Source organism: Symphalangus syndactylus, chromosome 6 (genome assembly GCF_028878055.3).
Source record: "Symphalangus syndactylus isolate Jambi chromosome 6, NHGRI_mSymSyn1-v2.1_pri, whole genome shotgun sequence".
Classification (NCBI taxonomy): domain Eukaryota; kingdom Metazoa; phylum Chordata; class Mammalia; order Primates; family Hylobatidae; genus Symphalangus; species Symphalangus syndactylus.
The window spans coordinates 74582659-74726837 of record NC_072428.2 but is presented as its reverse complement, the minus strand read 5'-3'; the positions used below and the strand labels follow the sequence as shown (position 1 = coordinate 74726837).

At 39.8% G+C, this 144179-nt stretch overlaps 2 protein-coding genes, 1 non-coding gene and 4 pseudogenes across 3 annotated transcripts; 1 reads left to right on the top strand and 6 right to left on the bottom strand.

Moving 5' to 3' along the window:
• Positions 1-5729: 5729 nt before the first annotated feature.
• On the bottom strand, positions 5730-9232 carry LOC129485358 (cell adhesion molecule-related/down-regulated by oncogenes-like; annotated as a pseudogene).
• A 10638-nt stretch (positions 9233-19870) lies between these two features.
• LOC129485357 (tripartite motif-containing protein 49D-like) lies at positions 19871-26029 on the bottom strand (annotated as a pseudogene).
• Positions 26030-32685: 6656 nt separating this feature from the next.
• On the top strand, positions 32686-39066 carry LOC129484738 (putative tripartite motif-containing protein 49B). The gene is made up of 6 exons (XM_055283225.1): positions 32686-33096; positions 33361-33456; positions 35248-35478; positions 36191-36213; positions 37380-37477; positions 38567-39066. The coding sequence occupies exons 1-6, from the start codon at positions 32686-32688 to the stop codon at positions 39064-39066; spliced, it is 1359 nt and encodes a 452-aa protein (XP_055139200.1).
• A 17367-nt stretch (positions 39067-56433) lies between these two features.
• LOC129485356 (N-acetylated-alpha-linked acidic dipeptidase 2-like) lies at positions 56434-118576 on the bottom strand. The gene is made up of 9 exons (XM_063642024.1): positions 118538-118576; positions 84409-84518; positions 81662-81795; positions 80838-80949; positions 63439-63625; positions 61844-61945; positions 60345-60470; positions 58463-58649; positions 56434-57809 (listed from the first exon to the last, which is right to left on the bottom strand). The coding sequence occupies exons 2-9, from the start codon at positions 84459-84461 to the stop codon at positions 57724-57726; spliced, it is 987 nt and encodes a 328-aa protein (XP_063498094.1). The 5' UTR covers positions 84462-84518; positions 118538-118576; the 3' UTR covers positions 56434-57723.
• Positions 92030-92100, bottom strand: LOC129485565 (small nucleolar RNA SNORD56). Its single transcript, XR_008658705.1, has one exon. It is a non-coding gene; the product is annotated as a small nucleolar RNA SNORD56 (small nucleolar RNA).
• LOC129485355 (ankyrin repeat domain-containing protein 33B-like) lies at positions 117993-123914 on the bottom strand (annotated as a pseudogene).
• Positions 123915-125408: 1494 nt separating this feature from the next.
• Positions 125409-130864, bottom strand: LOC129484739 (putative tripartite motif-containing protein 64B; annotated as a pseudogene).
• Between the last annotated feature and the right edge of the window lie 13315 nt (positions 130865-144179).

Below are 144179 nucleotides of genomic sequence, written 5' to 3'. Positions count from 1 at the left end.
TAGTTGAATCCATGAGTGCAGAACCCATGCACATGGAGGTCCAACTGTATATCAAATATCATATTTAATGGTGTATTTTCTAGTATTTAATCTAATTACTGACAATATGGCACACAACAAACATATCAACAGTTTCTGATATGTGTTTTTTGAATTTATTTAAAGCAATCTAGGAATGCCTCCTTTAATGAGGATTGCTGAGAACAAAGTCTAAAAAGGCCGACTCCATTTATAAAGAGTAACTCTGATCCAAAAGTTTAATGACAGATAGGTTGCATAATGGGTTATTTCAATGATAGGAGGAATGCAAACATACAATTCTGGAGTCATTTATATTTTAATAGCATTATACTGTTTTAACCATCCTCATCTTGTATATAATCTCATTGTATATTAGAATACTACTATTAGAGCAATAAAGAAGAATAGATAAACACGGTCAACATTTTGCCTTTGTTTTGTTTTGTTTTTGAGACAGGCTCTCACTCTGTTGCCCAGGTTGGAGTGTACTGATGAGATCACGTCTCACTGCCGCCTCGACCTCCCTAGATCAAGCAATCCTCCAACCTCAGCCTCCCAAATAACTGGACTACAGGCTGAACTGTCATGCCTGAGTAATTCTGTTCTTGCTGTTGCTGGAAAGAGAGGGTCTCACCCTGTTGCCCAGGCTTCTCTCAAGCTCCTAGTTCAAGTCATCCTCCCACCTCAGCCTCTAACAGTTCTGGGACTATAGGCATAAGCCACTATGCCAGGCTTAAATACAGCCAATTCAACTGAAGTTTAAATTATTTGTGTTTCACTCTCTTTCATTATAAGAATAATGTGTGTCTTAAAATGTGTTCTTGAACATGAATTACTTTATGATTGCCCCTTCATAAGAATAGTTCTTAATGTTTAAGAATAATTCACAAAAATATGAAAATTCCTTCATAAACAATGACTTGAATTAATAGAAGGAATACTAGATACAGGCAGTGGATAATCAAATTTTAAGTGAATTATCTTATTCTGTCCTACAATTGTAAGAGAAAGTGATCCTCCCACCTCAGCCTCTCAAAGTACTAGGAATTATAGGCGTGAGCCACCAGGCCTGGCATAAATATGGCCAATAATTTAAACTTCAGTTGAATTGGCTGTTCTTTTAAGTTTATGAGAGAAATATGTTTCTCTTATACTTGTGAGGACTGGATGAGATAATGCACATACAACCTCCACTGATAGGGTAGAATCTCCACCCCGAACAACAGGTCTAGCATTGCTATGCCCAAGTTTCCCACTGGCTGTATCTTCCGTCCCTCAAGGGATAAGACGAAACACTGGGAGACACCAACCCCCTACCTACTCCAGCACAGACTTGTAGAGCGTGCGTGAGTGCTAGAGAAGCCACTGTCAACTCCTTTGCAGTGATGTAGAGATTCATCTAGGAGGACTGACAGGCCGTAAAAACTGAGAGCTTTGCTCAATGTCTCACATTAATGATTGATTTTGAATCGGTCATGAAAAGGTACATTCCCAAGCGTCAAAAACAATGGAGACCTCGGTTAGGAACATTAAAGAGGAACTTGGAATCTTTAACATGCTTTGTAGCAACAAATAAACTTCTGGCAGCCAGCCAGAAGTTCACCAGAGAAAACCAGGCAAAGAGAAAGCCAAGAAAAAGTGTCTTTGGATCACTAATTTCTGGAGATCTGGAAGGCTGTGTATCTGTGAAAGCCTGCACCCGCTCAAGAGCAATCAAGGTGGAACGTGGACAAATTTGTAAGCACTCCCCAAGATAACCAATGATTCATCAATAAAGAGCCTTTAGCCCTACTGGCTGAAGAGCTAAAGCACAAATTCTGAGTGAACACTGGGTGAACAATAAATTATTCTGTTCCAGGGAGTGATTCCTAGAAGCTAGACTTAAAAATAAAATCACAATCGTCTCCGGTGATCTGGAAGACTCACCATGCACTGTCGTAGCAGTAACCAGAGAGAGGATCTCTGAGCTGTTAGTCCACTGAATGTGGGACATAATTGTCAACTTCCTGATTTGTGAAAACAGTCTCCAAGCCACACACACATTGAATGGTAAAGGATAAAAATCTAACTAACTAGGAAGGCTTAGCCACAACTATTGAAATACCGATTTAGGTAGAAATAGAGGTAAATAGATATGAATATTGCTGAGTTTCATGTTTAGCTGAATTCATAGTAAATATTTATCATTGTGAATATGTTCATCTCAGAAGCCAAGAGCATACCTACTCTCAGATAAAGGTTTATATATATATATATATATATACATTTATATGTGTGTGCATGTATATTTTATATATATATATATTTCAAAGCAGTCATTCATATGTATATTTTTCAATTAGTAAGCTAATTTTCCAAGCACTATTTTTCATATATATACGTATATATACTATATATACGCATATATATACTATATATATACATATATATAGTATATATACGCATACATAATATATATTATATATTATATATACGTATATATAATATATAGAAAATATATATTATATATACTTATATATAATATATATAATACATATATATTATATTATAAATTTATATGTGTATATATACATATATATACACGTGTATATATATATAAATATATATACACGTGTATATATACAGTCCCATCTGTTTTAGAGTATGAGGTGAGAGGATCACTTGAGCCAGGGGTTGGAGACAAACCTGGGCAACAGGGTGAGACCCTGTCTCTCCAACAATGACAACAACAAAATTACTCAGCCATGACACTTCAGCCTGTATCCAGCTATTTGGGAGGCTGAGGTCGGAGGACTGCTTGATCTGGAGAGGTCGACCCTGCAGTGAGGCATGATCTTACCACTGCACTCCAACCTGGACGACAGAGTGAGAACCTGTCTCAAAAACAAAACAAAACAAAACAAAAATAAAAAGCTGACTGTATTTATCCATTCTTCCTTATTGCTCTAATAGCTGTATCCTAATATACAATGAGATTGTATACGAGGTTAAGATGGTTAAAAGAGTATAATGCTATTAAAATTTAAATGACTATAGAATTGTATGTCTGCATTACCCTTGTCATTGGAATATGGATCCTGTCACCTTGGTAGTCAGCATAGTACCCAGTAGGTAGTTTTTAAAAAATATATCATAATCATTTATTAATGTGGAAATGATCGTTCCAAAGATAGCTCCAATGTCCTTGTCACGCAGAGGCAGCAGTGGTCAGGAGTTCTGCTGACCAGGCCTTTAGGTGCCTGTTTAAAAGGAAGACATTCTGGAAAAAAAAGTCAGGAAACTTCAGAAAATAAACAACAACAACGACAAACACCTTTTCTTCCAAAATAAGTATTTTCTGACACTCACACCTTCAGGCTGTTGCCCCTGTTGGAAGTGAGAGGATGACTATTTTCTGGCAGTGTGACACCATGAGCATGCTCCTAGGCTAATGGAGCAGACGGAAGAGCTCCCTCCAAGAGAGGCTGCCGGCAGCCCTCCACTTTTTTCTTCTGAAAATGTCTATCTTTCTTTTCAAGCCACGACTTCAAGTCTTATTTTGTTCCTACTCTTAGAAACAGTCAAAAAGAGCCCCACACCGGCCATTTTATGAATCAATGTAATTTTAAAGCAGAGGGATAGTAAAGCATTATTTGTCTCTCTGGCCTCGGTTCCTTTTCCGCATACTGCAATCATTCAACTACATCTTACACTCTACCATGTCCACGACACTGCTTATGACTAGTGACTAGAAGACTGAACATCACTTGTGCCCACGTGCAGATAGAGAGAATGTTGTCTGGTCATATTACCACTTTAGTGGAAGGCACTCTTTTAAAATTCATCAGCCAGGTCTGCTATTATAAACACCGGGTCAAAACCGTGGTTGACTTCAAAGAGTTGTCAGAAAGTCTGATAATACACTATTGAAAGATGGTTTTCCATCTGAAAACCTGGCTGGTGGCAACCTTCGATTGGCCCCTGCATTTCCTCTGCGCTGAAGCAGCCAAGAGATGGAATCAGTTGCATGAGGAGTTCTTACTGCCACTACAGTTGTTAGAAAATTTGGAATGATCCCTCTGCCCTCCAGGTGATTGAAAGCTATGCAAAACAAGGTTGTTTCTTACTGAGAGCAAGGAAGCAACGGGTAAGAAAACTTTTCAGGCATAAATAATATAAAAGGGCACACATTTTAAGACACATTCACATGACATTATACTGCAAAAAAAATAATGATTTTCTCCGATTTGAATTAAGATCCTTCACACAGTTCACTCCCAGGCCTGTTTTGTGCAGTTGGTTACCGGCTTGAAGTCAGAAGATGACTGGTTGTTTGCACATCCTCCGGTTTCCTGGGGCCGCTGGAGGACCCCTGAGAGGCTGTCCAAAGGAACACCAGGTGGAGGCCATGTTGTCTTTTCAGCACCGTCCTCTGAGATAGGTGGCAAAACAAGAGGATTCCAACGTAAATTGTTGCTGTCGGTTTCTGAATACTCACAGCTGTCTCCTCTGCTGAACTCTTCTGGATTTTCTGTGCGAACGCAGATGACATCGTTTCTATTATCCTGACAGCACTTTTTTCCTCCTCTGTAACAACACACTTTGTGGATGAACCAAAATCACCAAAAACTGCCACGGATACTGTTACAGGGCCACTCAAAATAATACCAACGCTATTTTTGGCAAGGGATTGGTAGAAACTCAAAGAGAGGAGTTAAGAGAAAGAACTGTCAAAGTTCCCTGATGAATCTTTATATGTTCCATGTTTCTATCCTACTATTTTCCATTATGCAACCATGAGCTATGAGTGGTCACAGGTTTGGCAGAACAATGTAGTTCTACAGGTCCACCACGTTTCTGGACGGTAGAGAGTGGCTCAGAAGTAAAATAAGGTGCCAAGTCTGAACTCATGGAAGAGCAGAGAATCATGACAGTAACATACAGCAGTGTCCATATGGGTCCAAGATTCACATGCAGAGCGCCAGATTACAGAAGCAGGCAAGGCAGGCTTCCAGAGCAAAACCCAGGCCTTGATTCACTTTCCAAGGTACTACAATTCAGGGTAATCAGACGCATTCCTTTACCTTGACTCCTTTCTGCTTACTGAAGACTTTGATCAGTCTTCATGCTGTCCACAGGGAGTCTCCAAAAGTCAGAGTAACAGTTGGCTTACATCTTCAGTGATTCAAGTCTGCAAGGTGTATATGATTGTGCTTCGGGGGGGGAAAGCGGATAAGCCACTTTCTGTACTTACAATGGAGTTCACTTCAGTACTATAAACATCACCGCAGTCCTGCTTGTAATAAAGTCCAGACTAGCAATCTGCCTTTGAGTTGAGCTGTTCCCCTACAAGATAAGCTGTTAAGTCATTTCTTGATTTTAGATCTCTCGGCCAGGCGGACTAAGCATCCAGAGTCCCTGTGGGGCCGCCAGCTGGGAAAGCCACCCTCAAGTCCTTCCCTCGGCCCCCCGCGGCGGCTACTATGGTGGCGTGTATGGCGGCAGCGGCTGTGATCTGAAGGGGTCTCTCCACGCACCACGCCGCGCAGAGGAGGGCGCGGTGTCTTGCAGGCCAGGATGCAGGCGATTGGTAGGTCAGGCGGGCGCTGGGTCCTGGTTCTTCTGGCACCTTGATTCTGGAGCCCGGCATCAGGGTTCAGGGTAGGGGACCTGGGGCGCGCCCGCGCGGCAGCGCTCCTCCAGGCGGAGAGGAGTGGACATGTAACCCGGCGGGTTCAGGGCTGCCCAGAGCATGCCAGGAGCAAGAGGAGGGATCCTGTGAGAGAAAAGCGAGGCTGGTTGTAGAGTCTGCCTCCAATAAGTAGTTTTTTAAGCCCATCCCTCTCCCTCCACTCACAAGTAGACCACAGAGTCTATTTTGCCCATACTGATGTCTCTCTGTATTCTATGCTTAGCTCCCAATTATAAGTGAGAACATACAGCATTTAATTTTCTGATCCTACATTAATTTGCTTAGGATTACAACCTCCAGTTCCATTCCCATTGCTGTAAGAGAGTTGGTGTGCCCAGAGTAAAATCCTCCATTTAAGCTCCCATTCACAATTACACTGACCCCATTGAGAACCCTATGGTGAAGGTGGGAACAGCCACTGCTGTGACCGCCATGGCTCAGTAAGCCTCCATGAACACTTGCATTTATCTCATTTGCTCCTGAGAGAGTGGTATATTATTACATCATCTGCGCATTAATATCTGATCCTTGATAGAGGTATCCTGGAGCGTCATATTTCTGTATGATATTCTGCTGGCGATACTTCCACAGGCACGATTCAATGAAAACCATAAGAATGAGGCCCAAGACACCCAGCATACAGCCAAGGATCAGATATAACATGTCACTGCTTCTGTGAGGGCTGGTTACTGGCCTCGCATTTCCTTCACTTCCTGAGGAATTCAGAGGGGTACTCAAGCCTTTCAGATACTCAGAAGCTCCAGGAGCACATTTCACTTTAGTCTCGTAGATCATCACATTGCTAAACTCACTTACTTCTTCACTGAAGCACTGCATTTTTTAATGCCATAGGAAGTTTCTGACAGCAGATGGCCAATCATGTGCCACTCCTTTGAACCTTCTGTAACATCCCTCTTATAAACATTGTCGTTGTCATTATCTGTGGGTCAGTAATAGACACAAAAGAATGGAAGTGTTATTGTTACTTCGTGGAAGTATGTCCACATTAGCACAATCTGAGTGACGCTGACAGCCTCTGTGTATATAATGTGAGGTGCGTTATTGCACAGTTGGAAAAAACACTGGGGAACCCAGTCACCTGATAAGGATGAGACGCTGACCTCTGAAAACTCTCTTCATAATGGTTGATTGCAATGATCCAAAATTATTATGTTGAACCTTGTTCTATACTACAAACTTGCACAGGAATTTTGGAAGGAAAGATATGTTCAGCTGCCACCAGCCAGTCACTGGTCCTCATCCATTTATATTTGACCTTGAAGGCAGCGATTGAAGAATTCCCAATTGCCCAAGGAAATCAAGTGACATAGACCAACGTCTCTGATGCAGTGGAGATAATCACGTTATCTGATGCCTCTGAGGCACCACTGTGCCTAGATGAATCTGTAAGCACCACTCCAAAATTGTTGTTTGCAGCTTCTGAAACAATAGGATACTTGTGGGTGCCTACGGGTTGAGAGGATGTCTGGGTGCTTTTTGATGATGCTGTTTTTTCTTTGCTGGTTCAGAAGGTAAGCATGGCAGGCAGGTTTTCACTTGCATCACTTCTTGCTACCAGCAAGAGTTCATAAAGACCAGATGGCTCCATTTCAGCTAAATGAAGCTCACTTTCACTTCCTGGGATTCAAATCCTGTGCCAACTTCCCATCACATCAACGTCATAGTCCAGATTTTGATACTTCACAAAATAGGCATTGATGGGCAGTCCACTTTCCTTGCCTGCCCTCCACACCAGGTTATATGTATCTGGTATGAGAGTCTGTAGGGTTTCAATTTGGTGGGGGCCTCAGGAGCAGAGATACCACTGGCATTTTTCTCTGATGTTTCTAGAAACTGCACCGTGATGTACTTTCTCTGGAAATGAGCTGAATAATCCAGTTTCTGAACCATCTCTTATTTTCTTCTTCATTATTCTGAGTAGCAACAAAAAGTGAGACTATTTCTCCTTCTGTTTGTTTCAAAAAGGACAACCATGAGAGGTGGTTCTACCTGCATGGTACCATGTTCATCTGTGGCTTCACAGATGTTTTTCTCCACATGCTCCTGCATCACAGCCTGAGTATGGAGAGAGCTCAAGCAAGCTTGGGACATGATGAAGTAGACAGGCTCTAGGTCCAAGATTCCAGGTCTTGGAAAGTTTGACTTTTGAGATTTAGATCTAAGGACTTAAGAGAGATGGCTGGTTATCAATCCGTGGCTGTCATACCAACAAATGACCAGACCCAACAGCCTGTTGGCATTGAAGGACAGAGTAACAACGTCTCCGTCTACCACTTTTGTTCTTGCTGGTGCCAAAATTATAACTTGCTTGAATCCATTGCCTTTTTCCATTTCAAGTCTTCCAGTGGACTGCATAAATCCAATCTCATTATCTGCTAAACACTGGTGTAGCCTAGTATCTTGCATAATAACCCCACTGAATTTCAGTCAATTTCCTGCAGTTCAATGTCTTGAGGAAGGATGATTAGGCTGTGCATTATGAAACCAGTTATGGTTGGCAGCTGGGTTCCTATAAACATCAGAGATAAAGTGTTCTGTGGAAAGTAGAGACACTATCTGATCCTGTAGTCCCTTAGTGTAGGAGCGTGTTCAAGTACATTAACCATGGATGCCACATATTTTACATCTCCAGAGTTGTTTCCCACCATGCAGAAATCGTTCCCAGAGTCCACTGGGTCAATGCTATCTATGGCAAGATGAGAACACAACCTTCTCCAATTGCTTCCCGGGGCAATATGCTGCCTGTTCTTTAGCCAACACACTTGAGGAGCCAGGACCCCACTAAACACACACTCCAAAGGTACATGTGAATGAACAGCTAATACCTGTGAACGAGCAGGGGAAGAATGCCAAAATCATCTGAAGAAAGGTCACTCACAAGGAGCTTTTGGCCAATGGGTTCAACTTTTAATTCATGTGTGGCCGGATTATAAGCTGCACATTTGTATGATCCCTTGTCCTCCAAGGATACATTCAAAATCTACAGATGTTCTTGTGGAGGATTTAAGTAATTCTTTGTGGAATGCTTCAGCCTCTTCCCCGGATTTTAGCGCACACCTCAGCTTTGTGGTTACTCTCTGATACCCTGCAGCCAATGAAACCAGCACCTTTATTATTTTGCTGTAATAAAATGCTTTGTGGATGAATCAAAATCACCAAGAACTGCTGTGGATACTGCTACAGGGCCACTTACAACAACATTGACCTATTGTTGAAAATGCATTGGCACTAACCCAAAAGGGAGGAGTTAAGAGAAAAAAATTGTCAAAGTCTGCTGATGAATCTTAATGTATTCCATGTTTCTATTCTATTTTTTCCATTATGCGACCTTGAGATGTGAGTGGTCACAGGTTTAGCAGAACAATATAGTTCTACAGGTCCACTAAGTTTCTGGATGGCAGAGGGTAGCTCAGAAGTGAAATAAAGTGCCAGGTCTGAACTCCCAAAAGAGCAGAGAATTGTAAGAGTAACAGACGGTGGTGTCCATAAAGGGCCAAGATCTGGATGCAGAGCGCCAGATTACAGAAGCAGGCAGGACAGGCTTCAAGAGCAAAACCCAAGCCTTGGTTCATTCTCCAAAATACTGTAGTCCAGGGTAAGCAAACACATTCTTTAACCTTGACTCCTTCCTGCTTACTAAAGACTTCAATCAGGGACAGTCTTCATGCTGTCCACAGGGTGTCTCCCAAAATGAGAGTAACAGCTGGCTTACATCTTCAGTGATTCAAGTCTGCAAGGTGAATACACTTGTGCTTGGGAGGGAAAGCAGAGAAGCCACTTACTCTTCTTAGCCTGGAACTCACTTCAGTGCTAAAAGCACATCACAGCAGTTCTGCTTGCAATAAAGTCCAAACTAACAATCTGCCTTTGGGTTGAGCTTTTCTCTTACAAAATAAGCTGTTAAGTCATGCCTTGATTTTAGGTCTCTCCACGGGGCGGGCTAAGCATCTAGCGCTCCACGGGGCGGGCTAAGCATCTAGCGCTCCCGTGTGGCAGCCAACTGGGAAAGCCACCACTGTGTCATGCTCTCCGGTGTGAGGCAGCGGCTGTGGTGGCGGATGTGATCTGAAGGGGCCCCTTCAGGCCTGGCACAGGGCAGAGGAGAGTGTGGTGCCTCCCACGCCAGGGCAGAAGCGCTGGTGGGGAGAGCGGGCCGCGACGTCCCAGGTCTCCTTGCACTGAGTGACCTCAACAGGGAACCAGGTCTCAGGGGAGTGTAACTGGGTTGGGGGTGGGGTGCGGACTGACAAGACCCATCTCTGAGGCAATGCTACTCTGAATGGAGGCCTGCCTATAGGTAACCAGGTGGTCACAAGGCCCAACAGGAGCTGGAGAGGAGCAGGAGGAGGAGCGATCCCAGAGAGAGACAGGCAAGGCAGGCTGCAGAGACCACCCCCAGTCGGTATTTTTTTAACCCATCCTTCTCCCGCCACCCTCAAGTAGTCCACAGAGTCTATTTTTCCCATATTGATGTCTATGTGTGTTCAATATTTAGCTCCCCCATGTAAGTGAGAATATACAGCATTTGGCTTTCTATCCTGCGTGAATTTGCTTAGAATTAGGGCCTCCAGCTCCATCCACATTGTTGTAAAGGATGTGATTTCATTCTTTTTACGGCTGTATAGTATTCCATGGTGTATATGTACCATATTTTATTTATGCAGTCTACGATTGATGAACTCCTGGGTTGATTAGGTCTGTGCTATTTTGAATAGTGCAGCCATCAACGTAGGAGGTTATGTGTCTTTTTGGTAGAATGATGTATTTTCTTTTGAGTATATACTCAGTAATGAGATAATTGTATCAAAAGGTAGCTCCGTGATAAGTTCTTTGAGAGATCTCCAGACTGTTTTCCATAGTGGCTGCACTAATTTACATTTCTTGCTCTATGTTTAGTTCACAAAATTTCTACTAGACTCAGCTCAGGGTTGCGGCCCTGACTGCAGCAGGTGCTGGGGCTTCCCTAAGTCGATACTGTGCAGAGGTAAAGAGAGTGCTCAGATCGCAGGGTTGTGAGAAGAGAAGCAGAGGAAGAAGTTAAGGAGAGGGCCACATTTGGATGCCCTGAGGAGGGATGACAGGCAGATGTAAGGAAGGTGGTACTGTGCTAGTCACTGGTGACATCTTCCCAGTTCCAAAATCTCCTGGAAGGCAGGAAGCCTCACAATTCCCAAGCATGCTGCAGTTCTGGAGGGCACAGGGCTACTATTCTTCCCAGCATGACCCTCTTTTCTCCCAATAAACATGGGACTCTGAAGCCAGGAGTCAGAATGAATTATCTTCCACCCACACAACGCTTAAACCTTTGAATTATGATTGAATTACACACACACACATGCGCAGGCACACACAGGCATCCGTCTCTGTAATAAAACGTCCTTAGCTAATGCTAGACAGATCTGTGATCTGTAATTATCTCTACCCTTCTGGCAACAAGAATAGTGAATTGATTGACAAAATTGATTGACTCCTGGAAAGTAGTGTAAAAATGTAATATACATGTAATACACATGGTGTACTCCCCCAGGGACATTAGCAGCAACATTCTTCTAGAATATTACAAATAATATCAGAGGGGGTGTACACCCATAATGTACATAGCTTGTAAAATTAGGAGCAGCATCTCCCTAAGATATTATGAATAATATCACAGAATGTGTACACACATGGCTAATACCCCATGTGATGTCAGGAGTTACATCCTTCTAGTATGTTAGGAGTAATACCACAAAGGTGTTCACACATGGATAACAGCGTATGTAATATTAGGATTAACATGCCTCAAAAATATTACAAATAACATCACAGGGGGTGTGCACACATAACATACATGCCCTGTGACATTAGGATTACAGTTCCCTGACACATTACGAGTAATATCGGAGAGTGTACACCTTCTGTGACATTTGGATTAATGTCCCCTGGATAGTACAAATAATATCACAAGGTGTACATCCCCTGTGACCTGAGGAGTAACATCTTTCTTGGATAATGCAAATAATATCACAAAATGTACAGCGCCTGTGGCATTGGGAGTAACATCCACCTAGGATATTAGGAATAACATCACAGGAAGTATACCCCGTGTGACAGTAGGAGTAACCTCCCCAAGGATATAATGAACAAATACAGAGGATGTACATGTATTGTGACATTAGCAGTAACATCCATTTAGGATATTATGAAAAGTATCACATTGTGAACACCCCCTGTGATATTAGGAGTAACATCCCCCTACAGTATTGGGAACAATATCCCACGGTGTACATTCCCTGTGACATTAGAGGTAACATTTCTTTAGGATATTATGAATAATATTACAAGATGTACAGCCCCTGTGATATTAGGAGTAACATTTCCATAAAATATTATGAATAATATCACTGTGTATACACCATGGATGACATTAGGAGTAACAGCTCCCAAAACTATTAGGAATAACTTCACAGGGTGTACATCCTCTGTGACATTGGGAGTACCATCTTTCTAAAATATTATGAATAATATCGCAAAAGGTACACCCACTGTGACATTAGAAGTAACATCCACCTAGGATATTATGAATAATATCACAGGGAGTACACCCCCAGTGACATAAGAAGTAACATCACCCGAGGATATAAGAAATAATATCAGATTTTGTACATGCATGGTGACATCAGTAGTGACATCCTTTTAGGATATTGTGAATATTATCATAGTGTGAACACCTTCTGTGACATTAGGAGTAACATCATCCCACAATGTTGGGAATAATACCACAAGGTATACACCGCCTGTGACATCAGTGGTAACATTTCTTTAGGATATTACAAATAATATGACAGAGTGTACAGCCCCTGTGATATTAGGAGTGACATACCCAAAAAACCTTACAAATAATATCACTGTTTGTACACCCCGTGTGACATTAGGAGTAACATCCCCTGAAACTATAATGCATAACTTCACATATTGCACACCCTCTGTGATATTAGGACTTAACCTCTTCCTAGAATGTGACGGATAACATCACAGGATGTACACTCCCTTGACATGAGGAGTAACATCACTCTAGGATATGATGAATAATATAACAAAGTGCACACAATTTGTATGGTAGGAGTAACATCCCCCTGGGATACTAGGAATCATAGCACAGAAAGCACACCCCCTGTGAAAATAGGAGTAACATCCCCTTAGGATATTACAAACAATATCACAAGCTTTACACGCATTGTGACATTAGTAACAATATCCAGCTAGTATATTTTGAATAATATCACAGGGTGTACACATTTGTGACGTTAGGAGTAACATCCCCCAAGAATATTACGAATAATATCACAGAGTGTACACACCCTGTGACTTTAGGAAAATCATCCCCCTGGATTACCACGAATAATGTCACAGGATGTTAAACCACTGTGCCAATAGGAGTAATATACTTGTAGGATATGACGAATAGTATCACAGTGTGTACACCCACTGCGATATGAAGAGTCATTTTTCCTAAAATATTATGAATAGTATCACAGGGTGTACACACATAGAGAACACCTGCTGTGATATTAAAAGTTATACCTCCCTGGGATATTGTGAACAATATCACAAGGTGTACATCATGTGTGTACACCCACTGTGATTTTTAAAGCAATATCTCCTTAGGATATTACAAATAGTATCAATAGGTGTACACACCCTATGACATTAAGATAACGTCCCTTTAGGGTATTCCAAAGAGTATCCCACGGTGTAGACCCCATGTGACATTAGGAGTAACATCTTCCTTGGATATTACGAATGAGATCACAGGGTTGACACCTCATGTGATTTTAAAAGTAAAATCCCCCAGGAATATTACTAATAATAACACAGGGTGTACACCCTTGATGTTAGGAGTAACGTCCTCCCAGGATATTACGAATAATATTCAGAAGGTGTACACACAGAAGGTGACATTAGTAGTAATATCCCACTAGTATAGTGTGAATAACATCACAGGGTATACACACCTGTGACATTAGGAGTAACATCCCCCTGGAATATTCTGAATAATATCGCTGTGTTTACACCTCCTGAGACTTTAGGGGTATCATCCCGCTAAAATATTACGTAAATAATTGTAAAATTATGAGCATCTCCCTAAGGTATTATGAATAATATCACAGGATGTGTACACACATGGCGTATACCCCACGTGATGTTAGGAGTTACATCCTTCTAGTATGTTAGGAATAATGCCGCAAAGGTGTTCACACATAGTTAACAGCATATGTAATATTAGGATTAACATCCCTTGAGAATATTTCAAAGAACATCACAGGGGCTGTGCACACATGATGTACATGCCCTTTGACATTCCGAGTACATTTCCCTGACACATTTCAGGTAATATCACAGTGTTTACACCTTCTGTGACATTTGGAGTAACGTCCCCTATGAGAGTACGAATAATATCACAGGGTGTACATCCCCTGTGACCTGAGGAGTAATATCTTTCTAGAATACTATGAAGAATATTACAATGTGTACACCCACTGTGTCATTAAAAGTAAAATTCCCCTAGGATATTATGAAAAATAACACAGGGAGTACACCCCTTGTGATATTAGAAATAACATCCCCTGAGGATAAAGCGAATAAAGTCAGAGAATGTACATGCATCGGGACATCAGTAATAACATCTCTTTCAGATAACATGAATAATATCAAAGGGTGTACACGCATTGTGAAATTAGTAGTGAACTCCCGCTAGTATATTACGAATTTTATGACAGGGTGTATATGCCCTGTGACATTCATACTAACGTTTTCCTAGAATATTACAAAGAATATTAAAGGGGGTACAGGACCTGTGATTTACGAGTAACATTTCCATAGAATATTACACTGTGTGTACACCCCGTGTGACATTAGGAGTAACATCCCACAAAACTATAACGAATAATTTCACACAGTGTACACCCTCTGAAACATTAAAAGTAACATTTCCCTAGAATATTATGATAATATCAACAGAGTGTACACCCCCTGTGATATAGGGAGTAACATCTTATAAACATAATACGAGTAATTTGATAAGGTGGACGAACCCTGTGACATAAGGAGTAAAATCCCTCTAGGACATTACGAATATCAAAGGGAACACACGCCGTGTGACAATAAAAGTAACCTCCCCTTAGGATATTACGAATAATACCACAAGGTGTACACACACTGTGACATTATTATTAATGTCCCGCTAGGATATTGTGAATAATATCACAGTGTGTACAGTCCTGTGACATCAGGATGAACATTCCCTTACAATATTACGAATACTATAGCAGGGTGTCCACCCCCTGTCATTTTGGCAGCGCCATCCCCCTAGAATACGGAAAGTAACGTCCCAGGGTGTTAACCAAGTGTGGCAGTAGAGGTAAATTCCTAGTAGTGGAGTAATGTCACTCCCCTCTCCCCGCCTGGATATTAGGATCCACATCGCAGGGGGGCGGGCGGCTCCCGTGGTGTAGGGAGTAATGTCACCCCGCCTCTCCCCCACCAGGATATTACGATCCATGGTTGACACACAGCGTGTTTACGTTTTTGTGAGTAATAGCTTCTCCGCCTCTGGAGACTACCAACTGTATCATAGACGGGTCTGCATCCTCTGCACGATTTGCAGTATTAGCATCCTCTTCCCCCTGGATATTAACAACAGTATCACAGGAGTGTTTCTACCCACAGCGGCATTGGGTGTAGTATCATCCTCTCCCACGTTGAAATTAGGAACAATATCACTGGGGGCGTGTACACTCCCTGTGATATCGAAAGTAATATCATCCTCTTTTCTCCTGGATCATGGGACCAATATTAATGGGAAGTGTAGGCTTTCTGCAATATTGGGAGTAATGGCATCCTCTCTGCTTTGAATATTAAGGGCAATGTCACAGGGCGGGTGTACACTCTCTGCGATATTGGCAATAATGTTATCCTCCCCCCAACCTGCACATTAGGAAAAATATCACAGAGTGGGTGTACACTCATCCCCTCCCCTCTAGAAATGATGAACAATATCACAGATGGGTGTACACCGTCAGCAATGTAGGGAGTGATAACATCTTCTCCACTCCTGAATATTAGGAACAATATCAAAGAAGTATTTATACCACCTGCAATATTGGGAGTAATACCATCCTCTCCCACGTTGAAATTCAAAACAGTATCACTGGGGGCGTGTCCACCCCATGTGATACTGAAAGTCATATCATCCTCTTCTCTCCTGGATCATGGGAACAATATCACTGGGGTGTTGTACACTTTCTGCGATATTGGGAGTAATATCCTATCTGCCTTGGAATATTAAGGACAATATCACTAGGGGGCTGTACACATCCTGTGCTATTAACAATAATGTTATCCTCTCCCGCCCTGCATATTAGGAAAAATATCACAGAGTGCGTGTACACCTCTTGCGACATGGGGAGTAATACCATCTTCTCTTCTTCCAGAAGTGGGAACAATATCACACGGGTTTGTACACTTTCTGTGATATTGGGAGTAATATCAGCTTCTCTGCCTTTGAATATTAAAAACAGCATCACAGAATGGATGTACACCCCCTGCGATATTGGGAGTAATATCACCCTCTACCCTCCATTGGTATTTGAAATAGTATCCCAGGGTGGGTGTTCAGCTGCTGCTGTATGGGGAGTCATATCATCCTCTCCCTTCCTGGATATTATTAGCAACAATATCGCAGTGTGGGTGTGCACAGCCTGCGACATTGGGAGTAATATCACCCTCTCCCCCTCCGGATATTAGGAAAGATATCACAGAAGGAGTGTACACTCCCTGCGATACTGGGAGTAATATCATTCTCTTCTTCCGTGAATATTAGGAGCAATATCACCGGGTGGATGTACACCCACTGCTGTATTGGGAGTAACGTCATACTCCACCCCCTGGATATTCGGATCAATATCACCGGATGGGTGTACACCTACTGCCATATTGAAAGTAATACCATGCTCTCTCCCTCCCTGGACATTAGGAACAATATCATATGTGGGTGTACACCCACTGCGGTATTAGGGGTAATATTATTATTAATTATTACTTTTTTATTATTAACATTAATATTAATTACCAATATCAATATTGAGAAATAATTGCTAATAAAAAGTTTTCATATTATTATTAATATTAATTATTGGTACCCAATATTATTGTTTTCTAATTAATAAGATCACTATTAAATGTTAATATCAGTCATTATTAATAATTAATGTTAATAATTTTATTGTTATCATTAATATAACTATTTAATAATTATCATTATTATCGGTATTGATTTTAAATCACTCACTTAACGAAAACTCAGGCTACATACAACTACGCAAAGGGCCTAACATTGTAAGCCCATAGGGACTGCTTCAACCATTCGCTGACACAATAACATTTTTCAGCAAAGAACCCCTATGGCCTTCAACATCTACTATTACCCTTTATGTTATTGCTCCAACCCTGGCCCTTTCTATCGCTCTCCTATTGTGAACCCCCCTCCCTATACCAGATGGTCTAATTGATTTTAATATAGGCCTCCTATTTTTACTAACTATATCAAGCCTAGCCGTCTACTCCATTCTATGATCAGGATGAGCAATTAAATTCAAATTATGCACTAATTGGCGCATTACAAGTTGTAGCCCAAACAATTTCATAAGAAGTAACCCTAGTCGTTATCTTGCTATCAATTCTACTGATAAGTGGCTCGTTTAACATATATGCACTCATCACAATGCAAGAAATCCTCTGACTGCTCCTATCATCATGGCCCCTAGATATGATATGACTTGTCTTCACACTAGCAGAAACTAATCGAGTCCCTATATTATATATATGTAATTTCTTATATATAAAATATATTATATAAAATATAAATATAAAATATTATTTATGTGATAAATATAATATAAATATTATTTATATGATAAATATAACATAAATATTGTTTATAGTTAATAATTATTATATTTATATATATTTATCATATAAATAATAATATAATATATAAATAAAAATATAATATTTAATATATAATATATTTTATTTAAAATATAAATACATAAATATTTACCTATATTACATACTACATTATATATATAATATATAATTATATATAATTTTTATACCCTCTGTAGAGGGAATTATTTTTGTTTCTATATCCATCCATAATAAAATACTATGTCTGTCCCTAATAAAAATACTAGGGTAAAATAGGAACGATAGTCACGTAAGAGACAAAAGAAAGACTGTTAGTATCAACATATTGATACATATAGATGGTGTTTGTTTTTACAGGGTTTAGTAAAATGCATTCTAGTTTTCTAAACAATTTCCACATTACAGTGTGTTTGTTTTTCTCTCTTTCATGATTGGAAAGAGTGCAACAATATACATCCCTATACAATCATCCTTGATTACATCTAAGGGAATTTCTCCAGTAATAAAATTACAGGGTTAATATATTCATATAGGCATTACAGGGTAACCAAACAACATTCCGAATTCTTTCATCAGCAAAGCCCAATGTAATCCTAATCCAGGTAGCCACTCTAATTGATGCAATTAACTCAGATACATAAATAAATACATATATATGTATATCTCTGCATGCGTGGATGCACTTAAATGGTTTTAAATACCATCGACTTTTCCTCTCAAACAGTATTTTTATTGAGAATGAGGTATATTCACTAGTTCATCAAAAATATTTTTAAAATTCTTAGATGATTATGTTTGTTACAGTGACTAGCTGGATTAGAATTAGATCGGGTTTAAAACAATGAAAGTATCTGGGAGAGGGGGCAGAGTGTGGGTTGTTAATTAGCACATGGATCAAAGGAGATTACTGATGTGTTTAGAAGCCACAACATTGACAGAATAAAAGCCAGAACTAAAAATCCAATTGTAGATCTCTTTACTGTGGTATTTTCTGCCATTTCTGCTCCATAAGACACACCTTAACCACTTTGTCGTGGTATCTGAAGTATTCTATTTTAGTCTAAATAGCATTTTCTCTCAAACACATTCTGTTTCTCTCCTTCATCTTCCCTCCCTTCTTCCTTCCAGCTGTATTTTCTCACTAGAGAACACTAGCAGAATGTTCTCCCAAATTTCAGATTTCAGATACGCATCTGTAAAATAATCTTATGGAGACACATCTTAGTTGCTACTGAATAATTGGATGTTTTCATAAGTTCACAGCATTACTACTGTCCTGCAAAAAATGGTTTCCCACTTCCACAGCAAATCTCATCATTGACTCTGCCATCCAAGTTTATTCTATGCTAATCTGGAAGAATCTGGAAAAATACTTAAAATACATTTTAAGTATTCATCATGCACATGTATTGTATTTTATTTTATATATGTTCGAGTGAATATCTTTCTCCACTAATGGTATGCATTTCAATTCTGGTATCATGTTTTTTGAAACACAGAAGTCATCATTAATTTAAACCAAATAATTTTTTTAATTGTTAATTTTTGTCCTGGTTAAGAAAGGCTTATGAGAATATTGTATCATGTTCCCCTTACCTTCAGGACTTGAATCTATTTGGAAATGATTGTGTGTGTTTTGAGGTAGGAGTCAATATTTAGTTACTTTTTAAAAAAAATTCAATTAATCCAGCATTGTTCTGATCACCTTGTGTATTTCAATGTAGAAGAGCACACTAATAATGCGGGATTATTTATATATGTGGTGAGAATTCCAAAATGAAGCCCAGCATGGAAGGTCAGGTGATATTAACTCAAGGGATAGATTAGTACAATGAAACATGATGGATAAGTGCGATATAGTTAGATAAAGAGAAAGAGAAACACTTCACAGTTATCATTGAGACTTCACTCCAAGTTTTTGCATGAAGCGAAAGATCCCCACTGTCTTCCGCAGATTGTAACTTCATTCAAACATGTCTGTCATCTATTATTTCACTCAGTGGCAGTCAGAAGTGAAGAAAAGAGAAAACAGAGAATATATTTTATGCCATGATCATGAATAATGATTTTTCAGAAATTAATTAATAAACAACCAATAGATATACTTTTAGTGTTTTTACCGCATTTAATAGTAACACAATAAATGAGTTTTAATAACATTAGAATGCAATTCAAGACATGGAACAGAACCTATTTGTCCTGTTTGATAAGGCACAAGGAAGAAAGCTTTCTGGGATAAAGGGTTTCCCACAGCAGATGAACACATTTCTGATTTGTCTCTGGCCAGAGGTGAATACAGCAAAAGATAGGCCTGAGAGGAGGTGAGAAGGAGCAATTAGGGATGGTGTATATGGGGGAGCTTTGATTAACATCAACAAAGCTCACAGTTCTAGCTTCACAATCCAGGAATAATCCTATGTGGCTGGTAGGTCTTGGGACATATTGCAGTGTAATTGTGGAGGTGGTAAAGGGACTGCACTGAATGTCGTTCTTAACACACCCAAGACTAAAGAGTCCCTCCTCTCCATATATATTGCCATTCCGATTCTTCCCTTGCCAATACTTATTACAGACACCAAAAGCCCAATTCCAAGAGTCCCCCACATGGGCCTCCCAGTAATATTTGCCGGAGGTGAAACTCTGAGCACCCCATGCAAGAAAACTTGTAGGTGTTGCAGTGATATGTGGGGCATTTTGATGGTCACATCCAATACAAATGCTTCTCAAGTGTACACATCGAAAGATATGACTGTTGGCTTCATTATGATGCAGAGCAATATCCACTGCAAAATAAATAAATAAATAAATAAATAAATAAATACAAAGAAAGAAAGAAAGAAAACATGCATAGACAGGTGTAAATAAGCAAAAAGCATTCTATCAAGAAGTTAATTTACCAGGAAATGTAAAGTCACAAGGACACTTTTGCTTGTAACTTCTAATAAAGTATAGAGATGATTAATATTATCTACAAGACAAACAAAACGCTAACCACAGATATTAAAAGAGTTTTGAAAACTTACACACTGAGAGCCAAATGTAAGACCAACTTCTTTCAATCCAATTTTCAAAGCAAAATTTGCACATTATATGCCCTAAATGCTATGCTGTTATCAAGATCATTATTTAGAAATGTTTCTTATTCTTAAAAACTAGTGCTATCATTTTGGAATGAAAGTGAAGATTTTCAGTTACTCAAGAACTGCTCTAGATAACTGGATAAAAATCCATAAGTACATGTCAAAAGTGATAATTTAAAGGAGATTTCTGCAAAATCTTTTACCAGTCTCTCTGTGGCCCTCCATGCTAGCTTGGGGCTGAAGCTGGATTTTAGACTTAACATGTAGCTTTTCATATTGCAATTAAACTGAACTTCTTTTTGTATGTAATTTTACTTGTATTCACAAAATGATTTCTTCTTTTTATTTTTACCCATTAACTAATTTTCTTGGAAATACATAATATATATCCATTTAAAAAATTTAAAACCCCAAGAATCTCCAGTAAACTATATTCCCCAAAAGAACAGTTCTTAGCTGTTCAAATGAATACACTAAAGAAATGTAAAATTTTGTATTTAGCATTAAATAACTCACCTTCATTCTGAGCATTGTTCCATCTACTCCTTTTTTAAATTTGCTACACTGCTCCTTTCTCCCATTACATTACTCAGTACATATGAGGCCATAACATATTTGTTTTTGACTATCTTTCAAACTTAATGCTATAAATCTGACTATACAGACATAGATACAAAAGAGTTGCATGATTATATTGTTCACTTACGTCTATAAAGAAGTAAAATATTTGATAAAGGGTGAAATATTACCAGTGTGATCCTAACAATAATAATATTTAGATAGTGGGAGTGCTGCCTGTGGGTGGAGACTTACCTCGGATTTGGTTGAGCCTGTTCCTCAGTCCAGTGATGGGCCCCGCCCTGAGCTCTAGATTCAGAGGCTGGGGCATGTGCAGCAGCACGCACTCACTCCTGCAAAGAAAAACCTGCAGTTACAACATCTACAGCCATAAAATAAATAAAAGTCACTATTTGCATTTAAAAGACATTTCATGAGAATCCTTTGAACCCACAAATTTGATAATTCAAAAATCACTTCCTTTTGGAAATTAATTCCTATTTACAGTTTCCATATTTTAAAGCATAGTGGGAGAGTCTGAGTCAGAATTCAGTCTGATCTTTCTCATTTTTTGCCCCAAATGTGTAAGGTTCCTTAGCCTTATGGCCTTGAGAATATTCAGAAACAAAATTCTGAGTTCCACTTCTTGGAAGACTCCCCTGACATCTTTGTCTGAAATAGCGGGGTTCTGGGGAGACTGCTGCATCTGCTGCGTCCTTTTTAAGATAAAGAATGTGAAACTTGTTCTAGGCAGCTAGACCTGCCTTTTAGAAACAAGCTTTCCTAGAGACTCATACAGTTCTAACACTCCACAGTTTTTTCAATCTATTTTTCAGAACTGTTAACTGATATGTATATAGGTATGAACAACAAATCATCAACTTTGTCACTGCTAAAATACTTCCCCCACTTCTCTCCTGCTTCCTCTGGTGACTTTCTCACCATCCACAAAACAAAACTTCATCTTTCACCTATGCAGGCTTTTAAGCAATAAAACAAAATCAGGAATAAACATGTTCTTTTTAAATTTTCTATCACTATTTATTTATGTATGTATTTATTTACTTGGTGGTCTTGTCTTTTCTGGTGCGGGAATGAAAGTAGACGCGAAAAAAGAATAAAGTAGTATCAATCAATATCTTAATCATTTATGCCATGACTTTGGTAGAGCCTGCTTTGATATTTGTGGAAACTGAAAGAACATACTCTAAAATCCAGGTACACACTCACCTGTATAATATGTCTCCAAAAGCCTGTAAAAAAAAAAAAAAATAGAAAGATTTAGTGCAGTTCACAAGATGCGTCTTTCATTAAGTTCAGTGTAAAATATGGAGTCAGTTCCTCAAGATATTATTTCCCTACCATCTTCTCTTCTGCAAAGCATTTTCTATTTCTTCTGTAATGAAAAACCCAGTCAGTCATATTGCCACTAATTAATGTCCTGGGAAGGTCTGAGTCTTGAAGACACTCTCTAAAGAAGCGAAGGGAGAAGAGGCCCAGAGAGTCTGTGCTCCATGGTAACCTCGAATAACCTACTCAGTCATCTTTCCCAGAACCTATTACCCAAATGATTGGATCCCAAAATAATATTAGCCTAGATTCCCAAAACTTCTGATCTTGCCATGTCCTCAAATTAACCTAAATGGAAATGAATCACTCACAATTTTATACATGTTTGACAACCCAAAATGTATTATTGACCTAGTTGTGGAATAGTTATTGGGGCTGTTACCTTGACCATTCCACAAAGTTTTGTGGCTGGTGGATAAAGTAGGATTGACCTTTGGCCTGGTAGAATCCCTTGGCGGGGCTATACTCTCCCAATAAAGTAGCGTTAGTTATGTGAATGTGTTTTTGGAAACACATCATGGAAATAAAGATAGGGAGATGGATTTCAGCGACGAGGAAAATACTTATACATGTGAATAGTCAAAAACCTGAAACCACATTGTGAGTTTGTACCTGAAGTAGCTCCACATCTGGTTTATGGCACATTTCCTTCAGCTCCTCATACATTTCCCTTAAAATCTCCCTCCTATGAGCCATTTTGGCTTTACTTAAATGAAGTTGATGAAAAATATCTCTCCCCTTCTTTTTCAGCATCTCCAAATTCTGTTTTTCTTCTTCATGATGAAATGCAGGCATCTTCTGATACTCAGCTCTAATAGCTTCTAGCCTTAATTTCACATACTCCTGCAGTGATAATGGGTTAGTCAAAAGATAATTGTATTTATCCATCTCCTATTAAATCTCACTGATTCCCTTTGTCTTTCGAAATCCCAACAGTTTAAACATCAGTCTTGCCAGTTCTTAGAATCCACAAATTTTTTTCCTTTCCTTTCTTTCTGCATAAAGATCAACACAGATGTATCTGACCAATTACATTATATTTATTCAAGATAATGTGTGTTCTAAGATAGTTGGAAATAAAAACAAAACACAATTTGAATTTCTCTATTCCAACCCATATTTATGGAAAAGTAAGAACAGTTCATGCTTAAGAGTTGGAGTATAGAGCTATAGTTACTAGAAAGGAAATAATTATTTCTATTTCTGAGATACACAACAAGTTGCTTAAACTCATTATATGTGAAATGACCTTGGACTAACATGTCCAGCTAAATGCATTTTGCCCAGCAAAACCTATCCTAATAAGGCTGCATTTATGATTTGGCCATATTTGTCTCCCTGAGTTCATTTCCTTCAATTCTTTTTCTAAGTCATCCCAATCTGAAACATAGACTTCTTTGTGGTTCCCCGGGCTTCCAAATATACACAAACTCAAAATTACTGCATATGCTGTTCTCTCCAACTAGAATTTTACACACACACACACACACACACACATATACATATACGTATACATATGTACACACTCATGGTCCATATATATATCCATACACATGTTCATGCTCCCCTTCTGCTTCAAAACTTTGTTCAATTTCAATTTTTCAGTGAGTCTTTTTTCTGACCACCCTATTTAAAACTCAGACACTAATCTCCAGTTTCTGGCCTCTATTGTCCTTTTCTACTTCCCGGCTTGATTATTCTCCAACAAAGAGTCTACCACATTCGACCACATCATGTATTGCACATACTTGCTTGTTGACCATTTTTGCCTCTCTCATTTGGATTGTACGATTTGTGAGGACAAAGATGCTTTCTTTCTTCCATACTAGCAGGTTTTCTAATTTAATAATTCAACATAGACTAGGTTCTTATGAAATACTTTTCAACACACTAATATTAGCTATCATACCCTCAGAGTATACATCCACAAAGAGAAAATCATTTTTAATATTTCTCTGAAGTCCTCAGAGTTCTCCTTATATTTAGATACTAGTTCCTACATTTTGGGCATGTTTGCATGTCTCCCTCAAGACAGAAATCCGTATTTCTCACCACTTTTCTCATCATATGTTATTATTCAATATTAACTAGTTTAGATTCTTAATTTCATGGTTGCCCTAGATTTCCCCTGTCACTCTTTCTGCCTCAAATTTTCCATGCAATTCCAAATACTACTTGTCCACCAGCATTCAGATTAATGCTGACCCAGGCTCAGAAGGTTCACTTGAGCTTTCCATGACTGTCAAATAACTCTTATGCCCAGCATATCCAACCAGCCCATATAGAATGCTGTGAGATGGCCCAGTTTCTTGTATCTGTTGGTGTATAGCTACAGGTTTGTATGAAAACAAACCAGCATGCTTTGGGTAACATCAATGGTTTTGTTAGAAATCCCATCTAAAAGTCATACTATTCTACATAAGAAATGAGTCCAGTTTTCCTCAATGTTTTCTTTTTTTTTTTAATGGACTCTCAGAATCATTATGGTTTGATATCAAGTTGCTATTTTAAGAGTCACCCATTTGCCCACCGTAAGTTCCTGGAGAAGGTAGCGTAGTACAGGACTAACCTTCCAGTGGCTGATTCTGGTGGTTTCCACGTTCAGGTTTCTCTGATTTTCACGAGCTTTACCCCATAAAGACTGCATTTTCTTTGAAAGCTTCACCTGCAAAAGAGCCACAAATTGAAGCACCTGTGAATACAGTAAAGTAACATGCAGACGGTTTCATAGGGAGGGGGCCCAGAATGAGAGACAAGAAAGTCCCTAGGAAATGGCATTTCTTCTATTTCCCTTCTTCTTCGTCAAATCTCAGAGGTTTGAAGCTAAGAAAGCCCAAAAGAGAGTTGCTTAAAGGGACTCAGGGTTGGCTTTACCCAATCTCCAAGAAAATAGGCCCACAGGAATTTCATGTGTCCTTAATAGACATAGATATTCAGAGGCATCACTTACCCGGTGTTCCTCAGCAGCCCACTCAACGGGACAGTGTCTGTGATCCCGGTGCTCCTGAGAGCTGGAGCACAGTGAACAGAGCAGGCTCTTGTCCACTTCACAGAACATCTTCTTTGTCTCCCTGTGAGTGCCACACATTTGCTCCTCAGAGCTCAGGAATAGCCAGAGACTGGCTTTTCTGGCAAAGGAAGCCATCTTCTTCAAACGAATGTTAGTTTTGAGGTTACTCTGCTGTGTTGACTTTATTCATTCAAAGCACTGAGTCAGAATTGGGATGTCTTCCCAGTTGAGGTAGAAACAGGGCCTGCAAAAGCTGTGCCCACAGTCCATGGTGACCGGGTCTATGAAGTAGTTCATGCAGATGGGGCAGGTGACTTCCCTCTGGAAGAGTTGCCAGATTCCTGAATTCATGTTTCTGAGGAAGAAAGAGCAACATGTCATTTTGGGGTCTGGGTTGATGAAAAGCTTCTGAACATGTGGAGATAAGTGATAGTTCTAATTTCTTCTCTTGACAGTGTTCATTATAGCACAGCAAACTACTTCTTCTGTAACAAAAATAAAAATCTCACACAGAGAGAGTCTCCTGGCTTTATAGTAGATATTACTGACTAGATGACTCACAACCCCTTCTATTCCTGGTTCCTGTCTGTAACATAATACTAATCTATGCAATTTCCCATTTTCTGAATGTGGATCTGGAAATTGGGTTTGATTCTAAGTGGCCTAGAATAAATTGTAGTTGTTCCTACTCTTCTTTCATATAACTGTTGAATGAGTATGAAACAGTGGGAAAAACTTCCTTGGCCAAGGAAATATGAGAAGATGGCTAGAGGATCCTATGACATATTTTTAGAGAGAGACACAACAGTGGGGCAGCAAACCACCATGGCACATGTTTACCTGTGTAACAAGCCTGCACGTCCTGCACATTTATCTCAGGACTTAAAATAATATAAAATTAAAGTAAAATAAAAAACCAAAACCAAAAGAAAATAGAAAAACCAATCAACCAACCAAATAAACAAATAAAAAACAGCAATTAAACCAATTTAGGTTGAACAGAAGAGAAAAAATAATTAAAGATATTGGGCCTTTTTATTTTCTCGTGGATTAAATTAACTTCTCCTAGGGATACCCAAACTCTGAACTAACATACAGTAGGATTTTTGTTAAACTTAAAGAGGTTTAATTATATTTCTATGGTGTGATGGTGAATTTTAGGTATCAGTCTGACTGGATTAACCAACATCTAGGGAACTGGCGCAGCATTGTTTCTGGGTGAGTCTGTGAAGCTGTTTCCAGAGGAGAGAGACACGTGAGTTGGTGAGCCGAGTGGGACCATCATCCCTCAATGTGAGTGGGCACCATTCAATCAGCTGGTAGCTCAGACAAAAGGAAAAGGCCAGAGAAAAGGCAATTTCCTCTTTCTTTCTCCTGAAGCTGGTTCTGAGGCTTTCAGCCTTGAGCTCAGTCAAGATACCGGTATCCTCAGGACATCAGCTTAAAGACAGCCTATATTTGGAACTGCTCAGACTCCATAATCAAGCAAACGAATTATCCTGATGAATTCCCTCTCGTGTAGAATCATGTGTAGCTTGAGGACAGATACATGTTCTGAGAAATGTGTAAGGAGGTTTTATTTATTTACTTTTTGAGATGGAGACTCACTCTGTCACCAAGGCTGGAGTGCAGTGGTGCAATCTCGGCTCACTGCAACCTCCACCTCCTGGGTCAAGCGAGTCTCCTGCCTTAGCCTCCTGAGTACCTGGGATTACAGGAACATGCCAATACACCCGGCAAATTTTTTCTTTTTTTTTTTTTTTCCAGTAGAGATGAGATTTCTCCCCGTTGGCCAGGCTGGACTTGAAATCCTGGCTCCAAGTGATCTGCCTGCCACGGCCTCCAAAAGTGCTGGGATTACAGGCATGAGCCACTGCGCCTAGCCAGGCGGTTTTATTGTTTTGACATGATAGAATATACTTATACAAACCTAGGTGGTATAGTCTGCTACACACTTGGGATATACAGTACAGCCTACTGCTCCTAGACTACAAAACTGTACAGCATGTTCTGTACTGTATACTGTAGGCAATTGTAACACAGTGGTAATTAATTAGTATGTAAACATATTTAAATACAGAAAAGGTACAGTAAACATACTGGTATTATAATCTTATGTGACCACCATGTGTGGTTTGTGGTTGGCTGAAATGGCTCATGAATGTATCTCTACATGTAAACATATACATCCTATGATTCTGCCTGTCTGGAGAGCCCTGACTAATACATAAACTATGGTCTTTGGCAATTTTAAGTCCTTTACTTTACTCTCCTTTCTTTGATAACACTGCTGAATTTTAGTGAAAGAAATGAAAAATCTTAGAATTGTAAATATTCTCCAGAGGTCATCTAAGTCATTTTAAGGAATTTTTCATAGTTTAATAAGACTACGACTCAAGCGAGATGGCAACCACCATCACGTATCAAATTGTATCTTATATATTTATTTGGTCAAAAAATTGTGTTTTGATTTCCAAACTAGGATATTTTGGGGAGCTTTCTCATTTTTTACAGTTTCAGTATTTTGCAACTCTCATCATTACCTTACTAATTTAAAGTTATGTCTAAATGCTGAATGAATGAATTAACATTCATTAACGTCTTCTCAATTCAATTGTATAATACTAATACACTCATTACACATATATTTACACACAACTATGTGTACATACATGTATAAATATCAATTCCATATATTCATTATTCATACATATCTGTTGCAGCAAACACTAGATATTTCAATTTCTTCAAAACTATATTGAAGAATGATAGAAAACGAAATATAACAACAATTAGTATCCTCATAATTCATAAAATCTATAATAAGAACATGAATTACAAGTGGTATCATTGTGTAGATTTAAGATAATGAGATATTTTTAACACTCTAATTTATTATTTTGTAAAGGAAAGAAGATATAATTTTATCAATATAAGATTCACTCACCCCTGGGTTCTTTGAATGGTTCCCACGATGATTCTTCAAAGAAATAATTCCGTTAAGTACTCCTCAAGGTCAGGAGCTCATTCACCGCAGTACTGAATTTCAGAGGTCACCAAAGTACAGCTCCCTCTAAGCGTGCTCCTTCTCCTTTGGAGAAAACTGAGCTTGTCTCTTCTATGTCCTTTTATAAGAATCTGTGAAGACCACACCCAGCTCTTTAAGTGGGTGGAGTATTGAGAAAGGTTGAGAATAAGATGGGTAGGTTTATGCAGTATGTAGATCACACCTTTGCACCACTGATTAAATTATGATCACTCCTTAAAAAACCATGACTGAAATGAATCATATGTAATGTATATCCTATCAGATTAGACACACATTGCAAATATAGGTTTTCCAAAGTTGTTAACCATTCGTCTGCTTCAAATAGAATATTTTCAAATTGCAAATTTTATTAGGAACCAATTTTTACACCACTTTCCGGGAGTAAATCAATTGACTCAAGCAAGAAAATTGCATCAAGCAAGAAAATAACCAAGAATCTCAGTCACAGGAATGCTGCTGTGTGTAGATATCTGTTTGTGGCAGGGGGTCAGGGTATTCATGCTGCAGAAGACAAGCTGGAATCGCCCTCCACACCCATTTCGACCCAACAAAGGGCTCTGGTTCCTTTCCTAAACCTGCCACTAGTCTTTCCCACCTTTCTCTGTTCCTATCCCCTCTCTAATTGCTGGATGAGGCTGTGCTGCTGCACCCGACTCTCTGGACGCTGAGCATTACATCCCCATACTCCAGGCCTTTATTCATCACCAAAACAGCATGGTACTGGTATAAAAATAGGAACATAGACCAGTGGAACAGAATAGAGAACCCAGAAATGAACCCAAATACTTATAACCAACTGATCTTCGACAAAGCAAACAAAAACATAAAGTGCGGAGAGGACACCCTATTCAACAAATGGTGCTGGGATAATTGGCAAGCCACATGTAGGAGAATGAAACTGGACTTTGTGGCATAGACAAACTTAGAGGAATGCCTGTATCTTGGATGAAACTCAATAAACAGTATAAAATGCATCTTAGTTGATTTCCACTGTGTGTCTAATCTGATAGGATTAATGTTACATATGATTCATTTCAGTCATGGTTTTTTAAGAAGTGATGATAATTTAATCAGAGGTGCAAAATTGTGATCTACATACTGCATAAACCTAATCATCTTATTCTCAACCTTTCTCAATACTCCACCCACTTAAAGAGCTGGGTGTGGTCTTCACAGATTCTTATAAAAGGACATAGAAGAGACAAGCCCAGTTTTCTCCAAAGGAGAAGGAGCGCGCTTAGAGGGAGCTGTATTTTGGTGACCTCTGAAATTCAGTACTGCGGTGAATGAGCTCCTGACCTTGAGGAACACTTAACAGAATTATTTCTCGAAGAATCATCATGGGAAACATTCAAATAATCCAGAGGTGAGTGAAACTTATATTGATAAAATTATATCTTCTTTCCTTTACAAAATAATAAATTGGAGAGTTAAAAATATCTCATTATCTTAAATCTACACAATGATGCCATTTGTAATTCATATTCTTGCTATAGATTTTATGAATTATGAGGATACTAATTGTGGTTATTTTGCATTTTCTATCATTCTTCAATATAGTTTTGAAAAAATAGAAATATCTAGTGTTTGCTGCAACAGATATGTATGCATAATGAATAAATGGAGTTGATACTTATACGTGTATGTACACATAGGTGTGTGTAAATATATGTGTAATGAGTGTATTAATATTATACAATTTAGTTGAGAAAACGTTAATGAATGTTAATTAATTCATTCAGCATTTAGACATAAGTTTAAATTAGTAAGGTAATGATGAGAGACGCAAAATAGTGAAACTGAAAAAAATGAGAAAGCTCCACAAAATATCCTAGTTTGGAAATCAAAACACATTATTTGACCAAATAAATATATAAGATATAATTTGATACGTGATGGTGGTTGCCATCTCTCTTGAGTCTTAGTCTTATTAAACTATGAAAAATTCCTTAAAATGACTTAGATGACCTCTGGAGAATATTTACAATTCTAAGATTTTTCATTTCTTTCACTAAAATTCAGCAGTGTTATCAAAGAAAGGAGAGTGAAGAAAAGGACTTAAAATTGCCAAAGACCATAGTTTATGTATTAGTCAGGGCTCTCCAGACAGACAGAATCATAGGATGTATATGTATACATGTAGAGATACATTCATGAGCCGTCTCAGTCAACCACAAACCACACATGGTGGTCACATAAGATTGTAATACCAGTATGTTTACTGTACCTTTTCTGTATTTAAATATGTTTACATACTAAATAATTACCACTGTGTTACAATTGCCTACAGTATACAGTACAGAACATGCTGTACAGTTTTGTAGTCTAGGAGCAATAGACTGTACTGTATATCATAGGTGTGTAGCAGGCTATACCACCTAGGTTTGTATAAGTATATTCTATCATATCAAAACAATAAAACCGCCTGGCTAGGCGCAGTGGCTCATGCCTGTAATCCCAGCACTTTTGGAGGCTATGGTGGGCAGATCACTTGAGGCCAGGAGTTCAAGTCCAGCCTGACCAACAGGGAGAAACCTCATCTCTACTGGAAAAAAAAAAAAAAAGAAAAAATTTGCCGGGTGTATTGGCATGTTCCTGTAATCCCAGGTACTCAGGAGGCTAAGGCAGGAGACTCGCTTGACCCAGGAGGCGGAGATTGCAGTGAGCCGAGATTGCACCACTGCACTCCAGCCTTGGTGACAGAGTGAGTCTCCATCTCAAAAAGTAAATAAATAAAACCTCCTTACACATTTCTCAGAACATGTATCTGTCCTCAAGGTACACATGATTCTACACGAGAGGGAATTCATCAGGATAATTCGTTTGCTTGATTATGGAGTCTGAGCAGTTCCAAATATAGGCTGTCTTTAAGCTGATGTCCTGAGGATACCGGTATCTTGACTGAGCTCAAGGCTGAAAGCCTCAGAACCAGCTTCAGGGGAAAGAAAGAGGAAATTGCCTTTTCTCTGGCCTTTTCCTTTTGTCTGAGCTACCAGCTGATTGAATGGTGCCCACGCACATTGAGGGATGATGGTCCCACTCGGCTCACCAACTCACGTGTCTCTCTCCTCTGGAAACAGCTTCACAGACTCACCCAGAAACAATGCTGCGCCAGTTCCCTAGATGTTGGTTAATCCAGTCAGACTGATACCTAAAATTCACCATCACACCATAGAAATATAATTAAACCTCTTTAAGTTTAACAAAAATCCTACTGTATGTTAGTTCAGAGTTTGGGTATCCCTAGGAGAAGTTAATTTAATCCACGAGAAAATAAAAAGGCCCAATATCTTTAATTATTTTTTCTCTTCTGTTCAACCTAAATTGGTTTAATTGCTGTTTTTTATTTGTTTATTTGGTTGGTTGATTGGTTTTTCTATTTTCTTTTGGTTTTGGTTTTTTATTTTACTTTAATTTTATATTATTTTAAGTCTTGAGATAAATGTGCAGGACGTGCAGGCTCGTTACACAGGTAAACATGTGCCATGGTGGTTTGCTGCCCCACTGTTGTGTCTCTCTCTAAAAATATGTCTTAAGACCCTCTAGCCATCTTCTCATATTTCTTTGGCCAAGGCAGTTTTTCCCACTCTTTCATACTCATTCAGCAGTTACATGAAAGAAGAATAGGAACAACTACAACTTATTCTAGGCCACTTAGAATCAAACCCAATTTCCAGATGCACATTGAGAAATGGGAAATTGAATAGATTAGTATTATGTTACAGACAGGAACCAGGAATAGAAGGGGTTGTGAGTCATCTAGTCAGTAATATCTACTATAAAGCCGGGAGACTCTCTTTGTGAGATTTTTACTTTTGTTACAGAAGAAATAGTTTGCTGTGCTTTAATGAACACTGTCAAGAGAAGAAACTAGAGCTATCACTTATCTCCACATGTTCAGAAGCTTTTCATCAACCCAGACACCAAAATGACATGTTGCTCTTTCTTCCTCAGAAACATGAATTCTGGAATATTGAAAGTTTTCCAGAGGGAACTCTCCTGCCCCATCTGCATGAACTACTTCATAGACCCGGTCACCATGGACTGTGGGCACAGCTTTTGCAGGTCCTGTTTCTACCTCAACTGGCGAGACATCCCAATTCTTACTCAGTGCTTTGAATGCATAAAGTCAACACAGCAGAGAAACCTCAAAACCAACATTGATTTGAAGAAGATGGCTTCTCTTGCCAGAAAAGCCAGTCTCTGGCTATTCCTGAGCTCTGAGGAGCAAATGTATGGCACTCACAGGGAGACAAAGAAGATGTTCTGTGAAGTGGACAGGAGCCTGCTCTGTTTGCTGTGCTCCAGCTCTCAGGAGCACCGGGATCACAAACACTGTCCCATTGAGTCGGCTGCTGAGGAACACCGGGTAAGTGATGCGTCTGAAGATTGATTTCTCTAAAGGATGCATAAAATTCCTGTGGGTCTCTTTTCTTGGAGATTGGATAAAGCCAACTCTGAGTCCCTTTAAGCAGCTCTGTTTGGGCTTTCTTAGTTTCCAACCTCCGGGCTTTGACAAACATGAAGGGAAACAAAGGAAATGCCATTTACTAGGGGCTTATTTGTCTCTAATTCTGGGCCCCTCCCTATGTCATGGTCTGCACTGGTGCTTCAATTTATGGCTCTTTTGCAGGAGAAGCTTTTACAGATAATGCAGTCTTTATGGGAAAAAGCTTGTGAAAATCACAGTAACCTGAATGTGGAAACCACCAGAACCAGACACTGGAAGGTTAGTCCTGTACTACTCTACCTTCTCCAGGAACTTATGGTGGGCAAATGGGTGACTCTTAAAATAGGAACTTGATATCAAACTGTAATGTTTCTGGGATTCAGTAAAAAAAAAAAAAAAAAAAAGTGAGAGAAAACATTGAGAAAATGTGGCCTCATTTTTATATAGAATAGTATGCCTGTTAGGTAAGATTTCTAAGAAAACCACTGATGTCACCCAAAGCATGCTGGTTTGTTTCATACAAACCTGTAGTTATACACCAATAGATCCAAGAAACTGGGCCATCTCACAGCAATCTATATGTGCTGGTTGGATAAATGCTGGGCATAAGAGTTATTTGGCGGTCATGGAATGCTCAACTGAAACTTCTGAGTGTCGGTCAGCATTAATCTGAATGCTGGTGTGCAAGTAGTATTTGGAATTGTATGGATAATTTGAGGCAGAAAAATTGACAGGACAAATCTAGGGCAACCATGAAATTAAGAATCTCAACTAATTAATGTGGAATAATACATAACATATGATGAGAAAAGTGGTGAGAAATACGGATTTGTGTCTTGAGGGAGACATGTAAACATGCCAGAAATGTGGGAACTAGTATCTAAATATAAGGAGAACTCCGAGGACTTCAGAAAAATATTAAAAATAATTTTCTCTTTGTGGGTGTGTACTTTGAGTGTATGATAGCTAATATTAGTTTGTTGAAAAGTATTTCATGAGAACCTAGTCTATGTTGAATATTAAATTAGAAAATATACTAGTAAAGAAGAAAGGAAGCACCTTTGTCCTCACAAATGATACAATCCAAATGAGAGAGTCAAGTGGTCAATAAGCAAATATATGCAATACATGATGTATTTGAGTGTGGTAGGTTTTTTGTTGGAGAATAATCAAGCAGGGAAGTAGAAAAGGACAATAGATGCCAGAAACTGGAGATTAGTGTCTGAGTTTTAAATAGGGTGGTCAGAAAAAAGACTCACTGAAAAATTCAAATTGAAACAAAGTTTTCAAGAGGAGGGGGAACACAAATGTGTGTGTGGATATATATGTGGACAACGAGTGTGTATATATAAGTATGTGTGTATATATATATGTATATGTATGTGTGTGTGTTTGTATACATATATTTTATTTATTTATATATACATATATATATATATATATTTGTAATTCTAGTTGGAGAGAACAGTATATGCAGTAATTTTGAGTTTGTGTACATTTGGAGGCCTGAGGAACCACAAAGAAGTCTATGTTTCAGATTGGGATGACTTAGAAAAAGAATGGAAGGAAATGAATTCAGAGAGACAAAGATGGCCAAATCATAAATGCAGCCTTATTAGGATAGGTTTTGCAGGGTGAAACGCATTTAGCTGGACATGTTAGTCTAAGGTCATTTTATATACAATGAGTTTAAGCAACTTGTTGCATATCTCGGAAATAGAAATATTTGTTTCCTTTCTAGTAACTATAGCTCTATACTCCAACTCTTAAGCATGAACTTTTCTTATTTTTCCATAAACATGGGCTGGAATAGAGAAATTCGAATTGTGTTTTTTTATTTCCAACTCTCTTAGAAAACACATTATCTTGAATAAATTTAATGTAATTGGTCAGATACAGCTATGTTGATCCTTATGCAGAAAGAAAGGAAAGGAACAAAATTTGTAGATTCTAAGAACTGGTAAGACTGAGGTTTAAAGTATTGGATGTTCGAGAGCCAAAAGAATCCGTGAGATTTAATAGGAGAGGAATAAGTACATTTCTCTATTGACTAACCCATTATCACTGCAGGATTATGTGAATTTAAGGCTAGAAGCAATTAGAGCCGAGTATCAGAAGATGCCTGCATTTCACCATGAAGAAGAAAAACATAATTTGGAGATGCTGAAAAAGAAGGGGAAAGATATTTTTCATCAACTTCATTTAAGTAAAGCCAAAATGGCTCATAGGAGGGAGATTTTAAGGGAAATGTATGAGGAGCTGAAGGAAATGTGCCATAAACCAGATGTGGAGCTACTTCAGGTACAAACTCACAATGTGGTTTCAGGTTTTTGACTATTCACATGTATAAGTATTTTCCTCGTGGCTGAAATCCATCTCCCTATCTTTATTTCCATGATGTGTTTCCAAAAACACATTCACATAACTAATGCTACTTTTTGGGAGAGTATAGCCCCACCAAGGGATTCCACCAGGCCAAAAGTCCTCCTACTTTATCCACCAGCCACAAAACTTTATGGAATGGTCAAGGTAACAGCCCCAAGAAATATTCCCAATCTAATTCAATAATAAACTTTGGGTTGTTAAACATGTATAAAAGAGTGATTCATTTACATTTAGGTTAATTTGGAAACATGGCAAAATCAGAAGTTTTAGGAATCTAGGTTCGTGTTAACATTATTTTGGGGTACACTCATTTGGGTAACAGGTTCAGCTAAAGATGACTGCGTAGGTTTTTCGTGGTTAACACAGAGCATAGACCCTCTGGACCTCTTCTCCCTTCACTTGTTTAGAGAATGTCTTCAAGACTCAGACTTTCCCAGGACGTTAATTAATGACAATACAACTGACTGGGTTTTTCATTACAGAAGAAATAGAAAATGCTTTCCAGAAGAGAAGATGGTAGGTGAATAATATCTTCAGAAACTTAGTACAAATCTCACACTGAACTTAGTGAAAGATGCATCTTGTGAAATGCACTAAATCTTTCTTCTTCTTCTTTTTTTTTTTTCAGGCTTTTGGAGACATATTACACAGGTGAGTGTGTACCTAGATTTCAGCATATGTTATTTAAGATGCCACGAATATCAAAGCAGGCTCTATTAAACTCATGGCATAAATAATTAAGATATTGATACCACTTTTTTTGCATCTACTTTCGTTCCCACACCTTAAAAGACAAAGCCACAAAGTAAATAAATGAAAATAAATGAATAAAAGAAGAGAGAACTAAAACAAACAATTTTATTCCTGATTTTTTTGGGTGGGTGGATGGTGTCTCGCTCTGTTGCCCAGGCTGGAGTGCAGTGGCGCGATCTCAGCTCACTGCAAGCTCCGCCTCCCAGGTTCACACCATTCCCCTGCCTCAGCCTCCCGAGTACCCGGGACTACAGGCGCCTGCCACCACACCCAGCTAATTTTTTTGTATTTTTAGTAGAGACGGGGTTTCACCGTGTTAGCCAGGATGGTCTCTATCTCCTGACCCCATGATCCACCCGCCTCGGCCTCCCAAAGTGCTGGGATTACAGGCGTGAACCACTGTGGCCAGCTCCGATTTTCTTTTATTACTTAAAAGCCTGCACAGGAGAAGGATAAGAGTTTTGTTTTGTGGATGGTGAGAAAGTCACCAGAGGAAGCAGGAAAGAAGAGGAGGAAGTATTTTACCAGTGAAAAAGTGTTGATGTTTGGTTTTTTATACATATATACATATCAGTTAACAGTTCTGAAAAATGGATTGAAAAAAACTGTGGAGTGTTAGAAATATAAGTCTCTAGGGAAGTTCTTTGCTAAAAGGCAGATCTCCCTGCCTAGAACAAGTTTCCAGTCTTTATCTTGAGAAGGAAGCAGTGGATGCATCAGTCTCCCCAGAACCCGGCTATTTCAGACAAAAATGTCAGAGGAGTCTGCCAAGAAGTGGAATTCAGAATTTCATTTCTAAGTATTCTCAAAGCCATAAGGCTGAGGAACCTTACACATTTGGGGCAAAAAAAAAGAAGGATCAGATTGAATTCTGACTTAGACTTTTCCACCATGCTTTAAAATTTAGAAACTGTAAAGAATTAATTTGCAAAAGGAAGTAATAATTTTTGAATTATCAAATGTATGCTTTCAAAAGATTCTCATGAAATGTCTTTTACATACAAATAGTGATTTTTATTCATTTTATGGCTGTAGATGTTGTAACTGCAGGTTTTTCCTTGCAGGACTGAGTCCGTGCTGCTGCACATGCCCCAGCCTCTGAATCCGGAGCTCAGTACAGGGCCCATCACTGGACTGATGGACAGGCTCAACCAATTCCGAGGTAAGTCTCCACCCATAGTCAGCACTCCCACTTTATGTAAATATTATTATTGTTAAGATCATATAGGTAATATTTCATATTTTATCAAATATTTTACTTCTTTTAAGACATAAGTGAACAATATAACCATGCAACTGTTTGGTATCTGTGTCTGTATTTATAGTCAGTTTTATAGCATGAAGTTTGAAAGATAGTGAAAAAGAAATACTTTCTGGCATAATATGTACTCAATTATATAATGGGAAAAAGGAGTAGGTAGAAAATTTACAAAAGGAGCAAAGGAAATAATGCTCAGGATGGTGAATTATTTAATGGTAAATACAAAACTGTACATTTCTTTAGTGTATTCACTTGAACTGCTAAGAACTGTTCTTTGCGGGAATATAGTTTTCTGGAGATTCTTGGGGATTTTGTATTTTTTTAATGTGTATATATTATTCATATATTGCAAACATTTGAATTAATGGGTAAAGCTAAAAGGAAGAAATCATTTTGTGAATACAAGTACAATTACAAATGAAATTAACTTCAGTTTAATTGCAATATGAAGAGCTACATGTTAATTCTAAAATCCAGCTTCAGCCCAGAGCTAGCATGGAGGACCACAGAGAGTCTGGTCAAAGATTTTGCAGAGATCTGTTTTAAATTATCATTTATAACGTGCACATATGGATTTTTATCCAGATACCTAGAGCAGTTCTTGAGTAAGTGAAAATCTTCACCTTCTTTCCATAATGATAGCACTAGTTTTTAAGAATAAGAAACATTTCTAAATAATGATCTTGATAGCAGCATAGCATTTAGGGCATAAAATGTGTAAATTTTACTTTGAAAATTGGATCGCAAGAAGTTGATCTCACATTTGGCTCTCAACATGTAAGTTTTCAAAAAAAATATAATATCTGTGGTTAGGGTTTTGTTTGTCTTGTATACAATATTAATCATCTCTATACTTTACTGGAAGTTACAAGCAAAACTGTCTTTATGACTTTACTTTTCCTGGTAAAGTAACTTCCTGATAGAACAATTATTTTTTTTTATTTACACATGTCTATGCATGTTTTCTTTTTCTTTTTTTTTTTTTTGCAGTGCATATTACTCTGCATCATGAAGAGGCCAACAGTCATATCTTTCTACATGAAATTTTGAGAAGCATGTGTATTGGATGTGACCATCAAGATGTACCCTATGTCACTGCAACACCTAGAAGTTTTCTTGCATGGGGTGCTCAGACTTTCACCTCCGGCAAATATTACTGGGAGGTCCATGTGGGGGACTCCTGGAATTGGGCTTTTGGTGTCTGTAACATGTATTGGAAAGAGAAGCATCAGAATGAGAAGACAGATGGAGAGGAGGGACTCTTTCCTTTTGGGTGTGTTAAGAATGAAATTCAATGCAGTCTCTTTACCACCTCCCCACTTATGCTGCAATATATCCCAAGACCTACCAGCCAAGTAGGATTATTCCTGGATTGTGAGGCTAAGACTGTGAGCTTTGTTGATGTTAATCAAAGCTCCCTAATATACACCATCCCTAATTGCTCTTTCTCACCTCCTCTCAGGCCTATCTTTTGCTGTATTCACTTCTGACCAGAGACAAATCAGAAATGTGTTTACATGCTGTGGGAACCCCCTTATCCGAGGAAGTCCTCTTCCTTGTGCCTTAACATACAGGACAAATAGGCTCTCTTTTATGTCTTGAATTGCCTTCTAATGTTATCAAAACTCATTTATTGTGTTACTATTAAATATGCTGAAAACACTAAAAGTATATGCATTGGTCCTTTATTAAATAATTTTTGAAAAATCATTATTCATGATCATGGCATACAGTATATTCTCTTTTTTTTTCTTTATTTCTGACTGTCACTGAGTGAAATAATAGATGACAGACATGTCTGAATGAAGTTAAAATCAATTGAAGACAGTCCAGATCTCTTGCTTCATGCAAAAAACATGGAGTGAAGTATCAATGATAAATGGGAAATGTTTTTCTCCCTCTTTATCTAACTATATCACACTTATCCATCATGTTTCATTGTATTAATCTGTCCTTTGAGGTAATATTATTTGACCTTCTATGCTGGGCTTTATTTTGCAATTCTCAACACAGATATGATTAATCCTTCATTATTAGTGTGCTCGTCTACATTGAAATACACGAGGCGATCAGACCAATGCTGGATTAATTAAATATTGCAAAAAACGTAACTAAATATTGACTCCTACCTCAAACCATACACAGTCATTTCCAGATAGATTCAAATCCTGAAAGGAAGAGGAACCTTATACAATATTCTCATAAGTATATCTTAACCAGGGAACAAATTATTAATTAAAACAATTAGTTCATTTATATTGATAATGATGACTTCTGTGTTTCAAAAAACATTATGCAAACTAGTAGTGGAGAAAGATATTTACCCCAACATACATAAAGTAAAATGTAATGCATGTATATGATGAATACTTAAATTGTAATAAATAAAAGACAGTGAACTCAATAGAAGATTGGCTAAAATATCTGAACAGACACTTTACAGAATTGGATACATAAATAACTAGCCAAATATAAAAAAGTGTTCACTTTCATTAGTCTTACAAAAGTAAGAATTAATCCACCAGTTGTACCACAGGCCCCCATACAAAAATACCAAAATTTAAAGACACACAATAGTGTGTGTTGTCAAAGATACAGAATAAATGAAATTTATTCATGGCTGGAGAGATGTAAATGGAAATCCTTTTTGGGAAACTGACTATTAGCATTTATTATGGGCTAGATATTCTAATTCTAAAATGTAGTCAACTGATCGCCTATATATACTTCAACATACACAATATTGTTCACTGCATCAACTTTTATAGTAGCTCCAAATCAGACCCAAAATATTCTTAAACTGTAGAATAGCTAAATAAATTTGGTGTATATATGCAAAATAATCCTATAAAACAGAGAATAAATAACTCACTGAATGCAACAAAGTTGATGAATCTCAGAAACAAGATAATAAACATACACCAATTTAAACAATAAAATTGAAGTTAAGAAAAGACTCTTCCATGTATATGATATATTGGTAATTGTATGCTCTTTATGGGTTCCATAATTACATGAACACTGTGGAATTATAACTTTTAAGACCCAAAATGGCAAATAATGCATAAGGTAGTAGAATTAAAAAGAGCCCAGGCACGTTGGCACTCCCAGCACTTGGGGAGACCAAGGTGTGAGAATGGCTTGTGGCCGGGAGTTCCAGACCAGTGAAGGCAACATAGTGAGACCTCATGTCTACCAAACATTCCTTTAGAAATCAGCCTGGCATGATGGCACATGCTATAGTCCCAGCTACTCAGGAGGCTGGTGCAGCAGGATGGCTCATGCCCAGAAGATCCTGGCTGCAGTGAGCCATGGTGGTGCCTTGCAGTCCAGCCTGTGACAGAATGACAGTCTGTCTCAACAGTAAAACAAACTATCATTACTTGACATAACACAAACCAATATATTATAAATGCTCTAATTATAGGTATTTTAAATATTGATGTTATTTAAAATAACTGAGAAAGCTGAGATAGCTACATGTTTGCTTAGACCAGACAAAAGTGCCCTGGGAAGTAAGTTTAAAGTATTTTTATTAGAGTAAGTGAGGATGAAGTGCTTCATTACAAATGTGATACACACCAGAATCTGCTATGAATAGTCACATGTCTAGAGGATTTGTGGATATCTAGGTAAGCAGTAATTCTTGGGTGCCTGAAGCCTAGCAGGTTCATATTCAGTGTGTCTTCTCTGGAGATGTCTTTGGAAAGTTTGATTTTTTTATTATATTTCAAGTTCTAGGGTACATGTGCACAACGTGCAGGTTTGTTCCATATGTATACATGTGCCATGTTGGTGTGCTGCACCCATTAACTCGTCATTTACATTAGTTATATCTCCTAATGCTATCCCTCCCCCTCCCCACACCCCACAACAGGCCCCGATGTGTGATGTTCCCCTTCCTGTGTCCAAATGATCCTGTTGTTCAATTCTCACCTATAAGTGAGAACTTGCAGTGTTCATTTTTTTGTCCTTGTGATAGTTTGCTGAGAATGATGGTTTCCAGCTTCATCCTTGTCCCTACAAAGGACATGAACTCATCATTTTTTATGGCTGCATAGTATTTCACATTGCACATGTGCCACATTTTCTTAATCCTGCCTGTCACTGTTGGACATTTTGGTTGGTTCCAAGTCTTTGCTATTGTGAATAGTGCCACAATAAACATACGTGTGCATGTGTCTTTATAGCAGCATGATGTATAATCCTTTGGGTATATACCCAGTAATGGGATGGCTGAGTCAAATGGTATTTCTAGTTCTAGATCCTTGAGGAATTGCCACACTGTCTTCCACAATGGTTGAACTAGTTTACAGTCCCAACAACAGTGTAAAAGTGTTCCTATTTCTCCACATCCTCTTCAGCACCTGTTGTTTCCTGACTTTTTAATGATGGCCATTCTAACTGGTGTGAGATGGTATCTCATTGTGGTTTTGATTTGCATTTCTCTGATGGCCAGTGTTGATGAGCATTTTTTCATTTGTCTGTAGGATACATAAATGTCATCTTTTGAGAAGTGCCTGTTCATCTCCTTTGCCCACTTTTTGATGGGCTAGTTTTTTTCTTGTAAATTTGTTTGAGTTCTTTGTAGATTCTGGATATTAGCCCTTTGTCAGATGAGTAGATTGCAAAAATTTTCTCCCATTCTGTAGGTTGCCTGTTCACTCTGATGATAGTTTCTTTTGCTGTGCAGGAGCTCTTTAATTAGATCCCATTGGTCAATTTTGGCTTTTATTGCCACTGCTTTTGCTGTTTTAGACATGAAGTCCTTTTCCATGCCTATGTCCTGAATGGTATTGCCGAGGTTTTCTTCTAGGGTTTTTACGGTTTTAGGTCTAACATTTAAGTCTTTGATCCGATTCAGGAGGTGGAGCCAAGATGGCCGAATAGGAACAGCTCCGGTCTACAGTTCCCAGAGTGAGCGATACAGAAGATGGGTGATTTCTGCATTTCCGTTTGAGGTACCGAGTTCATCTCACTAGGGAGTGCCAAACGGTGGCTGCAGGACAGTTGGTGCAGCGCACTGTGCACGAGCCGAAGCAGGGCGAGGCATTGCCTCACTCGGGAAGTACAAGGGGTCTGGGAGTTCCCTTTCCTAGTCAAAGAAAGGGGTGACAGATGGCGCCTGGAAAATCGGGTCAGTCCCACCCTAATACTGCGCTTTTCCAATGGGCTTGGAAAACGGCACACCAGGAGATTGTGTCCCACACCTGGCTTGGAGGGTCCTATGCCCACAGAGTCTCCCTGATTGCTAGCACAGCAGTCTGAAATCAAACTGCAAGGTGGCAGGGAGGCTGGGGGAGGGGCGCCTGCCATTGCCCAGGCTTGCTTAGGTAAACAAAGCAGCCAGGAAGCTGGAACAGGGTGGAGCCCACCCCAGCTCAAGGAGGCCTGCCTGCCTTTGTAGGCTCCACCTCTGGGGGCAGGGCACAGACAAACAAAAAGTCAGCAGAAACCTCTGCAGACTTAAATGTCCCTGTCCGACATCTTTGAAGAGAGTAGTGGTTCTCCCAGCACGCAGCTGGAGATCTGACAACAGACAGACTGCCTCCTAAAGTGGGTCCCTGATCCCTGAGCAGCCTAACTGGGAGGCACCCCCCAGTAGGGACAGACTGACACCTCACACGGCCAGGTATGCCTCTCAGACAAAACTTCCAGAGGAACTATCAGACAGCTGAATTCACGGTCTTATGAAAATCCACTGTTCTGCAGCCACCGCTGCTAACACCTAGCCAAACAAGGTCTGGAGTGGACCTCTAGCAAACTCCAACAGACCTGCAGCTGAGGGTCCTGTCTGGTAGAAGGAAAACTAACAAACAGAAAGGACATCCACACCAAAGTCCCATCTGTACATCACAATCATCAAAGACCAAAAGTAGATAAAACCACAAAGATGGGGAAAAAACAGAGCAGAAATACTGGAAACTCTAAAAAGCAGAGCACCTCTCCTCCTCCAAAGGAATGCAGTTCCTCATCAGCAATGGAACAAAGCTGGATGGAGAATGACTTTGACGAGTTGAGAGAAGAAGGCTTCAGACGATCAAACTACTTCTAGCTACGGGAGGAAATTCAAAAGAATGGCAAAGAAGTTAAAAACTTTGAAAAAAAATTAGATGAATGGATAACTAGAATAACCAATGCAGAGAAGGGCTTAACGGAGCTGAGGGAGCTGAAAGCCAAGTTTTGAGAATTATGCGAAGATTGCATTAGCCTCAGTACCTGATGAGATCAACTGGAAGAAAGGGTATCGCTGATGGAAGATGAAATGAATGAAATGAAGCGAGAAGGAAAGTTTAGAGAAAAAAGAATAAAAAGAAATGAACAAAGCCTCCAAGAAATATGGGACTATGTGAAAAGACCAAACCTACATCTCATTGGTGTACCTGAAAGTGATGGGGAGAATGGAACCAAGTTGGAAAACACTCCGCAAGATATTATCCAGGAGAACTTCCCCAATCTAGAAGGCAGGCCAACATTCAGATTCAGGAAATACTGAGAACGCCACAAAGATACTCCTCGAGAAGAGCAACTCCAAGACAAATAATTGTCAGATTCACCAAAGTTAAAATGAAGGAAAAAATATTAAGGGCGGCCAGAGAGAAAGGTCAGGTTACCCACAAAGGGAAGCCCATCAGACTAACAGCTGATCTCTCGGCAGAAACTCTACAAGCCAGAAGAGAGTGGGGGCTGATATTCAACATTCTTAAAGAAAAGAATTTTCAACCCAGAATTTCATATCCAGCCAAACTAAGCTTCATAAGTGAAGGAGAAATAAAATACTTTACAGACGAGCAAATGCTGAGTGATTTTGTCACCACCAGGCCTGCCCTAAAAGAGCTCCTGAAGGAAGCAATAAACATGGAAAAGGAAAACCGGTACCAGCCACTGCAAAACCACGCCAAATTGTAAAGACCATCGAGGCTAGGAAGAAACTGCTTCAACTAACGAGTAAAATAACCAACTAACATCATAATGACAGGAACAAATTCACACATAACAATATTAACTTTAAATGTAAATGGGCTAAATGCTCCAATTAAAAGACACAGACTGGCAAATTGGATAAGGAGTCAAGACCCTGTATTCAGGAAACCCATCTCACGTTCAGAGACACACATAGACTCAAAATAAAGAGATGGAGGAAGATCTATCAAGCAAATGGAAAACAAAAAAAGGCAGAGTTTGCAATCCTAGTCTCTGATAAAATAGACTTTAAACCAACAAAGATCAAAAGAGACAAAGAAGGCCATTACATAATGGTAAAGTCATCAATCCAACAAGAAGAGCTAACTCTCCTAAATATATATGCACCCAACACAAGAGCACCCAGATTCATAAAGCAAGTCCTGAGTGACCTACAAAGGGACTTAAACTCCCACACAATAATAATAGGAGATTTTAACACCCCACTGCCAACATTAGACAGATCAATGAGCAGAAAGTTAACAAGGATACCCAGGAATTGAACTCAGCTCTACATAAAGTGGACCTAATAGACATCTACAGAACTCTCCACCCCAAGTCAACAGAATATACATTTTTTTCAGCACCACACCACACCTATTCCAAAATTGACCACATAGTTGGAAGTAAAGCTCTCCTCAGCAAATGTAAAAGAACAGAAACTATAACAAGCTGTCTCTCAGACCACAGTGCAATCAAACTAGAACTCAGGATTAAGAAACCCACTCAAAACTGCTCAACTACATGGAAACTGAACAACCTGCTCCTGAATGACTATTGGATACATAATGAAATAAAGGCAGAAATAAAGATGTTCTTTGAAACCAACTAGAACAAAGACACAACATACCAGAATCTCTGGGACACACTCGAAGCTGTGTATAGAGGGAAATTTACAGCACTAAATGCCCACAAGAGAAAGCAGGAAAGATCCAAAATTGACACCCTAACATCACAATGAAAAGAACTAGAAAAGCAAGAGCAAACAGATTCAAAAGCTAGCAGAAGGCTAGAAATAACTAAAATCAGAGCAGAACTGAAGGAAATAGAGAGAAAAAAAAACCCTTCAAAAAATTAAGGAATCCAGGAGCTGGTTTTTTGAAAAGATCAACAAAATTGATAGACCGCTAGCAAGACTAATAAAGAAGAAAAGAGAGAAGAATCAAATAGATGCAATAAATAATGAAAAAGTAGATATCACCACCGATCCCACAGAAATACAATCTACCATCAGAGAATACTACAAACACCTCTACGCAAATAAACTAGAAAATCTAGAAGAAATGGATAAATTCCTCGACAAATACACTCTCCCAAGACTAAACCAGGAAGAAGCTGAATCTCTGAATAGACCAATAACAGGCTCTGAAATTGTGGCAATAATCAATAGCTTACCAACCAAAAAGAGTCCAGGACCTGATGGATTCACAGCCAAATTCTACCAGAGGTACAAGGAGGAACTGGTACCGTTCCTTCTGAAACTATTCCAAGTGCACATTTATTTATTTATGCCAAAGAAAGTTTCACCCTCTGGAGTGCAGTGGCACAATTTTAGCTCACTACAGCCTTGAATTCCAGGGCTCAAGTAATCCTCCCACTTCAGCTTTCAAAGTAAAAAAGACTAGAGGTTTATGCCATTGCACCTTCCTAATTTTTCATTTATTTTTTTGTTAAAGACAGGATATCTCTACGTTTCCCAGTCCAGTCTCTAATTCCTGGCTTCAAGTTATCCTCTGACTTCGGCCTCCCAAAACAATGGGAGTACAGGGTGAGCCACATGACCCAGTCAGAAATGCTCCTTTATCTATGACATTCTCAGAGGAGACCCACAGGAACTAAAATTTTCTTTTATTCTTTTTTAGCACTCTAAGAGAATTCACTAATTAATCAAATAATCCAAATGATAATTTAGCATCTTATCAAATTTTCAAAGGCTTTTCCATTCTCATGGGTAAAACATGAGTTACTCTTTTAAATGCTTTCCTCCACATAGTGCATAATATCCTAGAATGGCTAGAAAAGTACGATGGGTATTGATTTTGGGATTATAAATATCTATTAGGATGTAGGCAAATTCACGAATACAGAATCCAAATGATGGGGAGAGACCATGCATGTTTTTTTTCTATTTCAAAGTTTTTTTTGTGATATGAAACTCCAAAAGAAGGAAAAGATTTCAGAAGGGGATACCTAAATATCTTCTGACAGAGGAATTATTTGCCAATGGCTCACAAGATTTATGGTCAAGACGGTCAGAACAGTGAAAACATATCTATCAGCCTTATATCAGTCAAGGTTCAAAGACAAAAGCAGAACTCATAAGATATATGTACACTTAGGAAGATTCATATATGGATTTAGTACATGGAATTAGCTTACTCAATTGTGGTGGCTGATGAAGGAAGTATAAGATCTCTGGTATAGTCCATCAGGAAAAAAAACAAATTCTGCTGGTTGGATCCCAATGGTCATGGAATAAAGCTTTAGTTCACAGTCAGTACGGATGAACTGGAACAATAGAGATCCCTTCACAGTTTAGCCTTGTCCAAAGAAAGTCTAAGTCTTCCTTCAGAGAACTTTCACTGTTAAAGTCAGACTTACTTGGGTAAACTTCCAAGTCCCAGAATTAGAACCTTTACTTACATCTGAAAACTGCCTTCCCAGCAGGGACTACGTTAGCATTTCATTGACTAAGAAGGAGGTGTGTGTATGCTACAAATTGATGCTGTTTTCATTTCCCTCCTTGTAGTTAAACCTAGCCAATTTGCCACACTGAAAAATCATTAAGAGGTTATATGTCACAAATTTAAGAAAGAGAAAAATAGGATTCCTTGCTCCTTTCTAAGTTTACTGTGCAAGACCACCAACAGACTGAAGCCCTTGGATATACATTCTGTAACTCAATAAATTGAGGTAATCCAAGTGTCCACACAGAGGTGAGATCTGCCCTGGGTGCATGGGGTTACTGGGGACTCAGCCCTGCACTCAAGAGTGGGAAGCCTTTGAGACCTTAGTTCATGGACTGGACCCTGCAGGCATCCTCTGCTGAGATTCAGGGGCTCCCCAGTGGGGCTCTGGTATTCCATCCCAAGGTCAGATGACTATGTGTATCAGGAAAGAATTGGGGCAAGGAGAGAAAGGAAAAAGGGTAGCTTCTAATTTAATTTCAACTTTTTTGCACCACGTAATTGACTCATCCCAACTGTCAACTTTAGGCAGATGAAGTCTGGAGCCCTGGAAATTAGGAGCTCTCAATTCTAGATCTACTTCTTTCTACCGTGGCATTACTAATGAAACAACTTATTTTCCTACATGAATCTCAAACCATGAAACAAATATAAGAATGTAAGTCCCTTTAGAGTTGGCATTTTGTAGGTTCTAAAAGTCCTAACCAAGCCAGAAGCAGGAATAGAGATGGGTATGGGCATTAGAGATGTGTGTATGGGCAAGAACAATACATGATGTGGACAAAGAGCACTCTAAACAATCTTGTTCATTTCCTCATTTCCAACTGAATCCCCTTTCAATACAAAACGTTCTGTTTTGGACCTGGGAGTCTGTTTCCACTCTAGCATCTGAAACCTTACTCTACAACAAAGATTTCTATTGAATTACCATTCTGTTTTTGAGAACCGTTAAGAGACTCTCTCCCTCATGTGGGTTTCGTAACTCATTATAAAATTTTCATACAGGAGTTTGGGATCTATTTCTGCTTTCTTAATATGCATAGAAAACTAAATTTATTTTATTTTAGAAATTTCTTTACTGAAAATTCAATTATAGCATATTATTTAAAATTCAACAGTTACAATTCCATTTAAATTGTAATTGCTACTTTGTTTTATTTGTTCAGATGGAGAGATGTGCCCAATTCTATCCATGCTAATAAAAATTCATTAATTTTCCAACAACGATAGACTGGATTAAGAAAATGTGGCACATATACACCATGGAATACTATGCAGCCATAAAAAATGATGAGTTCGTGTCCTTTGTAGGGACATGGATGAAACTGGAAAACATTCTCAGTAAACTATCGCAAGGACAAAAAACCAAACACCGCATGTTCTCACTCATAGGTGGGAATTGAACAATGAGAACTCATTGACACAGGAAGGGGAACATCACACTCCGGGGACTGTTGTGGGATGGGTGGAGGGGGGAGGGACAGCATTAGGAGATATACCTAATGCTAAATGACAAGTTAATGGGTACAGGAAATCAACATGGCACATGGATACATATGTAACAAACCTGCACATTGTGCACATGTACCCTAAAATCTAAATTATAATAAAAAAATTCATTAATTTAATAATAAATTATATTTTGCTTTGTGGCCTCTGAATGTCCAAGACTATTTTTAAATCTTTTAAATTTCCTTTCTTTGAAAATCCCATTTATTAGATATTCTTCTGGAAACCCCAGTCATTTTCTCTTCAAACCCCTTATTTATTTCTGTTAAGATAAATATGTTAGAAAAAGGAAGGGAACAATGTACTACATGGGCTATGATGTACCACATACTTTGCTATCTCCCTGCCCACACCTTCCATAATCACAACAGAAAACATAGAATGTGTCCCATTGTCCCAACTTCATATATGAGCACACAAATAGTAAGCAATCTCTTTTCCATCCTATTTCCTGTATGGGAGGGGGTCAGGAATCAGTCCCATGTCACTAACTCCATAAATCCTCAAATATTTCAATGTATTGCCTTATCTAGAACCACAGAAACATGTAGGATTCCTTTTGTGTTTGTCCAGCTGATTTTCAGCCTACATTTTCAGGTTTATATATCTCACAAATAAAGCATTCAGTTGTTGAACACTATAACATGATAGAAGCCTGTAAAAAATCAGAATCAAATAATACAACAATTCAGAATATCTTCCTTTATGCCACCGTAGCTTTTATGTTACAAGTGTTATGCCTTTAAATGTAAGAATGTACTAAATTTATTATTATAAAAAAATCAGAATCAAATAGATTACATTCCTTAAGAAAATAATGAAGGCAGCAATTGCAAACAGTACCATAGATGCAAGATTTTAAACTTTTTTTTCTCTTCTTATTTATTTTCTTAGAGGCAGGGTCTGGCTGTGTCACCCAGGCTGTAGTGCAGTGGGTGGTTCCTAGCTCACAACAGCCTCAACCTCCTGGGGTCAAGCCATCCTCCATCTCTGCCTCCTGAGTAGAAAGAACTACTGTCAGGCACTACCATTCTGGGTTATTTTTTAAAAATTTTTTGTAGAGACATGGCCTTCCTATGCCACCCAGGCTGGTCTCCAACTCCTAGACTCAAAATATCTTCCTGCCTATATCTCCCAAGGCAATGGGATTACAGCTGTAAGCCACCATTTCCAGCCTCAAAACATTTTCATAGCAGAGTTAACAGAACGTTTTCTTCTATGTTAATCTCTAAATTCGGTAGGTAGAAGATTAATGTCCTTTACTCTTCCCATATCTGGCTTAGTATCCCTTTCTTACACAACCTATTGCCAAATGTTTGTTTTCAATTTAATATTTATATTTCATAGCACAGAATAGTGAAATGAGCAATGCAAAGTAGAGTTCCCATCTTATTTCCTAGCCCCTGCCAATCCAACCATAGATATTCTAAAGGGGTTCATGATCTTAGCCTTTTCCCTCTGTTGGATTCCAGGTTATGAACTAATGTGGGTTGGGTGTAAAAACTTTAAGGAATAGAGCAGAAAGTAGGACTACAACCTCTTCTGGTTCTACCTACCCTAGAACCACTATTTTCACAGGAACTCTTATCACAATGCTAGGCTCACTGATTTCTCATCTGAACATGCTTAGAAATAAATATGTTAGCCCTTACCCTGATTTTAATTTAAAAAAAATAAATCCTAGCTCTACAGAAGCAGCCACCAAATATTTCCTTACACAAGCAATCGCATCTACAGTTCTCATAATAGGTATTCTCTTCAATAACCTGTTCTCTGGGCAATGAACAATAATAAACACTATTAATCAATTTTCATCCTTAATAATGATAATGGCCCTAGTAATAAAACTAGGAAAGGCTCCTTTCACCTTTTAGTCCCAGAGGTAACTCAAGGAACCTCCCTAATGTCTGGTATACTTCTCACGTAACAAATACTAGACCCTATCTCAATTATGTTTCAAATTTCTCCAACAATAAACATGAACATCCTCCTATCTGTCACAATCCTATCCATTATCGTGGGCAGTTGTGGAGGACTTAAACACAACTGTGAGAAATTCTAGCCTACTCCTCAATTACTCACATAGCTTGAATAATAGCAGTGTTAATTTATAATCCAAACATTAGTATTCTAAACCTGATTATTTACTTTAACAGTTAACGCATTTCTAGCACTCCACCTGAATATCAGCAGCACGACCCTGTCACTATCTCATGCCTGAAAGAAATTAACATGATTAACACCCAAAATCCCACAATTCTACTATCCCTAGCAGGTTAACCTCCATTAATAAGTTTTCGGCCTAAATGACTAATTATTCAAGAATTTACAAAAAAACAATAGTCTTACTGCTCCAACAATTATTGCTATTATAAGTCTACTCAACCTATGCTTTTATATATGCCTAATTTATTCCATCTCAGCGGCAATATTCCCCACATTGAATAACATGAAAATGACAGTTCAAGAAAACAATACCCATACTACTCCTCCCCCCACTTACCATTTTTTCATCCTCCTCTTACCCATCTCTCCATTAATACTAAATATGATTTAGAAATTTACGTTAAATAAGACCAAGAGCCTTCAAAGCCCTTAGTAAGTAAATTACACTTAATTTCTCTAACAAACCTAAGGACTGCAAGACTCTGTTCTGCATCAATTGAACACAAAGCTAAGACCTTACTAGACTGGTAGAATTCAAACCCACCAAAATTTATTTAACAGCCAAACGCCTTAATCAACTGGCTTCAATCTACTTCTCCCATTGGGGGAAAAAAGGCGGGAGAAGCCCAGACAGGATTGAAGCTGCTCCTTTGATTTTGCAATTCAACATGAGAAATCACCTCAGGGCTGGTAAAACATGTGTCTTTAGATTTACAGTCTAATACTTATTCAGCCATTTTACAACCGCCACCCCCGCCCCCCCCCAACCTCCCCGCCTGGCCCAACTTATGTTAATCAATCGTTGATTGTTTCCAACTAACCACAAAGATACCAGAACATGGTATCTACTATTTGGTGCATGAGTAGCGATAGTGGGCACTGCCTTAAGCCTTCTAATTCGAGCAGAATTAGGCCAACCAGGAACTCTGCTAGGAGACGATCAGATCCATAATGTTATTGCTACTGCCCAAGCATTCATTATAATATTCTCTATAGTTATACCAATTATAACTGGAGGCTTCGGCAACTGACTAGTCCCTCTGATAGTGCACCCGATATGGCATTTCCCCGGATAAATAATATAAGCTACCGACTTCTCCCACCCTCCTTCCTACTCCTACTTGCATCTGAAACAGCAGATGCTGGCGCTGGAACCGGCTGAACAGTTTATGCCCCTTTAGCAGGAAGCCTGACACATGCAGGGGCCTCTGTGGATCTTACTATCTTTTCTCTCCACTTGGCAGGTAGGTGTTTCTTCTACTCGAGGGGCCATTCACTTTATTACCACAATTATTAACATAAAACCCCCAGCCATATCCCAGTATCAAACACCCCTCTTCATCTAATGAGTTCTCATTACGGCAGTCCTTCCTCTCCTTTCTCTCCCAGTCCTAGCCACCAGCATGACCATACTATTAACTGACCGTAACCTTAACACTACTTTTTTTGACCCCGCTGGCAGGGGTGGCCCTCTCTTATATCAACATTTATTCTGATTCTTTGGTCACCCTGAAGTCTATATCCTTATCCTACCAGGCTTCAGGATAATCTCCCATATCATAACTTATTACTCTGGACAAAAAAGGAGCCCTTTGGGTATATGGGCATAGTATGAGCCATAATATCAATCAGCTTCCTAGAGTGTATTGTATGGGCCCATCACATATTTACAGTAGGAATAGACATAAACACACGAGCATGTTTCACCTCTGCCACTGTAATTATTGCTATCTGTATTGGCATTAAAGTGTTTAGCTGATTAGCTACACTGCACGGCGGTAACATCATATGATCACCCACAATACTCTGAGCCCTAGGATTCATTTTCTTTTTCACAGTAGGAGGTCTAACCAGCATTGTGCTAGCTAATTCATCACTAGATATTATCTTACATGATACATATTACTTTGTAGCCCATTTCCACTAGGTCCTATCAAAAGGAGCAATATTCGGCATCATAGGAGCCTTTGTCCACTGATTCTCCTTGTTTTCAGGTTACAGACTTAATCAAGCCTATGCTAAAATCAACTTCACCATTGTATTTATAGGTACAAATCTAACCTTTTTCCCACAGCACTTCCTTGGCCTATCTGGTATACCTCGACATTACTCCGATTATCCTGATGCGTACACCACGTGAAATATTCTCTCATCTGTAGGCTCATTTATTTCAATAACAGCAGTTATATTAACAATCTTTATAATCTGAGAAATCTTTGCTCCAAAAGTAAAAGTTCTAACAATTGAATAATCATCTAATTTAGAAAGAATTTACGGCTGTACACCACATGGATCACACATTCGAAGAACAAATCTACGTTAAACTCCAGACAAAAAAGGAAGGAATCACGCCTCCAAAAACTGGTTTCAAGCCAGTCCCATAACCTCTATGACTTTCTCCATAAGATATTAGTAAAATCATTACATAACTTTGTCAAAGTTAAATTATAGGTTAGATCTTGTATGCCTTAATGGCTCATCCAATTCTATTAGGCCTTCAAGATGCTACTTCCCCTATTATAGAAGAGCTACTTACTTTCCATGACCACGTTCCTATAATTATTTTCCTAATAGTTCCCTTGTCCTGTAACAGGATGAGTCAGAAGCATCGACAGACTCGCATCTTCAGAGCTGAGCTTCCCCGGAGACAGAGTTCCTGGCCCTTTTAAGGGCTTACAACTCTAAGGGGTTCCACGTGAAAGGGTTGTGATGGACTGAGAGCACATGTGGTTAGAGTTGGTGGGGGGGGTTAATCTTTTAACCTCAGGCCTGGTCATCAGTGGCACCAGCTGGTCTTGCCACTGACTTCATTCCTGTTTTCAACTTTTACTATCTCCTCCTCTTCAGAGACAGGAGACAGTAAGAGAAATGGCTTCTCTCCTCAGTCCTATTGTAGCAGGACGAGTCGCAGACAAAATTCCTCAGACACCGGATTAAAGAAGTAAGAGGTTTTTTTATTTGGCCGGGAGCATCAGCAGACTCGTGTCTTAAGAGCCGAGCTCCCCGAAAAAGAAATTCCTAGCCCTTTTAAGGGCTTACAACTCTAAGGGGTCTATGTGAAAAAGTCACAATAGATCAAGTAAGTGTGAGGAATGTGACTGGGGGCTACATACATCAGCTAACAGTACAAAAGGTTTTACAGTGCTTTCTCATACAATGTCTGGAATTCACAGAAAACACCAGTAGTTTTGGTCAGGGGTTAATATTATTATTTCAACCACCAGGGCCAGGTGGTGGTGCCAAGGTCGTCTAGCTATTTATCTTCTGTTTCTTTCCAACATTTTGCTTTCTCCATTTTCTCCTGTCTTATAAACTAGGGAAAAGGGGAGGTTGGGGAGAAACTGGGAAGGACAATAGGAGAAGTGGTGATCTCATACCATATTTCCCCCCTTTGAGAATTTTCACTTTTTAGTGGGAGTTCTCACTCTCATCCTCACTTTCTGAGTCTCTTTGTGAGATAGAGCGATAGTGATTCATATAATACAAGTGTGCTGAAGTTTTCTGATGAACCACAGTAGCAACAAAACTTTTTATCATTTGAAAAAGCAAGGGTAACACACAGGGGAGCAGCAAGCAAGTTCCTATCACTAGCAATACGCCTACAATGAGGGTTTTAAATCCTCCTATAGCTGGAAACCATTTTCCAAATAAAGACTCAGGATTAAACTCGTGCCAAACCTATACAGGCGCATGTGCCACCTTTGTCATGTCCCTGACTATGTTTTCAATCACCTGTCCTTGATCATCTATTTGTAGGCAGCAAATGGTTAAGTTAAATTTTCCACAAACTCCTCCTTCAGCTGCTAGCAAGTAGTCCAAGGCCAGTCTATTCTGATAGATAGCATTCCTCATTTGGGTTTCCTGCCAAGCTAAAACAGTCAAAGCTCTGCCAGTTTCATTAGTTGGGGGAAAAGTACCAGCTTGAGCTGTCTCCGATCCACGAGAGGGCGCGGAAGCCCAAGGGATCAAAGAACTGCCTGCAGAGACTCAGGGACTGCGAGCTGTCTGTGCTGACGCCGCGCTCCGTGCGTGGTCCGGAGGACCGGGGCGCCCTGGACCACATGGTCAGGGTGACCACCAGCCTCTAACAGCCCCGCCGTGGCCCTCGCGTGCCAGATCGTGTGCCCAGAGAGCTCCCTGTGCGCGGGGAAGAGGCAGCTGGTGGTGCAGGAAATCCTGGCGGCTCAGGAAATTCTGGCTGAGCGGCGGGGGGTGGAGAGGTAGGCACAGGAGGCGGGTGAAGCGGAGGGTGCAGAGCAGCACAAGTGGCCCTGCCCAGCGGCAGCGGGCTCCCGGGAGGGCTCCCCAAGAGCCGGCCTCCCACCTGCCCCGCTGCCGGGGTCCTGGGGCTCTGCCTACCCCGCCTGGCGGAAGGCCAGCCTCCTGCCCCTGCAGCGCCTGCGGCAAAGCAGCTTGCGGCCGAGCTTGGTGGTGTCCCAGGTCCGCCTCAGCAAGGCGCCTGTGCCCAACTTCCAGCCCCAGAGGCCGGCGCGGAAGGGCAGCACCAAGGACAGTGGCCACCTGCGGATACCCAAGTGGCCTTACAAGGTGGCCAAGGAGGAGAAACCAGAGGCTGAGGAGGCCGAGAAGAAGCGCCAGGCCAAGGTGCAGGAGAAGCGCCCGCCAACCTGGAAGAAGAGGATGTGAGAGTCCGCGGGTGATTGACGCCAGGTTTGAGGACAGGGTGAGGCGGCGGGGCTGGGCACCATGGCCGCTCCCAGGACCACCAGGCCACGTGCGTTTCCACGCTGTCTTTCCAGGATGCTCCCAGGAAGGGGCTGGGGGAGCCACATGGATTCGCCTGACACCAGCCACCCTAGCCATCAGTACACGTAGCGGGCATGTTGCCTGAAAGGCTCCCTTTAGAGAACCTCAATTAAGATTTGTTTAAAAATCAATTTATGAGGCCGGGCACGGTGGCTCACGCCCTAATCCCAGCACTTTGGGAGGCCGAGGCTGGCGGATCACCTGAGGTTGGGAGTCTGAGAGTAGCCTGACCAACATGGAGAAACCCCGTCTCTACTAAAAATACAAAATTAGCCGAGCATGGTGGCACATGCCTGTAATCCCTGCTACTCGGGAGGCTGAGACAGGAGAATCGCTTGAACCCAGAGGCAGAGGTGGCAGGGAGCCAAGATCACGCCATTGCACTCTGGCCTGGCAACAAGAGCCAAACTCTGTCTCAATTTTAAAAAACTCAATTTATTAAAGGGCATTTTCTGTGTAATTTTGTATTTTTAATTATTATCCAATTTGCCAAGTTTTACAAGTGATAGGGCCCCTTGTATCCAAGGCAGTTTTAATACACTTGCCTGAAGATGTTTTATTTAAAATACTGTTTCTAGCAATAAATATTTATGATATCTGTAGGAGTTTACACAGAAATCATGGGATTCTCTCCTTTTTGGCTGTTTGCTTTGGTCTTTTCTTCTCATTGTGGGTGCACGTGCACACTGGATGTTTTTATTAGTTAGATTAAGTGATGCCAGATATTTCTATTTGATGGAGGGATTGACTCATTCAGCCACATGATCAAGTGAGAAAGAGATATCATATTTTATTGTATCTATTTAAAAAGTATTATCCATACAGTCATATATTGGGGACAAACATTTATCATCAAATTATAAAACAATGCAGAGATAAGCATGTATGTATTGCTAGAATTAAACTCATTTTAATCAAGGAGTTTTAGATAAACTGGATACAAAAATCTTTAACATATTCAAAATAGATATGAGGAAAACGTGTCATTTGATAAAATGGGGAAATGTAATTAATGATTACCAGAAACACAAAATTAAGCCATATATGCTCTTAAGTAAATCGAATCCAGACATCCTTAAAATGTAAAAACAGGTTGCAACAAGAGTAAGGAGCCCAGAATGATGCAAATTAAGGGAATGGGAGGAGGTGATGTTTAGAACAAGCAAAGAGAATGCAATGGGAAGCAAACTTATTTTAGGCAAATTCTCCTGGAGTGGACCAGGCAGCCCTCTCTTCCAGACTCAGTTCCAAAGAGTCCCTTATGTGGGTATTTCTTTTATTTTTCCTTTGAGGACTGCACTTGGTGTTTAGTTCAACCTCATGCAGACCTCATGGAATTTCCAAGACTTGGGGCCTTGGCATTGTGGAACCTTCCTGCCACATGTACATAATTCACAGCATTACCAAGTCACCACGAGCTCCACGCTCATCTCTGTCAGCCCAGGACCCAGCCAGGCAGTGTCACGTGGTCTCCCAGGCATGGCTTTCCAAGCTGGCTATCCCTGCTGTGGAAGTTCTGAAGGCACTGGCCCAGGGAGCTGAGCTTGGGCCTGTCCTAAAGCTCCACAGGTGACTGCATTGCAGCCCACGTGGAAAGCTGCAGCTCTAACACAGGCATTTTGAGAGGCCTCAGTCGCCTTTAAGTGGCACTTCCAGGACACCCATCCTAAGCTCTCACAAATGGCTCCACCTTCCCAAGGATGTCCTATTGTCATTGGAACAGCCAGTGTCAGGCAGCTTCTGCTCGGGCTGACGTAGCATCTGACCCTTGGTGGGTTGCCAGACATTCCTTCCTGTTTCCGCCATGGGAAGTTAGCACTGGGAATGGTATGGAGCCCCCACGTCTACCCTAAGCCTTGGGTGTCTGCTGCTTCCAGGTCAAAAATGGACATTTCTGGTCCTGACCAGACACTACCACATTGTAACCGATGCTCTACACACTCCAGGGATGTGTAGAACAGCAATGGCAGGACAGCAAACAGTTGGCGATTTCCCCAGGTCCCACGGTGTTCCAGAGTGGGCATGTTGGGTCCCTGTTCCCAATGTGTTCCAGCCTTACCCAGGTGCACAGGGTACCCTGGGACCAACACAGGGCTTGTCAAGTAATGCTCCTGGTGTCCACAAAACAGCTCCAGAGATACCTGCATTTTGAAAAGCCTGCCAATACTACTTAGCAAAAGAAAGAAAAACTATTGACAAAGATGCCAACATGGACAGATCTCAAAATAATCATGCTGACAGCAAAAAGCAAGATGAATGGTTGTCTAGGGATTGGATGAAGTGGGAAGGAAGAGTTGGGAGGGTGAGAATATAAAGAGATGAGAGGAAGCTTTTTTGAGATAATGGGTGTGTTCACTATTTTGATTGTAGAGATCATTTCACATATGTAAAACTTCCAATTTTATGTTTTAAATAACACAAAAACTCATTTTTTTAAAGAAGAAATGTATGATATAAAGAAGGATACAATCCATCGGTAACTCAGCAAACCTAAGTTGTCATTTGTTAAAAGCAGCATTGCTTTGGGTATGAGGATCAGCATTTCTGAACTCTAATAAAGGAAGAAGAAGAGTATGAACTGAGTGTTTACTCCCCATGCCGACATCTCATGAAAATGTAAAACTAAAATAATACAAGAGCAAATGTTTTAAAATTCCTAGCAGCAGTAATCCAAAATGATATAAGTGCACTGAATTTTAGTTTAATATTATTGTGAACATGGTTGCCTGTATTCCTTCTAAAAGGGCAAGGAATATCTTTGCAAAATTGGTGGACTGATAGACTCATCCCTTACCTTTTGCTGGATAGCCTGGAGTGAGTGGGTCACCAGCACCATTCAAATTTAACACATTTCCTCTCTGGGCTGCAGTTCCAGGAAGATTCCATCCTTTGGGATATGGCTGTACCTCAGGAGCAAAGTAGTCAGCTGGATCTGAGTACAAGATGATTCCTATGGACACTGCTAACATGGCATTTTTAACCTGCAGGGGCAGTGTGCAATTCATAATGCAGATATGGCAAATGGTTGGCTTATTCATATAAGAAAGACATTAATTTAATAATGGAAGGATATTTAGACACTGCCTTTTACCATACAATTACACATTCAGTTCTCTTGGCTTTGAACACAATTTCTCTCCTGTTAGACCTAACAGACTTCCATTATTCCACGGAATTCTAAATGAGTTATCATTTCTTCTGTGAAACATTCCTATTACAACCTGCAACTGTAGAATTAATGTCCCTTCTTTGTAGTTCTATATTTTCTATATTATAGGATAGCTCTTAATGTATTAACATATCTTTTAAATGTCTATCTCTCCTATAAGGCTGAGGGTGTTTTTGAAAACATGAACCATGTCTTCTTAATTTTAAACTACTGCCCTGTGAAATCTTGCACATCATAGAGCAAGCATCCTACAAACATTTAAGGAACTAAACTGATTTAAAATTGTACGCAGAGCAGTCATATTTGTGAAAAACAGCACAGGGTTTTTGTAAACATCTTTCTAAAAATCCAAACTGGCCAAGAATAGGAAAATACACCCTGTGAGATACTAAATTCTTCTTCACCAAAAGTATTGCAGCAGAAGATGGATAACAGTCTTGATTCATAAAAAAGCATTCCAATATTTAGAGAACACCCTGTTATATCACTAAGAGTACAATCTGTCACAACTTTTTGAAGGAAAATTGATGATGTCTATCAAAATTTTGAAAGAATATACACTATTATTTAGCCATTTAATTTCTATGAATCTATACTACAATAATCTTCACACAAATTTCTGAAGCATATATGGACAAAGATGTTCACAATGAAATTATTTGTAATAGTAACAAATTCAAGATAAGACAAACATCGTCAGTAGTAGAATGGTTAAATAAATGGCTTGTCAATTCTGTGAAATACGATGCCATCATTTAAAACAGTGAGGTAATTAATAAGCAGTTATATAGAAATTACTAAGTACCAGCCACTATCCTAAGTGCTTTCAAAGAAAGTCATTTAATAAGGACTCTGTGAGATTGGTGCCCTCGGCATTCGCATTTTATATATGAGGAAACTTTGCAACAGAGAAGTTAAGTAACATGCTCACAGTAAAATATCTAGAAAGAATAGGAGCCAGACTAGACCAGAACCCAAGTGATAATGGATCTAGGTTTCTATACTCTTAACCAATGTATTACATAACTCTCAACATGTGGACATGAAGAATATGAGTCATGGCTGAATGAAAAAAAATAAAGTCTTATAATATAGAATGTAAAAGTAAATAAATAAATATATGTAAAATGGGCATATAGGGACGGATGTATTTATATTTCACAGAATTAGGTTTGAAAAAAGCTATTAAGATTGATTATATCTGAATAATGAAGTGGGTAATGCAGAGGAGCTTTTCATTTTTTACTTTATATAAATTTCCTTCAATTAAATTTCTAAAAGCAAATATTACTTTTGTAATAAAAATGATTAGAAATAATTTTCTTGTCCAGGTATGTGAGAAAACATAGAAACATGAGTTTCTGTGTACCCATGACAAATAGGAAAAAAAAAAAAAAGAAAAGAAATGTTTGAAAGCAATTTGGAAACAGAGAAGCAAGTTGGTCATTTACATTTACAGAATATATATATCCTCTCATTCTCTGTAGAAAAATAAATAATACTGTACTTTATTTCCTCTGAAGATTTTTCCATATCTTGCAATAACAATCTTCCCAGTACAGTGGATGCCCATCTCTCTTTCTAGTTTGAAAAAGTCTTCAGTGAGAGCATAGTTCACATATACAAGATTTCCCTATAGGGAAAAGAAAATATATATAATACTGCTAAAATTAAAGAAAAAAAAACAAAAAATAAGTTTGCTTCACAATACTGCATCATCAAAAGTGTTTCTTTATTTGGGGAATAATAAACAGACCCACGGTAATTATGCAGAAGTCATTAGAGAATCTTTTAAAATCCTGAAAAGGTTTAAAAAAGGATAATGCATAAAAGTTATTTATTTGTTTATTATTTTGGAGACGGAATTTCACTGTCCTCCAGGCTGGAGTACAGTAGCACTCCCTCGGCTGACTGCAACCTCCTCCACCTTCTGAGTTCAAGTGATTCTGCCTCAGCCACCAGAGTAGCTGTGATTACAGACATGTGCCACCACGCCCACATAATTGTTGTATTTTTTAACAGTAGAGATGGGATTTCACCATGTTGGCCATTCTGGTCTTGAACTCCTGACCTCCAAAGATCTGCCCGCCTCAACCTCCCGAAGTGCTGGGATTACAGGTGTGAGCCACCGCACCCAGCCAGACATATCTAAACAGTATGTCCTGTGTTGAAGAAATTATCAGTGTATAAAAAGCCACAGGGAATAGAGTAAATAAATGTCATTTTAAAGATCCTAACTATATTTATTTAATTTCCAACCATTGCATTAATTTAAGAACCTCTATGGTATGATCTGTAAAATCCTATCTATGAATCCATAAAATATTCAAATTATGAAAAATGGAAAGAAGCTTGTAAAAACACCTACTGCTGGGCAGAAGCAGTGGCTCATGTCTGTAATCCCAGCACTTTGGGAGGCCGAGGCCAGCAGATCATCTGAGGTCGGGAGTTCGAGACTAGCCTGACCAACATAGAGAAACCCCTGTCTCCACTTAAAAAAAATACAAAATTAGAAGGACGTGGCGGCATGCACCTGTGGTCCTAGCTAAGCGGGAGGCTGAGGCAAGAGAATTGCTTGAACCTGGGAGGTGGAGGTTGCAGTGAGCCGAGACCGTACCACTGCACTCCAGCCTGGGTGACAACAGCGAAACTGTCTCAAAAAAACAAAACAAAACAAATATAAAAACAAACTAACAAAAAAACACCTACTGCCTCACTGAAAGGCATGTTCAGCAGTTTGTTATTTCAGACAGTGGCAACTCCTTCAGCAGGGTCAGTTTTTAATGTATTTGTTTTGTTTCTTTTTTCTCTGTCTGGTGTTCTCTTCTATTTTATTTTATTATAATTTTTTTTAATTTGAGGGATGAGGTTTTCATAGTACTGAATATCAAACAATGAACCCGCATGAATGATTCACCTAATTTCCTTGGTTTTAGTCCTCTATACAGGTTTTACATTGCAAAAGAACCATTTAAAGACTTGGATTACAAATGTATTTTATTTTACCTCTGGCATGCCTTGGGCTGAGAAAGCATTATATGGTGGCACAATATCTGTAACATTCTCATAGCCATCTGGTGGTGGTTCGAGGTATGATGTTTTGAAAATCTAGCAAGAATTAAAATATGTCAAGTTAGAGAGAAAAATTCCAGATTATTATTAAGATATAATTCATTTTGCCATCAAGTATATACTTCAGATTAAGCATCCTGGAACTAGGTTATATAATTAAATAGATAAATTACACTGACAACAATGAGAAAGAGCCTTGTCATTATTAATGTCTTCCTAATAATAGAAACTTTTATAAATGCATGCAATCTCAGGTAACCAAAACTTTCCTTATAAAGTGTAACAGCAGAGCTTCAAAGGTGGCACTTTGGTGATCCTCTTTTTTTGACTATGCCTATTCAGCTTTCTTGGTGGGCTCCTTTTCTTTCATCTTTATTTAAATAATATTTCCCCATGTTTCATCCCCAGCCCATTGCTTGCCTCTGTACTCCCTCACTGCGAGACTTCATTAAGTATCAGAATTTTACTAGTAGCTAATATGCTTATGATACTTACCTTTTCAGATTCATATATTTAAATGTTTGGTGGTTATTTCATCCTGGATGTCCAAACTCAACATGTTAAAATTCAAATTTATCATCTCTCACCCTGGGACTGCTTTTGATCTGCATTTCCTACCTCTATTAATAGCTTCAGTCATTAGCCACTCACACCAGACAGTCGCGGAGTCATCCTCAACTCTATCTTCCCCTCCTTCCCCAAGTCAATCACTAATCATGTCCTGCTAATACATTTCCTTACTATTTCTGAAATCCATCCCTCTTCCTCATTCCTACTAACATCCTAAAACTTTATTATCTTTTACCTGGACTATTGTCTTAAGACAACAACTTTAACCCATTGCTTAGCCTAGGTGTAATCTACAGAGGACCTTGTCTATCTAAAATGCCCCTCTAGCCACATCCTTCCCCTGCTCAGGACTTGTCATTGGTGCCCATGAACTGAAGTTGAAGTTTAAGCTTCTTAGGACAGCATATACGCCCTTCTATGATCTGTTCCCAGGACATATTTACCGGTTTATCTCATATCATGGCCCATTTTGTATTTTACACTTTTGAAATACAGAAAATCATTACATTCTCCCAATAATACTAAGCTAATATATGCCTCCAATCCTTTGCCAATATTTTGTCTTTTGTTGAGAATTCTCTTATCCTATTTTGTCACATGGTTATCTCCTTACGTCCTTTCATGACTCACATGTCAAGACTTCAGGAAACATTGTCTAACTCCCAGGCTGGGCTGAGTGACCCTTTTCTCTGTAAATAATGAACTCTAATCATAATCTTCATAGCACTTACCATACTAATTTGAAGTCTGAAGTATTCCATTGTCTGCCTCAACTTACTTAGGCAAAGGAACCATATCCTAGTCTCATTCTGGCCTCAGGACTTAACACCATGTTGAACACATAGTGGATACTGAATAATTCACTATTAACAAATTTCTACTTTTACTTGACCCTACATTACAATCCACATAAAACGGTTGGATTGCAAAATATAAAAGGTACCAACAATTTCACATACCACAGTTTCATGTTCATCCACAATCGATATACAGTTGGCATTTGTCTCATTGGGGTAAGATAAGAGGACATCATAATGAACCAACTTGGGTGAATCTAGTCCAAATTTCTTCCACTGGGTTTGAATTTTCTTGGCAAGCAAGAAATTTTGTTCTGTTCCTGCCAGATGAGGAAGCTTTGTAAAAGAACTAAAATGAAAATAAAATATAAGAGGGTGTTAAAGACTATGCTCAGACGATGTGCCTAAAAACTATTCTAAATGCACTACTTATGCTTTGGGCATTAAGTTGTCATTCCTATATGATAGATAAAAGAAACACAGCTAATGCTACCAGTTTCTAGATAGGCCAATTTTTAAGTTATTTGTGTACAACTGCAGTTTTCATATTATGCTTCCTCAGAAAAGAACACATTCCATGGTAGACACAATCAGCAAAGACTCAGATATGAGAAGACAGCCTGGAAGAATGTCATACTTCTATACCAATAATGTTCCTTTTTGCTGCTTGTCAGAGAACAGAGACATTTTGGAAAGAAAATTAGATCTTAATATCTCGCGGGGACCAACTTGGGCACTTCCACGTTTAACTTATGTATTTCTACTGTTGATTGTAGCATGTATGCAGTTGTTTATTTATCTCACTGATGTCAAAGTCCATGCATTTTAATTTTTCATATCCCCTAGTGCTTAGTTCTTGTCTTTTACCCAAAAAGTGCAGGCTTGCTGAATTTAATTTGGGCAGTGTTCTCTTGGTTCTGGATGTAAATGGGTTGTAACATTTAAGTGACCTCACAAACATAGTTCTTAGTGAGATTTATTTTACTTGGGGTGAATAATATTTTTAAAGTCCCTGGCCAGGCATGGTGGCTCACACCTGTAATCCCAGCACTTTGGAAGGCCGAGGAGGGTGGATCAACTGAGGTCAGGAGTTTGAGACCAGCCCGGCCAACATGGTGAAACCCTGTCTCTACCAAAAATACAAAAAAATTAGCCAGGCATCATGGCAAGCGCTTGTAATCCAAGCTAGTTGGGAGACTGAGGCGGGAGAATTGCTTGAATCTGGGAGGTGGAGGTTGCAGTGAGCCGAGATCATGCCAATGCACTCCAGCCTGGGTGACGGAGTGAGACTACGTCACAAAAAAAAAAAAAAAAAAAAAAAAAAAAATTAAAGTCACCCATCATCAGTAGAACAAAAATAAACCCTTTAAAATTTTTTTTGTTAACCAGACAACAGCCACAAAATATACAGCAGTAAAAGGAAATTAACATGTATTGAAAACCTGTTGTATGACAAGCACTCTACATTCACTTTCACATGTGTTTTCTCATTTAATCATCACAATCTTTCTTCCATCATCCCCATTTGGCAAATGAGGACACTGACAGAGTGGCTGAATAATCTACTCATAATTTTACAGCTAACAAATGCTGGAACTGGAATCCAAAATTGTAGTTATCTGATCCTGAGAAATAATGATGTTTCTAAATAATTCATCTGCTGTTATTACCCATGTGCTTAAAATTCTTCTACAACTCACTGTACCCTGCATTAGAAAGTTCACACCCCAACAAGGCATCTAAAGCACTTTTAGGTTAGATTCTCTCTTCTGTCTTTTCAGATTAATTCCACATCACTCTCTTATAAACTCCTCTACTCTCTGTCACTGAGTATACTTATTTTTCTCATAAAATGATTATGATCTTTACTATCTTTTAGCCTTTGCACAATGTCTTATCTCAGCCAAAAATATTGTCCCATCTACCTGAATCTTCCTCTATCACCACTTCTAATCACTCTCTTTTCTCATCTGCAAACTATAATCATCCATAAGGACTCTTCAAGCATCATCTTCTCTGAGAAGGTGTCCTTCTCTATATCAGAAAATGAAAACTGCAGGTATCAGATGTTTAATTTCTTACCATATTTATTTTTTAAAAGTACAAATGCGTTCAGACAGAAGTTATTTTATATGTATAGGAATAAAAAGGCAAAACGGCTAGAGATATTTAATTTCTACTTTATACAATTCATTATTTTTGTTTCTACATAGAGCAGATATGATTCTTGCAATTAGAAAAAAATATATGTATTTCCTTAAATTAGGAGGGAGGATTAGCCACGAATTTTTTGCCTCCCATCTTTTCAAGAACTCCCTGAAATGAAATAGAGAAGTACAGAAAAAGAGTAGGAAGGTATAACATCCTTTATTTTATATCAGGGTTTCTCCGTATGGTCTCAAGATGGGCATTACAGCTCCAGGCATACATATTCACCCAGTAACTTCAGGAGAAACAAGTACAAACTGGAACAACTATTCCTTCTTTTGTGTTTAACAAAGGAACATTTTTGTAGAAGATCTTAGCTAAGTTTTTCTCCCATCTCATTAGGCAAAATAGGGTCATTTACCCCTTCTCAAATCAATCATTGCCAGAGGGAGGATAATGATTGGCTTATGGACTAATCAAGAGATTCCTGGGCTGGGAGGAAGGTAACCTTTACTGAACACATACCCTCCTGAGAGAGGGAGAACACTCACAGTTGAGGCTCTGTTAATAAGAAAGTGGCTGGGAGAAATACAATTGTTCCCACATTTAAGCCCTTTAACTCAATCTTCAAGCCCTCCTTTGCCTTCTAAACTCTTCTGCTGTGTTCATTTACCCTTTAGCTCTGCAATCAACAATTCGCTTATCTCTTCAGCACCTTCTCTGAATGTTTCCTTGACCTCCTTGTCTTTCTTTTCTGTTTTTTTTTTTTTCGTTTTTTTGATGGAGTTTTGCTCTTGTTGCCCAGGCTGGAGTGCAGTGATACAATCTTGGCTTACTGCAACCTCCGCCTCCCAGGTTCAAGCGATTCTCCTGCCTCAGCCTCCCGAGTAGCTGGGATTACAGGTGCATGCCACAATGCCCAGCTAATTTTTTGTATTTTTAGTAGAGGTGGGGTTTCATTATGTTGGACAGGCTAGTTTTGAATTCCTGACCTCAGGTGATCCACTGTCCTTGGCCTCCCAAAGTGCAGGGATTACAGGCATGAGCCAACGTGCCCAGCCAACCTCCTTGTCTTAACTGGTTTCCTCTGAGGACCCTGCTCAGCTGCAGGCTGTTTTGTTTTCCATGACCCCATATATCTCATGGCTAAAGTTCAGCTAGGAGGCCTTACTCTCCACTGGCTGTTTCAAATATATCTCTTTTTTCTTGTTTCCAAACTAACAGCTTTTTTGAAGCTTACAACAAAAGTCACCACCCACTACACCTTCTAGGTATGTACTGTCATCTACAAAACTTTGAGTCATGCCTCTTCATTCATTAAAGTTGGGGGCCCCTAATATGGTGTATTTCCCTCTATCCCTGTTCTTGTCATCATTCTTGGTGTGTAATATTTGTATGTGGTTGGATGCAAAAGAAAGGAAAATCAACACCAACAAGATATTTAATCATCACGAAAACCATTCAAAGATTGTTTATCAACTTATGCATATTATACACTAAAGCATAATACTAATAATATAAATAGAAAATGTTAATGTTTAATCAAGAGCATCACCATAATTTAGTTCTGATACCTCACGTCATTTTCTAGGAGCTTTCTTCTGGACACTTGATGATACAGTGCAAATACTTCAATAGTGTTAACATCTTACCTGGCCTTTTAAGTTAAGCAAATTTAAATGTAAGCACTCTGTCTCACTTGATAAGACATTCATGGCTGGGCACGGTGGCTCATGCCTGTAATCCCAGCATTTGGGAGGCCGAGGTGGGCGGATCACCTGAGACCAGCCTGGTCAACATTGCAAACCCCGTCTCTACTAAAAGTACAAAAACTAGCCAGGTGTGGTGGTGGGAGCCTGTAATCACAGCTACTCAGGAGGCTGAGGCAGGAGAATTGCTTCAACCTGGGAGGTGGAGGTTGCAGTGAGCTGAGATTGTGCCACTGCACTCCAGTCTAGGCAACAGGGCAAGACTGTCAAAAAAGAAGAAGAAGAAGAAGAAAAAAAAAAAAACCTCTGCCATTCTACTCCATTGCATGAGCTATATATAGACTGAGTCTCTCTTCAAGTGATGTTCATTCCTACTCCTTCTTTTCCTGTATCATCAAAAAAGCACCTCGCAACAGACATTTTGAACTAACCTCTTGATATCTGATGTGCCTTGATAATACATAAGCTGAAATTTAATAAGAACATTATAGCTGATTTATTCCTCATTACAATAGCTCACTCGAGTTCATCCATAGACAATAACATGGAACCTTGTGATCTCAACAGCACAGATGGGTAGAAAATAGATATACTACTCAACTTATGGTGAGGTTGTGTCCCTATAAACCCATTGAAAGTCAAAAATATTACTAAATTGAAAATGCATTTAATATCCTGATAAATCCATCACAAAGTTGAAAAATTCTAAATCAAACCATCATAAGTCAGGGATTGTTAACTGTAGTGTGTATGTACTTCACTCGGTATATCTGTCTGTAGGGTTTAACTGGAGTATCAGAAGAAAAGAAGAGAAAGAATGGTGCAGAAAGATATTTTAGGAAATAGTAAACAAGACCTTTCTAAATAAATGGAAGACATAAATTTCCATTGTCAAGAGGCTCAGAGAGCCTAAACAGGCTAAATTTAAAGAAAACTATGCCTAGACACATAGTAAAACTGCCAAAAATCAAAGACAAAAATGATACATGTTACATGATTTAATGACTGTAAACTTCTCATCAGATAACATAGCAGCTGGAAGACAGTGAAACATTTAAAGTTCTAAAAACTTCATGTGTATTAGCGGAGTCAACCCAGAATTCTATATCCAGGAAAAATATGTTTGGAGAATAAAGTTGAAGTAAAGAATTTTATGGATGAAGAAAAACTAAGAATTTGTCACCATCAGACTCCACATTACAGGAAATACTTAAGGAAGTTATTCAGACTCAACAGAAATAGCACAGGGCAACCTAAATCTTCAGAAACCAATGAAAAGCATCAAAAATGATAAATATCTAAGAAACATGAAATACTAATTTTAACTTTAACTGGTTTACAATACATATACACGTTCAAAGAAAAAATATAACATTAATATAGCATTATTTTTTGAGGTTTATATTTCATGTATGTATGATACATATGACAGCTACTTTATAAAGGATGGTGGGGGAGAGAGTAAATGGATATACAGAAATGTGAGTTTCTCCATTACATATTAAGTGACACAGTAGTAAATTTAAGAATACAGTGAAACATTATAGATGTATTATATAAGTTTTAGAGTATCCACTAAAAAGTATAGCCAAAGAGGTATAGCCAAAAGATAAATTGAAACAAAATAAAATTTCGTATATTTTCCCCACTATCCAAAAGTCAGAAAATGAGTAAAGGTACAGAAAGAAAACAGAAAACAAACCATAAAGTGGCAGACTTAAGTTTAATTATATCAATCAATAACTATATTATATGTTAATGGACTAAATACCCACAAGGCAGAGGTTACCAGAGTGGATAAAAAAGCAAATATCTATTATATGCAGCCCACAGAAGGCATACTTAAATTAAGATTACAAAAATGAGTAAAACAGCAAATGACAACTGTGTTCTCTCTATAGAGGGTACACTTTATTTCTAATGAAAGTGATAGTTAAAAGTAAGTAGATGGAAGAAGACATCCTATATAAACATAAGTATTAGAAGGCTGACATGGCTCCATTCATATGAAATAAAATAGACTTAAAAGATTATTACTAAAGATAACTAAGCACATTTCATAAAAATAAAAGGTCATTCTGTTTTGAAGACATAACATCCATGTGTATATGCCTAATGAATGAGCCTCAGAATACATAGAGCAAAAACTGACCAAATTAATGGGACAAATAGACAATTTCGCATTCGTGGAGAAAACTATAACATAGCTCTGGATTAAATTTGACCTCCTCCCAAATTAGTAAAGAAATAAAGGAATTACCCTACCAACCAGCTAAAAAAGAAAAATCATATGATCACATTAATTGATCCAGAAAAAGCACTTGACAAAATACAACACCCATTCATGATAAAAACCCTCAGCAGTCTTGGAATAGAGGGGAGCTTTCTTAACTTGACAAAGAGCATCAACAGAATACCGACAGCTACATCATACTTAACGGTGAAACTAAATCTTTCTCCTTAAGATTGGTAAAAAGAAATGAATGTCCATTCTTACTATTCTTATTCAACAGAGTAATGGAGGTTCCAGTCAGCACAAAGAGGCAATTATTCTTAAAAAAGTAAAAGACATACAGATTAGAAAGAAAAAAGAAAAGAAACGTTCCCTTTTTGAAGATGACGTTATTGTCTACATAGAAAATTTCAATGAATCTACAAGAAACCAACCAAACCAAACAAAGAAACCAAACTCTTTCCCACCTTCCAGCCAAGTCTAGTGGCTCACATTTGTCATCCCAGAACTCTGGGAGGCCTAGGTGGGAGGATCGCTTAATACCAGGAGTTTGAAACCAACCTGGGAAATATGGCAAGACTCTGTCTCAGAACACACCCCCAAAACCAAAACAAACAAACAAACAAAATTGTCTTAGAGTTCAGCAAGGCCACAGGATGCCACATCAATACACAAACACAACAGTATTTCTATATGCTAACAACAGTTTATGTGGAAATTCAAATTAAAACACAATATAATTTGCATTTGCTCCAAAGAAAATGAAAGATGCAAATCTAAGAAAGCATATAAAGCATCTGCTTAATGCAAATTACAAAATGCTGATAAAAGAAAGATGATCTACAACTGGAAACACACCACGTTCATGTAATAGAAGACTGGACACAGCAAACATGTCAAGAATTCCCAAATAGCTCTATAGGATTACTGTAATTCCTAGCAAAGCTCCACAAATAGTTTTTTAGACAAATATGTGTTTATTATATATTTTAAATGAAAAGGTAAGGGATACAGTATAGCTACAATAATAGTTTAAAAGAATAAGGTAAGAGAAAACATTCTATATTTTGTTGAAATCTGCTGTATCACTTTAATAATCAGGACAGTACGGTACTGGATATATAGGGCAGAATATAAAACCCAGAAGCAGAATAAGACTCTGTCTCTACAAAAGAGAGAATCTAGAAATAGACTCACACAAATACACCCAACCAATTTTTAACAAAGGTGCAAAAGCAATTAAATGAAAGAAGGATAACATTTTAATAAATGGTGATAGAGCAATTGGACATTCTCAAGCAAAAGAACAAACTCAACCTAAACCTTACATCTTTAAGCACAAAATAACTCAAAATAGGTCAGAAACTTTAACGTAAAAGGTAAATTATAAACCTTTGCGGGAAAAAAGAAGACAAAATTGGTCAAAGTCCAGATCAAAGAGTTCTTAGATATGAACACAAAAGCATGATCCAAAAAGAGAAAAATTGATAAATTACACCTCATCAAAATAAGGTTTTAACTTCTGATCTGCAAATGAGGGTGGGCAAATAGACAAATTACAGACTGGAAAAAAATATTTGTTCACTGCATTTCCAACAAAAGACATATCTAGAATAGAACTGACCCTTGAAACATAGGTTTGAACAGCATGGGTCCACTTATATATGAACTTTTTTCAATAAATATATTGGAAAATTTTTTTGAGATTTGCAGCAATTTAAAAAAAAAAACTCATAAATGAACCACATAGCCTAGAAATATAAAAAAAGAACAGGTTTGTCATGAATGCATAAAGTACATGTAAAAGTATTTTATCATTTACTGTTTTAAAATAACATGAATCTATTATAAAAAGTTAAAATGTATCAAAATATATGCATACACTTACAGACTACATGGTGCCATTTTCAGTCTAGAGAACTGTAAACAAACATAAAAATACAATATAAAGTCATAATTATGTAAAATTAACTGTAATACATTGTGTACTGCAGGAATACATTTGTAGCAACAGCTTATTGCTCTTGCAGTGAGCTTGTGCGATGACTATCTGCTTAAACCACTGTATGATATTAACCATATCCCTAATCATCACTACGTGAACAGTTTGTTTCTCCAGTAAATTGCTTACGGCAGTTTAAAAAATGATCTCCCACGGTTCTCATGTAGTTCTCACCGTGTTTAGTATAATACTGTAAACCTTGAATAACACCATGGGATCCATACGAAGTGCCACTAATGATACATCATAAGAAAAAGATGAATTGCTTGGTATACCATAGACTGAGGTGTGCAGCTGTGATTGCCCTCCATTTTCAAGATAAATCCAGCATAAGGACTACTGTTAAAAAAAAAAAAAAAGGAAAAATTTATGAAGCTGTCATGGCAGCTATGCCAACAAGTGTGAAAACCTTGTTCTTTTGCAAATTACCTTTTTTTCTTGTATTGAAAATGTAGCTTTTATGTGGGTGTAGGATTGCTATAACAAAGGCATATCTATAGACTCTAATTAATGTGATTTGAGAAAAAGCAAAGTCATTCTATGATAATTTAAAGCAAACGGAAGGTAAAGGTGGAGAATAGTATGCCTGCAAAAGATGGTTTGATAAATTTAGAAAGAAGTTTAACTTTTAACCTGTCAAGATAACAGGAGGAGGAGCTTCTGCTCACCAAGAGGCAGTGGACAAGTCTTCAGATGACATTAAGAAAATTACTGAGGAGAAAGGGGATATCTGCCTGAAAAGGTTTTTCAATGCAAATGAAAATGCCCTATCCTGGGGGAGGAGGGGGATGCTACAAAGGATATTTAAGAGTAAGGAAGAGATGTAAGCACTGAGATTTAAGGCTGGAAGGGATAGGCAAATTCTACTGTTTTGTGCAAATGCACTTGGGTTTATGATAAGGGCTGCCCTTATCTATGAAGCTGCTAACCCCCAAGCCTTGAAGGGAAAAGATAAACGGCAGTTTTCAGTCTTTTGGTTGTACAACAAGAAGGCCTGGACAACAGAAACCAATGTTCTAGATTGATTCCACACATACTTTGTTCCTGCAGTCATGAAATACCTTGCCAGGAAGGGATTGTCTTTTCAAATTCTTTTGGTATTGGAAGACACCTCTGGCTACCTAGAAACCCTGAGATCAAGTAGTCTACTTGCCCCCAAACACATCTCTCTAATTTGCCCCCTAGATCAAGGGGTCATAATAACAATTTTAAGGCTCACTGCACTCTATGGAAAGGATTGTCAATACTATGGAAGAGAACCCTGAAAGAACTTAATGAAATTCGGAAAAAAATTACACCACTGAAGATGCCATCATTGTTATAGAAAATGCTGTGAAAGCCATCAAGCCCCACACAACAAATTCCTGCCAAAGAAAACTGTGTGGAGATGCGGTCATGGCTTCACAGGATTGATGACAGAGCCAAACAAGGTAATCATGAGATTGTGAATATGGCAAAAAAAAAAAAAAAAGGTTGAGGGATGAAGGGTTTCATGATAGTAATCTTGGAAAAATTCAAAAGGTAGTAGACACCAGAAAAATTAACAGAAGATGATTTGATGGAGATGAATACTTCTAAACCAGTACCAGATGATGAGGAAGAAGACAGAAGAAGCAACGCCAGAAAACAAGATGATACTAGACAATCTGGCAGAAGGGTTTCCATTATTCAAGACTGCTTTTGACTTCTTTTACAACACGGTCCTTTCTATGATACAGGCACTAAAACTAAAGCAAATGATGGAAGAAGAACTGGTAGTGTATAAAAATATTTTTAGAGAAAAGAAAAAGTAAAAAACAGGCATGATGTCTAAGAATTGAACAGAATGTGACTGCCTTTCCTGACTCCCCTTCTCTACCTTCTCTGCCTCTGCCATCCTTTAGACAGTAAGACCAACCGCTCCTCTTCCTCCTCCTCCTCACCATACTCAATGTGAATATGGGATGAAGGCCTTTATGAAAATCTACATTCACTTAATGAATAGTAAATGCTTTTCTCTTATGATTTTTTAAAAATCATTTTCTTTTCTCTAGCTTACTTTATTGTAAGAATACAGCATATAATACATATACAAAATACATGTTAATTGTCTATGTTATTGCTAAGGTCACTAGTAGGCTATTAATAGTTAATCTTTGGGGGAGTTAAAATTTATGTGTGGATTTTTGACTGCATGGGGTTTCAACACCCTATGCCCACATTATTCAAGAGTCAACTCTATATAAAGAACTCTAAAAACTCTATAGGGGGGTTGAGGATGGTGGCTTATGCTTGCAATCCTAGCACTGTGGGAGGGTGAAGTGGGTATGTCACTTGAGCTCACGAGTTCGAGACCAGCCTGGGCAAAATAATGAGACCCTGTCGCTACCAACAACAAAAACAACAACAAAAAATAAACAAATAAACAAAAATTAAAAAAAATTAGCTTGGTGTGGTGATGCATGTCTGTAGTCCCAGCTACTCAGGAGGCTGAGGTGGGAGAATCCCTTGAGCCTAGGACATGGAGGTTGCAGTGAGCTGAGATCGCAACACTGTACTCCAGCCTGGGTGATGGAGTGAGACTCTGTCTCAAAACAACAACAACAACAACAACAACAACAACAAACACAAAACTCCACAGGGGAAAACAACTTATATCTAAATACAAAATAAGCCAAAGCTGTGAATAGACTTCTAAAATTATTTCTTTATTTTTAAATTTTATGGCTACCTACTACTTGTACACATTTATAGGGTATATGTGATATCTTCATAGAAGCATACAATAAGTAATGATCAAATCAGAGTCGTTAGGATATCTATCACCTCAAACATATATCATTTCTTTGAGTTCGGAACATTTCAAATCCACTCTAGTTATTTTGAAACATACAATAAATTATTGTTAACTATAGTTGCCCTATTGTGCTATGTAATACTAGATCTTATTCCTTCTATCTAACTGTATTTTTGTACCCATTGAACCAACCCCTCAGTATCGTCCATCCTCCTCACTACCCTTCCAGTTTCTGGTAACCATCATTCTATTCTCTATCTCCATGAGATCAATTTATTTAGCTCCCACATATGAGTTACATCATGCAATATGTGTCTTTCTGTGACTGGCTTATTTCACTTTATATAATGACATTTAGTTCCATTTGTGTTGCTACAAATGATAGGATTTCTTTCTTTTTTATGCTGAGTAATAATCCATCCTGTATATACACCATAATATTTGTTGATGGAAGTTGATCATCAGGTTGATTTGGTATCTTGGCTATTGTGAATACTGCTGTGGTAAACATCAGAGTCCATATATCTCTTTGGAATTCTGATTTCCTTATTTTGAGGTAGAAACCAACCAAACCAAACAAACAAACCAAACTCTTTCCCACCTTCCAGCCAAGTCTAGTGGCTCACATTTGTCATCCCAGAACTCTGGGAGGCCTAGGTGGGAGGATCGCTTAATCCCAGGAGTTTGAAACCAGCCTGGGAAATATGGCAAGACTCTGTCTCAGAAAAGTCCCCCAAAACCAAAACAAACAAACAAACAAAACTTTCTTAGAGTTCAGCAAGGCCACAGGATGCAACATCAATACACAAACACAACAGCATTTCTATATGCTAACAACAGAGTATGTGGAAATTGAAATTAAAACACAATATAATTTGCATTTGCTCCAAAGAAAATGAAAGATGCAAATCTAACAAAGCATATAAAGCATCTGCTTCATGCAAATTACAAAATGCTGATAAAAGAAAGATGATCTACAATTGGAAACATACCACGTTCATGTAATAGAAGACTGGACACAGCAAACATGTCAAGAATTCCCAAATAGCTCTATAGGATTACTGTAATTCCTAGCAAAGCTCCACAAATAGTTTTTTAGACAAATATGTGTTTATTATATATTTTAAATGAAAAGGTAAGGGATACAGTATAGCTACAATAATAGTTTAAAAGAATAAGGTAAGAGAAATCATTCTATGTTTTGTTAAAATCTGCTATATCACTTTAATAATCAGGACAGTACGGTACTGGATAAATAGGGCAGAATATAAAACCCAGAAACAGAATAAGACTCTGTCACTACAAAAGAGAGAATCCAGAAATAGACTCACACAAATACACCCAACCAATTTTTAACAAAGGTGCAAAAGCAATTAAATGAAAGAAGGATAACATTTTAACAAATGGTGATAGAGCAATTGGACATTCTCAGGCAAAAGAATAAACTCAACCTAAACCTTATATCTTTATGCACAAAATAACTCAAAATAGGTCAGAAACTTTAACGTAAAAGGTAAATTATAAACCTTTGGGGGAAAAAAGAAGACAAAATTGGTCAAAGTCCAGATCAGAGAGTTCTTAGATATGAACCCAAAAGCATGATCCAAAAAGAGAAAAATTGATAAATTACACCTCATCAAAATAAGGTTTTAACTTCTGATCTGCAAATGAGGGTGGGCAAATAGACAAATTACAGACTGGAAAAAAATATTTGTTCACTGCATTTCCAACAGAAGACTTGTATCTAGAATCTAGAATAGAATTGACCCTTGAAACATAGGTTTGAACAGCATGGGTCCACTTATATATGAATTTTTTTCAATAAATATATTGGAAATTTTTTTTGAGATTTGCAGCAATTTAAAAAAAAACTCATAAATGAACCACATAGCCTAGAAATATAAAAAAAAGAAGAGGTTTGTCATGAATGCATGCAGTACATGTAAAAGTATTTTATCATTTACTGTTTAAAATTACATGAATCTATTATAAAAAGTTAAAATGTATCAAAATATATGCATACACCTGCAGACTACATGGTGCCATTTGCAGTCTAGAGAACTGTAAACAAACATAAAAATACAATATAAAGTCATAATTATGTAAAATTAACTGTAATAAATTGTGTACTTCAGGAATACATTTGTAGCAACAGCTTATTGCTCTTGCAGTGAGCTTGTGTGATGACTATCTGCTTAAACCACTGTATGATACTAAGCATCTCCCTAATCATCACTACGTGAACAGTTTGTTTCTCCAGTAAATTGCTTATGGCAGTCTAAAGAATGATCTCCCATGGTTCTAATGTAGTTCTCACCGTGTTTAGTATAATACTGTAAACCTTGAATAACACCATGGGATCCATTCAAAATGCCACTAATGATACATCATAATATAAAGATGAATTGCTTGGTATACCGTAGACTGAGATGTGCAGCTGTGATTGCCCTCCATTTTCAAGATAAATCCAGCATAAGGACTATTGTTAAAAAAAAAATAAAACGGAAAATTTTCTGAAGCTGTCATGGCAGCTATGCCAACAAGTGTGAAAACCTTGATCTTTTGCAAATTACCTTTTTTTCTTGTATTGAAAAGGTAGCTTTTATGTGGGTGTAGGATTGCTATAAGAAAGGCATATCTATAGACTCTAATTAATGTGATTTGAGAAAAAGCAAAGTCATTCTATGATGATTTAAAGCAAACGGAAGGTAAAGGTGGAGAATAGTATGCCTGCAAAAGATGGTTTGATAAATTTAGAAAGAAGTTTAACTTTCAACGTGTCAAGATAAGAGGAGGAGCAGCTTCTGCTCACCAAGAGGCAGTGGACAAGTCTTCAGATGACATTAAGAAAATTACTGAGGAGAAAGGGCATATCTGCCTGAAAAGGTTTTTCAATGCAAATGAAAATGCCCTATCCTGGGGGCGGAGGGGGATGCTACAAAGGATATTTAAGAGTAAGGAAGAGATGTAAGCACTGAGATTTAAGGCTGGAAGGGATAGGCAAATTCTACTGTTTTGTGCAAATGCACTTGGGTTTATGATAAGGGCTGCCCTTATCTATGAAGCTGCTAACCCCCAAGCCTTGAAGGGAAAAGATAAACGGCAGTTTTCAGTCTTTTGGTTGTACAACAAGAAGGCCTGGACAACAGAAACCAATGTTCTAGATTGATTCCACACATACTTTGTTCCTGCAGTCATGAAATACCTTGCCAGGAAGGGATTGCCTTTTCAAATCCTTTTGGTATGGGAAGACACGTCTGGCTACCCAGAAACCCTGAGATCAAGTAGTCTACTTGCCCCCAAACACATCTCTCTAATTTGCCCCCTAGATCAAGGGGTCATAATAACAATTTTAAGGCTCACTGCACTCTATGGAAAGGATTGTCAATACTACGGAAGAGAACCCTGACAGAACTTAATGAAATTTTGAAAAAAATTACACCACTGAAGATGCCATCATTGTTATAGAAAATGCTGTGAAAGCCATCAAGCCCAACACAACAAATTCCTGCTAAAGAAAACTGTGTGCAGATGCGGACATGACTTCACAGGATTGATGACAGAGCCAAACAAGGTAATCATGAAAGAGATTGTGAATATGGCAAAAAAAAAAAAAAAAAAAAAAAGCTTGAGGGATGAAGGGTTTCATGACAGTAATCTTGGAAAAATTCAAAAGGTAGTAGACACCAGAAAAATTAACAGAAGATGATTTGATGGAGATGAATACTTCTAAACCAGTACCAGATGATGAGGAAGAAGACAGAAGAAGCAATGCCAGAAAACAAGATGATATTAGACAATCTGGCAGAAGGGTTTCCATTATTCAAGACTGCTTTTGACTTCTTTTACAACACGGTCCGTTCTATGATACAGGCACAAAACTAAAGCAAATGATGGAAGAAGAACTGTTAGTGTATAAAAATATTTTTAGAGAAAAGAAAAGGTAAAAAACAGGCATGATGTCTATGAATTCAACAGAAAGTGACTGCCTTTCCTGACTCCCCTTCTCTACCTTCTCTGCCTCTGCCATCCTTGAGACAGTAAGACCACCGCTCCTCTTCCTCCTTCTCCTCAGCCCACTCAATGTGAATACTGGATGAAGGCCTTTATGAAAATCTACATTCACTTAATGAATAGTAAATGCTTTTCTCTTATGATTTTTTAAAAATCATTTTCTTTTCTCTAGCTTACTTTATTGTAAGAATACAGCACATAATACATATACAAAATACATGTTAATTGTCTATGTTATTGCTAAGGTCACTAGTAGGCTATTAATAGTTAAGTTTTGGGGGAGTTAAAATTTATGTGTGGATTTTTGACTGCATGGGGGGTCAGCACGCTATGCCCACACTATTCAAGAGTCAACTCTATATAAAGAACTCTAAAAACTCCATAGGGGGGTTGAGGATGGTGGCTTATGCTTGTAATCCTAGCACTGTGGGAGGGTGAAGTGGGTATGTCACTTGAGCTCACGAGTTCGAGACCAGCCTGGGCAAAATAATGAGACCCTGTCACTACCAACAACAAAAACAACAACAAAAAATAAACAAATAAACAAAAATTAAAAAAATTAGCTGGGTGTGGTGATGCATGTCTGTAGTCCCAGCTACTCAGGAGGCTTAGGTGGGAGAATCCCTTGAGCCTAGGACATGGAGGGTGCAGTGAGCTGAGATTGCAACACTGTACTCCAGCCTGGGTGATGGAGTGAGACTCTGTCTCAAAACAACAACAACAACAACAGCAAACCAAAAACTCCACAGGGGGAAAACAACTTATATCTAAATACAAAATAAGCCAAAGCCATGAATAGACTTCTAAAATTATTTCTTTATTTCTAAATTTTATGGCTACCTACTACTTGTACACATTTATAGGGTATATGTGATATCTTCATAGAAGCATACAATAAGTAATGATCAAATCAGAGTAGTTAGGATATCTATCACCTCAAACACCTATCATTTCTTTGAGTTCAGAACATTTCAAATCCACTCTAGTTATTTTGAAACATACAATAAATTATTGTTAACTATAATTGCCCTATTGTGCTATGTAATACTAGATCTTATTCCTTCTATCTAACTGTATTTTTGAACCCATTGAACCAACCCCTCAGTATCGTCCATCCTCCTCGCTACCCTTCCAGTTTCTGGTAACCATCATTCTATTCTCTATCTCCATGAGATCAATTTTTTTTAGCTCCCACATATGAGTTAGATCATGCAATATGTGTCTTTCTGTGACTGGCTTATTTCACTTAATATAATGACATTTAGTTCCATTTGTGTTGCTACAAATGATAGGATTTCTTTCTTTTTTATGCTGAGTAAAAATCCATCCTGTATATACACCATAATATTTGTTGATGGAAGTTGATCATCAGGTTGATTCGGTATCTTGGCTATTGTGAATACTGCTGTGGTAAACATCAGAGTGCATATATCTCTTTGGAATACTGATTTCCTTATTTTGAGGTAGAAATGCAAAATGATGCCACCACTTTTCACTTATCTTAGGCATTTTCTTAAAAAGTTAAACTTATGCTTATCATCAAACTCAATCATTTCAAGAGAAATAAACCACATATCCACAGAAAGACTTGTAAACATCTGTTCATAGCAGCTTTATTCACAATAGCCAAAAACTATAACCAACCCAAATTTCCATCAACTATACATTGCAGTATATCCATACAATGTAATTCTAGTCTGCAATAAAAATAATGAACTACTAATACATGCAACAATCTAGATGAATCTCAAAATCATTATTCTGAGTAAAAGAAGCTACATACGAAAGAGCATATACTCTATGATTCCATTTAAATAAGATTCTAGGAAATGCAAATGAATCTCCAGTGATATAAAATTGATTAGTGATTGCCTAGTGCCAGAGATGGAGGGGGATGGGGAATAAACTGCAAAGGGCATAATGGAATATTTTTGTAGCGTGATGGAGGAGGTGGTATGTTCACTATAGCATACATCTGTCATAACTCTCAAATTGTAGGCTTTATAGGGATGCAGTTTATTTTATGTAAATTATACTTCACTAAAGCTGATTTTAAAAATTAACACCCATTTGAAAGAGTCTGAATACAGAAATAAATATCATGGCCATTGTTCTTAAGGAGTTTATGATGACTCCCCCAATTTCCACTGTTTTTCATGGTTAGAAGCTGGAGGAATGGCAATGATTGTTTTTGGTTTCATTTTGTCTTATTTGTAAACAACAAATTTATACCTGCAAGATGGGATAAAGGTTTAACTTTTGGCAGACAGAATCAGACACTTTGATCACTTTTCCACTAAATCACTTAGTCAACCAGCATCTAACTTCCCCTGACAGAATACGGTATCTAAAAAAAATGCTGATTAAATCCCAGGCCCTGATGAACAAAGAATAACATTCAGTGAGATCCAAAGTTACATGAAGTTGAAACATCTCTTAATAAGCCAACCAGATACTTTTTGTTAGATAAAGTTAGGGAAGAAACACCTACTTTTATAACATTGTAACAGATTTCACCCTAAGAGTGGCATAGAGACATCAAAAAAAAAGTTAAGTTGATGACTAATATGTAATTTCACACAGAGAAGACTGTCCTCATGCGTATCACCAGGTATAATATGCTTCTCACGGTGATATTTTAAACATGATTTTTAAGATCAAATACATAAATAAACTTACCGAAGAAATGATTTGATGTTTTCAGCTTTCATTTCAGATACCAGTTCCCACCGTATACTTTGATGATAGCGCATACAAGTGGTTATTTCTTTGAGAGGCTTAATAAACCAGGCTGAGGAAAAAAATACACAAACATGCACACATATACACAAAATCACTTCGACTTTATTAAAACCAGAAGCCACCCCTCTCTCCTTCCCCACAAAAAGCCTTTATCTGACAAATAGATCATGGTGAGCTTTAAAAAATAATGTTCATATTAAATGCAGAAAACCTGTAAATTCTGATATGTAATATAATTTTGAGATGCTTAAAAGGAGTTTTATTTAAGAGAAGCTCTTTCATTTTCTCACTTTATGCATGAAGGCGTGGCTTTTCTTGTTCTTCCCTGGATATCTAGTCCCTGACACATAGGGAACATTCCACAAATATTTATTTACATATAGAAAAGGGTTTTGTTTTGTTTCGTTTTGCTTTGTTTTTAGTGCTGCCCGTATTAGTTGAAAGTTTTGACTCACTCATGTTGCTTGGAAATAAAACGATTTTTTTTCATCCCTGCAGATAGTGACAGCTGTAGGTTGTCTCTAGTGAACTCAGGGAACATTTAATAAATTTGAATTTCAAGCATACTTTGTCTGTTAGGAAGCCCAAAATACATTCCATCTGGTTTCTTGTTTTGCTGAAATTTGCAGAGTTTATCATATCTAGCCCAGCCGGCCAGGGCTAGCGCACAGCCCAATCCCTTCCGGCTCCAGGATTTCTCCCTTTATCTCTGCAGAGAATCACGAGCCCCGGAGTCAGGAGAGAGTGTTTCGTTCACTTACCCACCATAAATCCCACCAGGAAAGATGCCAGCGCAGCAGCCAAGCACATCCAAAGGTACAGACGGCCCCTGGACTTCGCCATGGCTTCTTGAGGACTGAGCTTGGGGCGCCTGCTACATTGGTGAGCTTCGGGGCTGCAGAGAAACACAGAGCGCGCTGGCAGGAGGCTGTGAGCGCTGAGTGACCTCCGCTGACTTTCGCAAGGCCACGCCTCCGCCCTACCCGGTGGGGACCTGTGGTCCCCAGGGGCCCTCGATGGGGGAAAGGAAGCCCTGCAGAGGGAAGAGGCATTCTTCCTGTTGGCGGACAACTTCCATTCTGTGGATCCCGCAGTAAACCGGACGTAGTAGGTGGCGGGAGCTGCTGAAAATGTCCCTAATTATTTCCTAAGGAACTCGACGGCTGTTTGCCACGCCCATCCCCCAAAAAGCCCAATTTCGGCTCAGAAGTGAATTTAAGTATTGCTTTTCCTGATCTATTGGTTATTCTTCTTCCAGATTCTCTGCTGTAATTTCCCACTCGTCAAACTCGGAAAGAATTTCTGGTCCTGCCTGGGTGCTCCGCTGTTAAAGCTGTTAACACCACTAATACCTCAATCACTGTCAGCATCAAAATCGATGGGATTGCGCTCTTTTGTTCCCCTTTACTTAAACAAAACTCCACATTTCTGTAATTCTGTTCCCACTCATTTAACTGAGGTTTTTACCTGCCTCACTGGAATGTTTTAAGTTCACATTAGTAAAAGTAATCATTGAAAGGACCTTGCACTGCCAGTAGTTACTGAGAGTAGGCTCTTCATGCTGAAGCTCAGACACCAATTTCCCAAAATATGGTGCTTTGACATGCTAAACCGAAGAAACCAGAGGCTCTCTCTCACAATACCCCTCTCTTCCAGCTCCTCTCTCTCAATCCTTTGTCTCTCCCACAGCACAGAATAAAGCTGTTCTCTAAAGTTCCCTTATCTGCCTAAAGTCCAGAACTACTAAAGGAAAAAACAAACAAAGAAAAAAAAACTGTTTCTTTCCTGAGTTTTCATTAACCGAACTAATACCTCAGGAAGAAGGACTGCAGTCTGTCAAAACAACTGGCAGACTTCTGTCACAAACCATTGTCTGCCCTGTAAGGCCAACAGATTTTGTCCCAGGCCATTGTATATTCTTCAAGCCCATTGAATTCCCCTAAAATTTATTTACTACCCTCCTAAAATTATACACACATTCCCATCTTCCTTTCCTCTAAAAAGATGGGTATATTATCATCTGCACCTCATTGGTTATTGGGTAATCATTCTACTATGATTCCCCTATGCTATCCAGTTCAATAAATTTGTAAGCCTTTTTTTTTTCTAATAGTCTGCCTTTTATGAGTTTATTTTCCAGCAAAACTTCAGAGGGTGAAGGGGAAGCTTTCCATTAACCCCTACATTAACAATGGCCCCTGTCTTCACCATATTACATTCATGAAGCATTTCTCTTTAAAGATGGGTTTGCAAAATAGTGGCCATTGTAAATACCCTGCATCCAACCATCTCCCCTCAGAGAAAAATTTTAGGAATTTATGATTGGCTTCACGTATCTAACCAAAAGTAGTTTTTTCAGAAAAAGCAAAACTGCTGAGTTGATTTCAAAGATGGTAATATATCTAGGATAAACTTCACAGCATTGTCTGCAGCCCTGATGGCTTTAGGTAATGCACCTTTGCTCCTAACAAGGGACTGGAAGAGTCAAGTTTATTTTTCTGGGACATAATTTTTTTGTTCTTGTATTTCATTGGCTATGAATTGAACATAATTGTTGATAGGTATGCCTAATGACCTATTTCTTGAAACTTTTGTAGCATACCTGGTACTTAACTTTGAAGCAAACCTCCATAATGAACTATTGATTTCTAAATCTTTGCATGCAATTTAAGTCCCAACTAACTTCAGCTTTTTCAGCTACTATCCCGTTAGACATTCCTTGACTGATTGTGTTTTCTATTTTAGAGAGAAATATCTTTCAAAAAACATTTTCATAACAAAGTAAGTTTGTTCCCCCTTATATGCATACACACAACACCATAGATATGGAATTAGAATAGAATTATTCAAAAGGTTCAATATCCAGTGAAGTAACTGAACCCCTCAAATATGGCTTAAGAAATATTTTGCAAGAGCACTCAGAATTATTTTTATGTGTTGCATTATGAAATTATACTGGGATTTTAATAACTCTCCAGTGTTTAACAGGTGACACATAAAGGTCTCAAACAATATCAAATGTTATTTTTGTACATATAAATATTTTGGGAATTGATTGTGTAATTTTTCAATTTTTAGACTCTTGGCTTTTTCTGTTTGCTACCCATTGGACCATTCACTGTTGACCACATAGCCCTCAGATCAAAATTATCTCCAGGAATAGATTTACTAAAGAAAGATAAGGTAGAAACTAATGAATAAAGTTGCTAAGCTATTTATTAAATTTATTTTTTCCTGCTCATTTTCTGTTTTTTATTGCTAATTGAAGTTTGAGTAATAGAATAAATCAATGCATTATTTAACACAGTTTGCCAGTTTGAATAATCTTCCTAAATTAAAATTAGATTATTCATTCAACCAACATTTATTGAGAGGCTATAACATGCCACACATTATGCACAATTCCAAGAATATGATCCTTGTTTTTATGAAGCCTATAATTCAATGAGAAGGCAAACATTGAATAAAAAAATTAAATGTAAAGAGTTCCAAGAATGAGCAATGTTACCTCAAATATGACTGTCGTCTCTGTAGGCGGCATCTGCAATCTTGAAAAGCCATTGTAAAAAGCCCAGTCAGCTGGCTCAAAAAGTCTTTGTCCTTTTGTCAATATAGACACTGCAAGCATTCAAAATTCTATGTTAATTAAGTTTGTAACAGAAGGCTGCTATCAAAAAGTAATTCCTAATTGTTACCATCTTGGCAGATACTTGTACTTTGCAAAGCACACTTAGCAAAGCAACACTGTTGACGTAGGGCAATCCTTTTCAATTTCTCCATCAAAGCTAATGGTATATAAAAGCTTTTAGTATTGAAATCCAGTCTCTCAATGAAGCTATTTGACACATTTGACCTGCTCAGGATTCAGTGAGCCTGTAACATAACAAAACTCACCACTTCCTCCATTTAAGTTAAATTGCTCTTATCTAAGCATTTTTTCCTCCTCTTCTCCATCATAGCAGAGGCAATTTTGTAACTCTGAAGCTCAAGTTCCTTCAAACAGGCTATGGCAATGTTTGAAAACAAAGTGTCATATATGTACTAATAAAGCAGTATATATAAATTTCACTTGCAGAATTAAGCTTTAATTATTAAGCTTTAATAAAAAAGAATAGTGTTTAACTTGATGATAAAGTGATGAGATATTTGTCAAACCCACAGTCTCACCAGGTGCTGTGCCACAAAATTTCAGGTTTTGCTTGAAAATGTTGCCTTATTCTGCATATGTGAGGCTCACTGTATAGATACAGACATTATGTCATTAGTGATGTCACAAGGTGGCATTACTAGAGAAATGAATAGGCCCACATGATTTTGGGGTCATCTAGAAAGCAATGTTCACTTTCAAAAATGTGAATGGTTGATGTTATGATAGCTGTGATTCAGCACAAGAATTATATTCCAGTTGGGTATTTGTTTCTTTTCTCTTTTATAGGACAGGGTCTCACTATGTTGCTTCGGCTGGTCTCTAACCCCTGGGCTTAAGCAATCCTCCCAACTTGGCCTCTCAAAGCGCTGAGATTACAGACACGAACCACTGTGGTTAAGCATTTTTAAGATTCTGGGCTACAAAATTGTCAAAAATTAGTTTCAAACATAAAATAAGATGTTAGAAAATTAGTACATCAAACAAGATACCAGAACCTATATAACAGAGGAGAGGTGAGACAAAAGAAGTCTAGATAGTGAGAAGAGGTAAAAGACTGATAAAAGTGAGAAGAAATTTTAAAAGAAAAGCAGAAACCATGATTGGATGATTTCCTTCTGATGTCATAATTACTCTACTCAACAATAAATGTAGAAATTACAAAAGACCTACCAGGTTAATGTGTAAAATAGACCATGCATACCTTCTCATCAACATAGGATATGCCTCCTATCATGCTAACATTCTAGTTGGAACCTTGACACTGGTAAGTTGTGTAACTGAGCCTTTAAACAAGATTTTCCAACTTAACATTGCTCATCCCTCATCATTAAAATGCACCTTCAAGCTATTTTCCATAATAGTTTTAACTAATAGTGCCATAATTAGAGTACCTCCAGTGCTATTCCTTTACAAACTCTCATCCTATAGCCTCATTTACAGCTGCGGTCCCTGTATCCCTTTAGTATCATTTTATTGTGTATAAATGCCTTTATATTTCGAATCCTCTCTCTAACATATCTTTTTCTACCCCCTCTTGTCTGACACCTATTTTCACTTGATACCACTTTTTTCTGAAAAGCAGTTAAATGGACATTTCCTTTTCTTGCCTCTCCATTGACACATGGGGTCAGAGAGGAAGGACAGATCTTCGCTTTGTCACCATTATTCCCTGTGCATTCTCTTCTGAAGTCACTTCCATCTGATTATATAATTTGCTTCCTTTTTTCATCATTGTCCCCACCAAGATATTATCCCACTTTGTCCAGTGGTTTTAATGGCTACATTGTAGAATTTGAGTGTGCCCCATTCTTTGGCACTTCACTCCTCATTTTCTTTCACACCTCACATAGAATTGTTTAGTATGTTCTATTGACTCTGCAATCAAAATGTGTCTTGAATCTAGCTGCTTACCGTCTTCACCAGCATTATTCTAATCTTAGCTGCAATAATCTCTCATGTAAAGCATTTTTATTGGGTTCTCTTTCTCCACCTTTGCAGACCATCTTTGACTCAATAGAATGTCCTTCCTAAGGCAACAATCAGATCAAGTTTTAACTTAAAATTTTCCAAAGCCCTGTCTTTAAATTTAAAAACAAAATTTATTAGAACAAGGATCTCTGAGGAAAAAGAAAAATATAAACTGAAAACAACCCCAATTTCCCCCAAATTTAGACTCAGTAGAGTGGCTACCAAAAACTCACACGATCTAGCTTTTGAATCTCACCTCCCTTCAAATAAAAACGGCACTAAGGAAATACATTCAAGCCAAATACATAGAGACCAGGCAACCACAAAATCAACAAAGATCACCAATATCATAAAGAAACAGACAAACCCAAAGGGAGGGCTTGTGGCACTAAGCCCTCCTAGTGATAAGTGTCATAAATTCGTATGTCTATAGATAAAGGAGGCTTTGTTATATGGCAAATGGCTAAGAAAGCCCCAGCCTTCTATAGTATTTTTCAAAGATCCCTACCAAAGTAAAATAGCAAGAAGGGGGTGTTTAACAATTTTACAATTGGAGGTAACTATTGGAGAAACTAAAATTATTTGATATTTTTATTGTGGTGAGTTGAAATTCATTTGTTATTTTAAAAGAGAATTATTTTTATTAAGTGGTTACTTTTCTTGACCAGCTAACCTGACCAAGGACAGTCTAATTCATAACAAGAGGAATATAATCCCTATTCTACAAGCCACATCCATAACCTCATGCTTCCCTAAATTATATTGCCAGTATTTGAGACTGAGCATTCATTTCCTGCTAAGTCTCAGACCACTCTGAGAAAGGCTGCCAAACATTTGCCAGCCCTGCTCACTACCATCCCACCTTCCAAGCAAAATTCTTTTTCTTAGGCTCAGACAAGCAAGGCTATTAATCAATGAGTGAAGGAGTTTTTCAGATCCTCTGGTGATGAAGTTATGGCACTCTCTGGTTTGTACAGGTTGATATGGTTTGGCCATGTCCCCACCCAAATCTCAACTTGAATTGTATCTCCCAGAATTCCCACGTGTTGTGGGAGGGACCTAGGGGGAGGTAATTGAATCCTGGGGTCCAGTCTTTCTCGTGCTATTCTGATGATAGTAAGTCTCATGAGATCTGATGGGTTTATCGGGGTTTCCGCTTTTGCTTCCTCCTCATTTTCTCTTGCTGCTGCCATGTAAGAAGTGCTTTCCACCTCCTGCCATGATTCTGAGACCTCCCCAATCACATGTAAGTCCAATTAAACCTCCTTTTCTTTCCAGTCTCAGGTATGTCTTTATCAGCAGCATGTAAATGGACTAATACAGTAAACTAGTTCCAGTAGAGTGGGGCGCTGCAGAAAAGATACCCCAAAACGTGGAATTAACTTTGGAACTGGGTCACAGGCAGAGACTGGAACAGTTTGGAGGGCTCAGAAGAATACAGGAAGATGTGGGAAAGTTTAGAACTTCCGAGAGACTTGTTGAATGGCTTTGTCCAAAATGCTGATAGCAATATGGACAATTAAATCCAGGCTGAGGTGGTCTCAGATGGAGATGAGGAACTGGTTGGGAACTGGAGCAAAGGAGACTCTTGTCATGTTTTATTAAAGAGACTGATGGCATTTTGCCCCTGCCCTAGAGATTTGTGGAACTTTAAACTTGAGAGACACGATTTAGGGTATTTGATGGAAGAAATTTCTAAGCAGCAAAGCATTCAAGAGGTAAGTGTTGGTAAAAAACATTCAGTTTTATAAGGCAAGCAGAGCATAAAAGTTAGAAAATTTGCAGCCTGACAATGCGATGGAAAGGAAAAACCCATTTTAAGAGGACAAATTCAAGTCAGCTACAGAAATTTGCATAAGTAGCAAGGAGCCAAATGTTAATTCCCAAGACCACTGGGAAAATGTCTCCAGGCAGTGTCAGAGAACTTCCCAGCAGTCTCTCCCATCACAGGCCCAGAGGCTCAGGAGGAAAACGTGATTTTTATTGGCTGGGCCCAGGGTCCCCGTGTTGTGTGCAGCCCAGGGACTTGGTGCCCTGTATCCCAGCCACTCCAGCTGTGGCTGAAAGAGGACAACATAGAGCTCAGGCTGTGGCTACAGAGGGTGGAAGTCCCAAGCCTTGACAGCTTCCATGTGGTGTTGAGCCTGCCGTTGCACAGAAGTCAAGAATTGAGATCTGGAGAGGCCAGGGGTGGAATGATGTGATTTGGCTGTGTCCCCATCCAAATCTCAACTTGAATTCTATCTCCTAGGATTCCTGCTGTGGTGGAAGGGACCCTTGAGGAGGTAACTGAATCATGGGGGCTGGTCTTTCTTGTGCTATTCTTGTGATAGTGAATAAGTCTCATGAGATCCGATGGGTTTATCACAGCTTTCTACTTTTGCTTCTTCCTCATTTTCTATTGCTGCCACCATGTAAGAAGTGCCTTCTGCCTCCCTCCAGGATTCTGAGGCCTCCCTAGCCACGTGGAAGTGTAAGTCCAATTAAACCTCTTTTTCTTCCCAGTCTTAGGTATGTCTTTATTGGCATCATGAAAATGGGCTAATACAAAGGTAAAAAAGATTAAAGAAGATGCAGAGAGTCAGAGAATCATGGTGGGGCCCAAGAAGATATAAAATAGCTGGTTCAGTGAATGGTCTCTGGCCTTCTCCAAGACCGAAACTGTACCTGGCTACTTTTCTAAGTCCCAAAACACACACAAGTCATCTGTCCACAACAAAACTAAGTCTCTAACCAACACAAACTTTTGTTTTACTTCTCCTTAAAATCTCTTTTCCTAAAAAAGACCCGGAATCTGGAAAACATTATACTAGGTGACATAAGCCAGACACAGAAAGGAAAATACGCATGAGCTTACTTTTATGTGGAATTTAGAACAAGTCAAACACATAGAAATGGAGAGAAGAATGGTGGTTTTCAGGAGCAGGAAGGAGGAGGAAATGGAAAGTATTAGGTCAAGGGGTAGAAAACTGCACTTTTATAGGATAAATTACTCTAGAGAGCTAATGTACAGCATGAGGACTGTAGTTGATAACATTGCATTGCGTATAAAAATTTGTTGAGGGTAGATTTTAGGTGCTCTCACCACACACACACACACACGCGCACATGCTTACTCACACCAGTAATCATGGTAGGTCATCGATAGTTTAATTTGCTGGACAGTTGTGGCCATTTCATTATGTATACATACATCAAAACACCATGTTGCACACCTTAAATATATACGATACACATTTTATTGGACTATTTCATAGAATTCTTTTTTACTGCCATATTGAGAAATGGGATAAAATCCCCTCAAGCTAAATATATAAAGCAGAGTATTAAATGTGCAATAATCAGAGGATAACTATAGTCAAATGAAAACACGGTTAAAAATTTTTCTTCAAAATGATTTAAAAAGCATTTCACTTTAGTCAACAGTGAAGGATACAGAGTCCCTAGGACTATTATTTTTGTCCTACCTGTTGTCATCTTTGGCATGGTGAGCAGGTGTACTACAAAAGTGGTGTTGCAACATCAAAACATTGCATTTTATATATTGCTTAGAGAAGAGTCTGTCTTTACAATTTATTGGCCTGAGGAGAACCCATCTCCCACTCAGCAAAATACAGTGAAAGAGAGACTCTAGCCTACTAGACAATCAGCTTTCCTGCATCTTATACTTTTATCCCATTTGATCAGTTCTGGTGAAACCAAATTTAAGAGTCATCTTTGAGTACAGAATTTCAGAATTTAGAGGAAGGTGATTCTTGTTTACCTTCCACTTTAAAAAATGCTTTGGATACTTGATCTGTAAGCATTGGGAAGTGACATTTCACCTAAGTGAAAGAGTATTTTGCTTATCATTAAAATGACTCCATTGTAAACTGTATTGCTTGTAATCTGTATCATTCTTGGCCTATGCTTTGGTTTCTGTTAGCTTGTATTTTGCAAGCAATATACATTACTCTAACTTGAACAGAAAAGAAATATAGTTCATGGAAACTCTGGCAAGATTAGAGAATCTTTTTTTTTTAAAGTGGGCAGTGATTAAAATGGCCAGTCAATCAGAACTATGGCAAAAATGATGACAGAGGAACAATCTGATGAGGCTGGTGTGGCTGCGGCAGCGGGACACTGGATGGCACCCCTTGTTTTAGAGACGATCCCCGTGATCACCACCACCATAGAACAGTGAGATCATGTGCCTGTGCTCTACCAGGGGCAGGGAAGACAGATGTCTAGACTTCATAGATTCTGAGACCATGAAGAATCACACAGCAGAACATTCCACAAACATAGAAAGGGTGTTCAAATGCTGTACAGACAAAAATACACCAGCAAACAATTATATAGTCTCTTTTTTTTTGCCTGCCCTATATCTGTACATGTTAATCTTCCAATAAACTTCCAAAAAAAAATCCCCAGTGGTAGTTTTGTAATTTTCACATTTAGCAAACAAGACTACACTCATCATTTCTCTAAGCAGACAGGAAAAAAGTGCATTAGAGTATTATTTAGAGAAGTGGTTTGCAAAGTGAAATCCCCAGACAACAGCGTCAATATTACCTGACAACTTGTTAGAAGTGCAGTCTCAGGACAATTCTAGAGCTATTGAATCAGAAACTTTTATTCAGAAATGAAGATAACTATTACTTTTAGAGTTGCTTTTATATGATGGGAAAAAATTGACCCAAACTCTTGTGGTTACTGCATCCAGCTGCAAATCTAGCTTTCTAGTTGATGCTCATTCTTCTTGTAGTTCTGTCATGATTCTATCTCAGTTGTCTCATTCTATGAACAAAATTGTAAAGCATAGGAGGCTGGGTTCAGTGACTCACGCCTGTAGTTCCAGCTATTTGAGAGGCTGAGGCAGGAGGATTTCTTGAGCCCAGGAGTTGGAGACTGCAGTGAGTCATGATCATGTGACTGCACTCTGGCCTGGGCAACAAATGAGACCATGCCTCTTAAAACTAAAAATTTGGCCAAGATGGTGGCTCATACCTGTAGTCCCAGATACCTTGGAGGCCGAGGCTTGAGCCAAGGAGTTTGAGTCCAGCCTAGGCAACAGAGGGAGATGCGATCTCCATTTAAAAAAAAATAAAATTAAAAAAATATATATGTAATATGGAGAGAGAAAAGAAATTTAAGATAAGCTATAAGAATATATACATGTTGCAGTAAGAAATGAGACACACGAGATAAAATTTTTGTTTCAGCATTTCATCATAAAGTCACTTATAACTTCCTTCCACCACTTATCTTCCATATTCCCTTAGCTTTCAGCAAGTATCTCAGCTATTCAGAATCATTTACCTTCATTTCTAAGGGACCTGAACCCTTGCTGTACCCTCTTGTTTAGTAATCTCAGTGAACCTTGGATTGGCTGAGAACACTTTGCTTTGCTTTACTCAGAAGGTGGACTTTATTCTTCCCACCTCCCCCCCACTTTTGTGTTATTTCCTGTCAGTCCTTGAAGGGGCAAACTATCCCGCTCCCTCACCCTGTGTTTCTTCCATCCTCAGCTTCACTCAGACCCATGGTATCAACACTCAATGGGTGAACTGCTGTCAATGAAAAATATTGCCATCATTGTACTAGAACTTATTCTTAATAATAATAGGAGCAAACTGACCTTAAAAGTCAAGTAGGTCAAGTTGTACACAAATACCTATCACGGATCGGTAGATGGGTATTGTCAAGTTCATTTTTGTATGCTTTCTACTTCTGTTCCAACTTTGACATTCATTTGCGGTTTCCAAAAGGGAGGCAAAGACAATTTTACACTTTATAGTTTTCAACTTACAAGATGTCTGTAAAGACCTCACATTAGAATCACCTGGGACCTTTAAAAATGCCAATGATTGGCCGGGCGTAGTGGCTCATGCCTGTAATCCCAGCCCTTTGGGAGGCCGAAGCCGGCGGATCACGAGGTCAGGAGATCAAGACCATCCTGGCTAACACGGTGAAACGCCCGTCTCTACTAAACATACAAAAAAATTAGTTGGGCGTGGTGGTGGGCACCTGTAGTCCCAGGTACTCGGGAGGCTGAGGCAGGAGAATGGCATGAACCCCGGAGGTGGAGCTTGCAGTGAGCCAAGATTGTGCCAGTGTGCTTCAGCCTGGGTGGCAGTGGGAGACTCCACCTCAAAAAAAAAAAAAAAATTGCCAGTGATTGAAGCCTAATATTGAAGTTTCTGATTTATTAATAATTAGTCTGTTGCTGGGTGTTAATTGAGCTCCCCAAGTGATTACGCATGTAGGACTTCAAACCACTAATTTAGAACCTTGTGATTCAAAATGTGGGCAAAAATGAGCAGCATCAGTATCACCTGGGAGCAGCTTCAGGCCTCACTTTAGATTTACTCTAAATCTAAATATTTTATTTTTATTAAAACAATTAAGAACAGATTACAAGCTTCAACTACATCTAAATTCTTTGGATTTACTTTAAAAGAATCTACATTTTGACACAAAACCAAAGTGAAATAAATTAGCTTTTTTTTTTTTTTTTGAGACAGAGTCTTGCTCTGTTGCCCAGGCTGGAGTGTAGTGGTGCAATGTTGGCTCACTGCAACTTCCACCTCTCCAGTTTAAGCAATTATCCTGCCTCAGCCTACAAAATATCTGGGATTACAGGCGCATGCTATCACGCCCAGCTAATTTTTGTATTTTTAGTAGAGACAGGGTTTCACAATATTGGGTCAGCTGGTCTCGAACTCCTGACCTCAAGTGATCTGCCGGCCTCGGCCTTCCAAAGTGCTGAGATTATAGGCATGAGCCACCATGCCCAGCCTAAATTTGCTTTAATTTGGAGAAGTACTGGTCTAGAAAACACAAATTCCCAGGAGACTCAAGTTCTTAAAATAAGTTGATTTCTTGAGTACAAGTTCTTCAAATGCATTCTTCAAGATTTTTTTTTTTACTTTATAAATTGACAAAGTTTATACATATTCATGGCTATATGGGGATGTTTCAATACATGTAGATGGTGATCGGATCAGGGTAATTAGCATATCTATCATCTCAATCATTTATTATTTCTTTGTATTGGGAACATTCAAACTACTCCTTGGTATTTTAAACTACATAATATAGTATTGTTAACTATAGTCATCTACAGTACTATAGAACACTAGAACTTATTACTCCTAACTAACTGTAATTTTGTACCCATTAACAAATCTCTTACTATCCTTCCTTTCTCTCTACCCTTTTCAGCCTGCAGTATTCGCTCTTCTTCTTTTTACTTCTATGAGATCAACTTTTTTTTAGCTTCTGCGTGAGTTAGAACATGTGGTGTTGAACTTTCTATTCCTGGCTTATTTTGCTTGACATTATATCCTCCAGTTCCATCCATGTTGCTGAGAATGACAAGATTTTATTTATTCTTTTTTATGGCTAAATAGCCTTCCTTGGTATATATATACCACATTTTTAAAATCCATTCTTCTGTTGTTGGAAACCTAGGTTGATTCCATATCTTGGCTATTGTGAATACTGTTGGAATAAACATGGGGATGCCGATGGCTCTCCAATATAATGCTTTTCTTTCCTTTGGATAAATTCCCAGTAGTGGGATTGCTTGAGGGGTTTCAATACTGTTCTCCATACTGGCTGCACTAATGTACATTCCTACCAACAGTGTATGAGAGTTCCTTTTCCCCCAGCTACTCAGGAGGCTGAGGCAGGAGAACTATTTGAACCCTAGAAGCAGAGGGAACCAGATTACACCACCACTGCACTCCAGCCTGGACAGAGAATGCGACTGTCAAAAAAAAAAAAGTCCCTTTTCTTCACATCTTTGCCAGCGTTTATTTTTGTCTCTTCTATAATAGCCATCCGAACTGGGGTGAGATGTTGCCTCATTGTGGCTTTGATTAGCATTTCCCTGCTGATTAGTGGTGTTGAACATTTTTTCATATATTTGTTGGTCATTTGTATGTCTTATTTTGAGAAATGTCTGTTCAGAGAATTTGCTTATATTTAATTAGATTGTTGAGTTTCTTTGCTATTGATATGTTTGAATTCCTTGTATATTCTTGAGATTAATTTCCTGCCAGATGAGTAGTTTATATTTTCTCCCATTCTGTAGGTTGTCTTTTCACTCATTTTATTATTTCCTTTGCTGTGCAGAAGCTGTTTAGCTTGATGTGATCCCATTTGTTTATTTTTTCTTTTGTTGCCTGTGCTTTTGATGCCTTATTCATAAAATCTTTTCCCAGAACAATGTCCTGAAGGATCTCCCCTATGTTTTCTTCTAGTAGCTTTACCATTTTGGGTGTTATATTTGGGCATTTGAGATATTTTGAGTTAATTTTTGTATAGGGTGAGAGGCAGGGGTCTAGTTTCATTCTTCTGCATTTGGATATCCAGTTTTCCAAACACAATTTATTGAAGAGACTATCCTTTCCCCAATGAGTGTTCTTGGCATCTTTGTAAAAAATCAATTGGCTGAGATATGTGGATTTTCTGGGTTCTTTATTCTGTTCCATAGGTCTGTGTCTGTATTTATGCCACTACCATGATGTTTTAGTTACTACAGCTTTGTAGTATATTCCGAGGTCTGGTAGCATGATACATCCAGTTTTGTTCTTTCTGCTAAGGATTGCTTTGGCTATTCAGGATATTTTTTGATTCCATACAATCTCTTTGGATTTTTTTTTTTAATTTTGTGAAGAATGTTCATTGGTATTTTGATAGAGATTGCATTGAATCTGTAGGTTGCTTTTGAGTAGTTCTGTCACTTTAACAACATTAGTATTTCTGATCCATGAGCATGAATGTCATCTACAGTGCTATAGAACACTAGAACTTATTATTTCTACCTAGCTGTAATTTTGTATCCATTAACAATCTCTTACATCCCTCCTTTCTCCCTACCCTTTTCAGCTTGCAGTATCCTCTGTTCTACTTTCTACTTTTCATTTGTTTGTATCTTCTTCAATTTCTTTCATCAGTGTTTTGTAGTTTTCATTTTACCTCCTTGGTTACATTTATGTCTAGGTTTTTTTTTTGGTAACTACGGTAAATAGGTTTGCCTTCTTGATTTCTTTTTCAGCTAGTTTGTTTCCATAGATATAAATGCTACCAATTTTTGTGTATTAGTTTTGTGTCTTGCAACTTCACTGAATTTGTTTGTTCTAAAAGTTTTCTGGTAGAGTCTTCAGGTTTTCCTATAGATAAGATCATGTCATCTGCAAACAGGAACAATTTGATGTTCTCCTTTCCAATTTTAATGCCCTTTATTTCTTTCTCTTGTCTAATTACTCTTGATAGGACTTCACATTTATATACTTTGAATACTTAAAATGTTTACATAGATGTCAGAATCAACTTTCATTTTTCATAGTAAAAGAAGACCCTATTTGTTTTGTAGTTTTAATATTAATCAATTATTATTATCTGAGACAAATTATTTAACAAATTAAACCATGTCTTAAAATATATTATCACAAATAAATTCCATAAGGAAAATATCTACAACTGTTTTTATGAAAGAAAAAAAGACTTCTCTAAAGTTGCTTTGTCCTGGTGCTATGGCACACATCTATAAATCCAAGCACTTTGGGAAGCCATGGCGGGATGATCCTTTGAGCCCAGTAGTTTGAGACCAGCGTGGACAACAAAGTGAGACCTCATCTCTACAAAAAATAAAAAAGAAATTAGCTGGCTATTGTGGTGCATGCCTGTGGTCCTAGCTATTCGGGAGGCTGAGGAAGGAGGATCACTTGAGCCAGGGAGGTGGAGGTTTCACTGAACCATATTCACGCCACTCCACTCCAGCCTGGGCAACAGAGATAGACCTTGTCTCAAAAAAAATTAAATTAGTTAAATTAAACATAAAGTTGCATTGTAGTTAAGAAATTGGGAAAGCAGAAAATGCTTCTTTTTTTTTTTTTTGAGTTGAACAATGAGAACACATGGACACAGGGAGGCGAACATCACACACCGGGACCTGTCAGGGGGTTGGGGGCTGGGGGAGTGATAGTATTAGGAGTAATACCTAATGTAGATGATGGGTTGTTGGGTGCAGTAAACCACCATGGCACGTGTATACCTATGTAACAAACCTCCACGTTCTGTACATGTATCTCAGAACTTAAAATGTAATAATAATAATAATAAAAATGGCAAAAAAAAAAGGAAATGCTTCTTGTTAGAACAGATTACATATCCTCATTGCTTTTTATAATAGCCTATAATAACAGAATATCCACAAGGTGGCAGTAATATATCAGTTTCATCCTCTGAAATTAAAACTTGCCTATTCAATAATACAATGGATCCTTCTGAATTCACTCTAAGACATAGAATACAGCAATTTGACTTAATAATTAGCCTTTAATTTATAGTTTTGTATTATCACCTTAGTGTTTTGAATTAGTTTGTATTTTAATATACTTAAATGAATTAGTCCTATGCAAATTGACTAATTTGACATGTGAAGGTGTTTTTATTCTATTTTCAGAAGTTTGGCTTTAAAAAAATTTCTAAACTTTGATATCTGGTGAATGTTAATGTTTTTATCTTATTAAAAGGTGACAGACCACAGGATATTCAACTGACTTTTTTTAACAAGGATGCAAAATCCGTTTAAAGGAAGGATACCTTTTTCAACAGATGGTGCTAGAGCAATTGGACATTCATAGGTACAAAAACTAAGATTGACCTAAATTTATACTTTATATAAAATTTAACTCACATAAATCACAGGCTTAGATGTGAAATGTAGTATTACAAAACTTTAAGTTGTGTATGGTAGCTTGTGACTGTAATCTCAGCTACTACTCAAGTGGCTGAAGCAGAAGGATCACTTCAGTCCATAGTTTGTGGCTACAGTGAGCAATGATGGCACCACTGCACTACAGCTTGGGCGAAACCTTGTCTCAAAAATAATAAATAAATAAATTTATTAATTCATTAACCTTTTAAAAATAGAAGAAAACTCTTGAGACCTTGGGCTAGGCAAAAAATTTTTAGGCTTGATATCAAAAACAAAATCTACAAAAGGAAAAAGTGATAAAACTGGACTTCTTTTTTTTTTTTTTTTACTTAGAAAGACCCTGTAAAGAGGTTGAAAAACTGAATTACAGACCATGAGAAATAATTTGCATACCCTATATCTGACAAAGAGCTTACATCTAGCATATGTAAAGAATTCTCAAAACTCAATAGTAGTAAATAAGGTATCCATTTAAAAAATTGGCATATGTGACCTCTGTGTATTATAACTTAAACCTCATGTGACTACAATTATTTCAAATGAAATAAACAAAACAGTAATGCCTGTTTCTAGCATATAAAATAATCAGAGGACATAGAATTTTACAAAGTTAAATTATTGGGCCATTTACTTAATTTAAATATTTTTAAATGAATGTACCCATTTTGCTTGAAGCTGTGTGCAAGTATGCTTGGTTTTTTTTTTAACGATAATATGGTCACATGAGCATATACTTTATTTTTTAAAAGTTTATAGTTACCCCACACAAGTTCTTATTGATTCCCTCATTCTTAACACCTGCACAGTATTTCATTTTATAATTAATGGATTGTAGGGTTTATTCTTTTACTATCACTTGTGTTGTTCTAATGTTTTGTTTTGTTTTTTTTCACTAGAAAGTGTTGCAATGCACAAAACTACAAATATAAGGAGGGTCTTTTCTGGATCTCTATTGAAAAACTTTGAATAAAAATTACAAGTTCAAATCACATGTAAAATAAACATTTTAATTAATAGGGCTTTTATGCAAGATGTTAGTAGCAGCAGCACAGTTTTATTAATATCCCTGAATCTCTCACAAAAACTGACCGAGCAACTGGGATAATGAAGTGTTAACTATGACAAAACAATGTAACAGGGTGTCATCATGAACCTTTTGTGAGGTTAAACCACAGGGACCCAGGGGAATCACCAACTTTTTTGGAAGAAGGAAAGGAAAGGAAAAAAATCTTTAATGGCCCTGGGAACTGGAAAAACTAGAAATACAAGCGCTAACATCTATGTTCCTAAATTCAGAGATTCCTACTAGGCAAAAAGAACTTAGCAGATTAATCTGAGAACAGCAGCTGAGGCTTGCAGAAGGCTTCCTGAGCCTCAACTCCCAGCTGAGAGTGAGGATGGCAAAAAGCAGGTGCTGTGAGTGGTCTGTATCCTATGAACCCTACAAATTAACCACCTCTGAAACAAAGCCCTGCCCTAAGGAGAAACTGCAGGAAGTCAATTATAAAGTGAGTTGGGAAGGACACTGAAGCTCAAGAAAAAGAGAAACTCCAGTTTAAGATGCAAGAGAAGACGGGAAAAGGCAGTTTTCTGCAAGTTCAAGCACAAATAATTTCTTTAACTTCTAGTTCTGGAAATACCAGGTGCAGTGTATGTAAAGCAGGAATTTTGGATGGATATTATATAATTTTCCGACCCACTGTTACTAATCCAGTCTCCCCTGTACTCAGATCTTCCATGCTACAGACAGACTGACAGATGCTCAGCAAATAGTAGCTAATATTTTCTAGGAAACGAGGTGCTAAACGAGTTGTCCTAAATTTTTACCTCCAGGTCTGTAAGTTGATTTGAACCATTACCAGTTCCTGGTTCTGCACAGGTTGTTGAAGACAGGACTTCTCTCCTCCACTGGAAACTCCACCTGCTCCCAATCAACCATCCTTTCCTGTAGCCTTGGAGACACTACTCGGTGTAGCACCCCTCCCAGCCTAGAATAAGCACACTCATCATCAATCGCTCTCATTTTCTGTCTTATCTCCATTCTAACTACATACATTTTTTGTTTTCGCCAATGTTTTTAAATAAGCAACTGTACAAGCACAACCATGACAACAAAAACCTTCCTTTCCCCAGTGTCATAGTGAGCAAGGAATATATTTAACCTTAAATAAAAGACAAAAACAAATGCTGGATAAAGCTGACAGAAAGAAATGCAACCGTAGGTGCTCTGGCATTACAGAAATGATACACTAAGAAAAATAGAAGAAAAGGAAAAAGAAGGTATTCTGCAGGATGATTTTACTGACTGCACATCTGTAATGCCTGGGAGTCAAAGGATATTGTTTATAGAAATGTAGGCATACTTAATGGCACCAGGGGAAACAAAGTTAATATTATTATATCCAATTGGGGGATGAAAGATCACATAGGGAAGACAAGAAAGAGTTAATACCATTGTTCTTAGTTTAGAGACATTAGCTACTGTCTAAAGAAAGAGATGATTTTATGAAATTACGTAAGGTAGCCATCAGAATAAAAATTTAACTCTTCCAAATATCACAACATCAAAACAAAATCAATAAAAACAAACAAGACAGCAAAAGAAGATATGTGCATATAGATCATAGCATAACATGCTCTTATTAGAGGAAAAAAATATTGTCAGATTAAATCAAAAAGGGAAACTCAATTCTATGCTGGATATAAGATAAAGTGTTTCAGAAAGTTTAAAAATAATAGTACAGGCAATGAATAAAAGGGTCTTCTCTTCATGTGTTACAGAGTATAAAACAGTGAGTAAACACATCATACGTTTTCTCTTTTTACACTTAAAAGGCTGGAGATGTTGCACCACTAGTATGAATTTACTTCAGATATATAGTGGATATACTTTTATGTGGTTAGAAACAGAGATGATAATAGTTAAGGAGAAAATAACATCTGCATTGACGCTAGGAAGAAAGAGCCATTGTTGGGTACATAGTGATCACATTACCACGGAGCAATCTGTTCCCAACTGAAATGTCCTTGCCCTTCTGCTGAAATCATGTACGAGTCTGCAAAAGTAGTTTTTACCTCCCACAAATCAGCCATTGGCTCTGCTGTTATTGTCCACACAGAATAAGCATCAGAGCTAGATTTAGCTGTTGTATTATGGTATGAGACCACCACTTCTCCTGTTGTCCTTCCCAGTTGCTCCCCAACCTCCCCTTTTCTGTAGTTTATAAGACAGGAGAAAAGGGAGAAAGCAAAAAGTTAGAAAGAAACAGAAGTAAGATAAATACCTAGACGACCTTGGTGCCACCACCTGGCTCTGGTGGTTAAAATAATAATAATATTAACCCCTGACCAAAACTACTGGTGTTATCTGTAAATTCTAGACATTGTATGAGAAAGCACTGTAAAACTTTTTGTTCTGGCCAGGCGCGGCGGCTCATGCTTGTAATCCCAGCACTTTGGGAGGCCGAGGCGGGCGGATCACGAGGTCAGGAGATCAAGACCACTGTGAAACCCCCTCTCTACTAAAAATACAAAAAAATTAGCCGGGCGTGGTGGCGGGCGCCTGTAGTCCCAGCTACACGGAGAGGCTGAGGCAGGAGAATGGCATGAACCCAGGAGGCAGAGCTTGCAGTGAGCTGAGATTGCGCCACTGCACTCCAGCCTGGGCGACAGAGCAAGACTCTGTCTCGAAAGAAAAAAAAAAACTTTTTGTTCTGTTAGTTGATGTATGTAGCCCCCAGTCACGTTCTTCATGCTTACTTGATCTATTACGACTCTTTCACCTAGACCCCTTAGAGTTGTAAGCCCTTAAAAGCCCTAGGAATTTCTTTTTCAGAGAGCTCATCTCTTAAGACACAAGTCTGCTGAGGATCCCGGCCGAATAAAAAACCTCTTCCTTCTTTAATCCGGTGTCTGAGGAGTTTTGTCTGTGACTCGTCCTGCTACATTTCTTGGTTCCCTGACCAGGAAACGAGGTAATTGATGGACAGTTGAGGCTGCCCCTTAGTTGGCTTAGGCCTGCCCTGTGGCGCATCCCTGCGGGGGACTCCAGCCAGTTTGAGCGATGTGGATCCTGAGAGCGCTCCCGGGTAGGCAATTGCCCCGGTGGAACGCCTCATCAGAGCGGTGTGTGGTAGGCCCCTGTGGAGGATCAACGCAGTGGCTGAACACCGGGAAGGAACAGGCACTTGGAGTCCAGACATTTGAAACTTGGTAAGACTGGTCTTTGGAACTTGCCTACTCCACTTGAGAGGAAGTGTGTCCTGATCACCCACTGCGTGCCTGTACTGGCACTTTGGCTTTCGTTTTTGAATTGACTTGAATTGCTTGATACTTTGGTTTTTGTTTGACCTGGCTTGGATTTCTGGATACTCTGATTTTGGTTTTGATTCTGGTTTGGTGAAAACTGAAAAAGTGTGTATGTGACCTTTTTACCCATTCTTTGTTCTGTGGTGTGCGTGTGGTGTGAGCTTGGTGTTTTGTCTTGAGGAAACATGGGTCAGACACAAAGTAAGCCTACTCTGCTAGGAACTATGTTGAAAAATTTTAAGATGGGATTTAATGGAGACTATGGGGTTACTATGACACCAGGGAAACTTAGAACTTTGTGTGGAATAGATTGGCCAACATTAGAAGTGGCCTGGCCATCAGAAAGAAGCCTGGACAGGTCCCTTGTTTCTAAGATATGGCACAAGGTAACTGGTAAGTCAGGACACTCAGACCAGTTTTCATACATACACACTTGGTTACAGCTGGTGCTAGACCCCCCACAGTGGCTAAGAGGGCAGGCAGCAGCAGTGTTAGTAGCAAAAGAACAGATAGCCAAGGAAGGATCCCGCTCCACCCGCCGAGGGAAATCAACTCCTGAATTTCTGTTCGACCCAACATCAGAAGATCCATTGCAGGAGATGGCACCAGTGATCCCAGTGGTGCCCTCCCCTTACTAGGGAGAGAAGCTTCCCACTTTTGAGTCCATAGTGCTTGCGCCTCCACAAGACAAGCATATATACAAGTGTTTTAGAGTATACTAAATGTCTCTTCAGCATTTCTGGGTGAAATCTGATCAAATCTCACAATGTTCAGTAAATAAATAATGGTTATTTAGAAATCATTTTGCAGTGGTGGATTGTGATTGAGATTTTACAAAATACCTTAAAGGAGAAAATTATGACATCTAAATGAAACAATGAGAGTAAAATTGCAGTTAAATACCATTTCCTAAACAAATCACTTTTTTTCTTTTGTACTAAATCAGTCTTTTCTAAACCAATCACAATGAGCATTAAGAATGATTTTCAGAGTATTCAGGACCCATCGTCTAATGGTATAAATTGGTCCTAACTTCATACTCTTAAACCTGAAGCTTTTTGGAGTAAAGTCAAAACTCAACAAAACTGAGGTTTCTTTTCTTGTTTCTTTCTTTCTGTTTCTTTCTTTCTCTTTCTTTCTTTCTTTCTTTCTTTCTTTCTTTCTTTCTTTCTTTCCTTCTTTCTTTTCTTTCTTTCTTTCTTTTTCTTTCTTCTTTCTGTTTTTTTCTCTCTCTTTCTTTCTCTCTCTCTTATTCTCTCTTTCTTTCTTTCTTTCTTTCTTTCTTTCTTTCTTTCTTTCTTTCTTTCTTTCTTTCTTTCTTTCTTACTTCTTGCTTTATTATCCAGGCTGAAGCGCAGTGGCTCGGTCTCAGCTGACTGCAAATTCAGGGTTCAAGTGAGTCTCCTGCCCCGTCTCCTAAGTTTCTGGGATTACAGTCATGTGCCACCACTCCTGGCTGATTTTTGTGTCTTTAGTAGAGATAGGGTTTCCCTATATTGGCCAGGTTGGTCTCTAACCTGATCTACCAGCCTTGGCATCCCAAAGTGCTGGGATTACAGGTGTGAGCCATCACACCTGGCCTCTCTGAGGTTCATTTTTCTATGCAAAAGAAAATGGTAGGACGTAGTGCCCTGTGAGTTGTGTATGAACCCAACAATTTTACCTACAGATCCAAGAGCTCTCTTTGGGCCTCAGGTTCTCTTTTTGTCTTATACAAAATAAAGCCTGTTCTACTCTAGACAGAAGTTTATCACTGAGTCACAACCTGAGTCAAATTTTGCTTTGGTCTTTGTTTCCCCAAGGCATAAGATGAAGTTTCAATCATACCCTTCCTAATTTCCTTCCTTCAGGGAAATGTTTTCAGACATCACACAAGCCTTCCAGAAAGAACCCATCTGCCTCTTCTGTCTGAACTAACTCATAGACCCCATCACTACAGGCTGAGGCCCCAGCTTCTGTAGGCCCTGTCTCTGCCTTTCCTGGGAAGAAGCCAAAATTCCTACCTGCTGCCCACATGTGGGGAATTGTCACAGCAGGAGGACATCAAAACCAATATTCTTCTGAAGAATCTGGTGTGCATTGCCAGGAAAGCCAGTCTCTGGCAATTCCTGAGTTCTAATGAACAAATGTGTGGGTTCCACAGGGAGAAAAAAAGATATTTGGAGCAGTGGATAAGAGCCTGCTTCATTTGCCGTACGCTCAGGAGCACGGGGCTCACAGACACTGTGAGGGGCAACTAAGGAACACTGGGTAAGTGATGGCTCTGAGAGCACTTTGAAAGCTGGAGGATGGCACAAGTAAAGAGATTAGGGAGAAGATGAAGAGCATGAGGATTATTCTTTTCTGTACTGGATGTCATGTAGTGCCTAGGTATCAATGGTAAAAATTTAAACGGAATCTGTGAGAATACCTTCCTTCCTGGAACTTGCATTTCACTGAGGGAGTGATGAAGTTAATAATCATTATAATAATTTGGCTATTTACTTTAATGTTCAAGGCACTGTAAAGAGCTCAATATCAGAAAGGGTTTCTGGCTATCTAAACTACAAGTTCAAAAGCCTTCTATATAAGAAACCTATTTACCAACACTGGAAATAATACAATAAAATATGCTAGAATTAGCAAGGCACGGTGTCAGTGGATTCCAATTCTGATGCAAGATGCCACATTATCTGTAAACCGGCCCTGCTTATGATTTTCCTATTAAACTGATTGTGTTGCATGTCGTGGTTCTACATTCTGAGATCTTCCCAAATCTCTTTCATATCTCATTCCTTGATTTCTTTATCAATGGGGGTCTGACACCCAAAGCGATTTGTTTCTGTGATGTTCAAATTCATAGTTCTTTTATAGGAGAAGATAATGAAGCAAATGAGATCTTTTTGGGCAAAAATTCAAGAAAACCAAAGAAAGTTAAATGAGGAGAGCAGGAAAACCAACCAGTGGATTGTAAGTATTAGGCCTTTTCCCTCAGATTCAGCCTCAGACAGACATGCTACAAATGTATCCACTTACCACTTGAGTGGAAAACATCTTGGTTAGGATTTGAGGAAGATTTTTTCTCATGACTTCCAATCCTGAGGGTACAGTGCAGCATTGATTACTGCTCAGAGAGAGTGGTCAGGCTATGGAGTAGGGAGGTTTGGTACTAAAGACTAATTTAAAAACATAAGACTGCAAAAAAATTATCTGTGAATCACCATAAATTCCAATGACTCTCACGTAGGTTGTCTGTTATTAAAGGGTGTATATGGAAGAAATGGTGGATAATAACCTTTCTTCGGGTGCTTTAGGAAGTCATATAATGAATAAAAGTGGTTTAAGAAAAGAATGAATTTGGCTTCTAGTATTGTTAACAAACAATAAAAATAAAGGAAAGAAAGGGAGGAATGATTGATTTCATGGTTCTGAGAAGTGGGAAGACATGGGTTTATGTACATAGCTTATTGGTAGAATACATCAGTCAGTCTAGGCTCAGTGGCTCAAGTTCATAATCCCTATAATTTCGCAGTGCTACATCAGGAAAGGGTTTTAAAGACGAATTTCCCTTGAATGATTATTTGTTTTTAAATCCTGTGATGAAATATTTGGTATTAGAAAGCTCAATTGTATTTTCCTCTTTAAAGGAGTGAGTTAGAGCAGCGGCACATGCCCCAGTGTGTGAGCTCAGAGCTCAGTGCTCAACCCATCACTGGCATAATGGACAGATTTCATGACCTCCAGGTGAGTGTCAACCTGCTGAGGTGATGACCACACTGTGCCCTTCAGGCATGGCTTGCTCTTTCTTTCTTCTTTCTTTCTTTCTTTCTTTCTTTCTTTCTTTCTTTCTTTCTTTCTTTCCTTCCTTCTTTCTTTCTTTCCTTCCTTCTTTCTTTCTTTCTTTCTTTCTTTCTTTCTTTCTTTCTTTCTTTCTTCCTTTTTCTCTTTCTTTCTTTTTCTTTCTTTCTCTTTCTTTCTTTCTTTCTGTCTCTCTCTCTCTCTCCTCCCCCTCTCTCTCCCTCCCTCTCTCTCCCTTTCATCCACGCTGGAGGACAATGGTGCAATCTCGGCTCACTGCAACCTCCACCTCCCAGGTTCAAGCAATTCTCCTGTCTCAGCCACCCAAGTAGCTGGAATAACAGGCACTCACTGTCATGCCCAGCTAATTTTTTTTTGTGTGTGTGTGTTTTGTAGAGTTGGGGTTTCTCCATGTTGTCCCGGCTGGTCTTGAACTGCTTATCTCAGGTGATCTGCCCCTCTTGCCCTCCCAAAGTGCTGGTATTACAGGCATGAACCACCACTCTTGGCCTCAGGCATGGTTTTACTGCAGGCAATTTTTTGTTCTTTATTAATCTTTCATCATATAAAAGGGAACAGACTGTAAATAGCATATATAAGCATACTTAGTAATACAGTCCTTATGATCATATGGAAAAAATAAATGAAAGCTGGTGTAATGGTAAATGTCATTCAGTTTCCTCTTGATTCTGGGCCTTTTGGGTCTGGGTCCCTCTGTGCAGCCAAGGCAGTTCAGATGGAGAGAGATGGTCCAGACCTGGCCAAATGGGTTCTACATGAGCCTTCTGGGTCAACACTGCATTTCAATAAAGACCTGGGCTGTGATGACTCCAGCCGTGTTCTCCACCACAGAAGGTGGAGTGCTCATAGTGGGTCCTTGGGCCATGGGAGACCCCATTATATACATTGAACAACATGCCATTAAAGCATTTCCCAATGTTGGGGGTGGAGCCAAGATGGCCGAATAGGAACAGCTCCGGTCTCCAGCTCCCAACCCCAGCGACACAGAAGATGGGTGATTTCTGCATTTCTGCTTGAGGTACCAGTTTCATCTCACAAGGGAGTGCCTAACAGTGGGTGCAGGACAGTCGGTGAAGCGCACTGTGCATGAGCCGAAGCAGGGCGAGGCATTGCCTCACTCGGGAAGTGCAAAGGGTCAGGGAGTTCCCTTTCCTAGTCAAAGAAAGGGGAAACAGACGGCACCTGGAATATCGGGTCAGTCCCATCCTAATACTGTGCTTTTCCAACGGGCCTGGAAAATGGCACACTAGGAGATTGTGTCCCGAACCTGGCTCGGAGGGTCCTATGCCCATGGAGTCTGGCTGATTGCTAGCACAGCAGTCTGAGATCAAGCTGCAAGGCGGCAGTGAGGCTGGGGGAGGGGCGCCCGCCATTGCCCAGGCTTGCTTAGGTAAACAAAGCAGCCAGGAAGCTGGAACTGGGTGGAGCCCACCACAGCTCAAGGAGGCCTGCCTGCCTCTGTAGGCTCCACCTCTGGGGGCAGGCACAGACAAACAAAAGCTCAGCAAGAACCTCCACAGACTTAAATGTCCCTGTCTGACTGACAGCTTTGAAGAGAGTAGTGGTTCTCCCAGCACGCAGCTGGAGATCTGAGAACAGACAGACTGCCTCCTAAAGTGGGTCCCTCACCCCTGAGCAGCCTAACTGGGAGGCACCCCCCCAGTAGGGACAGACTGACACCTCATTCTGCCAGGTACTCCTCTGAGACAAAACTTTCAGAGGAACTATCAGACAGCTGAATTTGTGGTCTCATGAAAATCCGCTGTTCTGGAGCCACCGCTGCTGACACCCAGCCAAACAGCGTCTGGAGTGGACCTCTAGTAAACTCCAACAGACCTGCAGCTGAGGGTCCTGTCTGGTAGAAGGAAAACTAACAAACAGAAAGGACATCCACACCAAAAACCCATCTGTACATCACCATCATCAAAGACAAAAAGTAGATAAAACCACAAAGATGGGGAAAAAAACAGAGCAAAAAAACTGGAAACTCTAAAAAACAGAGCACCTCTCCTCCTCCAAAGGAACGCAGTTCCTCACCAGCAACGGAACAAAGCTGGATGGAGGATGACTGTGACGAGTTGAGAGAAGAAGGCTTCAGATGATCAAACTACTCTGAGCTACGAGAGGAAATTCAAAGCAATAGCAAAGAAGTTAAAAACTTTGAAAAAAAATTAGAAGAATGGATAACTAGAATAACCAATGGAGAGAAGGGCTTAAAGGAGCTGATGGAGCTGAAAGCCAAGTTTCGAGAACTATGCGAAGATTGCAGAAGCCTCAGTAGCAGATGCGATCAATTGGAAGAAAGGGTATTGCTGATGGAAGATGAAATGAATGAAATGAAGAGAGAAGAGAAGTTTAGAGAAAAAAGAATAAAAAGAAATGAACAAAGCCTCCAAGAAATTTGGGACTATGTGAAAAGGCCAAACCTACGTCTGATGGTGTGCGTGAAAATGACAGGGAGAATGGAACCAAGTTGGAAAACACTCTGCAAGATATTATCCAGGAGAACTTCCCCAATCTAGCAAGGCAGGCCAACATTCAGATTCAGGAAATACAGAGAATGCCACAAAGATACCCCTCGAGAAGAGCAACTCCAAGACACATAATTGTCAGATTCACCAAAGTTGAAATGAAGGAAAAAATGTTAAGGGCAGCCAGAGAGAAAGGTCGGGTTACCCACAAAGGGAAGCCCATCAGACTAACAGCTGATCTCTCAGCAGAAACTCTACAAGCCAGAAGAGAGTGGGGGCCAATATTCAACATCCTTAAAGAAAAGAATTTTCAGCCCAGAATTTCCTATCCCGCCAAACTAAGCTTCATAAGTGAAGGAGAAATAAAATAATTTACAGACAAGAAAACGCTGAGTGATTTTGTCACCACCAGGCCTGCCCTAAAAGAGCTCCTGAAGGAAGTACTAAACATGGAAAGGAACAACCGGTACCAGCCACTGCAAAAACACACCAAATTGTAAAGACCATCGAGGCTAGGAAGAAACTGCAGCAACTAACGAGCAAAATAACCAACTAACATCATAATGACAGGATCAGATTCACACATAACAATATTAACGTCAAATATAAATGGGCTAAATGCTCCAATCAAAAGACACAGACTGGCAAACTGGATAAGGAGTCAGGACCCATCAGTGTGCTGTATTCAGGAAACCCATCTCACGTGCAGAGACACACAAAGACTCAAAATAAAGGGATGGAGGAAGATCTATCAAGCAACTGGAAAACAAAAAAAGGCAGGGGTTGCAATCCTAGTCTCTGATAAAATAGACTTTAAACCAACAAAGATCCAAAGAGACAAAGAAGGCCATTACATAATGGTAAAGGGATCAATTCAACAAAAAGAGCTAACTATCCTAAATATATATGCACCCAACACAGGAGCACCCAGATTCATAAAGCAAGTCCTGAGTGACCTACAAAGGGACTTAAACTCCCACACAATAATAATGGGAGAATTTAACACCCCACTGTCATCATTAGACAGATCAACAAGACAGAAAGTTAACAAGAATATCCAGGAATTGAACTAAACTCTACATAAAGTGGACCTAATAGACATATACAGAACTCTCCACCCCAAGTCAACAGAATATACATTTTTTTCAGCACCACACGACACCTATTCCAAAATTGACCACATACTTGGAAGTAAAGCTCCCCTCAGCAAAAGTAAAAGAACAGAAATTATAACAAACTGTCTCTCAGAACACAGTGCAATCAAACTAGATCTCAGGATTAAGAAACTCACTCAAAACCGATCAACTACATGGAAACTGAACAACCTGCTCCTGAATGCCTATTGGTACATAATGAAATGAAGGCAAAAATGAAGATGTTCTTTGAAACCAATGAGAACAAAGACACAATATACCAGAATCTCTGGGACACGTTCAAAGCAGTGTGTAGAGGGAAATTTATAGCACTAAATGCCCACAAGAGAAAGCAGGAATGATCCAAAATTGACACCCTAACATCACAATTAAAAGAACTAGAAAAGCAAGAGCAAACACATTCAAAAGCTAGCAGAAGGCTAGAAATAACTAAAATCAGAGCAGAACTGAAGGAAATGGAGACACAAAAAACCCTTCAAAAAATTAGTGAATCCAGGAGCTGGTTTTTTGAAAAGATCAACAAAATTGATAGACCGCTAGCAAGACTAATAAAGAAGAAAAGAGAGAAGAATCAAATAGATGCAATAAAAAACGAAAAAGGGGATATCACCACCGATCCCACAGAAATACAATCTACCATCAGAGAATACTACAAACACCTCTACACAAATAAACTAGAAAATCTAGAAGAAATTGATAAATTCCTCGACAAATACACCCTCCCAAGACTAAACCAGGAAGAAGTTGAATCTCTGAATAGACCAATAACAGGTTGTGAAATTGTGGCAATAATCAATAGCTTACCAACCAAAAAGAGTCCAGGACCTGATGGATTCACAGCTGAATTCTACCAGAGGTACAATGAGGAACTGGTACCATTCCTTCTGAAACTATTCCAATCGATAGAAAAAGAGGGAATCCTCCCTAACACATTTTACAAAGCCAGCATCGTCCTGATACCAAAGCCTGGCAGAGACATAACCAAAAAAGAGAATTTCAGACCAATATCCTTGATGAACATTGATGCAAAAATCCTCAATAAAATACTAGCAAACCGAATCCAGCAGCACATCAAAGAGCTTATCCACCATAATCAAGTGGGTTTCATCCCTGGGATGCAAGGCTGGTTCAACATACACAAATCAATAAATGTAATCCAGCATATAAACAGAACCAAAGACAAAAACCACATGATTAACTCCATAGATGCAGAAAAGGCCTTTGAGAAAATTCAACAACCCTTCATGCTAAAAACTCTCAATAAATTAGGTATTGATGGGACTTATCTCAAAATAATAAGAGCTATCTACGACAAAACCACAGCCAATATCATACTGAATGGGCAAAAACTGGAAGCATTCCCTCTGAAAACTGGCACAAGACAGGGATGCCCTCTCTCACTGCTCCTATTCAACATAGTGCTGGAAGTTCTGGTCAGAGCAATCAGGCAGGAGAAGGAAATAAAGGGTATTGAATTAGGAAAAGAGGAAGTCAAATTGTCCCTGTTTGCAGATGACATGATTGTATATCTAGAAAACCCCATTGTCTCAGCCCAAAATCTCCTTAAGCTGATTAGCAACTTCAGCAAAGTCTCAGGATACAAAATTAATGTACAAAAATCACAAGCATTCTTGTACACCAATAACAGACAAACAGAGAGCCAAATCATGAGTGAACTCCCATTCACAATTGCTTCAAAGAGAATAAAATACCTAGGAATCCAACTTACAAGGGATGTGAAGGACCTCTTCAAGGAGAACTACAAACCACTGCTCAATGAAATAAAAGAGGATACAAACAAATGGAAGAACATTCCATGCTCATGGGTTGGAAGAATCAATATCGTGAAAATGGCCATACTGCCCAAGGTAATTTATAGATTCAATGCCATCCCCATCAAGTTACCAATGACTTTCTTCACAGAATTGGAAAAAACTACTTTAAAGTTCACATGGAACCAAAAAAGAGCCCGCATCGCCAAGTCAATCCTAAGCCAAAAGAACAAAGCTGGAGGCATCACGCTACCTGACTTTAAACTATACTACAAGGCTACAGTAACCAAAACAGCATGGTACTGGTACCACAACCAAGACATAGATCAATGGAATAGAACAGAGCCCTCAGAAATGATGCCACATATCTACAACTATCTGATCTTTGACAAACCTGACAAAAACAAGAAATGGGGAAAGGATTCCCTATTTAATAAATGGTGCTGGGAAAACTGGCTAGCCATATGTAGAAAGCTGAAACTGGATCCCTTCCTTACACCTTACACAAAAATTAATTCAAGATGGATTAAAGAATTATATGTTAGACCTAAAACCATTAAAATCCTACAAGAAAACCTAGGCAATATGATTGAGGACATAGGCGTGGGCAAGGACTTCATGTCTAAAACACCAAAAGCAATGGCAACAGAAGCCAAAATTGACAAATGGGATCTCATTAAACTAAAGAGCTTCTGCACAGCAAAAGAAACTACCATCAGAGTGAACAGGCAACCTACAGAATGGGAGAAAATTTTTGCAACCTACTCATCTGACAAAGGGCTAATATCCAGAATCTACAATGAACTCAAACAAATTTAGAAGAAAAAATCAAACAACCCCATCAAAAAGTGGGCAAAGGACATGAACAGACACTTCTCAAAAGAAGACATTTATGCAACCAAAAAACACATGAAGAAATGCTCATCATCACTGGCCATCAGAGAAATGCAAATCAAAACCACAGTGAGATACCATCTCACACCAGTTAGAATGGCCATCATTAAAAAATCAGGAAACAACAGGTGCTGGAGAGGATGTGGAGAAATAGGAAAACTTTTACACTGTTGGTGGGACTGTAAACTAGTTCAACCATTGTGGAAGTCAGTGTGGCAATTCCTCAGGGATCTCGAATTAGAAATACCATTTGACCCAGCCATCCCATTACTGGGTATATACCCAAAGGACTATAAATCATGCTGCTATAAAGACACATGCACACGTTTGTTTATTGCGGCACTATTCACAATAGCAAAGACTTGGAACCAACCCAAATGTCCAACAACAATAGACTGGATTAAGAAAATGTGGCACATATACACCATGGAATACTATGCAGCCATAAAAAATGATGAGTTCGTGTCCTTTGTAGGGACATGGATGAAACTGGAAAACCTCATTCTCAGTAAACTATCGCAAGGACAAAAAACCAAACACCACATGTTCTCACTCATAGGTGGGAATTGAACAATGAGAACTCATGGACACAGGAAGGGGAACATCACACTCCGGGGACTGTTGTGGGGTGGGGGGAGGGGGGAGGGACAGCATTAGGAGATACACATAATGCTAAATGATGAGTTAATGGGTGCAGGAAATCAACATGGCACATGGATACATATGTAACAAACCTGCATATTGTGCACATGTACCCTAAAACCCTAAAGTATAATAAAAAAAAAAAAAAAAAAAAAGCATTTCCCATTTGACACTGCCAGGGGCCTATAACAAGCTACAGCAGCACCATAACCTTTGCCATCAGGAAGCCCGATGTCCTTTTGGTTTATCTGTGTGTATGAGTAAACACACTTACGCTCGCCTGTGCACACCCTCACACCATAGTGTACACTGTCCACAGTGGCACCGCCTGCTACTGAGGCCTGTGCCTTTTATCGAGTCTTATTTCAAGCTGGCTCAGCATGAGGAAATTGTGTATGCAACACTGACTTTCCACTGAGTCACTCAAAAATTAGTAAAATCATTTCAGGTAGTGTGTGCTTTTCTTTTTCCTATTAATGAAGGAAGCTTTGAGTGCAGGGGCACAGAAAGGAGCAGTTGATTTAAGTCATTCCAACGCATAAGCAAGTTCCAAATGCACTGAGAGACGAGGAGGAGAAGATGCAAAGGGCGCCTTGGGAAGAACTGCTTTTGCCGTAAGTCCTTGGCGGCTCCCAGCATGCCCACTGTGATGGCATTCACCCCACTGCAGTCGTCGTCATCAATGTGACTTTGTTGTTTTAGAAGGATCTGTTGTGGTCAGGGTTCCACCTGTCCTTCCCTAGACCATGACCTTCCAGGCAGCTCTAGGCAGGTCCCAGCCAAAAGGTGCTGGGGTAGAAACCAAGGACCAGGCCCACACAAACAGGGACCCCAGGGGCTTCCAAGGGAAAGTGCTGGCTGCCAGGTGCAGAATCCATAGAATTACCCACCAGGGGAGCCAGAGGGACCTGCGCAAATCCCTGGGGAGTGTGTTAGAATTTCCCCAAATACTGTAAAAGAGAAAAGTGCTCATACTTTATCACGTGAAAGACTAATGATGTCTAGGAGCTGACACAGAACAGGAGGACTCTGACCACCGCAGGACCAGCGAGATGTGTCAGGACAGAAATGAGCAAGCTTGAGTCTACGGGCACACCTGGGGAAAGAGTAATGCAAGGCACACCTCAGGGCTGTACTCACTCCTCAAGGCAGGCTTTGGTCCCCAGGGTAAGGGTGAAGAGACGGCCTTCCCATATCATGTTATGTGGATGGCGGGGCTGCAGGGGATGTAGTCTTCTTGCCGGTGGGCTGCATGAAACAGCAGGCTTTGCATCCTTTTCAGGCCTGGGGTCTGGCCTTACCCCAGGGACTTCTGTTTCACCCACGACAGACTCGCCTCCACACCGGGGACCTGGTCACTGCTGACAGCAGGGAGAGAAGCAGGCAGAGGGGCCCAGCACGGCCCTCCTGCATTCAGAAATCGTATTTTCCTACGAACATCACGAACTCCGTCTCCTGCTGCCAGGAGAAAGCTTGGGTCAGAGGAGTGGTCAATGCTGAGACGACACAGCTATTGAAATTCTGATCTCCATAGTTTTGAGGTCTCCAGTGTTGCCAGGTGACTGTCAGGAGGAGCTTGAAAAGAAAGAGGCACATGATATTTCACACTGCTTTTCCCAAAGGCAGCCAAGGGACAGCCTCTGCACACTGAGGTAATTCTAGATGATTGGCTCCACGCTCTTCCCTCCTCCTTTCTAGTGAGTTTAGTGCTGGCTGACTGTAGAACACTTTATTCACAGAAGCTAGTAGAAAAAATTGTCACTCTTAATTCACATGCTCTAACGTCAGACCGGGAGTGACCAGCTCTGGAGGGAAGTGCTAGGACTGGCTCATTTGTGTTCTCATCAGCTGCCTCAGTGTACGTGGAGGTGGATTTCACTGGTGTTCATACATGCTTTCACATCCACAAGAGGCTCTCCGAGGGACAGAAGTGACTTCACACCCACCGTAAAGCCATTTCTGTTGCCAGAGTCCCCAATTTCCAATCACCAAAAAATTCTCCACCAAGGAGCGAGCTCCAGCCATCTCACTTGTAATCAGTAGCGTCGACATTGTCTGAGAAATATTTATTCTGTCCACTTTAAGCTTAATTTTCACAAACACTAAAAAAGTAGTAAAATAGGCTTTAGATTTTCCTCTAACTCTATTTATATATAAATCCCTGAGAAGGTAGCTATTAACTTGAAATTCACTATTTATAGTTAATTAACATCAGGGTGCAGGGAGGGACCCTGAGCCCCATCCCTGTGCACAGCAGGGGCTGGGCTGTCATTGCAAGAGAGCAAACCTCCTCTCCCTTCTGAGTAAAGAGTAGGGGGTGGTAGGGGCACGGCGGTGGAGGAATTCTTAGCCATCAGCACAGATTCTGGCAGGCCTGCTCTTCCCTCACTCTGGGGGCCTGGAGGTCCCACCATGATAACACCACATTGCCTCACAGAGGCCCCTGCTTTTCTGTCCTTGGTAGACCTCAGGGTAGGTGGTGCTAGGGATCATAAAGAACTTAACCAACTGGGAGAAGAAAACAGGCAAAGGAAGGAAGTGTGAATGAAGAAGAAGAGATGAGGCAACAGGGGTGGGAGAACTTGGTGATAAAGCCAGGGGGGACAGTTTAGTGGCAACTGACAGGAGAGGAGAAGGGGGCCCATGCTCATCAGTCCCCTCCTTCCTGAACAAGATGAGGGGTGCAGAGAGGGCGAGCCCTCAGTGAGTGAATGCAGCAGTTCAAAGAAACAAAAATAGACAAAAATAATAATTGTTCTCCTAGGACACCAGGTTTTTAGAGAGACCACCGTGAGACCTCTGAATGCCCGATGCCCAATAGTGCTGAGTGGGTAAGTGACAAAAAGCCTGCACCCCCCAGCCCTGTGCACCTCCTGAGACCAAGGAGCCTGGGTCATCAGTACCTAGGGCTAGAGGAAAGGGCTTCCAAATGGCTCAGGAAGATGTGTGGGCATTTCACTCCCCCTCTGGGACCAGATGACCACACCTCCCCTGAGGAATCCCTTACCCAAAATAATTGAACATAATAATGTTGCTTAAATATAAACTGGCTCATCTTATCACCCTGACACTGACCCCAGGACACCCCCCTCAAGGTGGCTCCAGTTCCTCATCATCTAGATTTTTCTCCCTGCCCTCCCCACACTCCCTGAGCCTGGCTGGAGGCCGGCTTGTCCCCTCTGCTGCCCACTCCAAAGAGAATAAGAAACCAAGGGCATGGGCTCGCCATAGGTCGAGGAAAGAGGCTTGGCGACACTTCCTTTGACTTGGAAAATTCCTCTAGTAGCAAATCTGCTTCCACATGGCGAAAATGAGAAGTGCTGGGCCAGTAGCCAGGCACACAGCTGCAGGAGCTACCTGGACCTGCCTCATGGGCCAAAGGGAAGGGCTGCCCACAGGCAAGCCACGTCTAGAACGAGTCCAGAGAGATCAGGGAGAGTCTGGGATCCAATCAGGGATGACCCTTCTTTCAGTTGGGTCTGTTGCGTTTTCAAAATCCAGTCTTTCCACTGGGACCATAACAAAGCTCCCCGGGAGGTCAGACTTCCCAGTCCCACCAGAGCACCCCATGAAGCTGTCATTTTCTCTCAAGTTGCATACACTGGCCAGGTAAAGGCAGCTTCTACTCACCAGGCAAGTGGCCAGCTCACCTTCAGATTTGCCAAAGAAATCTGGGTCCTGCCCTATACTTGCTGGCTTGGCAGGCTTTTCAAAATGCAGGTATCTCTGGAGCTGTTTTGTGGACACCAAGAGTGTTACTTGACAAGCCCTGTGCTAGCCCCAGGGTACCGTGTGCACCTGGGTAAGGCTGGAACACATTGGGGACAGGGATCCAACATGCCCACTCTGGAACAGCGTGGGAACTGGAGAAATCGCCAGTTGTTTGCTGTCCTGCCATTGCTGTTCTAAACATCCCTGGAGACTATGAGCATCGGTTACAGTGTGGTGGCAGCTGGTCAGGACCAGAAATGTCCATTTTTGACCTGGAAGCAGCAGACACCTAAGGCTTAGGGTAGACGTGGGGGCTCCATACCATTCCCAGTGCCAACTTCCCATGGCGGAAATGGGAAGGAATATCTGGCCACCCACCAAGGGTCAGATGCCACATCAGCCCGAGCAGAAGCTGCCTGACACTGGCTGTTCCAATGACAATAGGACATCCTTGGGAATGTGGAGCCATTTGTGAGAGCTCAGGATGGGTGTCCTGGAAATGCCACTTAAAGGCGACTGAGGCCTCTCAAAATGCCTGTGTTAGAGCTGCAGCTCTCCATGTGGGCTGCAGTGCAGTCACCTGTGGAGCTTTAGGACAGGCCCAGGGCTCAGCTTCCCGGACCAGTGCCTTGAGAACTTTCGCAGCAGGGATATCCGGCTTGGAAAGGCATGCCTGGGAGACCATGCGACACTGCCTGGCTGGGCCCTGGGCTGACAGAAGTGAGCGTGGAGCTCGTGGTGACTTGGTAATGCTGTGAATTATGTACGTGTGGCAGGAAGGTGCCACAATGCCAAGGCCCCAAGTCTTGGGAATTCCATGAGGTCCGCATGAGGTTGAACTAAACACCAAGTGCAGTCCTCAAAGGAAAAATAAAAGAAATACCCACATAAGGGACTCTTTGGAACTGAGTCTGGAAGAGAGGGCTTCCTGGTCCACTCCAGGAGAATTTGCCTAAAGTAAATTTGCTTCCCATTGTATTCTCTTTGCTTGTTCTAAACATCACCTCCCCCCATTCCCTTAATTTGCATCATTCTGGGCTCCTTACTCTTGCTGCATCCTTTTTTTTCATTTTAAGGATGTCTGGATTTGATTTACTTAAGAGCATATATGGCTTAATTTTGTAGTTCCGGTAATCATCTATTACATTTCCCGCATTTTATCAAATGACACGTTTTCCTCATATCTATTTTTATTTTTTATTTTATTTATTTATTTATTTATTTATTTTTTGAGACAGAGTCTCACTCTGTCTCCCAGGCTGGAGTGCAGTGGCGCAATCTCGGCTCACTGTAAGCTCCGCCTCCCGGGTTCACGCCATTCTCCTGTCTCAGCCTCTCCGAGTAGCTGGGACTACGGGCGCCAGCCACCACGCCCGGCTAATTTGTTGTATTTTTAGTAGAGACGGGGATTCATCGTGGTCTCCATCTCCTGACCTCGTGATCCGCCCGCCTCGGCCTCCCAAAGTGCTGGTATTACAAGCGTGAGCCACCGCGCCCGGCCCTCATAACTATTTTTAATATGTTAAAGATTTTGTATCCAGTTTATCTAAAACTCCTTGATTAAAATGAGTTTAATTCTAGCAATACATACATGCTTATCTCTGCATTGTTTTATAATTTGATGATAAATGTTTGTCCCCAATATATGACTGTATGGATAATACTTTTTAAAAAGATACAATAAAATATGATATCTCTTTCTCACTTGATCATGTGGCTGAATGAGTCAATCCCTCCATCAAATAGAAATATCTGGCATCACTTAATCTAACTAATAAAAACATCCAGTGTGCACGTGCACCCACAATGAGAAGAAAAGACCAAAACAAACAGCCAAAAAGGAGAGAATCCCATGATTTCTGTGTAAACTCCTACAGATATCATAAATATTTATTGCTAGAAACAGTATTTTAAATGAAAGGTCTTCAGGCAAGTGTATTAAAACTGCCTTGGATACAAGGGGCCCTGTCACTTGTAAAACTTGGCAAATTGGATAACAATTAAAAATACAAAATTAAACAGAAAATACCCTTTAATAAATTGAGGTTTCTTTGATTGAGACGGAGTTTGGTCCTTGTTGCCCAGGCCAGAGTGCAATGGCGCGATCTTGGCTCCCTGCCACCTCTGCCTCCGGGTTCAAGCGATTCTCCTGCCTCAGCCTCTTGAGTAGCTGGGATTACAGGCATGTGCCACCATGCTCGGCTGATTTTGTATTTTTAGTAGAGACGGGGTTTCTCCATGTTGGTCAGGCTACTCTCAGACTCCCAACCTCAGGTGATCCGCCAGCCTCGGCCTCCCAAAGTGCTGGGATTAAGGGCGTGAGCCACCGTGCCCGGCCTCATAAATTGATCTTTAAACAAATCTTAATTGAGGTTCTCTAAAGGGAGCCTTTTAGGCAACATGCCCTCTATGTGTACTGATGGCTAGGGTGGCTGGTGTCAGGCGAATCCATGTGGATCCCCCAGCCCCTTCCTGGGAGCATCCTAGAAAGACAGCGTGGAAACGCCCGTGGCCTGGTGGTCCCCGGAGCCGCCATGGTGCCCAGCCCCGCCGCCTCACCCTGTCCTCGAAACTCGTGTGAAGCGCCCGCGGATTCTCACGTCCTCTTCTTCCAGGGCGGCGGGCGCTTCTCCTGCACCTTGGCCTGGCGCTTCTTCTGGGCCTCCTCAGCCCCCGGTTTCTCCTCCTTGGCCACCTTGTAAGGCCACTTGGGTATCCGCAGGTGGCCACTGACCTTGGTGCTGCCCTTCTGCGCCGGCCTCTGGGGCTGGAAGGTGGGCGAGGGCGCCTTGCTGAGGCGGACCCGGGGCACCATGCCCGGCAGCAAGCTGCTCCGCCGCAGGCGCTGCAGGGGCAGGAGGCTGGCCTTCCGCCGGGCGGGGTCGGCAGAGCCCCAGGACCCCGGTAGCAGGGCAGGTGGGAGGCCGGCTCTTGGGGAGCCCTCCCGGGAGCCCGCGGCCACTTGGCAGGGCCGCTTGTGCTGCTCTGTGCCCTCGGCTTCACTCACCTCCTGCGCCTGCCTCCCCATCCCCCGCCGCGCCGCGAGAATTTCCTGAGCCGCCAGGATTTCCTGCATCGCCAGCCGCCTCTTCCCCACGCACAGGGAGCACTCGGGGCACACGGTCTGGCACGCGAGGGCCACGGCGGGGCTGTTAGAGGCTGGTGATCATCCTGACCATGTGGTCCAGGGCGCCCCGGTCCTCCGGGCCAGGCACGGAGCGCGGTGTCAGCGCGGACAGCTCGCAGTCCCTCAGCCTCTGCAAGCTCGTGCCCTGGAGCGGAGGCAGCTCAAGCTGGTAATTTTCCCCCAACCGCTCCTGGCAGGGGCGCTCCAGGAGCCTCTGCATGAGGCAGAAGTGTAAGTGGCCACTCCTCTGGCGACATCCCACGGCGGGGCCCTCGCGTGGACACCCGCCCCTGCTAGCTCAGGGCTCGGATGCGATGGGTTCGACCCTGCATGGCGGCTTTGCAACCTAACGCGTCCATCCTTCAAGGTCAAGACCCAGGACATAGTTCAACAAGTAGTTGGTGATGATAGCATGCCCTGACTGGGCCAGAACAGCCTCTTTAGTAAAACAGCACAGGAAAGTCATGAAACACATCCTCAGCTCCTTTCTTCATTTTCACTTTAATTCCGTGATGCCTCTGTGTCCGTCTGACGACATCTCTCCTGGGGTCTGGGACTCTGCTGGTCTTCAATGCTTACTGTGAAGGGTTCCTGGCCATCATCAGCCAGGAAAACCTCAAAGCCCTCCGTCCTCAACGTGGGATCCCTGGGCCAGGGGCATCAGCCTCACCAGGAAACCTGTTCTTCTGCTCATTCTTGGGCCCCAACCCAGGCCTATTCAAAGAAAGACTCCAGGGGCAGGGCCTGGTAGCCTGTGTTTCCACCAGATCTGTGTTAAAGCTCAAATGAACCAGTCCAGGTGATGCTGAGGCAGGAAGCGCAAGGCTGAGAGCCAGTGTCTAAGGCAACTGTGCCCATGGGGCCAGGGGCAGCTCCTGCCTGTGCAGCTACGATTAGGGTTGCATTCCCTTCCCTGTCCTGCCAGTTGACGTCAATTTGGGGGCACTCAGCTAAGGCCACCACGGTATATCCACAAAGCCGTGGTAGCAGGCGACATTAAGGCCAGTCTAGCCATTGTGATCAGTCTCCTGCGCCTTCTCAAAGTTCAGCCCCCGCCGCACCAGAGTCTGCAGCAGCCCCACTGCTCCAGGACGCCCTCCTCCAGGACGCCCTCCTCCAGGACGCTCTCTACGCCCTGGACGCCGTGCTCCTCCTGGTCCTGGAAAGGGTAGAAAGAGTCGTCCCAGGAGATGCTGCGGGTGTGGGGCAGACTGGAGAAGTCCTGGAACTCTTTGTAGTCAGCGAGATCCTCCTAGACCTGTGTGCCTAGGAGTGGGGACAGCGGTGGCGGGGTCATGCAGCGCGCCCCGTCACCCTGTGGCTGGGTCCCAGCCAGCAGCACCACACAATCGGCCGGAGGCGTGGGCGTGGGGCGAAGGCTCTGTCTGGGAAAGCCTGGTGGGCGCCAAGGTCCCTACTTCTTGCTTCTGTGTCCCCAGGAAGCCCTAACTCCCCCCCAGCCCGGGGGAAACCTCACTTCTTTTACATTATTGTTTGTTTTTATTTTAATTTTTTAGGACATTGATAAAATCACTTTCTGATTTTTGAGATTAAAAATTAAATAATTTTCAAATTTACCCTTTTTTAAATGTTTCACTATTTTAATGCTTTTATTTTTTGTATACTTTAATTATTGTAATTTATATCTTCAATTATTATGGAAGAATTTTAGAAAAGTCTTTTCACATAATAAAGTCTAATTAATTAACTGTTATTTATTCTCTCCTCTATCTCATATACGTACTTTAACCTTTTAGAACACTTTGTTTTGAGACTGTTGTTACTTATGTGACATTTTAACTATTAGTCTTCACTCTTCTAGTGAATTTTTAATGTCATTCAAAGGGTACATCTTTCTATACTGAGAATTAAACATAGTTGTCAACAATATTCTCAAATATTAGGAATTTCACCTTCCAATGGCATGTTAAGTATGTTCTCCTTCCCTTCGAATGCATATTCCCCGCCCCCGCCCCCTGCTAATTTTGTATTTTAAGTAGAGACAAAGTTTTACCGTGTTGAACAGGCCAGTCCTGAACTCTTGATCGCAAGTGATCCAGCTGCCTAGGCCTCCCAAAGTGCTGGGATTACAAAAACAGCAACTAAATGCTGGAATGATGACCGGGAACTTGTCTAGAGTCTCCAGTGATTATCCTCCTTATAACAAGGCAGAAAGCCTTCCTCAGAATTATCCAGACTGACATTACTCATTGTCCAGACCTGTTAACAGACTCCTGCAACCAGTGCTGTGAGTCTCAAATGTGCTCTTTCAGTAATGCAGTAGAAGGCCCGAGTTTCCACATAGTAGTATCCTTCAATGCCTGGAGACTTTTAAGGCATAAGAACGTATTGATCCTATGAACTATATGTTTTGTAAAATCTCAGGATATGTGAGGTGCTTGGACAAATTAAGTTTCAGGGTGATATCCACTATTGAGACAGAAAATTAGTCTAAGAATTAAGACCTCAAAGTCCAGAATGAGAAAAAAATTGTTTTGCTTAGAGCCTCCTTATAATTATCTTACTTGTTTTATAGATATAAGCACTAGAGGACAAGCTCTACCTGATATAGCTGGCCTAGACATATGCGGATTTAATTGTAGGAGAAAGAATTATACCTTTCGGGTAAAATGACTACCAAAAAGAATTAGTTGCTGTTTTTGAGACAAGTTGTCACCCTGTCACTCAGGCTGGAGTTCAATGTCACAATCAGAACTCACAGCAGTTTTACACTCCTGGACTCAAGCAATCCTCCCAACTCAGCCTCCTGAGAAGCTGGGACAACAGGTGTGCACCACCACTCAAGGCTAATTTTCTGTTTATGCTTTGGTAGAGATAAGGTCTTACTATGTTGTCCAGGCTGATCTCAAACTCCTGGCCTCCAGTGATTTTTCTGCCTTGGCCTCGCAAAGCACTGGGATTATAAGTATGGCCCCTGTAAAGAGCTTTAGATCAATTTTATTTAATACAGATAGCTTTCCAACTAAAAATATTTTATTAGAATTCTCTTAATTCAGCAAAGCATTGTTATTACTGACCCAGTCTTCACTTATTTTCGGCTTACATGCAAGAACAAAATTATCTTTATGTTTTAATTTGTTTTATTTTATATTTTCAAGGTGCACAATATGTCGTTTTGAGATACATGTGCATAAGGAAATGATTACTATAATGAAGAAAATTAACAAATCGATCATATCACTTAGCTGTGCTTCTTTTTTATGATAAGAACACCAAAAATCTAGTCCCTCAGAATATTTCCCAAAAACAATACGAGATTATCTAATATACCTACAGGTTGTACATCAGATTCATTTATTCTACATTACTGCACCTTTACCACTGTTACCCTTCATTTACTTATTTTCTTCCCATGAATGTAACCACCATTTTTTAATGTATTGAACTTTTAAAAATCGATTTCAAATATGAGTGGGACCATGAAGTATTTTTGTCTGTGTGTCTGTCTCATTTCACTTAGGAAACCTGCCATTTACATATCTCCTAAATTTAGTACAGAAATAAAGTGCTAGTCAAGAATGTGTCTCAGTTTTGTTAGATTAATTTTTTCCAAGTTATCCTCTTTATCAGTTTTTACTTTTTGTACTACAGAAGAGTGAAAATTCTTGTATTAAAAGAAACTATAACCAGGCTATTCATAAATAACTTCTTTCAGGGATAAAAATCTCAGGAAGTTAAAGATTTCTGTATTAATGATTGACAGTGTTGTTAGTGGTCTCTCTTAGACTTATTTCAATTGTAAGTAAGTCTTGGTGATATTCTAACATAAATTCTGACAGGTGAAGAGAATAAATAAATTAAGTATCTCTAGGAGAATCAACAGAATAAAATTATCTTCGTTAAATGGCTAAGAAAATGTGGTAAATAGACACAAAAACATTTTCATCTTCCAAAATCAGAGTCAAATACTAAGTGATCGTAAAGTAGCTAATTCTGTCTTCCTGACAAAGTGAATGTGAGCTAAATTAGAAGAATGTCAGGAACAAATTTTTCCTTGAAATCTAGCAACAAATAATGTAATTAAATTATGAGGCCTTGACTGTTGCATAGAGTTGTAGCATCAACAGAAAAACTCACAAAACATAGGTGAAAATCAAAAAGGAGTGCCGGGTTGGAGCCCTAAGGTGAATAATTTTATCATCTCAGATCACTTGGAAAAAGGCAGCGAGTCCAAAAGAAGCTGTTGAGAAGCTTTCTCTCTGCTAACTCCTAATGTTCTGCATGAAATATGTGGAGGCAGAAGAGAGACAATTTATTATAGTCTACGTGATATAGAGTGAAGGAATAAGAGAATCTTTCTGATAAGTATCTTCAAAATTGGGAGAATCATTTCTATCAAAATCGTTCATTTAAGGGACTAAAATACAAATAAGACGTTTCTTGACACATAACACTCAGCTAGCCAGGCTCTAAAAAGGACGACACTGGACACCTCGACAGTGGTAAAAAGCAGGGTTTACTCACTCTTGAATAACAACTGGTGCTAACCTTAGGCAGCAGCTTATCTATTTGGTTGAGGTTCAGCTTTGTTTCATTGAACAAATCTCTTGGGTTATTTTCAGTTGTTCCAGTCATTTAATTTGTTTTCTGAATCAAATGATAAGAATAAATAAGGTTTAGAGTGTAAACAGCATTCCCAGATACATTACCACTTAGTGTCCCATCTGCCTAATTTTGAACCTATAGGACAGGAATAAAAGCACTGTGAGAAACACCAGGTGATTTCCTTAAAGCCAAATACTCTTGACCCTCCTACGTTTCTTCTGGCTCTCCTGCTGCATGGGACATGGTAATAAATGGAAGTTTCCTGCACAAAGAGGTAAAATTCACTTGTTGAAGATGTCAGTCTTCTTCTTGACCAACTCCTATATTGGTACAATCATGTGAGAGAAATGCACCTTCTGAATCATTTCAAACTCGTGGTCTTTGTTACAGCACATAAGCCGGTGTGCTAGGAGACGTAGCTATTACATTCTCTTATACAATTTTCCATTCTCTATCATCTGGATTCTTATTTAAAATGTAAACAAAGTTTGTCCTTTCTACTGCATAAGAAGGTTTATACCACTTTATGCTTAGTAAGTAGTTAAATTTATATGTCAGTTTAAATAAGGACAGCCTCCATTATTCTAAGTCCTGTTCCTGTTCCCCATCATCTTATATAGGAACCTTCCTCTTTTGATTGTTTATATTAAAAAACCTAAGACAATTGAAATCAACCCCGTAAAAATTATGCTACAATTATTTTAAACCCTAACATAATAGTGTTATCTTTGATATGAATCTGAAAATCAATTTATTTCTTATCTTTTGATAGATATTCATTAGTATGTTCTATCCTATTTTGTTACTTATATTTTGGAATAGTTTCTTAATGTTAGAATAATATTTATACATGTTAACTCCTCTAATTATCCATTTACTCATCTTATTTACTGTATGATCTATTCTAAAAGTTGCGTTGAATAATTGTAATATATTAGCAAAGAAGACAAATACTGCCATTGCCCCTTTGGAATTTTCAATCTGGTAGTAATAAGTATAAGAGTTTTCTGAATATTATAATCTGATATAATATATTCAGAGATGTAATAGCAGAGCAACCCGGCACTGAAAATCTGTTGCATGAGTTGAAATGTGATTAATAACTAGGATGTTGAGAAACGATAAAGTCTGTGAGGTCAACTTAACTTGCTCAGACTTAAAAAGGAAATAAGCACACTTTTTATTCTTTGTAAGATAAGATATCCACCACTTCATTATTCTACCCCAGCCTGGTTCAAATATACAACTAAGAGAAATGATTTACAGTGTGTACAAACTGAAAACATACTCTCTGAAAAAGGAGTCAGATTAAAAAAAGAACTTACATTGTATGATTTTATTTACCTGAATGCAAAAACATAAAAAGTAGATTAAGTGGTGTCAAGGAATGGGGGAGGTTGAATGGAGAATAAATGTTAATGTGTATCGGGATTCTTCTGGAAGTGATAAAAGTGCACAGGCAGTAGAGAGCTCTGATGCCTACACAAGTGTGATATGCTAACAATCTCTGAATTAAATACATTAGAACATGACTTTCACGGTAAGTGAATGAATTTCAACAAAACTAGTACAAAAAATTATTGATGTTCTAGTGAAGATTCCACAATAATTTATTAATTAAAATAATTTAATTAACAAATGTACACATTCAAGGTGGTTATCCCATTTATTACCATAAAGTAATTACATTCCATGAAGTTACAATGAGCTCACAGGCTCTCACACGTAGGGTCTTAGGACACTATTTGCCTCATATATGGGAGGTCACAATAAATCATCATGAAACCAACTTTTCATGTACAACCAAAGCAAAAGAAAGGCCTCAGAGGGGAAGAGAACGAGGAAGGAGGAAAACCATAGATAAGAGAACCTTTAGAAATATCAAAAAAACTCACAGATCCATTATCATAATCCAGAAACACCCCAACCCGACCCAAAGGCCTTTGTACATACTGAATTAAAGGTGGAGAGTTGATGGAGAGACTACAGTGATTGCTCCTTTTTGAGGAAATTAAAAAAAAATGTTTCATCAGAATCAATAACGATATTGGCATCTGCAGTCCTGAAATCTCTACAGACTCCCAGAATCCAGCTGGAGGAGAGGGTCACATCCACCTCTCAGAAATGCCTGTGGGAGGTGAATGCTTGTGCTCCCCACACAGCAAAGCTCTCCACTCCCTGGGGATCCACGGGAGCACTGAGATGGTCATCTCCAAATATCACATATCTCACATCCTCAGAAAGGCTTATATAGCAAGGAATCATTTCCGTGCTCAGAGCATTATCCACTGACAAGGAAAAAATATTATATTAGTGAGTGCTATGAGGGACAGAGGCTCTGTGCCCAATTATTCACTTCATTTGCTCTTCCTCCAAGAAAATACAGAAGGAAGGAAAGCAAGAGAGTTTAGCCCCATGCATGCATGAAGATGAAATGTTATTACACCTCTTCAGCACATACAATTATGTATTATTCCTTAAAATCAGAGAAAAAATGTGACCATATAACTGGGCGAAGTAATGATTTAATGTCTATCTCTGCATAGTTTGTTTCAGGACATATCTAAAATGTTTTTTTTTCTTCAGTAGAAAAATCTTCTTGTATTGTTTGTGTTTAAGATCATCAACAGGTAGACATCAATTTGCTGTGATGTGGGAATTTATTGGAATGTAAGTAATGCCTGTTATAGTCTCAAACATAAAAAATTTGGTAGAAATTTACACACGTAAAATTTATAAGTTTCTGAAAAGAATACTCTGGCTTTACATTATCTGTTTAGCTCCTGATTCAATCTACTCTGGGTTCCTGCCCTCTGCTACTTAGACCTGCTCTCTAGAATGGGCCTAACATGGTTCAGCCACGTTCACAGATCCCTCACTTTTCACTTGTTTTGAGATGTATCTGATGGCATTAGAATTGTCCTGATTATGCATATTTCAGTCATTTTCTTTGTTGATCAAAATGTTCTGATTTTGTAAATAATAAAGGTTACTTGTAGAATGCATGTAAATGCACATAGAATAGAAAGAATTAAAAACCATTATGACAAATCTAAGCCTTCAAAATTGAATTAAATTGAATAAACAGGAAATACTGATGCCACCATGAGAACTAGTGTCTTCATAACTACATGATCTGAATATTCTTTGTCCTCTTATTCTGCAGATAAAGTGTGTGTCTTTCTTTACATTTTCATCAAACTGTAAGTCAGGAAATTGAGTTTTCATCATTGTAATATTACTATGCAGGTAGAGAAGATGCACATGTTTTGGAAAAGTATGTATTACCTACATGTCAAAACTAATAAAACTTAAATGGAAAAAGCCTCAACCAAGGGACCCAATAAGGAAATAATTTGAGGCTGGACTGTGAAGCAGCTGGCTCTTGCCTCTGAAGTTGTTGAGCATGTCTAGGACTCCAGTTATGTGCCATGAAGTGAGCTCTGGGTTCACTGGCTGGGGCTGTTGCATCTGTGCCAAATCAGTCCTGCAAAAAAAATGGCCTCAGCTATAGTTCCAAGCCCAGAGTTAATCATACAGTCATACGAAGATATCACATTTTCATATAAGATGTTTCCTCAGAATTCTGCCAGTTTTGGTTAACTGGTTGTACATTTTATTCCACACTCTAGGGGCCATAAGGATGTTACTTTTTCTAAATTTTACTTCCATAAAAACCCAATTTCTCCAGGTATGTTATTCTCAGACATTACACAACTTCTAAAGTCATAAAAAGTCATTGCCTCCCTCTGCCCATCACACCCCCTGAGGGTAGGCAGAAATCTTGGGAATATTTCAGAGAGCAGAAAACCCAGACAAAAACTTTGGGACCTCAGTCTGCAACTGTCACTAACGCTAGTCAGTGTGTAACAGAGAATGTTCACTGAGACAAAAGGCTTTAATCTTTTGTGCAAATCAAAGGAGTCTAATTCCAGCCTGAGAACCCTGCTGGTGAGGGTCCTGAGGCAACCATTTTCTTGAGGTCTTTCCTAGAACTGGGTGTACGGTGATGGGGCAGGCCCAGGTCACTGATGCTTTTAGGAACAAAACATCCCTCCTCAGCCCATCCTTAGGGAATCTCTCTCCTCCCTCTGTCTTTTTTTTTTTTTTTTTAACCTCCAACCCCTCTAGAGTAGAAGATGCCTCTATGATTCCTCAGAGTAATTTTGTATTAAGATCTGTGGGGTATGGCTGGTCAGGATGGATGGATCGGGAGAAAAAACTTCCAAATGGCAAAGTGTTTTTATGTATATTTTAATTCATACAAATTTTAAGATGAATATTTTCCAGACCAAAGAGAAGAAGACCTCAGGCCCTCTTTTGAAACAAAATTTGAAATAGCTCTGACAACGATGTTAGTCCTCAAAATGCATACATCCCCTTCATTCACAGGAGAACAAATTTTCAGAAATAGCATTGTTTTTAGTGTAAACTCATCTTGCTGATACATTTCCCACATCCTGCAAAAAAAAAAAGATAATGTTAATTATGAGAGATTTTTCCTTCTGCATCTTTTCTCACACTCTTGTTTCTTTCTGTTTTAGTGTTTTAATAATGTATATCTTTTTATTTCCTGCTAAGGAATCATTCAAGGCTACATTAATAACAGAACCTCAACTAAACAATAGAAAGCTTCATCAGTGGGCATTAGGAAGAAAGGAGCTCAGCAAGAGATGGTGGAGTAAAGCAAGGATATCTAGGCTTCCAGTGTCATTAATTTCCTAATCTTATTTCCAAGGAAAGTTCTGACCACACATGACAACTCTTAAAACAAAACAGAGAACCATATGAGAAACAGTACATGGACATTGATGAGCAGCTTTGAGAAATCTTGCCCAGGCAAGGGGAAACCCCTCAATGTCTTCAGCAAATCACTGCTGTCTGGGACATCAGAGTGAGGATGAACTAGGGCATGTAAATGGAGTATTACTAACCTTCCCCTGGCCTAGAGTTCTAATGATTTTGGATGATCTCTCTGTGTGGATAGCACTCCAAATTATATTGAAGAGAACTTTGTTATATGCTATCAGCTAAGATGGCAAAAATTTCCCAAAGATTACCAAAGTATGCAGTAATAAGTGAATGGAGAAACGTAATGGTGGAAGTCAGACAGCATTTGTCACTTAGCTTAGAGCAGTGACATATGCAGGTGATATTTGCATGTCCTGGCAGCACTGTCCAGCAAAGGCTTCCTGTCTCTGAGGATGGACCCTCCCTCCTCACATGGAGCAGCTCCCCGTCAGGCATGTGGCATGTCTCCCACAGCTCTCTGTACGTGTCTTTCATCCCTTCTAAATGTTGGGTCGTTCTCACTTGACTGTCTTGTAGTTGTTGGAAAAGCTCTTTCGCTTCTCTTTCCAGTGCCTGCAGATGCAGTTGCTCCTCCTCTTCTAGAAATATATGCATCTTTTGATATTGAATACTGATTATCCTCTTCCTTAATGACACATAGTGCTGCAGAGATGTTTGGTTAAAAGGATTACACGTTCTCACTCTCAATAGAAAACTTCAAATAATTATATGCTGGGTGTAATCAAGCAACTTATAAACTTTCTGCCTCACTCTTGCAAGCAGTCTTGAACATTTTCTATCTTCTTCTGTCCATCTTTGTCAATGTTTGTATTCTCTCTCCCTTTTTAAATCAAACCTATATAAAGACTCCTGGTTTCTATCACTGTGATGCTTCTTCACAGTTGTTATTGAGTCAATTATTTCCTCTATTAATCTCTCTTTTAGGAATTTTCCCTGTCTGATTCGCCTACATGTTAAAAAACATTTAGCCATACACCGTATTATGCAGTTTCTTTTTACTTTTACCTTATTTTTACTCTATATACTATTCTATTGCTTTCACCTTCCTCATTCCCAAACTTAGTGAAATGTTGTCTCATCTGCGGTGTCTGAAAAGATTGATACCAACCTTCAAATTTGAACTAGAATACACATCATGCCATTTATCCAATATACTAGAATTAATTTGGCTAGCTTGTGTGGGCTTCTCTGTTTGCAATTCCTATTATATTAATTGAAATCACTACATTTTCTGTGGATGAAATCACTGTCTTTCAACTGGTAGTTTGAATTTAGCTAAAAATTATAAGCTAACAGTGTGTTTATTTGCATAAAAACAAAGAAAACATTTTCATTTTTACCTCTAACGAATGAAATTTGCTAGTTTCCTGATTTAGATTGTTTCGTGTCTCTTGATTGATTTTCCATAAATAGTCTATTTCCTTTATAAGTTTCTCCTGCAAAAGAAGCAAGAAGCTTAGCAATAATGAAGACAGTATAGTAGATTTCATCCCCTTATCAATAAAAAAAAGGCTGTCATTGAAAGAAACATAAATTAAGTTAGAGTGGAGTGGTCAGATTTTTCCAAATTAAACACATTTGGTTCTAATCATTGGGATGTGAAAAGTGATAGAAACATAATAGAGAGTTTTAAGGGACCCTTCAGATAATATCATCAATTTTCTGAGAAACTGGCTTTTATATAACCCGACTTTGAACAGTGTTCTTGGTGCTGGCCACCTGCTCCACAGCTCCATTCTATATGTTTGAACAATGTTTCTAAGGAAACCTCCTTTAGTGGAGTCTCAACACAGCTATGATTAGAGTGCCAAATTAGTCAGCAACATTGAAAGGACACATTTATGTTATCATGATTGACATGGAATTATCACCACCTCCACCATCTGCATTCTCATCACCATCATTATCATAGGCCCTCATCATTCTTATTTGGGAATCTACATAATTCACACTGCCTTAGAGGCATCACGTACCCTGCATTCCTCAGCAGCCCATCCTATTGGGCTGTGGCTGTGAGCCATGTGCTCTGGTGACTCAGAGCAGGGCCCACAGAGCAATCTCTTGTCAGCCTCACAGAAGAGCTCCTTAGCCTCCTCATGGAGCACACCGATATTGTGTGAGCTGTTGATGTTCTGAGGTCTGGTCTGTCTGGCTAGGGAAGCCAGCTTTTTGAGTGCCACACTGGTGTTGAAGTTGGGCTTCTCTGAGATTTGTCTGCACAAAGGGCAGTGAATTGGTGCTCTGCCTTCTTCTGAGCAGAGGCAGAGGCAGGGCCTGCAAAAGCTGTGCCCACAGTCAATGGTGACCGGGTCTATGAGGTATTTCAGGCAAATGCAGCAAATGAGCTCATTCTGGGAGACTCGCAGGGCATCTGAATCCATGTTTCTGAAAATTAAAAAAAAAAGTGAGAATTTCTTTCTCTTATTTTTATTTGTCCCGATGAAAAGGAAAAAAAGGCTGGTGGACAATTTTCCTTGTCTACTTGAGCTCTGTCCAATATGTCTAATAAGTTAGCTCCAGTACAAACTGAGACATAGTAAATGCAAACATACGGGATTTATAAAGTTTTCCCTCAATAGTCGTCGAAGATTCAGTCCAGGACTCCCTGAGATACCAAGATCCTAAGATGTTCAAGTCTCTTATTAGTAAATGGTGTGGGATTTGTATGTAACCTAAACCTATCCTCCTGAATACTTTATGTCTAGATTACTTTGAATGCCTAATACAATGTAAATGCTGTATAAATACTTGTAATGCCATACTGTTTAGTAACAGCAAGAAGATTAAAAATATGTACATGTTTGGCAGGGCGCGGTCACTCATGCCTGTAATCCCAGCACTTTGGGAGGCCGAGTCGGGCAGATCACGAGGTCAGGAGATTGAGACCATCCTGGCTAACATGGTGAAACCCCGTTTCTACTAAAAATACAAAAAATTGGCAGGGCGTGGTGGCACCTGCCTGTAGTCCCAGCTATTCGGGAGGCTGAGGCAGGGGAATAGCTTGAACCCAGGAGGCGGAGGTTACAGTGAGCTGAGATCGCACCACTGCACTCCAGCATGGGTAATAGAGTGAGACTCTGTCTCAAAAAAAAAAAAAAAAAAAAAAAGACAAAAAAGAAGTACATGTTTAGTACAGCTGCTTTTTTCTCCCTGTAAATATTTTTTATCTGAGATTAGTTGAATTCACGGGTATGAAACTTATGGATATGAACAACCGTGATGCAAATGAGAAAATGAGACAACAGTCGTCATGACATTTTTGTTAAACAAGCCGTGCTCTCAATCATTCCCAGTTACTTAGACAAGCTTAAAGCCTGGGCGGAGGGTAAAAGCTGGGATGATTTCTGAGTCACTTATATAAGCTAATCAACGAAGAAGCACATTCTGAATGTCATCCTGTCTCTGTCATTCTATCTCTCTCAATGATTCCTTGATGATAATATATGAAAGACACTTAGTATCTATGGTATTATTCTATACTCCCTGCCTCCAAACTCACCTAAGAAGTATGCTCAGACAATTATAAATAAAGTAGGTTTTATCTAAGATTGATTAATCAGAGTGGACTGTCAACTCCTAAAATTATGAATCATTAAATTTGTCCTTTTAACTTTAATATCAAAACTCTTCCTTCCAATATATTAAATGTAAATAATATCTATTATTTTTAATTAAGAAAGTTTTTTCCCATAGTCAATTCAGATGATTAGAGAGAACACTTTCACATTCTGAAATAGCCAATATTTCACCTATAATAATTAACAAGAATGAATCAACAATTAATTATCTTCTAAAATAACAAAAAAAATGAAGATATGTATTAGGTTTGCCACTCTACACTAGAAAATCCAGAAATGCAGTTAATGGAAGCGTGGCCGCCAATTCACCATTCTCCTTAGTGACTTGGAAGTTGCAGCTTCTTGGGAGCCCTTGCCAGTTGGTTAGATCTATTGATCTATTTTCTTTCTTTCTTTCTTCCTTCCTTTTTTTTTTTTTTTTTTTTTTTTTGTTGTTTTTGAGATGCAGTCTCACTCTGTCACCCAGGCTGGAGTGCAGTGGCGCGATCTCAGCTTACTGCAACCTCTGCCTCCCAGGTTCAAGTGATTCTCCTGCCTGCCTCAGCCTCCCGAGTAGCTGGGATTACAGGTGTCTGCCACCGTGACTGGCTAATTTTGGTATTTTTAGTAGAGATAAGGTTTCACCAAGTTGGCCAGGCTGGTCTCGAAATCCTGACCTCAGGTGATCTGCCCATCTCGGCCTCACAAAGTGCTGGGATTACAGGCATGAGCCATGGCACCTGGCTGTTATTTACACAATAATTATGTCCATAATTATCTTTAATAGTGCATGAAAGTTATTTGTAACACGGTTGCCATACTAACAGATTTTGTTGTCTTTTACCATGATTTAATAAATCACCATGTTTATACATAGATACATGTTTATACATAAATCAACTATGTTTATACATAGTTGTATTCATAAATTATCTAATGTTTGGGGATTTAGGTCATTTCTATAAACTTAAAATTAACAAACCTTGCTAGAATTTGAAAAAGTAGAAATCTATATAAAAGTCACCATTTACATTTGAAGAGACATTTAAAAAATTATAAAATTCATAAAAGCCAGCATATCCTAGAAAAAGATGAAGTGGCTGTCTTTTAATCAGTCCATGGCATTGCAAATTAGTATGTTTTCTGAAGTGTCATTTCACCAGCATTATGCTTCAAAAAGTATATCCAATAACGTTAAGAAAAGGTAATAATAGATACATATATATGCAGACTTTTCCACAAATCTTGTTCTCTGAAAACAGATTCAAACACTACTTAAGATGTTGCATGTTATCTACCTAAGTGTAAAGAAGAAAGACTTTCTGGTATTCTCACTTCTCAATAAAAATTTGATTCTACATTTTGTAGACTGCCCTGTATTAGACAGAAATAAACAATAAGCAACTTATGAGATGCATATGAAAGAATAAAATATAGTTGCAAATTTTAGTGCTAGAAGCTGAAAAAGTTATCTATTTTACTACAAGTGTGTTATCATGCAGGGTAGGTAAGAGAGAAAAGGCAGTATTTCCTTACCTAACCAAAAAATACTCTGTCATTCAAGTGAAAATATCAGACATTTATTGATCACCAATTCTGTGCTGAAAACTGTTCTATGTGCTTCACATGTTCTAACTTGCTTAATTGTTGCAGCAACCCCATAAGATAAATAATATTTTATACTCATTTAAAGATTAAGAAACATGAGAACAGGAAAGTTTAATAATTTGTCCATAGGCATACTCAAATTAAGTAGGAGAACTAGGGTTTGAAACCAGGCAGTCTGTCTCCGAAAACTGTTTTCCTTTCAGTGACATTAAATATGTTGCCAAAGTATCTTCCTAAGCCACCGTGTTACATACAATATTTTGAGGGGACGCTTCTTGCATGCTGGCAGAATTGATTGAAAGTTGACAAAGCCTTCAAGTATTGTGCAGGCTTTGGTCCACTTTTTTGAATAATAATATGCACACTGTCCTACATCTACCATACTGTCCAACCCTCTATCAATGACATCACAAAAGGCCTGTGGGCATGCTCGGCCAAACCCCATAACAAAGGCATTGTGGAAATCCTAGTGTGCAGTGCAGCTCTGCTTTTCAAAGCACAGAATGTCTCAGGAGGTCTCTTATGTGCACTACTCTGACTACTCACAAAATAAGTGTCTGCTATGGACTCTCCCTACTGGTAGAGATTGGAGCCAAAATTGTAACAAACCTGCACGTTCTGCACATGTATCCCAAAAATTAAATTAAAATTTGTAAAAAAAAGGGTAAAAAAAACCCAAGATTAAGTCCTTAAGGAGCTCATGGTCTAGTAGTTGATACAAAGGAAGGGACAGTCATCCTAAAAGTCTTCCTAAAAGAAATGACACCTAAGCTGAAACCCAAAGGATGAGAGTAGTCTTATATTTTCTGATAGTAAAGTCTAAGTGACAGCAGTTGTCATGAGAAAAGATGGTGGGGCCTGGCATGGTGGCTCATGCCTGTAATCTCAGCAATTTGGGAGGCCGAGGTGGCTTGACCGGTCAAGCTGAGAAGTTCGAGACCAGGCTAGGCAACATGGTGAAACTCCATCTCCAGAAAAAATACAAAATTTAGACGGGCATGAGGGTGCATGCCTGTAACCTCAGCTAAGTCTTAGGCTGGACGCTTGCCTGAGCCCAGGAGGCTGAGGTTGCATTGAGCAGGGATTGTGCCACCGACTCTAGCCTGGGTGACAGAGTGAGACCCTGTCTCACACACACACACACACACAAAATATTAGTTCTGTTCTCTTCCTGGGTTGATATCCTTCTATTCTATCTAGGCCAGAATGCTTTCTGAAATGGAAATGTGCCTATATTCCTACCTGCTTAACCTTATTATGGGATTTTGATAAACTACAGGAAAGTAGTTACACTCCTCTCGATGTCTTCCAAAACGTACTTGATGTATTTGGTGCTAAGTGTATGAATTGTTCTTCCCACAAATGCCTTGGATTCTAGTAAGGGTGAGTGCCTTGTATTTCTTTAACTTGCCACAATCATCTATACTTCTATTATTTTGTATAACATGATTGTCAGTGGAAATATAAACAAATAAAATTACTTTGAAGCGCTGTGGCATTGCCCAATAGAATTAACATCCACAAATTTTATAACGCAGACATTCCAGTTATCGGAAGATACTGTCTGGAAAGAGAATCTATTGGCTATTTACATTAGGAGACATGTTCACAAAATCAAAACACAAAAATCATTCCAAGTGTACAACAGCAGAAAATGAACAAATATATATCATTATGCACCATGTATCCAACTTTGGGTTTTCCACTACAAACTCACTCTTGATTGTTTACATAAATAGATCTGGACTCTTTAAATATTTTTTTCTTTGCCACGTGTTAAGATGTCAGTCTGTGTGAGTAGAAAGCATTGGAGAGAAATTCCAAAAAAGCGCTTCCAATCTGCTTTGGAAATGACACCTCCAGTGTCTGGCCCAGAGGGCATACAGGGATACACCAATGCCCAGATTGTGTAGTTCAGGCAGTTGCTATAGCATCCACTTCCGGAAGTTCATGGTGGCCAGGAGAACTGAGCAGCCACGAGCTTCTCCTGATACTGCGCTTTGCCAAATCTGAAGTGGAGCCTGTCTGGCATGACATTTCTTTGTAAACAGCTTTACAAGTGGCCCAGAAGGCAAGTTTCTGAGGAGCTCTGAAGTGTGGATTTAAAGCAAGTTGTTCAAGCGCAACAGCACAGCGACTTCTTAACATTCAGTGAGGCCAAGGGGTGAGGGGACTCTTCATTGGCTACTCCAACTTCACCCTGGAAACAATGGCAATTCCTTATATGTGCTCATCACGTATTATTTAGACTTCTCCTTACATTCTACTGGACAATATTTCCTTGCTCAAATGCTGTTATAATTAATCATTCTTTATATTAACTTTCCCTATTCACATTATTATATGTTTTCTCTGTCTTGACAGACCCTGAATGTTCCTTTCATTTGAATAAATGCTATCCATCTATCTATCTATCATCTATCTATCTATCTATCTATCTATCTATCTATCTATCTATCTATCATCTATCTATCTATCTATCATCTACTTACTTATCTATCTATCTGAACACTTAAAGACCAGTGGAAAAAAATCAAGTACCACAAAACTATACATGGTATGATTTTATTTTAAAAAGTTCAAAACTACCTAAAGCCAAACCATACAACATGTAAATAATGTAGCCATGTGTGATAAAATTATAAAGAATAAGAGAGGAAATAAAGATAAACACAAAATTCAAGACAGTGAAAAAGCACAACTGTTATTAGTGCACGGGGAACCCAAAGATATTGGAAATGTTATTTTCTTAATATGGCTAGTAGGTTCACAAATGTTCATTACTATTTTTCTCTATACTTGTGTGTTATATTATAGTCTTTTACATAAATAAAATATTTTAATAAAAAATAGTGATTTCTTATGCTATAGAGTGATTACATATACTAAAAGTGTAATTTAATCAGTGTCCCAACTAGTGCGCTGAGATAGTGATCCTCTCAGCCTTGGGAGGCCAGGCAGGGCGTGAGGCCTCTGGCTTGGAGCAGTTGCGCATATTCCGCAGTGTGCTCTGTGACAAACTGTTTTCCCATGTGTGAAGCGACATGGACACATTAGACTTGATTCCTCGAAAATGCCAGATGAGAGTTTTATGATATTTCTCCATTCCCCTTGGATTTAATACTGACTTTGATTCTTCTACTTCAGAATAATCTTGTATAATTATAAATTTTGATTTTTTATTTTTAATCCACGAGAAAATAAAAGAAAAAATACACACTAAGACAAATACATGAACACTCACATAACTATATATACTATCCATCTTTATTTCTAAAATACTAATTTTAAAATACATCAATATACCCATCATGATTCTTTCTGAGTGACATACCACACAAATTCAATATGGGTTCTCTAAGGAATCCTCTTAGGCTACTTGTTTCAAAGCCTCTGAAGCTGCCTGCCCAGTGAAGGCTGCAACGAAGCTTTCTCTTCACTTCTCCTTTAGCCTTGCATGGGTCCACTTTCCTTTCAATATCAAACAGAGCATTAGAAATTCCTGGAAATGACTCCCCTGAATACTTGCTGTGGCTGCCTGGAGCATAGATGAAATACCTGTTGATAAAACAGTATACTGTTTACTAGTTGCCCAAATGATACGGAAGAGGAACACAAGGGCACTCTACAATTCTAACATTGAATATTTCTAATTTAACAATTTGAACCAGCCACTTGTCAACTAAACTTCCACATTAAATCAATTCTAAAGACTATTATGGTCAGGCGCGGTGTCTCAAGCCTGTACCCCCAGCATTTTGGGAGGCCAAGGTTGTCGGATCACGAGGTTAGGAGTTCGAGACTAGCCTGGAAAGCATGGTGAAACCCCGTCTCCACTAAAAATACAAAAAATTAGCCAGGCATGGTGGCACGTGTCTGTTGTCCTAGGTACTCAGGAGTCTGAGGCAGGAGAATTGCTTGAACCTGGCAGGCAGAGGTCACAGTGAGCTGAGATCATCCCATGCCACTGCAATCCAGGCTGGGCTACAAAGCAAGGTTCCATCCTTTAAAAAATAAATAAATAAATAAAATGGAAAAGACTAGTTTATGAAATATGTGTTAATTAATAATATTTGACTTCGAACAAATAACCTAAAGTGGTAAGTGGTTCAATGCTACAACAGTAACAACGATAAAATAACCACAGCAATCGTGCTGGGTAATAAAGTATTTACTTACAATTTTTCTAATTCTTCAAGATAAACTACACACAGTTGATATTAGTATTTCCCAGAGGAGGAAACTGAGGTCTGAGAAATCGAGTTGCTAAATAGTTTGTCTCAAGGCACATTACAAGTAAGTGCTGATTTTTTAATATATCATAATAAATGATAGCACAACTGTGATCCTTAAAGTCCTGCTTGTGATTAGTCAACCATCTATTGTGTTTTTTTTGTCCTTTTTAAAAAAGCCACACTACCATGTTAGCATACTTAACATAAAACATGAAGAAACATCAAAAATAATTTTGTAATGTTTCATATGACCACGACAGATGAATGTTTTATGGAACAGGCAAAGACATTTTCATATCATAGACCTAGAAAGGAAGGACAAACTCTGAAGAGAAAAATAAGGCCAGGAGCGGTGGCTCATTACTGTAATTCCATAAATTTGGAAGGCTTAAGTGGGAGAATTGCTTGAAGCCAGGAGTTTGAGACCATCCTGGGCAACATAGGGACACCCTGTCTTGACAAATGAAAGTACAAATATTAGCTGGGCACTGCGGCACGTGAGTGTAGTCCTAGCGATTTTGGAGGCTGCGGTGGAAAGATTGATCAAGCCCAGGAGTTGGAGGCTGCACTGAGCTAAGATTGCACACTGAACTCCAGCTTGGGAGACAGTGTGAGAACCTGTCTCTTAAGAACAACAACAAAATAAGCTGGGGCGATGGGTAAGTTTAAAATATGCTGCCATTGGCCAACCAATCGAACTGTTGAAAACATGCTCTTACTCCCAAGCCAGACACTTTGATAATCCCTGGAGAGAAAGATGGAGCCATTTCTGGCTGTCCAATGACCTAACCCCTATCAATACATATAAGGTCAACCTGGGGATAGTCAATGTTTGGCTGAAAAAAATTACAATAGTCAAGATTTAGGAAGAAAGACACCTCTAAATGTCAAAAATATGAAAAAGAACAAATAAAGATGTGTTGATTATATACCTTACATATAGAGAGATTTACTGGGTTTTGTGTATACATACACAAAATATATTTAAAATAGGAAAAGGGCTAGAATTATACACACAAGAATATAACCATGATTTCATATTTTTCTGATGGAATTAGGCAGCTATTTACTTTCTGCTGTGGCTTTCTTGATCTTTACAGTTTCTAAAATAAACATTATTTTAAAATAAGAAACAAAAAGATACTGAAAATAAAGATATGCAAAAATTATATTACATTGTATGAGAGAATATTATATTTATCATTACTACATATATATTGAAATTTTCTATTGGCTTGCAAGAAATCATCTATGATATTTTTCCACAGTACAAAAAAAAAAGAAAAAGTGATACTATAACAGGGAATCATTTTTTCTTTTTCTACCTATAAAAACGTCTATCTGGTAACGCTAAGGATCAATAAATGCTCATTACAGAAACATTGGTTGATTATTCATAATTCTCAATAATATTGGAATGAGAAATAAAATGAATATAGTTATAACTTCATGAAAATGCATTTCTATAGACAAAATAAAAATTTCAGAACAAAACTGAACTTAGTCAGCTCTGGGGATTGGTTCCAGGACACTGACAGAGATCAAAATTTGTGCATACTCAAGTCCTGCAGAAAAGACATGTATACATGAAAAGTAGGCCCCCCCCTTCTGTGGAATTAACAAGCTGAATGTGAAAAAAACACTAAACAAATCAAATTGATCTATCAGAATAATAATCCAAATTTTAGTGTAAATTATTTAATATTTCATCTTTTCAAGTGATTTTCCGAATAATGTAAGTCCAGCATTCTCAGAGTCTGAAAAGACTTTCTGGATTACCTTGCTCTGCCTCAGTGAGGAAAGGTAGCTGCGGATGTGGAATGTGGAGCCACATCTGACCTCCCTTGTGTTAACTGGCCATAATATAACTCTCACCACATGCCTAATGCCCTTTGACAGCCTGGTCTTCATATTGTTAAGACAATGAAGTAGGCAATAATATAAAACAAAATATTTCTGAAAAACATGGCTAAGAGTCCCAATGGAACGTAACAGTTTTGCTTTATTTTGTTTTGTTTTTTAGAAAAACATTCATAATTTTCTTACTTTACACATTTTTCATTAGTTCTTTATTGGCCACATCTGAGGTTCTCAGATTCAAGCTCATGTAATGAGTATCATTCTGTGAAAAAAGTTCTAACATGTCAAAGCTAAAGGAAAAATAATTGTTGAGGTTTGTTCCATAGAAATAAATTGACTCACTTAAAAGCTTTTTCTTCTGGATTTATGTCCTTCCTACTTTGTGATATTTTTTTTAATTGTCAAATAAAAATCTGTAAATATCCAATAATCATATGATGCACAATGATAAACAATGCCATACGAAAGTGCTCAGCAAGCCTTCCATATTCGTGATTGTTTTTGAACTCAGGCAGGTGAAGTAGTAGGAGGTGCTCCTTACAATTTTTGTTTTGCAAACATTTATTTCTTCATTTAACCCACGACCACAACCTTCCTGATTCACCAAAAATTGAGTAAATAATACTTGTTTTTTTTTTGTTTTTTTTTTTTTTTTTTTTTGAGACAGTTTCGCTCTTGTTGCCCAGGCTGGAGTGCAATGGAGTGATCTTGGCTCACCACAACCTACACCTTCCAGGTTCAAGCAATTCTCCTGCCTCAGCCTCCCGAATAGCTGGGATTACAGGCATGTGCCACCATGCCCGGCTAATTTTATATTTTTAGTAGAGACAGGGTTTCTCCATGTTGGCCAGGCTGGTCTCAAACTCCTGACCTCAGGTGATCCACCCACCTCGGCCTCCCAAAGTGCTGGGATTACAGGCATAAGGCACCATGGTTGGCCAATCCTTGTTCTTATGAATCTTTTTTTTTTAAATTTTTTTAAAAGTACAAACAAAATGATGTATATCAAACATATTAGGATGGTTGCACATGGGAAGACGGAGAATAGAAATAGGGGGTGGGAATTAAAGAAAATAAATGAGAGAGGGACTTTGTATGGATCAATGATAACAACTCAATCTTCTATTTGACAAAGAAGAAGGAGAAGGAAGCGGAAGAGAAAGAAAGTGTGATAAAGGATCAGAAAGGGAGGAAAATATAAAAAATTAGAGTATGACTCCAGGTTAGACCTGTTTTGTTGTCGCTTGGTTGGTTGGTTGCTTTGTCTGTTGTATTTTTCATATGTTTCACCATGTTGGCCAGGCTGATCTCCAACTCCTAGCCTCAAGTGATCAACCTGCCTCAGCCTCCCAGAGTACCGGGACTACAGGCGTAAGCCACCATATGCAGCCCCCACATTGCTTCTGGCCTCTGTGGTAGACCTCCCAGACGGGTGGCCGGGCAGAGGCCCTCCCCACATCCCAGAAGGGGCGGCCAGGCAGAGGTGCTCCTCACTTCCCAGACGAGGCGGCTGGGCAGAGACCCTCCTCACTTCCTAGACGGGGTGGCGGCCGGGCAGAGGGGCTCCTCACTTCCCGGATGGGGCGGAGAGGCAGAGGCGCTCCTCACATCCCAGACGATGGGTGGCCGGGCAAAGGCGCTCCTCATTTCCCAGACAGGGCAGCCGGGCAGAGGCGCTCCTCACTTCCCAGACGGGGCAGCCAGGCAGAGGCACTCCTCACTTCCCAGACGGGGCAGCCAGGCAGAGGCACTCCTCACTTCCCAGAAGGGGCGGCCGTGCAGAAGCGCTCCTCACTTCCCAGACAGGGCGGCCGGGCAGAGGCGCTCCTCACTTCTTCCCAGAAGGGGCGGCTGGGCAGAGACGCTCCTCACTTCTTCTCAGACTGGGCGGCTGGGCAGAGGTGCTCCTCACTTCCCAGATGGGGCGGTCGGGCAGAGGCGCTCCTCACTTCCCAGACTATGGGTGGCCGGGCAGAGGTGCTCCTCACTTCCCAGACGGGGCAGCCGGGCAGAGGCACTCCTCACATCCCAGAAGGGGCGGCCAGACCGAGGCGCTCCTCACATCGCAGACGATGGGCGGTGGGGCAGAGGCGCTTCTCACTTCCGAGGTGGGGCGGCCAGGCAGAGGCACTCCTCACTTCCCAGACAGGGCGGCCAGGCATAGGCCCTCCTCACTTCCCAGACGGGGCGGCCGGGCAGAGGTGCTCCTCACTTCCCAGATGGGGCGGCTGGGCAGAGGCACTCCTCACTTCCCAGACGGGGTGGCCGGGCAGAGGCGCTCCTCACTTCCCAGATGGGGTGGCCGGGCAGAGGCGCTCCTCACTTCCCAGACTATGGGTGGCCGGGCAGAGGTGCTCCTCACTTCCCAGACGGGGCAGCCGGGCAGAGGCGCTCCTCACTTCCAAGGCGGGGTGGCCAGGCAGAGGCGCTCCTCACTTCTTCCCAGATGGGGCGGCCAGGCAGAGGCGCTCCTCACTTCTTCCCAGACGGGGCGGCTGAGCGGAGACACTCCTCACTTCTTCTCAGACGGGGCGGCCGGGCAGAGGCGCTCCTCACTTCCCAGATGGGGCGGCCGGGCAGAGGCGCTCCTCACTTCCCAGAGGATGGGCGGCTGGGCAGAGGCGCTCCTCACTTCCCAGACTATGGGTGGCCGGGCAGAGGCGCTCCTCACTTCTTCCCAGACGGGGCGGCTGGGCAGAGACGCTCCTCACTTCTTCCCAGACGGGGCGGCCGGGCAGAGGCGCTCCTCACTTCCCAGACAGGGTGGCGGCCAGGCAGAGGGGCTCCTCACTTCCCGGACAGGGTGGCCAGGCAGAGGCACTCCTCACATCCCGGACGATGGGTGGCCGGGCAGAGGCGCTCCTCATTTCCCAGACAGGGCAGCCGGGCAGAGGCGCTCCTCACTTCCCAGATGATGGGCGGCTGGGCAAAGGCGCTCCTCACGTCCCAGATGGAGCAGCCAGGCAGAGGCGCTCCTCACTTCTTCCCAGACGGGGTGGCTGAGCAGAGACCCTCCTCACTTCTTCTCAGACGGGGCGGCTGGGCAGAGGCGCTCCTCACTTCCCAGATGGGGCGGCTGGGCAGAGGCACTCCTCACTTCTTCCCAGACGGGGTGGCCGGGCAGAGGCGCTCCTCACATCCCAGATGGTGGGTGGCCGGGCAGAGGCGATCCTCACATCCCAGACGATAGTCAGCCGGGCAGAGGTGCTCCTCACTTCCCAGACGGGACAGCCGAGCAGAGGCGCTCCTCACTTCCCAGACGGGGCGGCCGGGCAGAGGCGCTCCTACTTCTTCCCAGACGGGGTGGCGGCCGGGCAGAGGGGCTCCTCACTTCCCGGACAGGGTAGCCAGGCAGAGGCGCTCCTCACTTCCCAGACGATGGGCGGCTGGGCAAAGGCGCTCCTCACTTCCCAGATGGAGCAGCCAGGCAGAGGCACTCCTCACTTCTTCCCAGACGGGGTGGCCGGGCAGAGGCGCTCCTCACATCCCAGATGGTGGGAAGCCGGGCAGAGGCGATCCTCACATCCCAGACGATAGTCAGCCGGGCAGAGGTGCTCCTCACTTCCCAGACGGGACAGCCGAGCAGAGGCGCTCCTCACTTCCCAGACGGGGCGGCCGGGCAGAGGCGCTCCTACTTCTTCCCAGACGGGGTGGCGGCCGGGCAGAGGGGCTCCTCACTTCCCGGACAGGGTAGCCAGGCAGAGGCGCTCCTCACTTCCCAGACGATGGGCGGCTGGGCAAAGGCGCTCCTCACTTCCCAGATGGAGCAGCCGGGCAGAGGCGCTCCTCACTTCTTCCCAGACGGGGTGGCTGAGCAGAGACCCTCCTCACTTCTTCCCAGACGGGGCAGCCGCACAGAGGCGCTCCTCACTTCGCAGACGGGGCGGCCGGGCAGAGGTGCTCCTCACTTCCCAGACGATGGTGGCTGGGCAGAGGCACTCCTCACATCCCAGGTGGGGCGGCCGGGCAGAGGGGCTTCTCACATCCCAGGCGGGGCGGCTGGGCAGAGGCGCTCCTCACTTCCCAGATGGGGTGGCGGCTTGGCAGAGGAGCTCCTCACATCCCAGACGATGGGCAGCCGGGCAGAGACATTCCTCACTTCCTAGATGGGGTAGCGGCTGGGCAGAGGAGCTCCTCATAACCCAGATGATGGGCGGCCAGGCAGAGACTCTCCCCACCTCCCAGACGGGGCGGCGGCCGGGCAGAGGCTGCAATCCCAGCACCCTGGGAGGCCAAGGCATGCGGCTGGGAGGCGGAGGCTGCAGCAAGCCAAGACCACGCCACCGCACTCCAGCCCGGGCAACACCGAGTGAGCGAGACTCCGTCTGCAGTTCCAGCACCTCGGGAGGCCGAGGCGGGCAGACAACTGGAGGTCAGGAGCTGGAGACCAGCCTGGCCTACATGGCGAAACCGCGCCTCCAGCCAAAGGAGAAAAA

Coding starts and splice junctions, on each gene's coding strand:
- LOC129485356 (XM_063642024.1), bottom strand. CDS start 84,461: ATGGCTTTTCAAGATTGCAGATGCCGCCTACAGAGACGACAGTCATAT. Junction 63,626..80,837: donor AACATCAAATCATTTCTTCG/GTAAGTTTATTT, acceptor TTTTCATTTTAG/TTCTTTTACAAAGCTTCCTC. Junction 57,810..58,462: donor TCCAGGCTATCCAGCAAAAG/GTAAGGGATGAG, acceptor TTCAAAATGCAG/GTATCTCTGGAGCTGTTTTG.
- LOC129484738 (XM_055283225.1), top strand. CDS start 32,686: ATGAATTCTGGAATATTGAAAGTTTTCCAGAGGGAACTCTCCTGCCCC. Junction 33,097..33,360: donor CGGCTGCTGAGGAACACCGG/GTAAGTGATGCG, acceptor GCTCTTTTGCAG/GAGAAGCTTTTACAGATAAT. Junction 36,214..37,379: donor TTTGGAGACATATTACACAG/GTGAGTGTGTAC, acceptor TTTTCCTTGCAG/GACTGAGTCCGTGCTGCTGC.